The following is a 123,557-nucleotide window of genomic DNA, read 5'->3' as shown; positions in this document are numbered from 1 at the left end:
TTCTTCCTTCTTAAGTGCAAATCTATCTACTCTCCTGTCTAAGGCTAATGCTCCAACGATGTGGAACTGCACCAATGTGCCCCATGCCAGCGATATCCCCTCTTTCCTGTATCTTTACCCTATTTCCACTGATGTTTCCCCTGAGGCTATAAACTGGCACGAATCTGTCCCATCTGAACAACAGCAGCAGCTGCAACCACTACCACCACTGTCCTCCCTCTGGACTTGCCTCCACAGGCAAACTTGCTAAAGGAAGTCGAAAGTAAAGTAAAACTAGTTGAGAAGAAGTTGCTGTCTCCACTTCTTCATCTCAGAATCACTTCTGTGAAATTTTAGCTTTTTATTTGAACATAACTTCAGACACAGAAAACTTGCAAGAAGAGTTTAAAAAAATCCCATTTTGCCCTTCACTCAGATGCCCCAAATGTTAACATTTTACCACATGTGCTTGCTCCTCTTCTCCCTCCCGCTTCTTCTTCCCCTTCTCCTTCTTCATGTCCCCCGCCCCCACCGCCACACACACACACACACACACACACACACACGCACACGCTTATGTTCTGGACCATTTGAGAGTAATTTGCAGACATGATGCCATCTACCCTTATATATTTCAGAGTGTTTTTCCTAATAATAAGGATATTATTAGCACAATGATTATTATTAATTAAGGATATCAAGCACAATGATTAAAATCAGGAATTAACATTGATACAGTATTAGTAAATCTACAGACCTAATTCCTAATTCAGATTTCACTGAATGCATTGTCCCAACAGTGTCCTCTGTAGCAGAAGAAAATCTTGGTTCGTGAGTAGCACTCAGCTTTCGTGTCTCCTTTAATCTGGAATAATTCTACAGTCCTTGTGTTTCATGACATTGACAATTTTGAAGAGTACAGGCCAGCTATTTCGTAGAATGTCCTTCAGTTTGAGTGTATCTGAATTTTCCTCATGATTAGGTTCAGATTATGTGCTTTTAGAAAGAGCGTCACAGAAGGCCTGTGTCCTCAGCAAGCACATGATGCTGATTTGTCCCGTTAGTGGCCATATTAACTTTGACCACTTGGTTCAGATTCTGTTTGTTGGGTTTCTCTGCTGCAAAGTTATTATTTTTTCCCTCTTGTACTAATAGATATCTAGTAAGGAAACACTTTGAGACTATATAAACATCTTTTTACTCAAACTTTCACCCACTAGTTTTAGCATCCACCGATGAGTCTTTATAAGAGAGAGGAAGGAGAGAAGTTAGAGAAGGTGATATGACATCAGAGGCAGAGACCGTGAAGGATATGTGACAAGATTACGCTGCTGGCTTTGAAGATGAAAGAAGGGGCCATGAGGCAAAGGAATGCAGGTGATCTCTAGCAGCTGGCAAAGGCAAGCAAATGGATTATTCCCTAGAGCCTCCAAAAGAACCAGTCCTATTGACACCTTGACTTTAGCTCAGTGAGACTGATTTTAGATTTCTGACCTCCAGAAGCATAAGAAAATAAATTTGTATTGTTCTAAGCCACTAAGTTTGTGGCACTTTGATAGCAAATGCAATAGAAATAGAAATACAATACAATAGGAATACAGTACAGTAGCAGTAAAAAGCTAATTCACTGGGGCTTCCCGGGTGGCGCAGTGGTTGAGAGTCCGCCTGCCGATGCAGGGGACACAGGTTCGTGCCCCGGTCCGGGAAGATCCCACATGCTGCGGAGCGGCTGGGCCCGTGAGCCATGGCCGCTGGGCCTGCACGTCCGGAGCCTGTGCTCTGCAGCTGGAGAGGCCACAACAGTGAGAGGCCCACGTACCACAAAAAAAAAAACCAACAAAAAACAATTCACTTACCTCCTTGTTACTACACTGTCCTGCTTTTCCTACCTCTTTGGCTGCTCTTTTTCCTTCCTTCCAGGGGTCTCTTCCTCTGTCACTCCTTAAATAGTGAGGATCCCCCAAACTCTGTCCTCAGCCCATCTCTCACCTTATTTTGCAGCCTCTTCCTAGGTGAACGTATGTGTTCTCATAATTCCAGTGTGCACACTCATGATTTCCACATCTGTGTATTCAGCCCTTATCTCTTTTCTGAGCTCCCCATCCACATATCCATTTGTCTACTCAACAATTCCACCTAGTTATTCCCTACAGTCCTCACACTCAACATGTCCCAAACTGATCTCATTATGCTTCCCCCACATTCTCCATCCCCATTTCTACCCAACGTCTGCTTCCCCTTCTGCATTCCCTGTCCCGGATAGTAACACCACCGTCTCCAAGTACCCAACCAGAAACCTGACTTTTTTCTCCTTCACTTATTTTGTCACAAAGTTCTAAATCTCTTTCATTTGTGCGCTCTCCTTGTTATCTCTTGCTTCACATATTGCAGTGGTTTCCCTACAGCTCTTCTGCTTCTGTCTCAACCCCTTCGAATGACTTCAGCTACCTGAGTAATTTTTCTAAAATGCAAATTTCATCATGGCATTCTTCTATTTAAAGCCATTCAAAGATTGCTCATAGCTTCTGGATAATGTCCATACTCCTTGGGATGTCATTCATGAACTGCCTTCGGACTATCTCACCAGCTTTTTCTTTTCATACTGCTCCATCCTCAACCTATGTGCCTACAATATTTTTTTAAAATAAATTTATTTATTTAGGGCTGTGTTGGGTCTCCGTTGCTACACGCGGGCTTTCTCTAGTTGTGGTGAGCGGGGGCTACTCTTTGTTGCAGTGCACAGGTTTCTCATTGCGGTGGCTTCTCTTGTTGCGGAGCATGGGCTGTAGGTACGCGGGCTTCAGTAGTTGTGGCACGTGGGCTCAGTAGTTGTGGCTCATGGACTCTAGAGCGCAGGCTCAGTAGCTGTAGCGCATGTGCTTAGTTGCTCCACAGCACGTGGGACCTTCCTGGACCAGGGCTCGAACCCGTGTCCCCTGCATTGGCAGGCAGATTCTTAACCACTGAGCCACCAGGGAAGTCCTGTGTGCCTACGATATTATTCATTTATTGAAGTTACCAGGTTCCCTTTGGCCTCTGTGCCACTGTGCCATCTTTCTGAAATGCCCTTCTTCCCCTGAACAACATCTACTCTGCCTTCGAAAGAAGACATAGTGTTTTCTTTTTTAAAGTCTTTATTGAATTCGTTACAATATTGCTTCTGTTTTATGTTTTGGTTTTTTGGCCACGAGGCATGTGGGATCTTAGCTCCCCAACCCGGGATTGAACACGCACCCCCTGCATTGGAAGGCAGTCTTAACCACTGGACCGCCAGGGAATTCCCTCTACTCTGCTTTCAAGACTTACCTTTCCCTGGCTGCCCTCCTCCCACTTCCACTGCTTAGTAGGATCCCGTCCTACATGCTCTGTAGCAGCTTGTATTTATCGTATGTCAGTGCTTTATCACACTTTATTGTAATTGTCTGTTCACTTATCTTTCCCCTACTAGACTGTGGACTCCTTGAGGACAGGGACTCAGCACACACTGAAAAAATTAACGCTAGTATAATGAGTTTGATTTACATAAAGCACCAATGAAAACCAATCCAATTGTTTCGTAGTCACAGGCTTGTATTTTATCTCATTGTATATGCATTGATAATTCCTTGAAGTAAAATATGACATATATATTTTTTTAAACATTGTTTTTTAAAATATTTTATTTATTTGGTTGTGCTGGTCTTAGTTGCAACTCATGGGATCCTTAGTTGTGGCTCACCAGCTCCTTAGTTGCAGCATGTGAACTCTTAGTTGCAGCATGCATGTGGGATCTAGTTCCCTAATTAGGGATTGAACCCAGGCTCCCTGCATTGGGACCACAGTCTTAACCACTGTGCCACCAGGGAAGTCCCAGATTTATATATTAATTGTCATGTATTTTGATATATTTGCTAATTCTCTCATTCTGTCCACCTGGACTCCATTTTCACTCCTTGAAGCTTATAGTTCCTTAGAACACAACTTAAAGTCCATTCTAAATGATTATCTTCAGTGAACAGGTAATTTTCCACAGTCGCACAGAACTGAATTCTTCATTTTCTCCTACAAGCTTATCAGGAGTTAGAGAATCTAAGAGTTGAAAAAGATCTTTATAGGTTTCATTTTCCAGTGCTTCCCAACACTGATAGCTCATCTGAGGGAGCCTGTAAATATACAGATTCTCATGCCCCACCCAAGAGGTACAATACGGTATAATCTGAGATCAGTATTTCTAAAATTTTCCTCAATTAGTTCAGATGAACAACCAGTGTTTAGAACCCTTGATTGGGTCTAATCATCTTACCGGTGCTTAAATACCCTGGATGGCATTATAGCATATACAATTCTTCTTAAACTTTAAAGTGGAATTTTACTCAGTAGGTCTGGGTAGGGGGCCTGAGACTCTGTATTTCTAGGAAATTCTCCTATGATACAATGTGGCTGGTCCTTAGGCCACACTTTGAATAGCAAGGGCATGAAAAGCACACAATGGTGGAGTCAAGAGAAACCTGGGTTCAAATCCTACTTCTTCTACGTAGTAGTTATGCAACCTTGGGCAATTTACTTCACTTTTCTGATCCTCAGTTTCCTCACTTATAAAATTGATATGATAATGCCTCATTGGGCTGTCGTGGAGATTTTTTTTTAAAGAATACAAATTGACACAGATATATTCTTTTGAAAATTCAAGCAGTCCAAAACAATTGAACTTTCTCTTCATCTTGATTATGCAGACACATTCGAAGAGAACATCTTTACAGTACTGTGCCTTCCTATACAGAAATGTTGCTGTGTATTTGTCTTTATGTGCCATGATTAAATTAAATGAAATAATGCTTTAGAAACACTTAGCATGGTTCCTGGCCATCTTAAGTACTCAGAACATGGTAGCCGGTAGCTTTAAAAAAAAATTGATTTTGGAAAATTTCAAACACACACACTGTAAAGAGGACAGTATAAGTGAATCTCCATGTATCCATCACCCAGTTTCAACAATTATCACCATATGATTAATCATGTTTCACCTGTACACCAACCCATGTCTCCTTCCTCTGGATTATTTTAAAGCAAATCCTAGACACACTTCAGTGTGTATCTCTGAAAGACCAATCCCCACCCCACCCTTATCTCCCTCTCTCTCTTATTAAAACCATTATGCCATTATTTTCACCTAAAAATTGAACCCCAAAATCTTAATGTGATCAAATATCCAATCAGCATTCAAATATCTCCAATTATATCAAAAACAGTCTTTTGAAGTTGGCTTGTTCAAATCAGGGTAAGAATGGAAATTGTATTATTCTTATTCTTATTATCATCATCATTATTATCATTTCTATCACACAACTCTCCAGCCTTGACCTCCAGTGATGAGAAGCTTACCAGCTCTCACCCCAGTTCGTTTTTATTATTATTTCTTTTTTTTGCGGTGTGTGGGCCTCTCACTGTTGTGGCCTCTCCCGTTGCGGAGCACAGGCTCCGGATGCGCAGGCTCAGCGGCCATGGCTCACGGGCCCAGCCGCTCGGCGGCATGTGGGATCCTCCCGGACCGGGGCGCGAACCCATGTCCCCTGCATCGGCAGGCAGACTCTCAACCACTGTGCCACCAGGGAAGCCCTCACAGCAGCTCATTTTATTTTTCGATAGTGTGACTATGAGGTTTCCATTCAATATAAAGAAGATTGCTGTCTCCCTGTATCTTCCATCCATTTGGGTCTTACATGGAACAAATCTGCTCCCTCTGCTCCGTTACAGCCTGTATTAGTTTCCTATGGCTGCCGTAACAAAGTGCCACAAACCAGGTGGCTTAAAACAGAAACTTATTGTCTCAGTTCTAGAGACTAGAAGTCTGAAATCAAGGTGTTGACAGGGCTATGTTTCATTTGAAGGCTCTGGGGAGAATCCTTTCTTGCCCCTTCCAGCTTCTGAGGGCTCCTGCTCTTTGGGTTGTGACACCACAATTCCAATCTGTGCCTCCTGCTTCACCTGACCTTCTTCCCTCTGTGTCTGTGACCGAAATTCCTTCTCAGAAGGACGCCAGTCATATTGGGTTAAGGGCCGACCCTATGCCAATATGCCTCATCTGAATGAATTGCATCTGCAAAGACTTCATTCAAAAGTAAGGTCACATTCTGATGTTCCAGAGGTTAGGACTTCAACATACCTTTTGTGGAGGGGGCGGGACACGATTCAACCCATAACACAGCCCTTCAAATATTTGAAGAAAATAATCAAGTCCCATAGAGTCTTCTCTTATCCTGGTTAAACCTTCCCTGTTCCTTCAACCATTCCTGAACTTTGGCTTTATTTTTTTCCAAACCACTGCCATTTATTGAATAATCCAACTGAGCCCACTGATTGAAATGTTGTTCAGGCATAGTTTGACCATGCAAATAGACCCACACTATCTCCTCCCCGGTTCAACATACTCTATTTCTATCACTGCAGCTTAGGTTTGACGTATCATTTCCTCTACCTCCCCTCATCTCAGGCTGAATTGGGTGTCCCTTTTCTGTTCTTTTGTTTTACCTTTATCATTGCACTTACCACACTATGTAACAATTATTTGTGTGAAAAGAATTAAGGGTGTTATAAGTCAACCTAATGAGCCAACAGTATGTTATGGCCATAAAATAGTTGATTCATCAAATATTAATTGAATTCTTATTATGTGCCAGGCACTGTACATGGTGTGATGGATACAATTTGAATAAAGCATAGTCCTTGCCCTCAGGAAACTCATAGTCTAATGAGGGATACGGGCATGTGAACAGACAAGAAAAATATGGCTGGACTAGTGCTGGGATAGAAGCAGGATGCTTTGGAAGCACAGAAGAGGAAAATCTAACCCAGCCCAGGATGGGACATGTTAAAGAAGCCTTCTTTTAGGAAATGATGCCGGGGCTGAGTCTGAGAGAATGAGAAGAAGTCTGCCAGGCAAAGGGGGAGTGAGAAGCAGAGAGGATGGGCATCAAAGCAGAGGCTGCAGCATGAGCAAAGTCATAGAAGTGTTTGGAGAATTGCAAGGTTGCAAGCAGTTTGGTATTGTTGAGACATTAGCTGTGAGCGAGGCAGTAGCGTGGGAGATGAAGCTGGCAAGTTTGAGATTTGCATGGCCCTGACGTAGCTTGGATTCCATCTTGCAGGTAATGATGTGTTACATGATCATATCTTCAATTTCAAAAGCTCATTCTGGTGGCTGTGCGAAGGGTTGGACAGGGTCAAAGCTGGAGGCAGGGAGATCAACTAAGAGTTGGTTACAGTTACTAGGTGTGTGATGAGGTGAGAAATATTTGAGAAGGAAAATTATCGAGATTGGCTGGGGGGGACTTCCCTGGTGGTCCAGTGGGTAAGACTCCATGCTCCCAATGCAGGGGGCCTGGGTTTGATCCCTGGTCAGGGAACTAGATCCCGCATGCATGCCACAACAAAGAGTCCACATGCCACAACTAAGAAGTCCACATGCTGCAACTAAGAGCTGCATGCCACAACTAAAGATCCCACACGCCGCAAGGAAGATCCTGCATGCTGCAACCAAGACCCAGCCCAGCCTAAATAAATAAATAAGTAAATATTAAAAAAAAAGATTGGGTCAGGATTTAGCTATGGGGGGAGTGAGAGGAAGTGAGGAGGCAGAACTGACTTTCAGGTTTCTGGTGTGGGAGGGACTGGGTGATGCCATCAGTTGAGACAGGGAATATAAGAACAAAAATAGATCTGGGGAGGAGATACTGAGTTTGGTTTTGGACATGTTCAAGTTGAGGTACCTGCAGGATTTTTCAGACTTGGAGTAAAGTTCTGGCCTGGAGTTATACATTTAGGTGTCATCAGAGCAAAGGTAAAAATGAAAACAATGAGGATGGATGGGACCATCTGGGAGAATTTGGAAAGTGGGAGGAACCAAGGACCCAGGATGAAATCCCGGTCAACACCTACGGGTTGATGGAGGAGGGGGATCACATGAAAGAAAAAGCAAGAATAGTCATAGAGGTGTGAAGGGAACAAGGAGAGTGTGGTGTCATGGAAACCACAAAAAAGAAAGAAATGAGCAGCAGTGTTAAATGACACTGAAAGGTCTAGTAAAATAGGGATTCCAGGAAAGAACTTATTTAATGCTTTGCTAAAATCCAAAGAAATCCAAGATTCCATTTGCTTATTCTTCCTAACAATTAGCCTCATCAAAGAAGGAAATCAGGTTAATTTGACTTATTCTTAGTGAAAACATCTCCCTTTAATAATCTGAGCATTCTAGAATTTTTATTAAATGGACATATATTTATTGAGCATTTAACTTATGCCAGGCATTGCACTAGGCTGTGTTCTAGGCTCATCATTAGTAGACTAGACAGAAAAAAATCCCTTCTCTTGTGGAGCTTGTAACTGAGATACACTATAGCTATGATTCTGACTCCAATTCCGATGAGTGTCAGGGGTTGTCCCCATACCACCAAGCGATTTTCCCACACCAGCCGAGTGTCCTACAATTCAACTCAATTCTGACACTATCCACCTGGACATAAATGTTAGAACACACAGGTTAAGGGCTCAGTCCTATAAGACCCCCACACCTTTAAATGCCAATCACAAGATCAGATTGTTGCCTGTGCTTCTGACCCACTGGCTATAGATTTGAGGTTCCAACGACCCCCTCCTTGAGTTCAGTTAATTTGCTAGTGCGGCTCACAGAACTCAGAGAAACATTTTACTTACTAGACTACCAGTTTATTATTAAAAGATATAATTTTAGGAACAGCCAGATGGAAGAGATGCATAGGCAAGGTATATGGGAAGGGACACCGAATTTCCAAGCCCTTTCTGAGTACCCAATCTCCCAGCATCAACATGTGTTCATCAACCTGGAAGCTCTCCAAACCCTGTCCTTTTGGATTTTTATGGAGGCCTCATTACACAGGCATCACTGATTAAATCATTGGCCATTGGCTATTGACTCAACCTCCAGCCCCTCCTCTCCCTGGAGGTCCCCTGACAACCAGCATCCTACCTTGGGTGTGGTCCAAAATTTACCTCATTAACATAACAAAAACACATTTCCCACTCTCATCACTTAGGAAATTCCAAGAGTTTTAGGAGCTCTGTGCCAGGAACAGGAACAAAATTCAAGTATATATTTCTTATTATAAATCACAATATCACAATAGCATAATGCTTATGAGCCTGGGTCTAAATCCTGGAATCACCACCTGCTAAACTATATGAGTATGGATAAATTACTTAATCTCACAGCCCTAGTTTCTTCGTCTGTAAAATGGGGAGACTAAGGATTATTGCCGGGAAGTTATTATTAAGGTTAAAAGAGCTAATACACGTAAAATGCTTTGAACAGTGTCAGGCGCATAAGAGCTCAATAAATGCTAGTTATTCTGCTGTGTATGGGGGCATGGGGACAAGCCAATAAATAAGAAAATATGCATTAGTGCAATGGAAATAATTAAAATAGATTTGAAAGCAAGTAAATGCATAGTTACTTTAGATTGGATTGTCTTACTCTAAGACAAGGATGTTTGAGTTGAATTCTGAACAAAGAGGAATTAGCTGTGTAACAATCCTGGCAAAGTACACTCCAGGTAGACCAACTATGGCCCTTGGGCCAAATCCGGTCCATAGCCTGTTTTTGTAAATAAAGTTTGATTCTTTACATATTATCTGTGGCTGCTTTTGCTCAGAGATGAGTAGTTACGACAGAGACCATATGGCCCAAAAGCCAAAAATATTTACTGTTTGGCTCCTTAGAGAAGTTTGCCCACCCCTGCTCTAGGCAGAAGGAATAGCAAATGCAAAGGCCCTAGGCAGGTATGAGCTTGGAGAGCTCAAGGAACAGAAAGAAGTACTGGAATGGGTAAGAGGAATGAATGGTAATGAATCTTGCCTCAGACCCACATTAAGTCCACACTGGTTTGTAGTTTGCAGAATCCACCTTCCTTCCCCTTTTGAAAGCCATTCATCTCCAGTCTTTGAGGATCTGATACTGGTACTTCTCCCTTGTGTACGATTTTCCAAGGATCACTAACCGTGGTTCATCGATTGTACTTGCAGGTTCTCATTGCCTAGGGAGTAATTCATCTGGGCCAGAAGATTTGAACTTATTTAGAGCAGCACTCTTAACATATCGCAGGCCAGTCGATACTAACAGTAAGCGCTATCTCCAACCACTGCTTTATTTTAAACCTGAATCCCATTGAACTTCATTTCACTGATATTTTTGACTTGGAATTTATTGTCATGGATCTTAAGTTAACTCTGATTAATATCCATTATATATATATTTATAGATATACATATCTATATGTTTGTCTATACATATCTATACTTGTCTATATCTGTGACAGTATTTCCAAAACTGTATTTTGAGGGATGCTAGTATCCTGTGAGATATTAATAAGTGAGTAGAACATGAAAGTTCCACGGTCAAATATATATGGTAAATGCTAAGCAAAGCTAAAATAGGTTTTATTTCTGGCAGGACTTCTTAAAGCCTTAATATGCTAATGTGTGCTGTGAGTCTCTGAGAGAGAGATTCAGTGTGCAACATTTCCTAAACTTACTTGATCAAATTCATTTTTCTTAGAACACCAGTTAGTACCCTGAGGGACACTAGTGTTTCTTGAGTCAGTTTGAAAATCGCTGGCTTTTAGGCAGTTGAGGCACTGAGAAATGTATCTGGCCTCCCTGCGTGAATCTGCTATAAATTTCTGCCAAAAGATCCTTTTCATGTGATATTCTCATTGCAGATTGAAAGTTGGGGTAAATCTGTATCGGTGTGATTAAAGTTATCTCTGGACTGTACTCTTTCCTGATTCTTGCCATCCATCCAGCAAATATTAGCACCTACTATGAGCTAGGTCCTGTTCTAGGTGTTGGAGATACACCAGTGATGGAGACAGACAAGGTTCTCGTTCTCGTGGAATATATATGCGTGCATGCATGTGTGCATGGCGGGGAACATATAATAAACACATATGATAATTTTAGCTAGTGATAAGTGCCCTGAAGGGTGTTATATCAGAGAGTAATGTGAAGGGGTAACTTTAGATGGGGTAGTCAGGGAAGGCTTCTCCGAGTATGTGATGCATAACCTGAAAGAAGGAACTAGAACAGCTATGTGAAGAGTGGAAGGAAGAGCACTCCAGCAGAGGGAGAGAACTTGCAAAGTTTTGGGGATGGCCAAGAGTTTGTGATTCAAGGGGTGTCGGAAGGCTAGTGTGGTTGGATTGTAGTGAGTAAGGGTGAGAGTGGATGGAGTGGGAGAGGTACACAGGGGCCAGCTAATGCCAAGTCTTATAGACCATGTCAAGAAATTTCCATTTTACTCTAATGGCCATGAGAGGAGAAAGTAAAATGGTCAGATTTCCATTTTTAAAAGATCACTTTGATTGCAGTACTGATTGCAAGAGGGCAAAAGTAGAAGAGGGGAGACCCAAATTAAAACTTGATGGATTGAACATTGGGTGTTGTGGAGGGGAGAGCATCAAGGATGACATCCCAGTATCTGGTTTAAGCAATTGGGTGGGGTGCCATTTGCTGAGATGGGGAGGACTAGAAACCGATAGGTCTCTTTTGGTCACATTAAGTTAGCGCTGTCCGTGAGGCATCCAGGTGGAGATGTGAAATAGTCAGGTGGAGATGCAAGTCTGGACTCAGGGGAGAGGTCTGAGCTGAAGAGCTAAAGTGGGGATTGTACTTAAATCACGGGACTAGAAGAGGTCACCTAGGAAGTGTAGCTGTAGGTGGAGAAGACAGCCAAGGACCAAGGCTTGGCTCACACCAACCTTTAGAGGTTGAAGAGCAGGAGGAGGAAGCAACAGATCCCGAGGAAGAGGCAGTGAGATGGGAGAAAAACCTGGAGGATGTGAAGTCACAGAAACTAGACCCTAAGTGACCCGGTGCGCTGGTTAAGAAGTCACGGTGAGCCAGAAGGTTTAGGCTTGGCCCTAAAGATTAAAGCTCTAGGAAGCCCGTGAGCCACAACTACTGAGCCCATGTGTCACACCTACTGAAGCCCGCGTGCCTAGAGCCCGTGCTCCGCAACAAGAGAAGCCACCGCAATGAGAAGCCCACGCACGGCAACGAAGAGGAGCCCCTGCTCACCGCAAGTAGAGAAAGCCCACGCGCAGCAACGAAGACCCAATGCAGCCAAAAATAAATAAATAAAATAAATTTTAAAAAAAGAAAACTTTAAAAAAGAAAGCTCTAAAAGAAAAAGAAAGCTCTAGGGAAATATTTACCAATGTACTATAGATTTCAAACAGATGCGTTCATTGTAACAAACACAATAATTCAGATAAATTACAAAGTTAATGAAAGCAATACCAAAATATAGATCAAAAGTGAATAAGAAATACCAGGAGCATGCCATTTCTTCATACTGGGAATGTATTTATTTTGAACATGGCCTGTTCACAACTGGTTTTAGAACAATGTCTTATTGATGAGCCCGTGCCAAAGTACTTTTCACCATCCTGTTAAGAGCCCCCTGGTTAGAAAAGCCTTCAGTCAACCTCTGGATTTCAGACAACTAGCTGCTTCTTTTGAGAGCAGCATGAAGGTTCCCTTCTGCCGAAGCAACAATGCTCTTGTGCAACAAAATCTCCCTTCTGTGATTTTTTTCCTTCTGAAACAGACTGGGTTCTGTGCTTCTCTCTGTAGAAAGTATCTGGAGCGTTCCCCTGCCTACCCCGCCCCGCTATTTGTAGTTAGAAAAAAAGAGCCCATGAGCTGTCCCTTTCATACTCTCAGACTCTGGTGTCCTGAGTCTGCTTCAGATTAATTCAATTAAACACCTCAAGCTGAATCTGTCAATCGTCTTTTTTTTTTTGCCATGGGCCTGATTTACTCTGCTAATAGGATCAACACATGTTATATACAAAGGTAACCATTAAATAATTATAAACAAATAATTTCACCCCATACTCCCAGCTGATTTTGCATCTCCTGCCAAATACAAAACATTTACTTTAATACATTTACAGCGATAATTTGCATAAAACTACTGAAAGTGGGGATATTTTCAAAGCAGCTGCTTATGTGATGTGATTAGCAAAATCTCCCTACCCCATCCCCATCCACCCACGCTATTCGTCATTGCTTTGAGTTAATACATTGAAGCCCTCTGTTAAAATTAAAACATTATCTACAGAGACAAATGAAGTTATTAACATTTAGTTCAAATTAGTTGATTGAAATCCTTAATCAGTAAGGTCCTTTGTGAAAGGAACCCAGAAGCAGTGTTAAGTTTTGAGGAAGGAAAAGGAAAGGTCCAGAATATGGGCTGCTGCTCGGGGAGGGAAGATGGGTTTGGGGCACTCTGTATAGAGCTCTGGTAAGCCAGGGAATAGCTTGAAAGCACTGGAAGCTCAGGCGGAGGGGAGACTGCTAAAAAGTAAAGGAAAGGGTGGTTTCTAAAGGACAATAAAAGCCATTAAAAGCAAGTCTCCTTTAAGTGACAGTTCTGCCAAGAGCCAGCTAGCTTGTTTCCGGTGTGTCTATGATGAAAGTGGTCATTTCTTCACATTTTAGAAAATTCTCCAGCTCTCTGTAGGGATCATATCAAGTGAGGTTAAAGAATTCTCAGGCGTCAATTGACTTCTGACTCAACTTTGGGATTTTTGGAGACATATCTTAAAAAAAATTTAACTACAAAAGAAATTCTCATTGTAGAATATTCAAACAGTTATAACATACATAGAATCAAACCTGGGGACTTCCCTGGTGGTCCCGTGGCTAAGACTCCGTGCTCCCAATGCAGGGGGCCTGGGTTCGATTCCTGGTCAGGGAACCAGATCCCATAGGCGGCAACTAAGAGTTCGCATGCTGCAACTAAAGATCCCACGTGCAGCAACTAAGACCCAGCACAGCCAAATAAATAAATAAATATATTTTTTAAAAACCACCTTGAAAATAAAACCTGAACGATCCCCTCAACATCCACCACAATTCTAGGCTCACACTATTTTACACTGTGCTTCCAGGTTACTTTCTATGCATTTACTGGCATATACATACATCTATTTTCTTACACAAATACAACAAGCTCTACCTGTTCTGTATACCTCCTTGTTCTTTTTAAAATTTGTTTTATTGTGGTAAAATGTACATAACGTAAAATTTACCATTTTAACCAATTTTGAATGTACAATTCAGTGGTATTAAGTACATTCACAATGTTGTTTAACCATCACCACTATTCAATTCCAGAACTTTTTCCATCATCCAAAATAAAAACTCTGTAACCATTAAAGAGTATGCCCTCATTCTCCCCTCCCCTCAATCCCTGGTAACCTCTATTCTATTTTCTGTCTCTATGCTCCTCTTTCTTGCAAAATTGTTTTTGAAAAGGTAATACACAAACATTATAAAAAAATTCAAACAATACAAAAGGGCAAATACAATGTTAAATACTTCTTCTCCTATGCTTGACTCCCAGGGAACCAGGTAATCAGTTTCTTAGGTATCTTTACTGAAGAGTCTGTGCGCATACAAGCACAGAAGGACAGACATATACCTTCCCCCCTTTTTTACATAGTAGTAGCAAATCATACACAGCTTGCTCTTTTCACTTAATATCTGCGATATATAAATATATATAATACATATATATATAATTCTTATACATACACTTCTGTTATGCTAGGATCATTTTATTTCTGACTCAATTTTTTTAAATTAATTTTTTATTGTGGCAAAAAGCATATAACATAAAATTCACCCTCCTAACAATTTCTAAGTGTACAATACCATATTGTCACCCACATGCACATTGTCGTGCAACAGATTCCCCAGAGCCCCTCAACCCAGTCCTGCATGACTGAAACTCTACATCCACAAAACAACTCCTTCCCTCCCCTTCCCTCCAGCCCCTAGCGTGCACCATTCTGCTTTCTGTTTCTATGAGTTTGACTACTTTTGGTACGTCCTATAAGTGGCATCATACAATATTCGTCCTTCTGTGACTGGCTTATTTCACTTAGCATATTTATCCTCAAGGTTCATCCATGTCATAGCATATGATAGGATTTCCCTCTTTTCTAAGGCAGAATGTATATGCCATATTCAGTGCATATATGCTGAATGTATATGCCACATTTTCTTTATCCATTCATCTCTCCATGGATATTTAGGTTGCTTTTAATTCTTGTTGTTGTGAATAATGCTGCAATGAACATGGGGGTGCAAATATCTCTTTGAGAGTCTGCTTTCAATTCTTTCATATATATTTCCAGAAGTGGGATCGCTGTATCATATAGTAGTTCTATTTTTAATTTTTTGAGGAACCTCCTTACTGTTTTCCATAGCAGTTGCACCATTTTACATTCCCACCAACTGTGTACAGTGTTCCAATTTCTCCACATCCTCACCAACACTTACTATTTTGTTTTTTGGTTTTTTGTTTTTTAATACTGGTCAGACTAACAGGTGTGAGATGATATCTTATTGTGGTTTTAGTTTGCATTTCCCTGATGAATAGTGATGTTGAGCATCTTTTCATATGCTTGTTAGCCATTTGTATATCTTCTTTGGAGAAATGTCTATTCAAGTCCTTTGCCCATTTTAAAATTTTATTTATTTAGTTATTTATTTGTTTGTTTATTTATTTATTTATAGCGGTATGCGGGCCTCTCACTGTTGTGGCCTCTCCCTTTGCGGAGCACAGGCTCCAGACGCGCAGGCTCAGTGGCCATGGCTCACGGGCCCAGCCGCTCCGCGGCATGTGGGATCTTCCGGGACCGGGGCACGAACTCGTGGCCCCTGCATCGGCAGGCGGACTCTCAACCACTGCACCACCAGGGAAGCCCCTTTGCCCATTTTTTAATCGTGTTATTTATTTTGTTATTGGGTTGTAGGGGTTCTTTACATATTAACCCCTTATCAGATACATGGTTTGCAAATATTTTCTCTCCTTTCTTGACTTTTCACTGTTGATTCTCCTGTTGCACAGAAATTTTTAAGTTCGATGTAGTCCCACTTGTCTATTTCGCCTGTGCTTTTGGTGTGACTCTTTTACTTCTCTTAGGGCCAGACTTTCATCAGGATGGCTTGGTTGTGATTTTTGCCTTCCTTTCCACCTCAGTACTCTCTAGCACATTGTTTTGTTTTGTTTTTAAATAAATTTATTTATTTATTTTTGGCTGCCTTGGGTCTTCGTTGTGGTACGCAGGCTTCTCATTGCCGTGGCTTCTCTTGTTGCCGAGCACAGGCTCGCGGGCTCTAGAGCGCAGGCTCAGTAGTTGTGGCGCACAGACTTAGTTGCTCCGCGGCATGTGAGATCTTCCCGGACCAGGGCTCGAACCCCTTGTCTCCTGCACTGTCAGGCAGATTCTTAACCACTGCACCACCAGGGAAGTCCTAGCACATTGTTTTACAGGGGTGTTGGCTAATTACTATTGGTTCTCTGATGGGATACACCCAGAATTACCTTAATTTTTCTGGAATCATTCCCATGGAAGGTAATGGGAGGCCTGTGTGAGAGGGGGTTGTTTCCTCCCATTTTCTCACTTCTTTCCCTTTCATCTCCCCTTTTTCTCCCCTTCCAGAATCTCCTCTGGGGCCTCCTCCTTCCCTCTCCCACCCTCCTCGTGAGTGGGGCAGTGGTCTCTGAGACAATGACAGGTCAGCCCAAGGGCTGACTCCAGACCAATGAGCGCTTCTGGGTTCCAGATGGACCAATTAGCTTATTAGGGACATTGAATACCTGTATGGCTGGCATCTGTCCCATTGTCCTCTTATTAACGACCCTCTTGTCCATCAAGGATTTCAATGTGTAAATGAAGCCGTATTCTCTCTCCCATTTTTTTCGTTTTGTTTTTAAATTTTGGTGGCTTTAATCCATCCCCACAACTTCTGCCCAAGGCCAATAAAACACAGCCATTCTCCCTTTGTAAAAAGAAAGAGGGGTTGGGTTTCCTTCAATTGTCTGCCCTTTTCTGTCTCCTCCACTATTTTTGTTTTACTCTGTAGTTAACTTTGCATAGAGCAGCTTCGCCCGAGGACCTGTGCGGTGGACCTAGGCACTCTTTTCTCACTGCCGGTTGCAACCGCCTTTTCGTTGTTCTAATCTGGGGGTTTGTGGGACCAGGGGCTTGGCGGCTGGGAGAAGAGTTTGGCCAGAGCCTTCCTTCTGCATTTCACACACATTCTGCTCTCGCGCTCTCTCTCTTACTTACACACACACACACACATACACACACACTCTCACACACACCCGTTCGGGCCCCTCTCCGTGTGTCTTCCTTCAAGATGACAGGGCGCTGGAGAAAAGGCTGCTGGAATCAGCTGGTAGGTACAGTAGTAGCCCGAACCCCACCCACCCGCTGCCTTTGCTCGCTCAGGTTTCTCCGGTCACTCCTGCCAGGGGAGAAAACATGTAAACGCGCCTCCAGAGGAGGGGCAGGGGGAGCTGGGAGCGCCGGGAGCGGCGGAAGGTGAGCCGGGGAAGGTGGCCGAGCACCGTGCTGCCGGGCCCTTCCCAGAGCTCCCTCGGGGCGGCAGTCCCAGCCCGGTTCGCCCCCACCCCATCCCCCTTTTCGTCAGGATTGCCTTTTTTTCCCCTCCTTCTGCGGCGGCGGAAATGACAGTGTGGTGCTGCCGCGGTGTCATGGTGCTGCCCCTGGACTGAGGAGCGAAAACTCTTAAGTTTGGCTCGGGAGACCCAGCCGCGGTAGCTTGGCGGCCGCCGTGCTGTCCCCGGCGGGGCGCGCGGGCGGGCGGATCCCGGCTGCTGCGCGGCGGCGGCGGCGAAGGCGGGCGGCGGCCTAGAGCGGCGACGGCAACGGCGGCGGCGGCGGCCGGGGAGCTCGCGCCGGAGCCCGAGCCAGTTCGCGCAGGAGGCAGGCGAGCACCCGGCGCCCTCGGGCGCGCCGAGGACATGGCCGGCAGCCGGGAATGCTCTGGGTAAAACGCGCCCCCTCGCCGCGGCCCTGGGGGCCGAGCGCCACCGCAGGCGCAGGGCTCGGCCCCGGCTCGGGCCGCGTCTCAGGTGCGGCCGGGGCCCGGCGCGGGCAGAAGGCTGCTCCGGGGCTCGGCGGGGCGTGATGACGGGGCCCGCGAGGCTCGAGGTGGCGGCGGCGACGGAGGGCGCCCCAGCCCGGCCCTGGCTTCCCGTTGCGCCGCTGGGGCCCGGGCACCCGTCGCTGCCCTCCTGGGACGGAGTTTGCACTCCGCGATGCGGGGCGGGGGCGGGTCCACGGCCTCCCGCGCAGCTCGGTGGGGCCGGGTGCGGCCCCTCGAGCGGCTCTCCTGGAGCCTGGGTGCTAGTCTGGGAAAGGGCACCGCCGCCTTCCCACGCTCCCGCGGCCGGCAGCCTCCTCGGCCCGGGCGGCGCCCCTCGGCCGCCCGGCGGTGGCTGCTGCGGCAGCCGGTTGCTGCGGACAGCCTGCCCGCAGGAAGGCCCGGCGAAACTTAATCCCTTTGCTGCCGGGGGAGCGATCCTCGAGTCACCGTCTGGGTGGTTCCTTATTTCTGGCCTAGCTGTGAAAGCAGCTCAGTGGGGGAGAGGGAAAACTTATAGGTGCCCAGGACAGGCTGCGACTGAACCCGGGAGAGGTGGGGTTTTTCCATTCCTGGCTCGTAAGAATTAAGTAAATAACGGCGGAGTAGATTTACAGAAACATTTTCGGTGACAAGGATTAGGTTACTTAGCATTTCGTATGCAGCGCATTTCTTGGAGGTGTTTCTTCTCGGAGCAGGAAATTGGGATCCTGGGGTCCTTAGGTTCTTCACTTTCTCTCTTCCACACTCCCCTACCCGCCTTCACGCTCACTCGCCTTCTTCCTACGTGGTCGTCACACATCTACCTGCCCACCCGAATCTCCCACCAACCACCCGTCCCCTGGACTCCTCCCCATCAATCTGTGCACTCCCAGCCTCCCAACCATGCAGCCTCTGGCTTGTGAACCACTTTGCCTTTTTGAGGGTTTCTGAGTGTGGGGAGGGTGGATGGTGATGGTTGTTTGTGAAGAGGAGCCCTTATAAAGGAATATATTAGAGGCTATGTAAATAGACAAGTACTACTGTGTGTGAGTTGATTCTTCAGATTCTCAAATTGGGCCAAGAGGTCTGCCTTTAACCCCATTCTGTTCCCTCCCAGTACTCTAATCAGTTCTCTGGCAATGTTCCAAAAGAAGGGAACTGCTGAATAGGGAGACTCCCTCCGTACTCTACCCGGGCTGGTTACCCCTAACCCTCACATGCCCCTTTTCACTTCTCTCCACTGATCACTGCCCTGGGGGCGGGGGGGAAGAGTCTTTGCTATTTTTCTATATTCCTGCCCAATCAATTAACTTAATGCAGATATATAATGTAAATTAGATTTCTCCTGATTGTTCCTCACAACTTGATTTATGTGCTTGAAATACAAGTCTAGGAGCCAAGAAGATCAGAGAGTTCATTCCCAAATCTGATGTTGCATTGGCTTTGTGGCCTTAGGACATTCCTGTGACCTTTCACTTGTATGAAAGGCATCATATTGTGTACTGGCTATTGTGAGTCTTGGCATGGCCCTTTGAAGATGAAAGGGTTCTATAAACTCTCAGCACTATACTTTTCGAAGAAAGTTCTTCATTTACCTTTTATTGGGGTAATAGATTGGGTGTAAGTAACAAACCTAGTTTACTGGGAACCCTCACTTGCCATTATTAATCCCCTTGGCAGCCAAATATATCACTCTACTTTGGTCCTAAGTCTGTTTCTTTTTTTTTTAACTCTCGTGCACATGCAACTGAATGAAAACATACATAAAAGTAGGCATACAGAGTAATTGGCGATTATTTTACACTAAGGCTTGAATCATATCTAATGTACTCCAACCTGACAATCTGAGTCAGACTCATTTGAAAACATAACCTCACTAATTTTTAGCCCATATGGGGTCAGGTAGTTAATTTCTACTGAAAAGTGGCATAAATAATTTTAGTCATGGCTACCTGAGCATGATTAGCATCTAGCAGTGGTGAGTCAACAATATTTATTGAAAGCACCTACAGCGTGCAGAATCCTCTGTTGACTGGTCTAAGGCCGCAGCCTTGGCCTTGGATCTTGGCCTCCTGCTTGTTTAAGGCCTACCTCCTTACTTGCAGCTCCGGGATTAGGCCAGGGAGGGGCTGTGCAGGGCAGGGGTAGAGGCTACAGGGACATGAAGGAGCAATTGTTTCCCTCCCATTCACTTTCGTGACTACTAGACTCCTCATCTAGCATGTTGTACCTTGCAAGGCCACCCCTCGGGGAAGTACTGCCGCAAATCAGAATGACTTGCTTGCTTCATGAACATATCATCTGAACAGTGCAAACTGATTTAGGTGAAATTGGTTTAGTTAATCCCTCCTCTAAGTGCAGGGCAACTTGCTCAAACTTGTATATCCTAAAGCAGTGCCAGTGGAGTCTCATAATAGCGTCCCAAAATTGCTGTGGGTAGTGAGCCTGTCCATTCCCTCCTCCCTCCTCCCATGAAATCTGCTGACACCATGACAGTTGAGAAGGAAACTGCAGAAGGAGTATGTCTTTGCTACTTGGTGAAGAGGAGAGAATGCCCTCCCTTGACTCTGTCCCTTAGTACTCAGGTTCTCTCTTTCCCAACAGGGACAGACAGCCCTAAAAAGGAGGTGAAGACAGGGCGGAGGCACAGAATGTGTCTCAAATGGCTGTTCTCAGAGGTACCTGCTTGGCCTTGTGTGTGTGTGTCATTCAGTCTCTATGGGTCTTGGTAAGTCCCTAGCTGTTAGGCCATGGTCCTCTGCTGCTAGTGGAGGCCAGGGGGTGTTCCATTTCCAGTTAGCCTTAAGTTTGTGGTCTTCTCTTCTGTGCAAAAGGGGAACGTGTGGTACTGTGTTTGTGAAGCACCTCCTTACTTAGGCTGAGTGCCTTGACTTAGAGCATTGCATCACCAAGATATGACATGTAACATGTTGATACCGGATATATGACAGTTCAGGAGAGTTCACAGTTGTTCACTTTTTGATGAATGAAATTTGGGTACCAAGGTGGTGTTGTGCTAATGTCTGTATTTCAGGTCTCTCAACAAACATTGTGTTCATCACTGAGCAGTGTGAAAAATAGACTAGAAAAGTGTTTCTCAACCAGTGTGTTGGATCATGCTAACATGTGAGAAGACCAGATGAGTGGTGTTGAGACAAGAAGTTCCAACTCCAATGATCCCCTCTGTACGGGCTGCTAGCCCTCTTTTTATTTCCCCTCTCTTCCAAGGATCAATATATGTTTCTGTCTCCATTTTCATGAATTAAAACTCTGCTAAGAGTCTTCTGTGGGCACTGGAGGTTTGTGGCTCTTTCTACAGTTTCTCTTTTTCCATCTTCCCCTTCTCCATGATCACAGCCAGACATATTCTTTTTGACAATCTCCCAGCTCCTGCATTGCCCTTAGAAATCCTGTAAGCTGCTAAGACTACTAGATGGTTAAAGTATGGGTGGTGGAGGGATTTTGAGTAATGTGCCAACATCCACTACTCCCTTCTCTGTGTTGGGTTCAACTGAATACATAATAAGGGTGTTGGTTCTGCCTAAGTGGGTTAGCAAAGTATCCTTAGGAAGACTTGTTCTACTTGGGTTCTTTTCTCCCTGCAGAGCTCTGACTGCCTGACCTTGGGCTTTGTCTCGGACTCTTTCCTGCAGATCAGACTCCTCTAGTTGATGAACAGCATCCCCAGTCTCTGAATCTTCCTCTTACAGAGACCAGAAGATCTGATAACAAATTCATTATATAACCTAAAATCCTCCTGAAACAGAAAATCCCGGTATTTATAGTTTTCCCAGTTAGGGGTATAATGTATGGGCATGGTAGACAGTGCTAATGCAGGACAGTGACATGTCTGAATGTATACAGCCCAGAGATAGAAAAATGGTTTACGGTCCAGAATCCTCCATCGCTTTGTCTATAGCCCTTTGTTCAGTGTTGCTAAGATCCATGTGGTTCCCAGGGGAGTAGAAGCTTGATTTCAAATAGGCTTCTGTTCTCTGTCCCTTGTCTCTGACCTGAACTTGGGGTCCTCTCAGCCTAACACTCAACAGCATGCCCTACATACATATATTGCCAATTTTATTCTGTAGAAGTAGAGATGACTGCCCATATGGGGGGGCACTGAACATTAAAAAAATTACAAATATTTTATTGGGTAACAGATTGGGAAAAGCAGTCCTAGAATAGATGGAAAGCTGTGCTGGTAGCAGTAGGTAAATTAAGTTTGTTCTCCAATCTGGAAACTGCTAGTGTAATTGGCATTAAGATAAAGGTGTTATGAATTATACTTAATGATTTGTGACAATTATCATGTGTTACCTTGGTAAATCTGTTTCTTGGTTACTTAGATTAATCTATTGTGTTTGTAGCAGATCTAGGACTTTTAGTTCTGCTATTGTGATATTCCTTTTAATGTTTATGATGACTATATTGTATAAAATAGCCAATGGCTGGATTTAGGAGCTAATTATTTTAAAAAAAGATCATTAAGGAACTTCCCTGGTTGAGACTTCGCCTTCCAATGCAGGGGGTATGGGTTGGATCCCTGGTGGGGGAGCTGGGATCCCACATGCCTTGGGGCCAAAAAGCCAAGACATGGAACAGAAGCAACATTGCAACAAATTCAATAAAGACTTTAAAAATGGTTCACATCAAAACCATCTTTAAAAAAAAGTATAGGTCTCAAGTCATTAAAAAAATCATTAAATCCATGTACTGTAAAATATTAAGTAGGCTTTAATAACCTATTAGACAGGAACTGGCTCTGGTGCTGTCAGTCTGTAATCAACCTCCAGTCCTGAGCTCACCCTGTGTGTGATAAAAGCTTAAGAAAAAAGAAGAGAGACAGTTCTTCCCTTTGCAGGGGACTCCAGTCTAACAGGGGAGACATATGAGCATAATAAATACCACAAGAAGACTCATGGCCCTCCAGAAAACTTGTGGGGGAGTGTAATTGTCCTCTATTATGTCAACCATGCATTTGGGGTGAATTTCCAAACATGTGCTATTTCCTTAATAACTTGCTCTGTATCTGTCATCTGTGAATGTGTGTTGAGAATATCTGTATTTTTAAAGCAAGTTAATAATTTTATTTTATTCTCATCTGATCCTCACAAGAGCCTGTGAGATGGGTAGGGCAGGTATTTTTCATTTGACAGATGAGGAGGCTGTGGCCCAAACAGTTTAAATGTCTTACCTGGGATCACTCAGCTAATTCAGTTTAGAGCTAGGACGACAACCAGGCTCTGCTGTGAGGATCAAATGAGATAGTGGCTTTGGAACCATTTGAAAAGTGTAAAACTGGTACACAAATGTAAGGTGACTGTTATTATTAATTATGCTTACTGACCACCTAGCCTCTTTTTTCTGGGTTTCCATTTTCAGTCTATCCTTTTAGGGTGAGAATTCTATGCATTGGTTGCCTTTTATGTTCCCAAATGATCATTTCTGAAATGAAAGAGGTCTTTTCCTACTAATAGTATTCTAGGATTTGGTTGTCTTCCTTTTCTTCCAAAAGGTGTTGTCATTAGTTTGTACTCCCACGGGACTCTCCTCACCTTTAGTTGTCCCCTGGAACACCCATTATATCTTCTTTGAAGTACAACAGGCAAAACCAGCCACTGTCCTTGGGCACCTTGGCTTAGCCAAGGGTAAGTAATGCATTTTGTTTATTTCCAGTTCCTTTCATGATGATGCCCATTCTTGTCAGCCTTTCTTTTCTTTTCTTTTTATTTTTTGGTATGCGCGCCTCTCACTGTTGTGGCCTCTCCCGTTGCGGAGCACAGGCTCCAGACGCACAGGCTCAGCGGCCATGGCTCAGGGGCCCAGCCGCTCCGCGGCACGTGGGATCTTCCCGGACCAGGGCACAAACCCGTGTCCCCTGCATCGGCAGGCGGACTCTCAACCACTGCGCCACCGGGGAAGCCCTGTCAGCCTTTCTAGTCACACTAATAAATAAGACTTGTGTCTTGAGGAGCTGGTTTTCAATAATCCAAGGTGTCTTTCCTATGTGGTAACAGATAGCAAGAGCTCTGTAATAATAGGATGTCAGAGCTGGAACACATGTTAAAGAGATTGTCTGGTGATTCTAGTCCAACTTGAATGACATTTTACAGTTAAGGGAACATCAGACTAAGCCAGGACTCATTTGTTCATCCTCCAAGGCAGAGAGGCAGTTTCTGGTGTTTTTAGGAAGAGCTCATGGGACATTACTGTTAATATCCTGAAGAATGTAAATTCTACAAGCCAGCTGAATCCTCATTGTACAGCCCAGGGGTCAGGTTGGGTTTTACACTCATGGTCTTTCTGTGAAGAAAGGGAGACTGTGGCTCCTCAGGGAGGTAATGAGAGCCCAGACCCGTGTTCCGTGGATCTGGAAGATGAACACTAGATGGAATATAAGCTGTTGAAATAAGTAGGCATTTAATTATGTTCAAATAACACTTGAAATAATAGCATTCTGCCAAGTGCAGATCATGACTTCTCTCTCTGATCAGAGTTAACCGAATTTTGGATTTGAAGGGCAATGCTGAAATCAATCTTTCATTTTGTAAGTGCAGAATGTATTATTTTTATTTTAATCGTCTGCATTGAAAACTCCTCCTTTGTATTTCTATCTACTCACACAGTCTTATGATACCTTCTTAAAGTTTATTCTCATCAACTTTTTTTTCAGGAGTCTCAGCCTGAAGGGGGGTGCAGGGTGACGATAAGCCATACAGAAACAATTTTATACTAGAACAAGGGCAAATACATAAGCATCCTTATTTGACTACACAGCAGTAACTAAATGATATGGAAGGGAACAAATCAGTGGATGTGGATGTGGGCATTTGTTTCTTAACATGGCATTTGGTCTGCCCGCCTAGGCATTTCATCAGTGCATTTTTATGACAAACCATTGTGTTTTCTGGCAAAAGCTTCATGATTACCTGTCATTCAGTGACACTCTACCAGGTTTACATCCTGTCTTTATCCTTAGTATATTCTCTAATTCTGCATAGATTAATGATTCACAAGCTTTTTGAAGTTGCAGCACTGCCATTATTTTATTTTTTGTCATACCACTTCCTCCTGTACTTCCTAAAGGTATTTTGTGATCTAGGAGTCAAATATTTTTTAGGAGTCTTATCATTTTTAAATGAATAAAAAATTGGGAGCTGATAATTTTCTGACACCCATTGATCATTAGAGATATCCCAGGTATTGCAAAACCTAGATAGGGAATCACTAACCTAGAAGAGCAATTGAAAGGAGTAAGCAATTCAGTAGAGTTTAGAAATAGTACATAATTACACAGTTGACAGTATGGAATAGTGGTTAGGTGTTTGTTCACACTCTGGATTGTGGGTTGGAATCTGTTTTAAAAATTAAGGTAAAATCCATATACCATAATATTCACCATTTTAAAGTGTACAATTCAGTGGTTTTTAGTATATTCACAAAGCTGTGCAATCATCACTGCTAAATCCTAGACATTTTCATCATCGTCAAGAGAAAACCCATACCATTAGCAGCCACTCTCCATTCCCCCTACCCCCATGCCCCCCGACCCAGGCCCTTGACAAACACTAATCTACTTTCTGTTCTTATGGGTTTGCCTATTCTGGGCATTTCCTATAAAGGGAATCATATAATCTGTGACCTTTTGTGACTAGCTTCTTTTACTTAGCATAATGTTTTCAAAGATTATCCATGTCGTAGCATGTATCAGTACCTCATTCCTTTTTCTTGCTAAATTATATTCTGTTGTATGGACATACCACATTTGTTTATCTGTTCATAAGTTGAGGGACATTTGGATTGTTTCCACCATTTGGTTATTGTGAATAATGCTGCTATGAACATTTGTGTACAAGTTTTTGAGTGAGCATATCTTCAGTTCTTCTGGATCATATGGTAACTCTACATTTAACATTTTGAGGAACTGCCAAACTATTTCCCAAAGCAGCTGCATCATTTTACATTCCCACCAGCAATGTATGAGGGTCCCAATTTCTCTATATCCTGGCTGACATTTGCTATGTTTTTAAATTATGGCCATCCTAGTGTGTGTGAAGTAATATTATAGGTATCCTAGTGAGTGTAAAGTGGTATCTCAATGTGGTTTTGATTTGTATTTCCCTAATGGCCAATGATGTTGAGTACATTTTCATATGCTTACTGATCATTTGCATATCTTCTTTGGAGAAATGTCTATTCAGATCCTTTGCCATTTAAAATATTTTTTTGCCTTTTTATTGTTGAGCTGTAAGAGTTCTGTGTATTTCTAGATACTTGACCTGTATCACATGTATGATCTGCAAATATTTTTCCTATTCTGTGAGTTGTCTTTTCACTTTTTTGATGGTGTCATTTATAGTACAGAAGTTTTAAATTTTGATGAAGTCCAATTTATTTTTTTTCTTCAGTTACTTGTGCATTTGGTGTCATCTAAGAAACCCTTGCTTAACCTAAGTTCATGAAGATTTACACTTACGTTTCCTTCTAAGAGTTTCATAGTTTCTGTGCTTACATTTAGATTGTGGATCCATTTTGAGTAAATTTTTATGTATAGTGTGAGGTAGGGCTGTAACTTCATCCTTTTGCATGTGGGCATCCGGTTATCCCAGAACCACTTGTCAAAAAGATTATTATTTCCCTGTTGAATGGTTTTGGAACCCTTATCAAAAGTCAGTTGACCATAAATATATGAGTTTATTTTTGGACTCTCAGTTTTATCTGGTTTTGAATCTTAACTTTGCTACTTGCAAACAAGTGTGACCCTGGACACATTACCTTTTTTGTTGTTGTAAAATAGTACCTGCCTTTTAGAGGGTTGTTGTGCCTGGCACATGGCAAAAGCACAATAAATTTAAAGGGGAAATGTGCTTAGGTAGTCAGGGAGGTAGGGAAAATGGGAGATAGGTTGAAAGGATGCTGAAATATTAGGAGTGACCAGAACAAGGTGGCCTCATAAATGAGAGATGAGATGAACAGATGTTTGGAGAAGTTGCAAAAATACTCAGTTCCCCGAAATTGTAAAATAAAACAGAATAGAAACAGTATAATAGAAAAAGTTACTTACCATAAGGAACAGAGTGTAACCATCTTATATTATTCTCTATACAGCCGAAATCAGTTAAGGTAGTTATTTTAAAGCACTGATGTTTGGCTTTTTTTCTGCCAAGGACTCTTTTGAGAACATTTTGAATGCTATGGACAACCCTCTCCCCGTGAAAGTGTATATATGATATACATACAGCATCCTTTAAACATTTCTAGAAGTTTCAGGAATTCCTGGTTAAAAATCCTATTTTGACCTTATCCAAGGCAATCCTGGCCCATAGCATGCTTTCCTAAGCTTAGTTTCATAGTGAGGTTCAAGTGTCTCACGTAGTCAGGAACAACTTTTAGGACTGCAGGAAAATTCGCAGAGCTTTTCCTCTGTACAGAAGAATTAATATGGCGTGATCCTAAGATTTAGAAGAGTTGTGGTACTCTAATTGTTTTTGTAAAGGTTACAACACAGAGGCAGGTCTATCAGCAATGCATCTTGACCAACTATAATTTTGGCAGGAGGCCTTACTCGATCCTCCCAGGTAGCTTCCAACACAGACACTGAGGAATGCAGACCTGCAGGTCTGGAAGAGGCAGTAATAGAAATGCAGAGTAAGGTGGAGATGGGCCTAGAAGAAAGAGGTATGATTCTGAAAGGGACTAGGAGTGAGAGGCAGATTCAGAGAAACTCAGAGGGACACAGAGAGACACAAATAGAAGTGGAAACATGGTGTCTATAAGCCCTCTTGTAAAATAGTCAAGATATTTGTCAAGTGAAGGAGGTGAGATGATTGAAATAAAGGTGTGTGGGAAAGAGCACAGGCCTTGGCATTAGACTGCCCCAGTGCTCTGGGTGTGTGTGTTCCTGGTTCATTTACTTAATAACACTGAGCCCCAGTTTCCCAACCATAATATGCGTATAGTATTAGTACCTTCCGTACAGCCTTCCTGATAGAATTTAATGAAATATTGTGTGTAAAGTTCTTAACATGGCAGTCAGAATACAGGAGGTACTCAATAAATGCTAGGCCCCTTCTTTAACTTCCTCTACTTGAAGGGATCCTTCATTTAACAATTTTTAAATACTCTGTGAGTGTGAGGCACTGTACTATGAATAAAAATATGAAATAGTTGATGCCCTCAAGGAGCAAGGAGGGTTAGCTGGAGACACAGATGTGTAAATGAAATAAAACAGAATGTTCTGGAAGCCACCAAGTGGTTGAAGTGATAAACATGTTCAGTGAGAGAACTCCTAGGTTTCTAGCCTTGGATGGTGACATTCAACAGATAGGGAAAATTGGAAGAGGAGCAGGTGTTTTGTTTTGGGGGGCAGGGAAGAATAGCAAGTTCATTTATGGACATGTTGAATTTGACCAATGGAACTACCAAAGGCAATATTCCTGCCTTGAGTGGAAGTTGGAATCTATCATCTCTAAAGTCTCTTCCAATTCTAAGATTCTATGATATATGTACATTTTAATTGTTTTACTTTTTCATCTCTATAGGTGAATGCTGATAGATGTTATAAGCTACAAAATACTAGCCAACAATTTCCAAGCTCTTGTAAAATAAGAACACCACACACCTCACTTTAAAAAAAAGTGGTTATACAAACATCTAAACTTATCAAACCAACTGAGAGTGACCGTTTTACAAAAAGATTCTTCACTTTTACAGTCCAATTTCCTATAGATTTCCATTAAATAGCTAGTTAGTTCAGTGCACTTAAAAGGTTTGATTTAGAAACAGCTTTTAGGGATACATCTATTGTACTTATGCACAATGTATAATTGTACTCAGTATTTAAGTTTCCTGTGAGAGGGCTATGCAGATGTCTCTGACAGATGACAAAACCTGAACAAATACCAGTGGCGGAATCAAACTTTCAAGCCCTGATGAGAGTCTCGGGTGATAGTGAGATGATGAACAAAAGTTATTCAAAAGCAAAAGATGCCTTTCTCTTTCCTATAAATAAGATTAACACTTTAAACCAACAAAATATATTTTATACTTTTCATATTTTAATATTTTTCCTATTTGTCTCTAGTAACTCAGTTTACTAGAAATAGGATGGAACAGAAATTTCCATGTGTGGTAACAGGAAGTAATTCAAGTTCACACATCTGAAGAACTTATTATCCTGTGCTGAGAACTACATTTTTCTAAAGCTCTCTCTTCTCTTTTTATGCAGGCTCTGAGAATGGGATCATTTCAAGAACTAGAGAGTTAGTTTCAAATATGGCCTTGTTTTCCTTCCACTAGATGTGAAATAGGAGCAGCCTCTGTATTTTAACTGGAAGTAAAATAGAGAACAATATTGGAGAATGGAGACTGAGAATTTGGCAGGGCCTCAGGTGCATCATAGTCCAGGACAAGAGATGTCAGTGGAGAGGGTGTGTGAGAGACTGATCCGCACCAGTGTGGTGAGTTGGAACAGGAATGTGAGTCAGTAAACCGGGATTCAGAGATGGCCTCTAGTTTCTGTTTATTAGTGCAGGAAAATAAACCCAGGCATTTGTCAAAAACAAGGTTTAAAGGGGGAGAATGGCTTTTTGATTAATTCCCAGCTCACTTTCTTATTGCTCCAGCATCCCTGGGGAATCCAGCCTGTAAAACCTCCATTGGTTAGTGTGTAATTATGCTACATCCACGTTTCCTTTGGAAATGCTTAATGACTCTTGCTTCATGTTCCTTGCAGGTGAAAGCCCAGCCTCTGCGGTTCTTAATGCCTCAGCAGGATTATTTTCACTAAAGATGGAAACACTGGAGTCTGAATTGACCTGTCCAATCTGCCTAGAGTTGTTTGAAGACCCCCTTCTGCTCCCTTGTGCTCACAGCCTCTGCTTCAGCTGTGCCCATCGCATCTTGGTCTCGAGCTGCAGCTCTGGTGAATCCGTTGAACCCATTACTGCTTTCCAGTGTCCTACGTGCAGGTATGTTATCTCACTGAACCACCGGGGCCTGGACGGCCTCAAGAGGAATGTGACTCTGCAGAACATTATTGACCGCTTCCAGAAGGCTTCCGTCAGTGGACCCAATTCCCCAAGTGAGAGCCGCCGGGAGAGGACTTACAGGCCCAGCAGCGCCATGTCTAGTGAGCGAATTGCTTGCCAGTTTTGTGAGCAGGACCCGCCAAGGGATGCAGTGAAAACATGCATCACCTGCGAGGTCTCCTACTGTGACCGTTGCCTGCGGGCCACGCACCCCAATAAGAAACCTTTCACCAGCCACCGCCTGGTGGAACCAGTGCCAGACACACATCTTCGAGGGATCACCTGCCTGGACCATGAGAATGAGAAAGTGAACATGTATTGTGTATCTGATGACCAATTGATCTGTGCCTTATGCAAACTGGTGGGGCGTCACCGAGACCATCAGGTCGCGTCCCTGAATGATCGGTTTGAGAAGCTCAAGGTAAGGGATCTGGGAGACACCCCTTACACGACTTTGTCTCTTTATACACAGTTATACAGTTAGCAAGTTCCCTAATAAACCAGGTCACTTTTTCTATATGACAAGTGAATTAACTCCAAATTCTTCTCGTGACAAATAGCCTCCTCGCCTGCAGGCTCTCACTGGAACCTGTTTCATCTGTTGCACAAACCTGTTTGCGTTCGTTCACCTCTGGCCAGTTCTGGGGGAATTAGCCTATGGCTCATACTAATAGTACGGCCAGAGAAACAGCAGCCTCTCTCCTCTGACAGTGATATATTGTACCCTATATATCTTTGCCATGATCTTTCTACCTCTTCCTTTAAGTATGTGAGTACCCGTGTAGGTGTATTACAATTAGCATATGTGCTGATTTGCATATATATGCGTATAGCTATGGGAAGGTTGGGTGTGTCTCCGGTATGTGTGGGTGGAGGTGTCTGAGTGTATCTATGTAGGTGAGAGGTTTTTGTGGAGGACAGTAGTGTATGTGTTTGCACACTCAGTACACTAAATAAGCAAAGTTTTGGTACTGGCCACTACAAATTGCCACTAAGCCCTTAAGAGGGGGCTAATTCTAAACCTGCCTTAAAAAACAGAGCAAAACAAAACAGCCAGCCAAAAAAGGGACTTCAGTGTACCACGAAGTTAGGAGGGATAATCAAATACCTGAACTAAAAATTTAAACTGAAGGCAATAAATATTTAATGCAGTATCATATTTTGTGCCACTGTTCGTTTTGAAGTGCTTGTTTGCAGTCTCTGCCTGGGAAGTTCCTGTTCGGTGGCCAGAGTTTTCTGAAGTTGTTGTGCCAGCATAGTATTTATATGCAAGTTTAAGTGCCTATTTTGTTTAAAGCACTGCTACCTCACGTTGATGTTAACAAATGTCAGATCCAGCAAAATTGTTTTAGTCCCATTGCCTGTCTGCTATGTGGCTTGATTTCTCTTAAGAAGCTACTTAACAGAAATTCCAGAAAAATAAAATGTTTAACTGAATAATAAGATTACCACTCCAAAATCAGGCCTAGATATATAAGCCAAGCTGGAAGGAAGACCCAGATGGGATGGAAGGAAGGCAATAAAAGAGTGGAGATCTTCCTCTTGCCATGCTATGGAAAAGTCATTGTAACATATGTAAAAATTATGATGTTGGTGAGGGTAGTAATACTCAGAATAGGATACATTTTCCCTTCTGTAATTTATTGAAAACAATATTGAGAGTGACATTGACAATGGTTTGTGCTGTTTTTGATTTTTTATTTACATTTAATATTTATAAATTTGTACAAAGTTTAATGTTTGTTGATTTCACTAAGGGTGATATTCTCATTCATATCAAGACTGCAGAGAGCAACAATCTCAGTGGCTGCAATTCTTTTTTTTGTCATTTTTAATTTTTATTTATTTATTTCTTTAACATCTTTATTGGAGTATAATTGCTTTACAATGGTGTGTTAGTTTCTGCTTTTTAACGAAGTGAATCAGCTATACATATACATATATCCCCATATCTCATCCCTCTTGCGTCTCCCTCCCACCCTCCCTATCCCACCCCTCTAGGTGGTCACAAAGCACCGAGCTGGTCTCCCTGTGCTATGCAGCTGCTTCCCACTAGCTCTCTATTTTACATTTGGTAGTGTATATATGTCCATGCCACTCTCTCACTTCATCCCAGCTTACCCTTCCCCCTCCCCGTGTCCTCAAGTCCGTTCTCTACATCTGCATCTTGATTCCTGTCCTGCCCCTAGGTTCTTCATAACCATTTTTTTTTTAGATTCCATATATATGTGTTAGCATACAGTATTTGTTTTTCTCTTTCTGACTTACTTCACTCTGTATGACAGACTCTAGGTCCATCCATCTCACTACAAACAACTCAGTTTCGTCTCTTTTTATGGCTGAGTAATATTCCACTGTATATATGTGCCACATCTTCTTTATGCATTCATCTGTCAATGGACACTTAGGTTGCTTCCATGTCCTGGCTATTGTAAATAGAGCTGCAGTGAACATTGTGGTACATGACTCTTTTTGAATTATGGTTTTCTCACAGTATATGCCCAGTAGTGGGATTGCTGGGTCATATGATAGTTCTATTTTTAGATTTTAAGGAACCTCCATACTGTTCTCCATAGTTGCTGTATCAATTTACATTCCTACCAACAGTGCAAGAGCGTTCCCTTTTCTCCACAACCTCTCCAGCATTTGTTTGTAGATTTTTTGATGATGGCCATTCTGACTGGTGTGAGGTGATACCTCATTGTAGCTTTGATTTGCATTTCCCTAATGATTAGTGATGTTGAGCATTCTTTCATGTGTTTGTTGGCAATCTGTATATCTTCTTTGGAGAAATGTCTATTTAGGTCTCTGCCCATTTTTGGATTGGGTGGTTTGTTTTTTTTTATATTGAGCTGCATGAGCTGCTTATAAATTTTGGAGATTAATCCTTTGTCAGTTGCTTCATCTGCAAATATTTTCTCCCATTCTGAGGGTTGTCTTTTGGTCTTGTTTATGGTTTCCTTTGCTGTGCCAAAGCTTTGAAGTTTCATTAGGTCCCATTTGTTTATTTTTGTTTTTATTTCCATTTCTCTAGGAGGTGGGTCAAAAAGGACCTTGCTGTGATTTATGTCATGGAGTTCTCTTCCTATGTTTTCCTCTAAGAGTTTTATAGTGTCCGGCCTTACATTTAGGTCTTTAATCCATTTGGAGTTTATTTTTGTGTATGGTGTTAGGGAGTGTTCTAATCTCATACTTTTAAATGTACCTGTCCAGTTTTCCCAGCACCACTTATTGAAGAGCCTGTCTTTTCTCCATTGTATATCCTTGCCTCCTTTGTCATAGATTAGTTGTCCCTAGGTGTGTGGGTTTATCTCTGGGCTTTCCATCCTGTTCCATTGATCTATATTTCTGTTTTTGTGCCAGTACCATACTGTCTTCATTACTGTAGCTTTGTAGTATAGTCTGAAATCCAGGAGCCTGATTCCTCCAGCTCCATTTTTCTTTCTCAAGATCGCTTTGGCTATTCAGGGTCTTTTGTGTATCCATACAAATTGTGAAATTTTTTGTTCTAGTTCTGTGGAAAATGCCATTGGTAGTTTGATAGGGATTGCATTGAATCTGTAGATTGCTTTGGGTAGTATAGTCATTTTCACAATGTTGATTCTTCCAATCCAAGAACATGGCATATCTCTCCATCTGTTTGTGTCATCTTTGATTTCTTACATCAGTGTCTTATAGTTTTCTGAGTACAGGTCTTTTACCTCCTTAGGTAGGTTTATTCCTAGGTATTTTATTCTTTTTGTTGCAATCGTAAAATGGGAGTGTTTCCTTAATTTCTCTTTCAGATTTTTCACCATTAGTGTATAGGAATGCCAGAGATTTCTGTGCATTAATTTTGTATCCTGCTACTTTACCAAATTCATTGATTAGCTGTAGTAGTTTTCTGGTAGAGTCTTTAGGATTCTCTATGTATAGTATCATGTCATCTAGTGGCTGCAATTCTTAGACTCCTAAGATGGTAGGCCTTGGACTTGGTCTAGTTGAAGCCCTACGCCTTAAAGTGGTATAAATGGAGGCTTTGAGAGGTTAAGCAATTTGGTCAAAGTCCCAGAACTGGAACTGGAACTCAGCTTCTAGAGCTGAGTTAAATTAAGTACCTTTCTATTGCAGCCTGCTGTCACTTTGTTTTGGACCTAAATTTTCCCTATGAAATGTGATTTGAAACTTACTTTTATGCTCCAGCAACTGCACATTTCATGGGTCACAGATAAACGGTTAACAGAGTCAAGGAAAAGACATAGTATAAACTTAGAGTTTTTTAATGGCAAGAGTTGGGGGCGGGGTGCAGGAAGAGTGGGGGACATGGAGAGGTAGAACAATCTCTTGCCAAATATTTGCAGGTGTTGGAACTATAATAAGGCATTGGCCTTGAGAAATATTCCAAACAGAAAAATCTGTATCCATATGTACTGTTGAGATAACAAAAGACTGGATAGAATAAGCCTGTATCTACAGAGCACCAGCTTTCTGAAAACATCCGAAAACATGAAAACATTGGAAGATTGATTAGATATTTGGCATCGTGCAGCTATAGTCCTTGTCTCCAGGGATAGATGGAACACAAAAGTATTTTACCAAAAGATCCTTTACTCTGTAACTAATCAGTAATTTTTGGAGAAAGAGAGGCCAAGTTTTGAATCGTTCCCCTTTAAGTTTTTAGGAAATGTGCAGAAAATTCAGATTATAAATTAAGTGGAAACTTCTTTGCTCATTTTTGGACGGAGAGTGGAAACAAATGAATCATTCCCAACCGTGTGGTTTGTTATGTTGTCTGGAACATCTTGGGCTTTGAGGGGGGAGAGGGAGGTGCTGCTTGTGTGAGAGGGGGATGGAGTGGGGTAGGAGTCACTTTGGTTTGGTGCCAAGTATAAAAGGATATTAGTTCTCCACATTAAGCAGAGAGGAAGTCTGACTTTTAGTGTCACATATCCTCACTTCTTTGAGTTAATTTTAATTTAGGAAAGCATTTAGGATTATCCCCTTAATCTGCTTGATTCTTCCCCAAGGAGAAAGGAGAAAGCCAGCTGTCAGAAGCTATAGGGGAGATGGCCTTGAGTATACTCCCCTGGCCCTGAGAGGAGCACGGGAGTCCTACAGGAGTAGGGAAAGGGCTTTGACTTTCTGGCCAGTGACTCATACAGTGTTTGTTTGTACTTTTTTGTTCTGGAGACTCGTCGTTGGCGTTTATAACTACACTTTTTTTTTTTTTTACTAATCCCTGATTAGGATTAGTGGTCTCTAATATTTATTTGTTCAGTAAAGAATAAACAGATCATTACATTATAGATGAAAGGTCAGAATAACCAGAAGCCAGCCTGTCATCTTAACATGTACTCAAAATGGACTAGAGGGTTTGGCATACCTAGTATAGTTTATTATCCTTAGTTAATAGTCCAGTTTACCTAAATATCCTTCAGAAGGCTACCAGTGGTTCTTCAATTTGAAAGAATAATTGTGTTTATGACAGTTATTACAGTTGTAAGTCCTATCAGAGTAACTATTTTCTCTATCACTTTTCATTTACTACTCCCAATATATATCTTAGTTCATGATCTGTGTTGCGTTTCTAGTGCTTCACATTTTAGAGTTTTCATTGTCACATGACTTCCTCCCCTTAGAAAAGACTGATATTATTGTATTAATAAATGTGGCTTTATAAAAGAGGTCAAATTTGGGTGACTCTCTATTGGTGACTCAACTCAATATTCCAAGTTCTGTACAACTTGGTTCTCATGCTTGCCCAGCTGTCTTTTCTCCCTGCCACTCTCAAACATGTTACCTTCACCTGTCCAGTCTAACCTAACTGTCTGCTAAACATACTACTCTCTTTCCTGACTCTTAACTTTCACTCATACTGTTCTCTTGGCCTGCTTAGGAATCCTACCTATTCTTTAGTGCTCAATTAAAATCCCACAAGGCCGCTCCAACATACCCCAGTTTTACCATAAATTCTTTGGGGGCCAGGCACAATGTCTTTTATTTCTCCAATGTCTTCCTTAGTGTCTAGCACACATAGTATATGCTCAAGAAATCCAAGTGAATTAAATCTTTGTAATGGATTTGCAGTAAATATACCAGCATCTATAGCTTGTTTCCATACTCATAAGATATAAAGCTGTCTTACCATTATGAATACCTTAGAAGTCTGGGGAGAAAATCTCCTGTGAACTACTGATAATGTTCAAAACCACAGTGTTAGCAAAAGTACGACATGTCCTTAATTTTAGGTGCCTATCCATTTTGATTGCTGGATTTTCCAACTGCCTAACCCCATGGTGACATCTGTATAAATCAGATGTGATTATTGTAATTCTCTTTGAGAGTGATGGCTTCACATTTCCATGCCCACAGCCTGCCAAAAATATAGCTGATGAAAACCAGGGGGAATAGAGGAATTTCCTGAAAGGAATAAACAAGTACATTTTCTTTATCTCATTACATTTCCACAAATTCATTACTACAAATAATTCTTTTTTTTAAGATATTGGAAATGTCTGTTTGTTTTTTTTTTAATATTTCTTTCTTTCTTTCTTTGGCTGCATTGGATCTTAGTTGCGACACGTGGGATCTCACTGCGGCATGAAGGATCTTTCATTGCTGCGTGCCGGCTCTTCCTTGTGGTGCGTGGGCTCTTCATTGTGGCGTGTAGGCTTCTCTAGTTGTGGCGCGCAGGCTCTAGAGCACACGGGCTCAGTAGTTGTGGCTCGGGCTTAGTTGCCCCGCGACACGTGAGATCTTAGTTCCCCAACCAGGGATTGAACCCATGTCCCCTGCATTGGCAGGTGGATTCTTAATCCCTGGACCACCAGGGAAGTCCTACAAATAATTCTTAAATGTAGTTACATTTACCTATCAGTGGTCTTGCTGTTATAAAATATTACCTGGTATTAGAGTAAGCTTTTTGTTATGGGAAAGTAAAATACACACACCACACACACAAAGAGAGACTGAGACAGAGAGAGCTAAAGATTGCCAAAGAGAAGGGAGATATGAAACTTGGAGAATATTCAAAGGAAAACCACAACGAGAGTCAAAAGGTTGGAAAATATGATATTCTAGAATCTTATCATAGTTGGTCACTTGTCCTTCTTCCTACTCAGTCACTCTATCATCTACCCACCCATTCTCACTCAGCCACCACCCTTCTCCCAGTTGTTTGTCTACTCACCCACTCCTGTCTGCCAAAACAGATACCCTCTCAACTTATCTACCAATGGACATTTGACTGTTTCTGAACCAGTATGAATATGAGTATAAGAGAAGGAAGGAGAAATATCTTTATGAGAGACTGGCTTGAGAGGGCATATTTGCATACATCTGTATGTGCCATTATATACGAGTGTGTGTATTTCTGCATGGGTGAGTGGCTGAGAATTTAATCTGTGTGTGTCTATGTGTACCTATAAATGTGTGTCACTGTGTGTGAGGAGGAGAGAGTGCCTGTGTTAGTCTTCTGTGGGCTTATCTGTGGATAACTTGGGTGTGAGGGGGCCATGAGTGTAGGGCAAGTTTTCTGTGGTCACCCTAGGGAGAGTTAGGACTTCAGGAGAACCTATCCTGAGACTAGGGATCTCCCTAATAAATGAGCCTCATGATGAGACAAATCTTCAGTGGAGGCCAGGGTGGGTTACCATAGCTGAGGGAACAGAAAAAGTTGTTTCTCACTTTCACTCACTTAGGTACTGAATCACAGTAGCTAAATATAAGAGCAAAGCATTTGTGTCTAGATTTGGACTCTCTAAGGTATGGTGGTGGACATGTGTGCATGGGGTGGGTGTAATATCTGTCATGGGGTTTTTCAGCAAAACCAGCCTTCAGCTCAACAATCGTAAAATCATTCTTGCTTGTAGATCTTGCTTCTCTGTGGTCTCTTAATTGTCCAAGACTTGCTCCCCGTTACTTATAATATGTATAAATCTGTACATGTTTTGTATGTGTGTGAGAGGGTAAAAAATGCATATTATTCCATTTCTACTCGAACTGTGTGCTAAGACTCATTTGAACCCCCCTTTCCCCCCTCCAATAATTATATTGATTCTCTGGCTCTACTCTCACATAGTATTAACGGGACTCTGTGTTGGAAGATGTTTTCTATTGTTTCTTAGGTTTGAGAGCAAGTTTAGCTAGTGGATACTCCAACTACCTGTGTTCTTATCTTTCTGTTTTTCTTTTATTTCTTTTGTCCCAAGTCTCCTCCTCATCAACATCTGAAAGAGCTAACAATCATCAGTCTGAGAACAGCTTACAAAACACTGACTCAGAGATTGTTCTTGGGTGGATGAAAATCCTGTCTGTTATTATTGGGCAAGAGAACATGTTACAGAAATATAATATAGGTGAAGAAAGATTAAGGAAACAAGAATTATTGAACCCAAAGAAGTGAGGTTTAAAGGGGAAAATGTGATAATGACACTCAAGTTCATAAAGGGTTGATATAATGAGGTACTCTCTTGTTCTTTATCTCCCCTGAAGATGGACCAGACAAGAAGTTAAACTGTAGCCCCAGGGTGTTAGGCCAGGGGCTCATTCATTCATTTAAAAAACAATTAATGAACATGCACTTTGTTTATTAAACACTTAAATTGTTCAAGTCATTCTAGTAGGAGCTGGGGACACAGGAACTAAGGCACAGTGCCTGCCTTACTGAGCTCAAAGCTCAGTAAGGGAGATAGGTAAGAACATCTTCGAATTCAGTATGGTAAGTGCCATGGCAGAGGTTTGCACAGGGTTCTCTGAAGCACAGAGGAAGGGTCAGTGAAAGGAAGTCATTGGGCTCAAAAGCAGGGAATCATAAATGAATTCCTTGGAGAAGAGGGCCAACTGGAGAGAGACTGTGAAGAAAGAATTGACAGGACTTGGAGAACGACTGTAGTGGTTATAGATGATGGAGAGAAAGAATTAAAAAATGATTTTTGAGGAGGAGATGTCTTGAAGAATGGTGGTATCGGTTACAGAAATAGAGAAATTAGGAAGGGACTAGCAGTTTTGGGCGATGACTCCAGACGAGTCTGAAGGTGCCAAGCACTAGAAAAGGGCTTGCGGTTCCAGTGAAAAAGACAGCACATCCCAACCCTGGTGGAGGTGTCAGCATAGTGTGCAGAGGCAGACGAGTGAGGACACAGTTACAAGACAGTGTGGTGAGTCCTGTGGCAGTGGAGGCACGGGGCGTGTGTGTGTGTGTGTGTGTGTGTGAGAGAGAGAGAGAGAGAGAGAGAGAGCTCATAGGAGGGGCATCAGAAGAGACTTTGGGTGGCGTTAGAGACTTTAGGTGTCCCTCCTAGTTGGGGGACAGGGATGGGGTCAGGGACAGGGAGTGTTCTAGTCCAGAGAAAATAGTTTGTTCAAATATCTGGTGGAGATAGAGCATGGGGCACTCTCAGAACTGAAAGGGCAAGTGTTCCAGAAGGGGTTGAAATTCAGGCCTTTGTGGTGGCCGAAGGATCAGGGCAAGAGACATAGGTTTGAGGGTCTTTAGCGTGGAGGTAGAGCCAGGCAGTAGGGAGCTGAATGAAGGCTGAGGAGTGAGCCTTGCAGCACACTCCTGGTCTAGAAGGTAGACAGAGAGGAAGGGCAAGTGAAGGAGAAAGGGGAGGATGTGTATGAGAGGCAGGAACTGAAGAGGAACCGTGCAAGTGGAATACAGTATGGAGGCCTCCGGGAAAGTAGAGTGGTTTCAGCTCAATATTATCAAAATGAACACTGGATTTAGGTTTTTAGTATAGGTTTTCTTTTCAAAGGTCCAAATAATAATTTATACATTTAAGCTAGAGATTTAACCATGCTATGCAACTGAACAGAGGGAAAAGAAAAGAATGTGGGATTGTTTGTGTAACATTTCTGATAAGGGGACTGGGAGAGGGTGTGTCTTTGCTGGATGATTTCAGAACCTTCTGAGAAGAGGAGGGCTGGCCACCTGTTTCACCTGGCTTGAAGACCAGTCTGGTGATCCCCAGCAAACCTCAGGTAGAGTAGACCTCATACCTCCAGTATGTCACCTGCATCTCATTCTGGGACATAGCCCGTGTCTATACAACAGCGAATAAATGTTTGGGGAAAGAATAAACTCAGGCATAAGGGTGTGGGCTTCAGTTTGTGGACCAGATGGTGTGTTCTGCTGTTGAAAGGCCATATGTAATTGATACATAAAGTGACAGACTGAAGCAAAAGCAAAGTAAGTATTTTAAGACAAGCAGTTAAAAAAAGAAGGCAGAATGTGACCCCAAAAGTGTGCTAAGATTTTGGCTGCTGGCTTTTGGAAAAGCTGGGAACATCAGTGAATAGACAAGATGTCAAAAAAGAGCTTATTAAAGAATAGTAACGGGGTCACTGGATCCGAGTATTTTTAAAGATGAAGTTGTCTTCTGTCAATTGGGGAGGCTCGGGTTTGGGGTGGGTTGGCCCTTCTTCCCTTCACTTCTTTTCGAAACCTTCAAGGTTCAATTCCCACTTCAAAACAGTTGGGATCTTGTCTAGTTTTAGATAATGTTCGCCTTGTACCTTGTAGAAAGTAAGAGAGAATATAGGCATTCAATGGCAATAAAACATGTTTCAATAGAACAAACAGAAAGGCTCTGACCCCTTTTTAGGCTTCAAGACTCGCTGTGTCAGGTAGGTGTATGTAAGTGTGCTCATACATGTGTGAATGCATGTGCCTTCCCGGAGCATGACATATGAAGAACACAGTCAAGTGTGTGCCATAAGGGGACTCTCTGGCTTCAGTGAAGAGCTGGTGTTTGGACATGTAGCTAGTTTTCTTCAGGGAGCCAATGAGAAAGTTATCTGAAATAACCTGTGTCTAAAGAAGTGGAAAAAAAAAACCCAGCAATTATTTGAGAGTGTTAGTGAAGCCATTTCTTTTTATGGGAAGCTGTCTGGAAGAAAAATAGCCTGTGCCTAGCTTTCTCAGAAATAGCAAAACATTTTCCTCTTTGGGGAGGGTATAACAGAACACAAACAGGCCAAGTCTATATGACACAAATGAAGTGGAACTTGGATAAAAATGGAATCAGTGTAGACTGCCAATTTAGCTAACTTGGGCCTTTTAAAATCTCAATTATGCAAATCAGCCAAATCTTCCCCTCACTTTGTGCTGTTTAGACACATGTACAGTTTTGTGAGAGCTCTAACAGTGTAGCCACCTGGAGGTGTGGAGGGTCTCACAGTTTCATAGCTGAAATGGCTTCTCTAACCTTCACACAGGGAAGCACAGGAGGGCCCAGAGCTAACCTCCTGCAGCAGGAAATGGGAGCTTCATCCTGCTCTCCCTGCCAGCCTCCTGTCCAGTTTCCTCCCGGCAGATATCTCCATTCCAATCTCCCCTGCCACTTGGGCTCTCTCGTTGTCACAGTTCAAGTGTTCTGAGAAAGCTGCACTAACTAGGCTTGGGCAGAAGGAGCCTGGCTCAGTCACTAAGTGGACTGCATGAGGAAAGAACACAGCAAACCGGTTCTTCACAACCAAGCAACCACAACAACAACACAACAAAGAGACGTGTTTAGTTTTACATAAAATTTTGCGCGCGCGCGCGCGCACACACACACACACACACACACACACACCCTTTTTGTTTACTTAGTCTGCGTATAGACATGATAATTACTTGGCCAAGTCAATGAAATTCATACCTAGAGTGGCCCAGAATTTCTAGTTCGAAATGATTCGTCAGGGCTAAGCATGATAAGGAAGGGTGAGGAAATCAACTGCATAATTGCTTCAATTCTCTGCTTCCCTTTGCATATGTTGATTATTGAGAATCAATTCCAGCTTGAGAGGAGGCTTTAATTCCTGGTAAATGAATAGGAAGTGAGTAAGTAAATGTTCGGTGTTTCCCTCAAATTATGTCTCGTAATGTAAGAAAACAGTGGCAAAAAGCCATCAACAGATGGTGTTTTCATTAGCCAAAGATTTATTTTTCAAAGCCTTTTCATATTAATGAAGTAAAGATGAAATTAGAGTCATCTTGTCAGTTCTAGTTCTGGATTGCTAAAATGTGCTGGCATTCTGCAAATTGCTAGGGGGCCAGAGCAAAATAACCATTTGCCATAATGTTGTGATGGAGACCCAAGGTCCGTAGTCTAACCAGACCCCAAATTATGTGTTCAGCCCTAATTTTTGTTTTCAGTGGCTTTACAGAAGCTGTGAGTCTCAGTTGTGGGCCACAAATGAGGAACACACAGCAGGGATCTTAGTCCTGCTCTGCATTATGAATTATTTATAAGATATCAGTTTCACGACAAGTGTTGCAACAGGTTGCATACACTTGTTAGAAAACATTCTCCCCTTGGAATCCCATGTTTGAAAGAAAACACATTACAGTTGAAACACAGATTTCTTACACCGTATCTGCTCTGAGTTCCTCAATCTACATTATATTTACCTAATATGTCCATGAACTCATTTGTGAGACATGGAATTTCCACTGATCTAGGAATCTGGACCACTCTGCGGGAGGAAATCACAAACTGATTGGGCCCGTTACACATGCCCACTCTCTAACTTGAGCTGGACCTTTTCATCAAACTACAGCTCCATCATATTCACCTTATGTTCGAATTTTTGAAGAGGACTCCAGACTTGTAGCCTCCACATCGTCACTATTGACATACTCACTAACCCTGTACAGTTTGGCATTTGCTTCCAAAACTCTACTGAAACTCCTTTTCCAAAGGTCACCAGTGACCTCTAATTACCAAATCCAGCTGCCTTTACTCAGGCCTCGTATTTCTTGCGCTCTCTGCATATCTGAGAGTGACAAATCCTTTCTTGAAACGTGTTTCTCTCGATTATCCTCTTAGCTTGGCCTAGATCTGCATTACCAACTGCTTTGCATATTGCACTCTCCTCCTAACCAGTGCCCCTGCCCCCAGGCTCTCCTGTCTTAGTCTGCCCCACATAGGTTGATCTCATAAATGCAGCCCTGATTATGTCATAATCTTGCTCAAAACAACCTACAACCAAGATGACTCTACTCAGCAAGGATCTCATTCAGATTTGATGGAGAAATTAAAACCTTTACAGACAAGCAAAAGCTGAGAGAGTTCAGCACCACCAAACCAGCTTTACAACAAATGCTAAAGGATCTTCTCTAGGCAAGAAACACAAGAGAAGGAAAAGACCTCTAATAACAAACCCAAAACAATGAAGAAAATGGGAACAGGAACATACATATCGATAATTACCTTAAATGTAAATGGACTAAAAGCTCCCACCAAAAGACACAGACTGGCTGAATGGATACAAAAACAAGACCCATATATATGCTGTCTACAAGAAACGCACTTCAGACCTAGAGACACATACAGACTGAAAGTGAGGGGATGGAAAAAGATATTCCATGCAAATGGAAACCAAAAGAAAGCTGGAGTAGCAATTCTCATATCAGACAAAGTAGACTTTAAAATAAAGACTATAAGAAGAGACAAAGAAGGACACTACATAATGATCAAGGGATCGATCCAAAAGCCTTTGGTAAACCCCTACTGCTTTCAAAAATAGATACAGACTCCTCACCTAGACATTTAAGACCTTCATAACAGGGCCTCTGTCTCCATTTCCAGCCTGTGCCCCTCTATTTTCTTGTACCCTCTGTTCTAGTCAAACTCACCTCTGTTCCCTGGATGTGTCCTATGCTTTATTCCCTTTTGCTCATGCTACTCCCTGTGCCTGGAACGCCCTGCCTGCCTCCATCTCTGTCTATTAAAATCCTGCTTATCCTTCAAGACCCAGCATAATTTCACCTCCTCTTTATCTCTGAAGTCAAACCACCTTGAATAGAGTAGGTGCCCAATACCTTTTGTATTAAGTAGAAATGAAATACCTTTTGTATTAAATCTCCGAACTGCCATTTCTTTTTTTTCCCCCTGACATCTACTTAGCTTAGAACTCATGTCCAAATCAACAATTGCGGCCCTTTGTTTTTCCTTTTTCTCTCCCTTTTTCCTTGCTGAGGAGAAGACCACAGATTGAGATGGTGGTGGGGTTAAAGAAGGCCAGGGGAGACACTGTATCCAAGCCAAGAAAAATGGAATAAATGGTGAAAAAATCACTCCCATGGGCATAAAGCCAAAGAAACCAAGCGAGATCTGGCCAGAAGCAGAGATTAAGCTGATTCTCATAATCCAGATTGAGAACAACTGAGATCAGACTGCCTGTCCTAGAAATACATATATCTGTGGGAATACTCCTCTGGGATGGATTCATGGGACAGTGCCAAGGGTACTAAGGAGCCACAGCTACCTAGCGGAGAAGAAAGGGGCCAACACGAGTCCTCTCCCCTTCTTCCCACTATCCCTTGCCCCCTCTCCCCCCTGCCCGCCCCGCCCAAAACATGCACTTTGAACAACTATGAACTATAGGAACCATGGAGACAGCAATGAAGCAATGAACACAACCAAGGGAAGGAATGCTGTGCTAGCAGAAGGACCAGGAAGTTGGGGTATTCCATTTGGAACAGACTTTGTGGGGATGTTGGGATGGTGAGTGAGAGAGGAGTGGATATTGGGGCAGGTCCTGGAAGAAGCAGCCGTCAGAGCTGAAGACTTGGAAATGAGGAGGAATAAAAAAAGCCCATTACCAATCTAGAGTGAATAACATTCTATTTTGTTCACATGAGGAATGTAAGAGAGTAGCTTGCTCAACTGAAAATATGCGAGGAGGTCTTAGTACTGTTTTAACTTATGTTATAATAAACAGATTTGCAAAGCGCTGCTAATGTTTCCCTAAAAGGATCTATGTCCCAGTAAACAACAGTAAACAATGGATGTCCTGTCTTGATACATACAGCTAGGCTTTGCATTTTGAAGTCTGGCATTTCTGTAGGCTATTGCTTAGTGCCAAAGGAGGGAAGCTGTGAGATACAACGCTAGATTTTGATGAATTCCACACTGAAAATGCCATCTTTTTTTCTGAAGGAACCTACTGATAAATATAAAGTGTTATCAACAAAGGCAAAAAAATCATGGACTACTGGGGCAAAGCTGTATCTGAAGACTAGAGTCCTGGATTCCAGTCCTAGCTTTGCTACATACTAGTTATATGACTGTGCAAAACACTTTAAGCCCACTCTGCAGCTCAATTCTCTCATCTGTAAAATGCTGACATCTCCTACTTCATAGACTGTCATAATTATTAAATGATATGTATGAAATTGCCTAGCATAGTGTCTGACAAGTAGTAATTGCTCAATAAATTATAGTTTTCTTAGTCAACTCATCTGTAAAAAAAGAGAGAATAAAATCTGTTCTCCCTATGTCACAGGATTACTATGAGGGCAAAATGAGATATTGACTATGAAATACTTTTTTTTTTTTTTTTTTTTTTTTTGGCGGTACACGGGCCTCTCACTGTTGTGGCCTCTCCCGTTGCGGAGCACAGGCTCCGGACGCGCAGGCCCAGCGGCCATGGCTCACGGGCCCAGCCGCTCCGCGGCATGTGGGATCCTCCCGGACCGGGGCACAAACCCGTGTCCCCTGCATAGGCAGGCGGACTCTCAACCACTGCGCCACCAGGGAAGCCCCTATGAAGTACTTTTAAAAGTTAAAAAATATTATAGAAAACATAAAGTTGCTTTAATGTTATTAAATTCCTACATTCACAAAGTCATGAATGTCATTTTTTCCCCAATAATGACAGTCTGGAGCAAATGTACAGCATTATTACTTGCACCTAGAACAGTGCTTGGCCCATGTGCAACGAATCTTTGAAATATTTGTTTACTGACTGACTGATTTCCACGTGATACTGGGTCTCAAACTCATTGAACATTTCTTCTTTTTTCCCCTCTTCCCTGTTTCCCTCTGGCTTCATACTCTGCGATGGCAGCAAACTCTGGAGATGAACCTCACCAACCTGGTTAAGCGCAACAGTGAACTAGAAAATCAAATGGCCAAGCTAATACAGATCTGCCAGCAGGTTGAGGTATGTAACAGAAACATCTGTCATTCTTTCGAAGAACCTGGATCAGGCGATCCTTTTGGGGGGACTTGATTTGTCAGAGTGTAGCTCAGACATTTGGAGTGAAGGGCTGAATGATCATTGTAAGAAGTCTCATTCCTTTAGGATGCCTGTTCCAAGAAAAGTGGCAGATAGCTATTGTTTAAAAAATAATAATAAGTGGTGGTGGTGGGTTGGAGAGACATCAGTCCCAGGGGCAATCCCTTCTCCTTTTCCAATAGCAGGTGGTGTAAGAATCCAACATAAAGTATGTTTCTTTCTTCATCAGACTGAACATCCTAGCTCTTTCAAAAGATTGCTAGGGAGTAAGGGAAGTTGGGAACCCCAGGTCCTCAGGGTAGAGCGAGGTTTGTTCAGTGCAATATTGTTTCTATAAGAATATCATCAGAACTGCTTCTCCTCTTCCTAACCTCTCCTCCCTTCTTCCCCATGCACCTTACCTGGTCCTCACTCGTCGCCTTTCCACTTATTCTTGTCATCAACAAATGGTATCTGTGTTAGAGTTATCTGTGAATTATCAAGTGTTGTACCATATGAGATTATCTACATCAGATCTCAGAACAGAGCTTACAAGAGGAGTCGACCTCTTCATAAGTGGACATAATAAAACAAAGATGTTATTTCTCTCTTTTTTGCAAGAGTGTGAAACTTCAGCCATAGCATTTGGTTTTGTGTTGCTTTTGTTGAAGAGGTGATGGTAGGTAGGGCTTAAAGTGTAAACAGGGTCGGGTAAAATATTATACAGGACTCCTCATGGGCAGTGGTTGGATAAAAATGTTTCTGTTCATAAACCTGATAGTCTAGTTCTAATCTTACTTGTATGACAGAAAATGTAATGGTTCAAGTTTATTTTATTTTAAGCAATAAAATAATTTTATTAAGATCTCATCTCTTAATACCTCCTGGGGAGTCCTATTTAAGAGAATGTGGAGAGTTTTCTTATAAGGCAAATAATCTTCTTATATAAGTAACCACTCCTGATTGTTTGAATATCTTAAAGTATTGGGTTTCTTAAAGTAGATTTTTGTTGTATGATGAGCATACCATAGCAATTTAATCCCTGCTGGGCACTCCATTTGTGGAAGAGACTGGTGCTATAGGTAGAGTACACAGGATACCAGTTAAACCCAGGTGTGAGATTATGGAATGGGGTGGGGAATTTAGGAAGAAGCATAAGGAATGGAAAGAAAGAATGCTGGAATGTAAGTTGGAAAGTTGGTTTCTGAACTTGACTCTGTCATTAACCGGTAGTATGAACTTGAGTAAGTCATCTAGCCTCTCAACTTCAGTGTCCTTACCTATAAAATGAGGGATTGAACTGAATACATGACCTTCAGTGTCACTTCCAGATTTCTCAAGTCGTGATTCTATGAATGGTTGCTTTCTTTATTCTTTTCTTTTTCTCTTCGGTCTCATCCTTTCCAACAGGGGAGAAGCAAAACAAGGCATTTTAGAGTGGTTTTCAGCTATTCAGATTCCCTTTATGTTCTACTCTATCAAAGCTTCTGATTATGCTGTTAGATTACAGTATAAGAAACCCACACTGGTGAAGAGACAAGGAAGTATTGTGAGCAGGAGACAAGATAAGAAATCCTTTGGTTTAGAATTTACATGATTGAGGGTGGAGCAACATCTCATAGTGAATAAAATGTGGTTAGAAATTGTAATCATCACTTCCTCATTCTCATCAGAAAGTTATTTAAGTAGAGAGCAAGTTGTAGTCAAATTAGCAAAGTAAGCAGTTTATTTTCATTGCTTATTCACTTTAGCACCTCTCTAACATCTTATCATTCCACCCCCCTGCACCGCCCCCGCCCAGGGAGTTTATCACTCTGGCCAGCCTCACCCAAACATAGCCCTGTTCCAACCTTTCCCAGCCCATCGCACCAATCAAACCTTTATGATTCAGGGCCCTACTCTTTTCAAGTGGCAAGGAGCTAGTCTCATAAAACAGTGCATCACTGTGTTAGTGGAGGAGGACTCATCCTGGTCCTCTAGGTTATAGGTGATGTTTTCACAGTGCCTTTCTGAAGTTAGTATTCCTGCTTGAGCCTTCAGGAGATAACACTAGTGGTGCCAAATGTAAGCAAAGTAGGTGGGAAAAGTAGCCCCATGGCAACCAGCAAAGGAAGGGTTTAAGAGACTCCCTCAGGGTTGCTTACTAATCCTCGGGTTGCTTACTAATCCTCGGCCAATCGTCTGCTCTGGTACACAAAAGGTCACCTTTTATTAATACTTACTTATGCATAGCACTGTACCAGGTACAAAGAAAACAGCATAGACACAGTATTTACCCTCTGGGGGCTTACATGTTATACAAATCCCCCCTGATGTGGATACACATGTGCAAGAAATACAGACAATGGAATTGAAATGTTAACTGAGAATTGGGAAAGAATCTTGAGAGACTGCATTACATGTCAAGGGCGAGAGTGTATTTTGGGAGTTAACTTCATGGTCTTATTCAGTTTAGGATTCTGTCTTTGACAGGGGCCCTACAGGATGGTTTATGGAAGGCCATGGCTGTGCTCTATGACATCATCCCTTCTGAAAGGTTAGGGGTGGCCCTAACTTCCCCATAATAATAGGGTGAATCCAGGGTACTTATTATGTTCGTTCAGCATAGAGCCTGTGTGTCCAGAAGGCTTCAAAACAAGCCCTGGGATTAGAAATGCAGTTAAAGAAGAGATTTGAGACTTCATAAATGCTTACAAATACTTTATAAAATGAAATAAATAGTAGGATACTTTCATGTAAGCCAGACATTAAGGGGTGGTTTGAATTTTTTTCATTTTATCTAATCCAGATTTGTCTATTGGGAATGACTATATTCACAGTGTAAACCAGGCATTTCACATCGGGCGGGGGTGGAGGATACCAGCTAAGGCACTTCTGAGAAAACTAGAATAGGCTATTTTCCTGCCAAACCTGTTCCCCTTCCTGATTGTCTGCAAATGTTTTTGTCACAGATTGACTTTTCATAAAAGAGCCATAAATACTGCCTCCCTCTCCTGGTTCTTTCTCCCTGTTCTCTATTCTCCTCAGAAAGTAAACAAAGCTGCAGTCTTCCTATTATTACAGAAACAGAGATTAGGATCACCACAGATTTGTTAGCTGAATTCTTTGGTAATGCAGCCTGTTAGAGTCACTGCCCAGCTTTCAGAATTCAGTGGATAGGCAGCTGGAAAATATTTTCTGTCGGGGCTGGAGAACATGGGAAGGAGGGAGAGGCAGGCCCAAGACTCCTTTAATCTGGTTAAGGAAGGGCATGCTCTGACCTTGCTACTCTGGCCACTTGATCTCTATATATAGTTCTTTGTCCGGTCTCATCAGGCATCCTTTGTTTACATTTCCAAAGGAAATCTCTGTTTAATGCATAGCCAAGGGAAAATGTATACCAACAGATGAATAGTTCCTCTTGGCTTCCAAATCTGCATGGTTTTGTGAATAAATAAGCATTCCGGAAAATATTGAGGGGAAGAAAAATGGTTAAATACTTAGTAATCAGTCAGGCAACAACATTTCTTGAGCAAACGCGATGTACTCAGTGTGGTAGGTCATTTGGGGGTTACAAAAGAAACATATTTTTTTGATGACCTCCAGAAACTTTTATTAGTCTAGCTAGGGACAACCCAGTATCGAGAGAGAAAGAGGAGTATTTATAACACAGCGTGCAGTACAGGGAGCACAGATGAATGTAGTATAGCCCTTCTGTGTTTACTTTTTTAGTCTTCTTGTTAACTTTTAGGGCATGGAGCACATTAAAGCATTGTCCTGGCTATTTCGTGTGCCATCTGTTTTCCTCCCCTCCAGAACTGCTGCAGGACAAATGGGTTGGTCCATCCCAGAAGCTCCATGGGCAGATTGATTTCTTTCTGGCTCTTCTCAAGCCTTTTAAGGGGCCGGGTGGCATGGCTGTTTAGCATTAAGAGAATGAAAAAAGAAAGGAGATGAGCTGGAAGAGAGGGAAAGGCTTCCCTTAGTTTGGGGAATTTCAGCTTTTCATCTTGCCACCAGGGCTTTGCTCCAGTAACTTTCAGAAGTCTTAGAGCTCAAACCGTAGGTGGCTTGGAGTTCTCCCCTTTCTGCTCATGTTGCTCATTGAAATGGTATTTGGTTTGGGAAGAGCAAGACTCAATGTCTGACTACTTCTCCAAGCATAAAAATAAGTGTCTTAATAGAAATTAGTTAAAAAAACACACCACTATGGATGACTTCAGCAGATGATCCTGAAATGTTTTAGAGTGGTCGGGCTAGAAGCAATAATAGAATCTAAATCATTAAAGCACAAATATGTTTGTTGGAGGGCTCTTCTGCAAGCACGGAGGACATGATAAAATGAAGGAATGATTAGACTGAAGTAAGTGTGATTAGGGAAAATTTAATGGATAAAATGCATTTTAGCCAAATGTTGCAGGAAGAAAAATAAATTCCTCCCTCTGCTGAGACAGAGAGCAGTGATATTAATGGAGGTGAAAATGAGCAAATTGTATGGGCAAAGTGGTACACTATGCACTAGGTATACACTGGGTATATAGAGATAAATAGCAAATGGTCCCTGACCTCAAGGAACTTGCTTAACAGGTAAAATGTCAAATATAATGTGAAGTGATGATTATTGTAATGAAGGTAAGTGCAAGATGACAAGCTAGCATAGAGAAAGAAACAACTAAGTCGGCCTGAGGGACTTAGGAAGGACTGCAAAATGGAAATAAAAATCAAATTGTCTTGAAATAAGAGTAGAATTTTGCCCAAAAAATGAGAAAAGGGAGCAAAGGGAACACCATGTGGGAACATAGAAGGGTAAACAGCATAGAGGTGTTCAGGAAATCACCAGAAGTTTGGTTCAGCCAGAATGTGAGATGTGACATCATTGCAAGAGGTGAGTGTGGAGAAGTAGCTAGGACCTGGATAGTGAAGGGCCTTGTATGCCATGCATAGGTGTTTGGACTTTGTCCTGAAGACTCTAGGGACCCATGGAAGGATTTAAAGTAGGTGAATAACTGGATACGGTCTTCATTTTAGGATTGCTCTGGCTGTAGTATGCAGGATGGAGCAAGGATCAGGGGTCAAAACTGAAGGTAAAGAGACCAGTTTGGTGGCTTTTCCTGATCCATGCAGAGATGAAAGCCCAACCTAAGGCAATGGCAGTAGGGCTAGGGAGCAGGGGATAAATTCAAAACACATTTGTAGTAGGTAGAATCAATATGACTTGGTGATCAGTTAGATGCAGTGGGTAGAGAGATGAGAGAATAGTAGGGTGATCTATAGGTTTCTGGCTTGGGTAACTGAATGGACGTGTTTCCTTTAACTAGATTAGGAAATAGATGGAGTTCTTTTTATTTTTTAAATTTTAACATTTTTTAAAATTTTATTTTATTTTATTTTTTAATACAGCAGGTTCTTATTAGTTATCTATTTTATACATATTAGTGTATATAAGTCAATCCCAATCTTCCATTTCATCCCCCCCCACCCCACCACTTCCCTCCCCGCTTGGTGTCCATACGTTTGTTCTCTACATCTGTGTCTCTATTTCGGCTTTGCAAACCGGTTCATCTGTACCATTTTTCTAGATTCCACATATATGCATTAATATACAATATTTGTTTTTCTCTTTCTGACTTACTTCACTCTGTATGACAGTATCCAAGTGAATCCACGTCTCTCTACAAATGACCCAATTTCGTTCCTTTTTATGGCTGAGTAATATTCCATGGTATATACATACCACATCTTCTTTATCCATTCATTTGTTGATGGGCATTTAGGTTGCTTCCATGTCCTGGCTATTGTAAATAGTGCTGCAATGAATACTGGGGTGCATGTGTCTTTTTGAATTATGGTTTTCTCTGGGTATATGCCCAGGACTGGGATTGCTGGGTCATATGGTAGTTCTGTTTTTAGTTTCTTAAGGAACCTCCATACTGTTCTCCACAGTGGCTGTATCACTTTACATTCCCACCAACAGTGCAAGAGGGTTCCCTTTTCTCCACACCCTCTCCAGCATTTGTTGTTTGTAGATTTTCTGATGATGCCCATTCTGACTGGTGTGAGGTGATACCTCATTGTAGTTTTGATTTGTGTTTCTCTACTAATTAGTGATGTTGAGCAGCTTTTCATGTGCTTCTTGGCCATTTTTATGTCTTCTTTGGAGAAATGTCTATTTAGGTCTTCTGCCCATTTTTGGATTGGGTTGTTTGTTTCTTTAATATTGAGCTGCCTGAGCTCTTTATATATTTTGGAGACTAATCCTTTGTCCGTTGATTCGTTTGCAAATATTTTCTCCCATTCTGAGGGTTGTCTTTTCATCTTGTTTATGGTTTCCTTTGCTGTGCAAAAGCTTTGAAGTTTCATTAGGTCTCATTTGTTTATTTTGGTTTTTATTTCCATTACTCTAGGAGATGGATCAAAAAAGATCTTGCTGTGATTTATGTCAAAGAGTGTTCTTCCTATGTTTTCCTCTAAGTTTTATAGTGTCCGGTCTTACATTTAGGTCTCTAATCCATTTTGAGTTTATTTTTGTGCATGGTGTTAGGGAGTGTTCTAATTTCATTCTTTTACATGTAGCTGTCCAGTTTTCCCAGCACCACTTATTGAAGAGCCTGTCTTTTCTCCATTGTATATCCTTGCCTCCTTTGTCATAGATTAGTTGACCATAGGTGTGTGGGTTTATCTCTGGGCTTTCTATCCTGTTCCATTGATCTGTATTTCTGGTTTTGTGCCAGTACCATACTGTCTTGATTACTGTAGCTTTGTAGTATAGTCTGAAGTCAGGGAGTCTGATTCCTCCAGCTCCGTTTTTTCCCCTCAAGATTGCTTTGGCCATTTGGGGTCTTTTGTGTCTCCATACAGATGTTAAGGTTTTTTGTTCTAGTTCTGTAAAAAATGCCATTGGTAATTTGATCGGGATTGCATTGAATCTGTAGACTGCTTTGGGTAGTATAGTCATTTTCACAATGTTGATTCTTCCAATCCAAGAACATGGTATATCTCTCCATCTCTTTGACTCCTTTCATCAGTGTCTTATAGTCTTCTGAGTACAGGTGTTTTACCTCCTTAGGTAGGTTTATTCCCAGGTATTTTATTCTTTTTGTTGCAATGGTGAATGAGATTGTTTTCTTAATTTCTCTTTCTGATCTTTCATTGTTAGTGTATAGGAATGCAAGAAATTTCTGTGCACTAATTTTGTATCATGCAACTTTACCAGATTCATTGATTAGCTCTTTTAGTTTTCTGGTGGCATCTTTAGGATTCTCTATGTATAGAATCATGTCATCTGCAAACAGTGACAGTTTTGCTTCTTCTTTTCTAATTTGTATACCTTTTATATCTTTTCCTTCTCTGGTTGCCATGGCTAGGACTTGCAAAACTATGGCGAATAATAGTGGTGAGAGTGGACATCCTTGTCTTGTTCCTGATCTTAGAGGAAATGCTTTCAGTTTTTCACCATTGAGAATGATGTTTGCTGTGGGTTTATCATGTATGGCCTTTATTATGTCGTATATGGCAGAGGTCCCCTCTATGCCCACTTTCTGGAGAGTTTTTTTTATCATAAATACGTGTTTAATTTTGTCAAAAGCTTTTTCTCCATCTATTGAGATGATCATATGGTTTTTATTCTTCAGTTTGTCAATATGGTGTATCACATTGATTGACTTGTGTATATTGAAGAATCCTTGCATCCCTGGGATAAGTCCCACTTGATCATGGTGTATGATCCTTTTAATGTGTTGTTGGATTCTGTTTGCTAGTATTTTGTTGAGGATTTTTTTTTTTCCAGTACGTGGGCCTCTCACTGTTGTGGCCTCTCCCCTTGCGGAGCACAGGCTACGGACACGCAGGCTCAGCGGCCATGGCTCACGGGCCCAGCCGCTCTGCGGCATGAGGGATCTTCCCAGACCAGGGCACGAACCCATGTCCCCTGCATCAGCAGGCGGACTCTCAACCACTGTGCCACCAGGGAAGCCCTTTGTTGAGGATTTTTGCATCTATATCTATCAGTGATATTGGTGTGTAATCTTCTTTTTTTGTAGTATCTTTGTCTGGTTTTGGTATCAGGGTGATGGTGGCCTCATAGAATGAGTTTGGGAGTGTTCCTTCCTCTGCAAATTTTTGGAAGAGTTTGAGAAGGATGGGTGTTAGCTCTTCTCTAAATGTTTGATAGAATTCACCTGTGAAGCCATCTGGTCCTGGACTTTTGTTTGTTGGAAGATTTTAAATCACAGTTTCAATTTCATTACGTGTGATTGGTCTGTTCATATTTTCTGTTTCTTCCTGGTTCAGTCTTGAAAGGTTATACCTTCCTAAGAATTTGTCCATTTCTTCCAGGTTGTCCATTTTATTGCAATAGAGTTGCTTGTAGTAGTCTCTTAAGGTGTTCTGTATTTCTGCGGTGTCAGTTGTAACTTCTCCTTTCTTATTTCCAATTTTATTGATTTGAGTCCTCTCCCTATTTTTCTTGATGAGTCTGGCTAAAGGTTTGTCAGTTTTGTTTATCTTCTCAAAGAACCAGCTTTTAGTTTTATTGGTCTTTGATATTGTTTTCTTTGTTTCTATTTCATTTCTGCTCTGATCTTTATGATTTCTTTCCTTCTACTAACTTTGGGTTTTGTTTGTTCTTTTCTCTAGTTCATTTAGGTGTGAGGTTAGATTGCTTATTTGAGATTTTTCTTGTTTCTTGAGGTAGGATTGTATTGCTATAAACTTCTCTCTTAGAACTGCTTTTGCTGCATCCCAGAGGTTTTGGATTGTCATGTTTTCATTGTCATTTGTGTCCAGGCAGTTTTTGATTTCCTCTTTGATTTCTTCAGTGATCTGTTGATTATTCAGTAACATATTGTTTAGCCTCCATGTGTTTTGTGTTTTTTCCGTTTTTTTCCCTGTAATTGATTTCTAATCTCATAGTGTTGTGGTCGGAAAAGATGCTTGATATGATTTCAGTTTTCTTAAATTTCCTGAGGCTTGATTTGTGACCCAAGATGTGATCTATCCTGGAGAATGTTCCGTGTGCACTTGAGAAGAAAATGTAATCTGCTGTTTTCCGATGGAATGTCCTATAAATATCAATTAAATCTATTTGGTCTATTGTGTCATTTAAAGCTTGTGTTTTCTTATTAATTTTCTGTCTGGATGATCTGTCCATTGGTGTATGTGAGCTGTTAAAGTCCCCCACTATTATTGTGTTACTGTTGATTTCCTCTTTTATAGATGTTAGCAGTTGCCTTATTTATTAAGGAGCTCTTACATTGGGTGCGTGTGTATTTATAATTGTTTTTATCCTCTTCTTGGATTGATTCCTTGATAATTATGTAGTGTCCTTCCTTGTCTCTTATAACATTTTTTATTTTAAATTCTATTTTATCTGAATACAAGTATTGCTACTCCAGCTTTCTTTTGATTTCCATTTGCATGGAGTATCTTTTTCCATCCCCTCACTTTCAGTCTTTGTGTGTCCTTAGGTCTGAATTGGGTCTTTTGTAGACAGTATATATATGGGTCTTCTTTTGGTATCCATTCAGCAAGCCTGTGTCTTTTGATTGGAGCATTTAATCTATTCACATTTAAGGTAATTATCGATATGTAAGTTACTATTATCATTTTCTTAATTGTTTTGGGTTTGTTTTTGTAGGTCCTTTTCTTCTCTTGTGTTTTCCACTTAGAGAAGTTCCTTTAGCATTTGTTGTAGGGGTGGTTTGGTGGTGCTGAATTCTCTTCGCTTTTACTTGTCTGTAAAGCTTTTGATTACTATCAAATCTTAATGAGATCCTTGCCAGGTAGAGTAATCTTGGTTGTAGGTTCTTCCCTTTCATCACTTTAAACATTTTGTGCCACTCCCTTCTGACTTGTAGAGTTCCTGCTGATAAATCAGCTGTTAACCTTATGGGAGTTCCCTTGTATGTTATTTGTCGTTTTTCCCTTGTTGCTTTTCATAATTTTTCTTTGTCTTTAATTTTTGTCAATTTGATTACTATGTGTCTTGGTGTGTTTCTCCTTGAGTTTATCCTGCCTGGGACTCTCTGCACTTCCTGGACTTGGGTGGCTATTTCCTTTCCCATGTTAGGGAAGTTTTTGACTACAATCTCTTCACATATTTTCTCTGGTCCTTTCTCTCTCTCTTCTCCTTCTGGGACCCGTATAATGTGAATGCTGTTGCGTTTAATGTTGTCCTAGAGGTCTCTTAGGCTGTCTTCATTTCTTTTCATTCTTTTTTCTTTATTCTGTTCAGCGGCAGTGAATTCCACCATTCTGTCTTCCAGGTCACTTATCCATTCTTCTGACTCAGTCATTCTGCTATTGATTCCTTCTAGTGTATTTTTCATTTCAGTTATTGCATTCATCTCTGTTTGTTTGTTCTTTAGTTCTTCTAGGTCTTTGTTAAACATTTCTTGCATCTTCTTGATCTTTGCCTCCATTCTTTTTCCGAGGTCCTGGATCATCTTTACTATCATTATTCTGAATTCTTTTTCTGGAAGGTTGCCTATCTCCACTTCATTTAGTTGTTTTTCTGGGTTTTTATCTTGTTCCTTCATCTGGTACATAATCCTCTGCCTTTTCATCTTGTCTATCTTTCTGTGAATGTGGTTTTCGTTCCACAGGCTGCAGGGTTGTAGTTCTTCTTGCTTCTGCTGTCTGCCCTCTGGTGGATGAGGCTGTCTAAGAGGCTTGTGCAAGCTTCCTGATGGGAGGGACCGGTGGTGGGTAGAGTTGGGTGTTGCTCTGATGGGCAGAGCTCAGTAAAAGTTTAATATGCTTGTTGCTTGTCTGCTGGTGGGTGGGGCTGAGTTCCCTCCCTCTTGGTTGTTTGGCCTGAGGCCACCCAGCACTGGAGGCTACAGTTTCTTTGGTGGGGATAATGGCGGACTCCAGGAGGGTTCACACCAAGGAGTACTTCCCAGAACTTCTGCTGCCAGTGTCCTTGTCCTCATGGTGAGACACAGCCATCCCCCACCTCTGCAGGAGACCCCCCAACACTAGCAGGTAGGTCTGGTTCAGTCTCCTATGGGGTCACTGCTCCTTCCCCCTGGGTCCTGATGTGCACACTACTTTGTGTGTGCCCTCCAAGAGTGGAGTTTCCCCCAGTCCTGTTGAAGTCCTGCAGTCAAATCCCACTAGCCTTCAAAGTCTAGTTCTCTGGGAATTCCCCCTCCTGTTGCCGGACTCCCAGGTTGGGAAGCCTGACGTGACGTGGGGATCAGAACCTTCACTCCAGTGGGTGGACTTCTGTGGTATAATTGTTCTCCAGTTTGTGAGTCACCCTCCCAGCAGTTATGGGATTTGATTTCATTGTGATTGTGCCCCTCCTGCCATCTCATTGTGGCTTCTCCTTTGTCTTTGGATGTGGTGTATCTTTTTTGGTGAGTTCCAGTGTCTTCCTGTTGATGATTGTTCAGCAGTTAGCTGTGATTCCGGTGCTCTCACAAGAGGGATTGAGAACACATCCTTCTACGCCGCCATTTTCAACCAGTCTTCCAGAGTTCTTTTTAGACGTGTGAGGTTTGTTGTGCTGTCAGTCAGAGAGTCTTGTAGGAAATGCCTGTTGGACATCTGGCTGGATCTGGAGGTCAGGAGAGAGGTCTGGGAAAGGGATAAAGACTTGGGAGTCATCTAAGTGGCACTGAAAGCCACGAAGAATGTACAATGTACAATGAGAAGAAAGCCTAGGGCACAGAAATCCAATTGTTTGTCACTCAGAATACAACAACAAACTGAATTTACAAAAATAAATGGAAAGACTGTGGAGCTTTTTATGAGATTACTAAGGGTTGGCGTGTGTTTAAAAAATTAAATATCAGGAGGAAATTTTTCATTTGTGGGAATAGTCAACATTTTAGAAATTACCTCTGTAAAGACTATAATAATAAGTGACACTTAATGAAGATTTTTCGTATATTGCAGGTAATCACTTTATATGTGTTAACTCATTTAATCCTCACAACACTATGAAGTAAACACTTATTATTCTTGCTTTACAGATAAAGACATTGAGATACAGAATGATTGAAGTGATTTGCCAAGGTCATGCTGCTAGTAGGTAACAGAGTGGGGATTTGAATTCAGGCACTTTAGCTCCAGAGCCTCTGCCCCTAACCACCCCATTGTACTTCCTTTTGCAAGGCCAAGGTACACATCACTTGGATGTCCCTTGTTTATCACCAGTGGTTCCTGACTCATCATGAGGATGGCTTGTAGTCAGTAAGGAGAATGATATATGGGTGTGAATTCTGGAAGAAAGCAAAAGAGAAACAGATGGAGCAGAAGGGAGGAAGAAAACTGACAAAACAGAGGCTGAAAATAGCAAAGGAAGAGAGGCCTTCAAGGTGTGGAACTTTTGATAGAGTCCATTGGCGCAGCACCATTATACAGGAAGATATCATTAATGACCTTTGAGGGAGCAGGTTCAGTGGAAAGGTGAGGATAGAGTCAGAGAGGTCAAAGAGAAAGTAAGTTGTAAGGAAATGCACGCTGTGAGAAGTTTGATCGTGAAAGTGAAGAGGGAAATAGAGTGGTAGTTATTATCCTTTTGAAGTGCAAAACAATCAGACTCACAAACACTCGTACAATATTCTAGTTGTTTATTTTGTTACTGGGTAGCTAACAGTAGGAGTCACTAGATCCACTGACTCTGACCACACATACTTCATTTCCCATCCTGACTTGGCTTCCAGCCATCTTTCAAATCCTGGGCCCTCCTGCCCAGCTCCAAGCCTCAGTTTCTACAATTCACTCCTCCTAGAAAGTGTGTAGGTTCTGGGATGCAATGTGATGTGGTAGCTTTGGAGTTGGGCATACTAGCTGTGTAACCTTGGACACACACATAACTTCTCTGAGCCTCAGTTTCATTATCTATGACACTTAGACTAATCATATTTTGAAGGGAAAGGTAGTACATGTAAAACACTTGCTACTGTAATTGGCAGATAGTCAAGGCTCAATAAATGGTAGTAGCAGTAGCAGCAGCAGCAGCAGTGACAATAGGAGCAGTTGTTAGTATTAATCGTACTGGTAGTACTAGCAGTATTTCTGGGCACCTCACCTTTGCCAGAGATTCCTAGCCCTGACCTCAGGACTTCTGGAGGATCATCGTTATTTCTGAGGGTGGGGAAAACAGTCAGTCCCCAATGCTCACAATCAATCTTAAATTTAACACATGAACCAGAACTTTCCTTGGGAAGGGGGAGTGGTAATGAAATTACAGCACTAAAAATATTGGAAATCTCAGCCATATGGCCCTATTTAATCACCCACCAACAACTGTGCAAAGGTGGTACACTAAAAAGGGTTATTATGTTCAATAAGCTGCCGGTTTTCAGTTACTGAATTAAACAAATTTTATTTAGTATGGAAAAGTTCACTGCCCTTCTTTACTTAAGTAAACTTGCCTGTTATCCTGCCCAAATTCCTCTTGATTACTGCCCCAAAGCAAAGGCAAAAGAAAAGTTTTGGGGAGGGACAGATGCTTTTTTTAAAACCACCTCTAGTGGTTTTAAAAACAGAGAGTTTGGGGGATTTTTTTTTTTATTGAAGTGTAATTGACATACAACTCTGTTAGTTCCAGTTGCACAGCATAGCGATTCAATATTTATTTGGGATTTTAAAATGTTTATTAGCCAGAATGTTCTGTATTTTTGTGGGAGATGGAAGAGCAAGAGCAGCAGACTTAATACTAAGCTCCTGAGGACGATTTGGGCTACCAGTGCCTGGTGCAAATGAAATAGCTATTTTGAAACCAGTGTGGAATTATGGGTGGAGAAAATGGTTTTCATGAACAATGGGAAATAAGTACATAGTGACCTAGTCAGTCTCTGCATTTATACTACTGAAATGACTAATTCAGAGTATTATATTCAATCTTATTAAGTATATGGCAATTAATATTTAATATAGATGAAAAACCTAAGTCAACTGTGCAATCTGAAGTGTGGGCATAGCCTATTTTTATACTAGCAAAGAAAGTGCTTTATAATTTTCCAGATACCTAATGTGCTTGATTCTTTTTCAAAAATACTCTATGACAATTCTTGATATATTCCAGTGAAATAAAATTTTTGAGGACATTAAAGGTTGCATTTGAAACATTTGGAGGGTATGGACACATGACAGGGTTGTAAGGATAAAATGAGTTAGGATGAACATTGTTTTCCCTCCCCTCCTCCCCCATATCTATAGGGCATATAAACTTTCCAGTGTGGCCATGTTTTCGTAGTCAGAACAGTTCATACAGGAATGCACTCTTGTTCTGTTTTTGCCCTTTTTTTTTTCAGTGCAGTGAAGCTCATTTTATAGCTCCATTCCCCATCTGCTGCCTTCTTCCTCCAGTTCCCGTTTCTCAGTGTTCAAATTCTATGTTAAATGACCAGAACACTTGCCTAATGTTGGACTCTTCTGCTTACTCCGCTCTTTGCACAACCCACCCAAGTTCCCCATTTCCAATGTGCTCTTGGAAAGTTGGTGGAATTCTAATAATTCAAGTTAAAGCCCTATCAAGCCTACCCTGTACCTTTAAATGTTTCCAGTTCCACCCCTACCTCCAATCTCTCTTGCCATCAACCCATCCAAAATACCAAACAAATAAAACAAAACAAAGACCAAAAAAAACCCTAAAATGGAAACGACTACCACTATAACAGACATGCACACAGCCCTTGAAACGCCCTTTCTGTCTCTTCCTGTCTAGAAGAGTCCAGCTGTATGATATGGTAAGCAGAGATTGGGAGTGGGAGAGAATCGTATTTGAATCATATGTGCTGGTCTTTGTGCTAGAGGCATTCTTGTTTCTAATCTCAGTGTTTATGACGACCCTGTGATAATGTTTGTGATATCCCCATTTTACAAATGAGGAACCTGAGAGTGAGAGAAATTAGATGACTTATTCAAGGTCACACATAGAGTAAGCTCGGACTCTGTCTTGCATCTCTCTGACTCTGAAGTCCATGTTCTTTCCGCTGCACTATTTGTTTACTTGCCACGGATTCACTTGTGTTCAGATAGAAAGGAGACGGCTTAGGATGTCCACTGATTTTCCTCCCTTCATTAAACAGCTCCAGAAGAATAGATGATCTATTGGGGGCCTTGGCATTCCTGACTCCATGGTAAGCCTCTTATGTACCTGTATTTGATAGCCCAGAGTGGCTCTCTGTCCTAACAGCCCTTCGTGGGGTTAGGAAGCAGAGGGAGAATGGATGCTGGAGTTGGCAGAAGGAAGCAGTAGTGCCTACAGTTAAGGCACTTACTTGCTCAGATTATTTTTGTGCCATGAGACCCAAGTCAGGGGTTGAACACAGAGTGGGCAGCTCCAGGTATCGATACTGACCATGGTCATGCGGTCAGTTTACTGTGGGACCCACACTTCCTTCCTGAGACTGTCTTGCTGGGTCATCCTAGGGCATGACTGTTGTCTCCATGCGACACAGATTTTCTTAATTATTACAAAAGAGTTTGGCAGTAAAGATTTACTCTCAAAAAGTGTCCTTAATCTTATCATACTTTGACTATAACTAATAAATATAATACCACAGTGACTGCAAATATATGGATCTCCTCAGAAAAAGTGCATATATTGTTACTATTTTTACAAATTCAATTTATTTAAAAAAAATAGAAACAGTTCACCCATTTCTTCCATCCCACCCCCATCCCTCACCTCTGGCAACCACCAATTTGTTTTGTATCTATGAGCTTATTTTTTTTTAATATTTTTTACATCTTTATTGGAGTATAATTGCTTTACAATGGTGTGTTAGTTTCTGCTTTATAACAAAGTGAATCAGTTATACATATACACATGTTCCCATATTTCTTCCCTCTTGCGTCTCCCTCCCTCCCACGCTCCCTATCCCACGCCTCCAGGCGGTCACAAAGCACCGAGCTGATCTCCCTGTGCTATGCGGCTGCTTCCCACTAGCTATCTACCTTACATTTGGTAGTGTATATATGTCCATGCTTCTCTCGCTTTGTCACAGCTTACCCTTCCCCCTCCCCATATCCTCAAGTCCATTCTCTAGTAGGTCTGTGTCTTTATTCCTGTCTTACCCCTAGGTTCTTCATGACATTTTTTTTCTTAAATTCCATATATATGTGTTAGCACACGGTATTTGTTTTTCTCTTTCTGACTTACTTCACTCTGTATGACAGCCTCTAGGTCAATCCATATCCCTACAAATGACCCAATTTCATTCCTTTTTATGGCTGAGTAATATTCCATTGTATATATGTACCACATCTTCTTTATCCATTTACCTGTCGATGGACATTTTGGTTGTTTCCATGTCCTGGCTATTGTAAATAGTGGTGCAATGAACACTGGGGTACATGTGACCTTTTGAATTATGGTTTTCTCAGGGTATATGCCCAGTAGTGGGATTGCTGGGTCATATGGTAGTTCTATTTGTAGTTTTTTAAGGAACCTCCATACTGTTCTCCATAGTGGCTGTACCAATTCACATTCCCACCAGCAGTGCAAGAGTGTTCCTTTTCTCCACAACCTCTCCAGAATTTATTGTTTGTAGATTTTTTGATGATGGCCATTCTGACCGGTGTGAGATGATATCTCGTTGTAGTTTTGATTTGCATTTCTCTAATGATTAATGATGTTGAGCATTCTTTCATGTGCTTCTTAGCCATCTGTATGTCTTCTTTGGAGAAATGTCTATTTAGGTCTTCTGCCCATTTGTGGATGGGGTTGTTTGTTTTTTTGTTATTGAGATGCATGAGCTTATTTTTTTTAATTAAAAAAAATTTTTTTTAGATTCCACATATAAGAGAGATCATACAGTATCTGTCTTTCTCTGCCTGACTTATTTCAGTTAGTATAATGCCCTTGAGGGCCATCCATATTGTCACAAATGGCAAGATTTCGTTCTTTTTTTATGACTGAATAATATTCCATTATAGAAGTATATCGCAATTTCTTTATCCATTCATCCACTGATGAACACTTCGATTGTTTCCATGTCTTAGCTATTGTAAATAATGCTACAATGGACCCGGGGGTGCGTATTTTTCAATTAGTGTTTTCATTTTCTTGGGGTAAGTACTTGGAAGTGGAGTTGCTGGATCATATATGGTAGTTCTATTTTTAATTTCTTGAGGAACCTCCATACTGTTTTACATAGCAGCTGCACCAATTTACATTCCCACCAAAAGTACACAGGGGTTTTCTCCACAAGGTTCTTACTGCCTATGTTTTCTTCTAGGAGCTTTATGGTTTGGGGTGTTATGTTCAAGTATTTAATCTATTTTGAGTTAATTTTTGTGTATGGTATTAGGTAGTGGTCCAGATACATTGTTACTATTAACAGTGGGCCCATGTCCTTTGATGGAATGATTATTGAGAAGTGCATGTACACCCACGGAATCAGCTATTTACCACCTCAGGACAGAAAGAGAATTCCACATCTCAGCCCATTCCCACTACCTCTCCTCTCACCTACATCATATCTCGAATCTAAGTTTACCCCATCTCAGGCAGTTCTAGGAACTCATTACTCCTAAGAGCTTTATATGCTCTTTATAAGATTCATTTAATCTTTACAATAACCCTATGAGATAAGTATTATTATTATTCTCATTTTACAAACGGGGAACCTGAGGCACAGGGCAGGTAACTAATTTGTACAAAGTCACACAGGGAGTAAGTGGCAGAGTGAGGGTTTGTATCCAGTTAGGCTCTAGAATTCATGCTCTTAATCACTATGCTGTATTAAAAGTGAAAGGCAAAGCTAACCAGATCACTTAATGGCTCTATGTGCAGTGCCTTCCAAGTTGCTGATTACTGTGCCTATGATCTGGGTAAGGACAGACGTCTGTCTGTATAACCAGTCTTGGTGTGTTATGTGAATGTGTGTCCATGTGGGAAGGACATGATGTGTATCTGGAGCAGTGTTTAGGCATGCCCTTCTTTGTGGTGATAAGCTTCCTATAGAACATGCATCTTAGCGCCCTTGCATATGCTATGCATCTCTCTATTTCATACATGGCTGACTGAGCGTTCATGTCGTGTGTGTGTGTGTGTGTGTGTGTGTGTAGGGGGTATATTGTAAAGAGGATATATGTGGAAAGAAGAACATGTCTAGTGAGAGAATTAGTGTTTAATTAATTAAACATTAAACTGGGTTGTGAGGACTGCTTTGACATCTGTTTTTTTTTCCCCTCAAAGGGTTCTTTCCAAACCCTCGGAATTTTCCCCATATAGGGGAAGAAACTGGGAAACAACTAGAGGAGGTTGTCTTTTGTTTCCTCTGATTGGAAACATTGTCTCTTGTGTTCAGAGCAGTTTTTCAGCCCTCTTTTCCTCCATATCCCAGGCCTGTTCCACTTTCTTCTAGTAACATCAAAAGCATGAGACAATCATTGGCTTTGGAATAATTTCTAAACCAATAAAACTTTAGCCAAAAGATTGCATTGTACCAATGGGAGTCCATGTCGCATAGAATCACACACTTCTGCCTTTAGCTCCTCCACTCCCAATCTATATACAGGTAGTCACGCATTGGCACACAATGGCAGGCTTACGAGTGCACAAAGACGTCTTCTTTGAAACATCTCAGGTGGAGGGGCAAGCACAGGACAGGAGGAGGATTAGAGAAGAGGGCGAGAAGACCAGGCAGGAAGGGATCACAATGGTACACTGTGAGAAAGTATGTGAAAAGGAAGGGGGAAACAATCATAAGATGCCAGTTTAGTATATAGTGCACATAACAACGAAATTCTTGCCAAATCTGTGACGTGTTCTAGGATCTGAAGAGCTCTGAATCTTCTAGCCTCCTGGGGCTATTCTGGGCTTCTGATTGCCACCGAGTCATCAGCCAAGAAATCCAAACTATTTTAGGAGGATTCCATTGGCTTTCGAATGAAGTGGAATTTATATTATATTGGTAGCACAGATAGAACATTTTACTTAAGAAGAATCTGATCTCACAGGTGAGTAGGCAAATTGCATATTGTCTGCAGGCCGGGGAGTAGAATTAAACATCTTCATGCTTTCGCATTCCATTTCTGTCAATAACAGGATATTGGCAGCAAACCATCTGAAAAAAAACCCACTGACCTACAGCACCATGCTTAATGCTAACCTACTGTACAGCTGGTAACACAGTGACACATCGTTAGCCCAGGCGGTAAAAGCAAATGGTGTTCCCAGGATATTAGCGTTTACTATTTATGGCCTTCCTTTTAAAAAAATAACTACCCTTATAGAGAGTCAGTAAAACTTCTGTCACTTTTCCTATGTGAACCTTTATCAAAAGGTATTTATTAAACTCCACTCAGTGCTTAGCATTGTGCTAAGTACTACGGAGGACTAGAGCAGGTATGTAAGTCACTATCCTTCTCTTCAAGGACATTATAGTCTAGTTGGGGAAACAAGAACTAACAATATAAGCAATGGTAAACAATATAAAATAATTGGGTCCTCAATTGTGTGATGAGGGCTATAGGAGTTCAGAGGAGAGGGAGATCAAAGAAGGCTGACATTATCATCACTCTCATCAATAGCTAACATTTGTTGATACTTAAAATGTGCCTGGGGGCTTCCCTGGTGGCGCAGTGATTGAGAGTCTGCCTGCCGATGCAGGGGACACGGGTTCGTGCCCCAGTCCAGGAAGATCCCACATGCCGTGGAGCAGGTGGGCCCGTGAGCCATGGTCCGGAGCCTGTGCTCCGCAACGGGAGAGGCCACAACAGTGAGAGGCCCGCGTACTGCAAAAAAAAAAAAAAAAAAAAAAAAAAAGTGTGCCAGGTATTGTGCTAAGTGCTTTACACATATTATCTCATTTAATACTCTCAGCTACCTCTGAGATAAGCATTATTATTATTATCCCCAAAAGATAAGGAAACTCAGATAACTAAGTGACTTATCCAAGGGGAGTAATAAAACCTGAGACTTAGAGAGGCAAGGAAGGACCTGATCAAAAAGGACCTTAAGAGCCATGTTAAGAAGTTTGTAATTCATCCCGAGGTCAGAGGGAGGCCAGTTGAAAATTAGAACGAAGCCGTTTTAAGCCTGGGAGGAGTGTGTTTTTTTAAAAGATTATGCTGCCTAACTGCTGGATTAAGAACACACTTTGTATTGGGAAGATACAGACCAGAGACAGAGGGACCAGTTAGATGACTATTGTAGCATAGTGCCTGGTACATATGTATTAGGCACTCAATGCCTATTTGTTGGATGGCTGGATAGATTAAGAAAGAGATTCTAGTGGACAGAACTAGTGAAGTAATAATAAAGGATAGAAAGGGATAGGTTCAAATTATATTTAGGAGGTAAAATATATGGGATTTAATGATTAATTGGATGTGGAGGATGAGAAAGAGAAGTTAAGAACAATGCCCAGGATTTCTGAGGGGCTGGTGATGCCATTCATTCATTTAGGGAGTATTAGAGAAGAATCAGATTTAATGGAAAAGTGTGGGGGAAGGAGATGAGTTCAGTTTTGGAAACACTGATTTTATGGTTCCTGTGGTTATACAAATTAAAGTGTCCAGTAAACAGTTAGATATATGGGTCTAAATTTCAGGAGGGAGATTTAGGATGGAGAGAAAGATAAGTGAGGCAAATAGGGATCTTTTTGGGGTGACAGAATTATTCTAAAATTGGATTGTGGTAATGGTTGCACAGTTCTGTAAATTAATAAAAACTCATTGAATTCTCTAGCAGCACTATTTACAGTAGCCAAGACATGGAAGCAACCTAAGTGTCCACCAACAGATGAATGGATAAAGAAGATGTGGTACATATATACAATGAAATATTACTCAGCCATAAAAAAGAATGAAATAATGCCATTTGCACCAACATGGTTGGACCTAGAGGTTATCAAACTAAGTCAAGTAAGTCAGACAGAGAAAGACAAATATCATATGATGTCACTTACATGTGGAATCTAAAAAATAATACAAATGAATATACAAAATAGAAACAGACTCACAGACTTAGAAAACAAACTTATGGTTACCAAAGGGGAAAAGTGGGGAGAGGGATAAATTAGGAGTGTGGGATTAACAGATATACACTACTACGTATAAAATAGATAAGCAACAAGGATTTGCTACATAACACAGGGAACAATATTCAGTATCTTATAATACCTATAATGGAAAATAATCTGAAAAAAATATATGAAAAAAATCATTGAATTCTCCACTTAAAATAGATGAATTTTAGGTATGTAAATTGTATCTCAATAAAGCTCCTTTTTTTTTTTTTTGCCACGCCACGCAGCATGTGGGACCTTAGTTCCCTGACCAGGGATTGAACCTGCACCCCCTGCATTGGAAGCACAGAGTCTTAACCACTGGATCACCAGGGAAGTCCCAAATAAAGCTTTTTTAAAAAAAAGATAAGCAAGGCACCGGCATATAGGTGGTATTGAGGCCTTAAAACTGGATAAGGTTGGGCTTCCCTGGTGGCGCAGTGGTTAAGAATCTGCCTGCCAATGCAAGGAACACAGGTTCGAGCCCTGGCCAGGGAAGATCCCACATGCCGCAGAGCAACTAAGCTCGTGCTCCACAGCTACTGAGCCCACGTGCCACAGCTACTGAAGCCCGCACACCTAGAGCCTGTGCTCCGCAACAAGAGAAGCCACGACAATGAGAAGCCCGTGCACTGCAATGAAGAGTAGCCCCCACTCGCCACAACTAGAGAAAGCCAGCGCACAGCAACAAAGACCCAACACAGCCAAAAATAAATAAATAAATAAATAAATTTTTTTAAAAAATGGATAAGATCACGAAAGACTGAGGGTGATAGAATTCTTGGAATACTGGCATTTAAGGTTCAGGCAAAGGAGTTAGAGTGATCAGAAGGAAAACTAGGAGAGTTAGTGTCATGGAAGCCAAGGGAAGAGAGCATTTCCAGAAGAAGTAAATGGATGATTTTTTTTAAACTATAGGAGAGACTTAAATATCTTTAAATGTCAATGGGATCCAGGAACCAGTTGACAGAGAGAGGTTGAATGAAGGAGAGAGAAGGGAAGATTGATTAAGTGAGGACCCCAAGAGGGCAGGAGAGGATGAGTTGCAGAGCACAGGTAGAGGGATGAACTTTCTAGAGGAAGAGAGACACCACTTTTTTATAATGCTAGAAGAGGGCAGGATGGCTGAGGATGCAAGTATGTTTGTTTATTTGTTTGTTTTGAGAATTTGAGGGAATTTTCTGGAATGAGTACTATTTTCTTTGTGAAGAAGGAAGTAAAATCATTTGCTATGATTTTATTGAATATTATGAGTGAGAAGGGAGGTGGTGGCTTTGGAGCTTTGAGGACTGTGGAGATTTGAATAAGCTACTGTGGAGAGGTGGAGAGAGCTGTCAAGAGAATCACTAATATAGGATTAGTAGGAAACGTTGAGAGCCTGTTTGAAGCTGGACACCACGAATTTAAAGGGGAATCAATCTATGCTTGTGTGATCAGCATATAGGTCGCACTTAAACCCACAAGAATCAAAATGTTGCTTAGGTGAGAAGAAGGATGGAGATGTGTGTGTGTGTGTGTGTGTGTGTGTGTGTGTGTGTATACAACAGATAAAAGGTTAATATCACTAATATTGGAGATATCCAATATTGTATTATTATATTAGTGATGTTAACCTTTTATCTGTCTCATGTTGTGATTTTTTTCCTGGTTTGTCATTTATCTGTATTTTCCTATGTCTTTTAGTTTTTCTGGCTTGTGGAGGAAGGTCTCCCCTCCTTAAACATTGTTTTCATATTTTCAGTGGTTTTCTTTTCTGTATTTCAAGCCTTTCGTATACCTGGAATTTGTTTTAGGGTACAAAGTTTTGAAATTTATCTTAGGATATGTAGTTTTGTTTTCTTCCAGATAAATAACTCCTATGCCAAGACCATTTATTCACACAACAGTCCTTTTCCCATTGCCATATATTGGGTTTCCATATGTACTTGTACCTATTCTAGACTCTACTCTGTTCTAATGATTTAATTTTCTATTCTTATGCCAATACCGTACTATTTTGATCATGGTGGCTTCATGGTAACTTTTTTTTAAACATCTTTATTGGAGTATAATTGCTTTACAATGGTGTGTTAGTTTCTGCTGTATAACAAAGTGAATCAGCTATACATATACATATATCCTCATATCTCCTCCCTCTTGCGTCTCCCTCCCACCCTCCCTATCCCACCCCTCTAGGTGGTCACAAAGCACCGAGCTGGTCTCCCTGTGCTATGCAGCTGCTTCCCACTAGCTATCTAGTGTATATATGTATATATATGTATATATCAGTGTATATATGTCCATGCCACTCTCTCACTTCGTCCCAGCTTACACTTCCCCCTCCCGTGTCCTCAAGTACATTCTCTATGTCTGCATCTTTATTCCTGTCCTGCCCCTAGGTTCTTCAGAATCTTTTTTTTTTTTTAGATTCCATGTATATATGTGTTAGCATACAGTATTTGTTTTTTCTCTTTCTGACTTACTTCACTCTGTATGACAGTCTCTAGGTCCATCCACCTCACTACAAATAACTCAGTTTCATTTCTTTTTATGGCTGAGTAATACTCCATTGTTTATATGTGCCACATCTTCGTTATCCATTCATCTGTCGATGGACACTTAGGTTGCTTCCATGTCCTGGCTATTGTAAATAGAGCTGCAATGAACATTGTGGTACATGACTCTTTTTGAATTATGGTTTTCTCAGGGTATATTCCCAGTAGTGGGATTGCTGGGTCATATGGTAATTCTAATTTTAGTTTTTTAAGGAACCTCCATACTGTTCTCCATAGTGGCTGTATCAATTTACATTCCCACCAACAGTGCAGGAGGCTTCCCTTTTCTCCACACCCTCTCCAGCATTTAATGTTTCTAGATTTTTTGATGGTGGCCATTCTGACCGGTGTGAGATGATATCTCATTGTAGTTTTGATTTGCATTTCTCTAATGATTAGTGATGTTGAGCATTCTTTCATGTGTTTGTTGGCTGTTTATATATCTTCTTTGGAGAAATGTCTATTTAGGTCTTCTGCCCATTTTTGGATTGGGTGGTTTGTTTTTTGTTATTGAGCTGCATGAGCTTCTTATAAATTTTGGAGATTAGTCCTTGTCAGTGGCTTCATTTGCAAATATTTTCTCCCATTCTGAGGGCTGTCTTTCAGACTTGTTTATGGTTTCCTTTACTGTGCAAAAGCTTTGAAGTTTCATTAGGTCCCATTTGTTTATTTTTGTTTTTATTTCCATTTCTCTAGGAGGTGGATCACAAAGGATCTTGCTGTGATTTATGTCATAGAGTGTTCTGCCTATGCTTTCCTCTAAGACTTTTATAGTGTCTGGCCTTACATTTAGGTCTTTAATCCATTTTGAGTTTATTTTTGTGTATGGTGTTAAGGAGTGTTCTAATTTCATTCTTTTACATGTAATTGCCTAGTTTTCCCAGCACCACTTATTGAAGAGCCTGTCTTTTCTCCACTGTACATTTCTGCCTCCTTTATCAAAGATAAGGTGACCATATGTGTGTGGGTTTATCTCTGGGCTTTCTATCCTGTTCCATTGATCTATATTTCTGTTTTTGTGCCAGTACCATACTGCCTTCATTACTGTAGCTTTGTAGTATAGTCTTAAGTCAGGGAGCCTGATTCCTGCAGCTCTGTTTTTCTTTCTCAAGATTGCTTTGGCTATTCGGGGTCTTTTGTGTTTCCATAAAAATTGTGAAATTTTTTGTTCTAGTTCTGTGAAAAATGCCATTGGTAGTTTGATAGGGATTGCATTGAATCTGTAGATTGCTTTGGGTAGTATAGTCATTTTCACAATGTTGATTCTTCCAATCCAAGAACATGGCATATCTCTCCATCTGTTTGTATCATCTTCGATTTCTTACATCAGTGTCTTATAGTTTTCTGAGTGCAGGTCTTTACCTCCTTAGGTAGGTTTATTCCTAGGTATTTTATTCTTTTTGTTGCAATCGTAAAATGGGAGTGTTTCCTTAATTTCTCTTTCAGATTTTTCACCATTAGTATATAGGAATGCAAGAGATTTCTGTGCATTAATTTTGTATCCTGCTACTTTACCAAATTCATTGATTAGCTCTAGTAGTTTTTTGGTAGCATCTTTAGGATTCTCTATGTAGAGTATCATGTTATCTGTATGGTAACTTTTAATATTTGGTAATATCTTGTATTTCTTTTTCATAATTTTCTTGCTATTCTTGGATATTTTGTTCTCCATATGAACTTTAGAATATTTTTATCTAGTTACTGAATATACTTAATTTGGATTGTGGTTATCTTATTACATTGGGAAGAAATGGTGTTAAATCATCCCAAACAGAATCATAGTATATCCCTGCAGTTTTTTAGGTTTTATTTTTGGGAACTTCTCTTTAGTATTTTATTGTATTCTTCAAATAGGAACACCTTTCTTGTTAAATTGATCCTTAGATATCTTATGGTCTTTTCCATGTTGTGAGTGGATTGCTTTTCTATTTCCATTTAAAATAGCATGTGGAGGAAACTCTTGATTTTGTGTCTTTTCTTATATGTAATAATCTTATCAAAGTAATATTTTTAGAATTTTTTAAAAAGCTAGAGTCTCTTAGGTTTATTTGAAGCACTTAAATCTCTTTTTTCACCAATATTTATATCAATTATTTAATTTTCTTATTTTCTTTTGCCTCAGCTAAAACATTAAAAACACTGTTGAATAATAGTGGTGATATCAAACAGCTTTGCTTTGTTCATGTTCTGGGACAGACCTTAGCATTTCCACCATTGACTATCATGTTGTTATTTGCTTTCTTTATTATATTTAAAAGTTGTCCTTTATGTATAGTTTTTATTTGGATTGCCTGCTGAATTTTGTTTAGAAACCTTTAAGAATGTATCAGTATAATCCTGTATGTTGATATATATTTCTAATGTTGAATAATTCTTTTATTTCTGGAATAAACCCTGTTGGATTATAGTGTTTCATTCTTTTGTAACCCTTCTGGATTTCATTTTCTATTTTATGTAGAGTCTTTCCATATATATTCAGAAGTGAAATCAATCTATTGTCTTATTATTTCTGGTACCTTTTTTAGATTTCTGGTATTTTGGTTATACTAGATTCACTAAATGCAATTGGGATCTTTTTATCTTTCTCTGTGGTCTTCATAGTTTAAGCATGGGAATGATCTGTTTTCTAAAGTGTTTGTGGAACCCAGTTCTGAAACCATCTGAACCTGGAGTCTTAAAAAAAATAATTACACATCTTTAATTCCAGTCTGGCCCAAAGTTATCAGTCTCTCTAGGTTTTTTTACTTCTTCATGGGTAAAATTTGGTAGTATTTAATAGATTTTTCAACTGTATGCTGTAGGTTGCATGTAATATTCCCTTGTAATTACTTTTATATCCATCTAGTGGTATGCTGCAGTTAGCTAGCCAGTTGCGCACATTTCTGGGTTAAGTGAGTACACATTGGTAACTTAAAATCCACCATGGTGGGAGTTTTTACACCATGAAAATCAGCAAGCACTACAAATAGAGGGTTTTTTGAGAGCCGATTGTTAAATGTTTACCAGCATACTATTGTCTGTATCAATGAGTATATCTCCTTTTCCACTGTTTTTTTTTTTTTTTTTTTTTTTTGCGGTATGCGGGCCTCTCACTGTTGTGGCCTCTCCCGTTGCGGAGCACCGGCTCCGGACGCACAGGCTCAGCGGCCATGGCGCACGGGCCCAGCCGCTCCGCGGCATGTGGGATCTTCCCAGACCGGGGCACGAACCCGTGTCCCCTGCATTGGCAGGTGGACTCTCAACCACTGCGCCACCAGGGAAGCCCTGTGTTTTCTTTTTTGTTTGGCTTTGCTTTCTCTCTTTTTCCTTAATCAGGATTTTCAAAGAACCCACTTTTTTTTTCTTTTAAGTTTTATTTTATTTATTTAATTTTTTTTTTTTTTTTTTTTTTGCGGTACGTGGGCCTCTCACTGTTGTGGCCTCTTCCGTTGTGGAGCACAGGCTCTGGACGCGCAGGCTCAGCGGCCATGGCTTACGGACCCAGTCGCGCCGCGGCATGTGGGACCTTCCCGGACCGGGGCACGAACCCGTGTCCCCTGCATCGGCAGGCAGACTCTCAACCACTGCGCCACCAGGGAAGCCCTATTTTATTTATTTTTTATACATCAAGTTCTTATTAGTTATCTATTTTATACATATTAGTGTATATATGTCAATCCCAAACTCCCGATTCATCCCACCACTGCCACCCTCTCCCCCCGCTTTCCCCCCTTGGTGACCATATGTTTGTTCTCTACATCTGAGTCTCTATTTCTGCCTTGCAAACAGGTTCATTGGTACCATTTTTCTAGATTCCACATATATGCATTAATATACGATATTTGTTTTTCTCTTTCTGACTTACTTCACTCTGTGAGACAGACTCTAGGTCCATCCATGTCTCTACAAATGACCCAATTTCATTCCTTTTTATGGCTGAGTAGTATTCCATTGTATATATATACCACATCTTCTTTATCCATTCGTCTGTCGATGGGCATTTCGGTTGCTTCCATGACCTGGCTATTGTAAATAGTGCTGCAATGAACATTGGGGTGCATGTGTCTTTCTTTTTTTTTTGTAATTTATTTTTTTCTCAGTTTCCCCATTTTTTTTCACACACACACACACTGTATTTTATTTTTACAAGACATATATAAACTGACACCAAGCATTGTAAATGGTTGACCACAACAAAAGCAACAATGATTGCAATTACCAAACACGAAACACACTCATACTATGTAATAATATTGACATTCAGTCCAGTAATCCTCCACTGTAACCGCTCCTTTACTTTGCAGTGAAAATTGATTTGTGTGTTTTTTGCCTCTGAGTCCTTGTGGGACTTTTTTTTATTCAAACAGAAAGTCACAAAAATTATAATCATCCTCATCAGTTCACTCAGTACCATGTAATTAATTTTTTTCTTCTTGATCTTTTGTTAGCACTTTTATGAATTCATCAGTTTTCCATTAGAGTTCTGAAAATGCTTATTCATTCAGTTCAGCAGTATAGTCAGTTACCAGAAACCTGTACTTGTCAGAGTCTTTTCCATGAATTCCTTGAAGATGAAACCCTTTTATAGGAACATTTTTGCAAAAGCATCACAGTACACCCAGAACTGTCTGTAAATGACCTAAGACTTAAAAATGACCATGGTTAACAATTTGATGAAAGTTAATAATAATGCAATTGACAAGGAAATTTAGTTATTTCTGAGATATACATTTTAAAGTAATAACTAGAATTATGACTTATAACATTATACCAGAACATATAAGATTTTTAGAAATTTCATGTAATGTCTGAAACATTTATATTAACATATTTCCATACAAATAACCCAAAGAAAGTTTAGTATTAGTTGGTTTTATGTTTTTTTTTATACTGCAGGCTCTTATTAGTCATCAATTTTATACACATTAGTATATACATGTCCATCCCAATCGCCCAATTCACCACACCACCATCCCCACCCCACTGCGATTTTCCCCCCGTGGTGTCCATACGTTTGTTCTCTACATCTGTGTCTCAAGTTCTGCCCTGCAAACCGATTCATCTGTACCATTTTTATAGGTTCCACATACATGTGTTAATATATGATATTTGTTTTTCTCTTTCTGACTTACTTCACTCTGTATGACAGGCTCTAGATCCATCCACATCTCAACAAATGACTCAATTTCGTTCCTTTTTATGGCTGAGTAATATTCCATTGTATATATGTGCCACATCTTCTTTATCCATGATAGTTTCATTTTGATTTCATTAATTTAACTTTTCAAAAATGAAATCCTTCCTTCTGTGTCCTTTTAGTTTATTTTATTGTCCTTGAACAGTTTGTTAACTTGAAAAATTAATTCATTTATTTTTCATCTTTATGCATTTTCCTGAGTAGAGCTTTAAGCGTACCCTGTAGATTTTGTTACTGTGTGCCTTTTCATTCTTTTCTATAAAATCAAGAATTTCAGTTTTAATTTCCTCTTTGATTCCAAAATTGTTTAGGTATATGTTTCTTAATTTCCAAGTATTTAAAGATTCAGGAATTCATATTCTTGTTATTTTCTTCTTATTTTACAGGATTATAATCAGAGAAGGTAGACTATAAAATCTTTTAAAAATGTATCTGTATTATGTTGTTCTTTGTGGTGAAGAACATGATGAATTGTAAATGTTCCATGAATAGAAGAGAAGAATGTATATTTTCTGTAGGGTGCAAAGATCTACATGTAACTTTTTTTAAAATTAATTAATTAATTAATTTTATTTATTTTTGGCTGTGTTGGGTCTTCGTTGCTGCACACAGACTTCCTCTAGTTGCAGCTAGCAGGGGCTACTCTTCATTGTGGAGCGCGGGCCTCTCATTGCTGTGGCTTCTCTTGTTGTAGAGCATGGGCCCTAGGCATGCGGACTTCAGCAGTTGCAGCATGTGGGCTCAGTAGTTGTCGCTCGTGGGCTCTAGAGCGCAAGCTCAGTAGTTGTGGAACACAGGCTTAGTTGCTCCGTGGCATGTGGGATCTTCCCGGACCACGGCTCAAATCCATGTCCCCTGCATTGGTGGGCGGACTCTTAACCACTGTGTAAACAGGGTAGCCCACATTGTTTTACTGATATTTTTTTCCCATATTCTCTATGTCATTGATTATTTTTTAGTCTGAAACCTACTTATTTCATCTGTCTGCTTCACACTGTAACTGTATATTTTCCCCTTTTCATTTCTCCTATTTTTAAGAATATTTGTTTCCTAGAAGTGCAACTGACAGGTTTTTTTTCTGACAGTTTAAAGGAAAGGCGCATCTTTAAAGTTATTAATACATATTGTCAACATTCTCTGTTCACCAAGGCAGTTTACACTCCCACCAGAAATGTACAAGGGAGCATATGGGGCTTTCCTGTGTTTTCCTCTACCATACTGTTACAGAATGCTACTGAATTCAGTCAACTCCACCTAGCCTTTTCGGTCTTCTTTATAAGAGAAGAATCATTGGATGCCAAGCAGTAGTTAAGAGCAGGAGCTCCCACAGGATTAGGGTTAGGGCTGACAAAATTGACATGTCATCCAATAGGCCTACTAACTCCTGTTGCAAGGAAGACTGTTGAGTCTCTGGGGTTTGGGTTGTTTCCATACAGAACGAGGTCAGAGAAATCAAAAGCAGTTGTGAGTAAGCAATTAAATATCCCCATGTTGGTCCTTAAGTAGTTTTCTTCACAATTCCTGCCACCCCCGCATCCCCCAGCTTCCTCACTCTCTTTGTTCTGCCCAGTGATGACTTTTTCTTCTCTCCAATATCTTTCAAAACTTGTTTTCTGGGACACTGAAATTCACAATGCTTTCTTTTATTTATTTATTTATTTTTACATCTTTACTGGAGTATAATTGCTTTACAATGGTGTGTTAGTTTCTGCTTTATAACAAAGTGAATCAGCTATACATATACATATGTTCCCATATCTCTTCCCTCTTGCGTCTCCCTCCCTCCCACCCTCCCTATCCCACCCCTCCAGGCGGTCACAAAGCACTGAGCCGATATCCCTGTGCTATGCGGCTGCTTCCCACTAGCTATCTATTTTACGTTTGGTAGTGTATATATGTCCATGCCTCTCTCTCGCTTTGTCACAGCTCACCCTTCCCCCTCCCCATATCTTCAAGTCCGTGCTCCAGTAGGTCTGTGTCTTTATTCCTGTCTTACCCCTAGGTTCTTCATGACATTTTTTTTCTTAGATTCCATATATATGTGTTAGCATATGGTATTTGTCTTTCTCTTTCTGACTTACTTCACTCTGTATGATAGACTCTAGGTCCATCCACCTCACTACAAATAACTCAATTTCGTTTCTTTTTATGGCTGAGTAATATTCCATTGTATATATGTGCCACATCTTCTTTATCCATTCATCTGATAATGGACACTTAGGTTGCTTCCATCTCCTGCCTATTGTAAATAGAGCTGCAATGAACATTTTGGTACATGATTCTTTTTGAATTACGGTTTTCTCAGGGTATATTCCCAGTAGTGGGATTGTTGGGTTATATGGTAGTTCTATTGGTAGTTTTTTAAGGAACCTCCATACTGTTCTCCATAGTGGCTGTCCAATTCACATTCCCACCAGCAGTGCAAGAGTGTTCCCTTTTCTCCACACCCTCTCCAGCATTTATTGTTTCTAGATTTTTTGATGATGGCCATCCTTACCGGTGTGAGATGATTTGCATTTCTTTAATGATTAATGATGTTGAACATTCTTTCACGTGTTTGTTGGCAGTCTGTATATCTTCTTTGGAGAAATGTCTATTTAGGTCTTCTGCCCATTTTTGGATTGGGTTGTTTGTTTTTTTGTTATTGAGCTGCATGAGCTGCTTGTAAATTTTGGAGATTAATCCTTTGTCAGTTACTTCATTTGCAAATATTTTCTCCCATTCTGAGGGTTGTCTTTTGGTCTTCTTATGGTTTCCTTTGCTTTGAAGTTTCATTAGGTCCCATTTGTTTATTTCTGTTTTTATTTCCATTTGTCTAGGAGGTGGGTCGAAAAGGATCTTGCTGTGATTTATGTCATAGAGTGTTCTGCCTATGTTTTCCTCTAAGAGTTTGATAGTTTCTGGCCTTACATTTAGCTCTTTAATCCATTTTGAGCTTATTTTTGTGTATGGTGTTAGGGAGTGATCTAATCTCATACTTTTACATGTACCTGTCCAGTTTTCCCAGCACCACTTACTGAAGAGGCTGTCCTTTCTCCACTGTACATTCCTGCCTCCTTTATCAAAGATAAGGTGACCATATATGCGTGGGTTTATCTCTGGGCTTTCTATCCTGTTCCGTTGATCTATCTTCTGTTTTTGTGCCAGTACCATATTGTCTTGATTACTGTAGCTTTGTAGTATAGTCTGAAGTCAGGGAGCCTGATTCCTCCAGCTCCGTTTTCGTTCTCAAGATTGCTTTGGCTATTCAGGGTCTTTTGTGTTTCCATACAAATTGTGAAATTTTTTGTTCTAGTTCTGTGAAAAATGCCAGTGGTAGTTTGATAGGGATTGCATTGAATCTGTAGATTGCTTTGGGTAATAGAGTCATTTTCACAATGTTGATTCTTCCAATCTAAGAACATGGTATATCTCTCCATCTATTTGTATCATTTTTGAATTCTTTCATCAGTGTCTTATAATTTTCTGCATACAGGTCTTTTGTCTCCTTAGGTAGGGTTATTCCTAGATATTTTATTCTTTGTGTTGCAATGGTTAATGGGAGTGTTTTCTTGATTTCACTTTCAGATTTTTCATCATTAGTGTATAGGAATGCCAGAGATTTCTGTGCATTAATTTTGTATCCTGCTACTTTACCAAATTCATTGATTAGCTCTAGTAGTTTTCTGGTAGCATCTTCAGAATTCTCTATGTATAGTATCATGTCATCTGCAAACAGTGACAGCTTTACTTCTTCTTTTCCGATTTGCCTTCCTTTTATTTCCTTTTCTTCTCTGATTGCTGTGGCTAAAACTTCCAAATCTATGTTGAATAAAAGTGGTGAGAGTGGGCAACCTTGTCTTGTTCCTGATCTTAGTGGAAATGCTTTCAGTTTTTCACCATTGAGGACGATGTTGGCTGTGGGTTTGTCATATATGGCCTTTATTATGTTGAGGAAAGTTCCCTCTATGCCTACTTTCTGCAGGTTTTTTATCATAAATGGGTGTTGAATTTTGTCGAAAGCTTTCTCTGCATCTATTGAGATGACCATATGGTATTTCTCCTTCAATTTGTTAACATGGTGTATCACATCGATTGATTTGTGTATATTGAAGAATCCTTGCATTCCTGGACTAAACCCTGCTTGATCATGGTGTATGGTCCTCTTAATGTGCTGTTGGATTCTGTTTGCTACTATTTTGTTGAGGATTTTTGCATCTATGTTCATCAGTGATATTGGCCTGTAGTTTTCTTTCTTTGTGACATCCTTGTCTGGTTTTGGTATCAGGGTGATGGTGGCCTCGTAGAATGAGTTTGGGAGTGTTCCTCCCTCTGCTATATTTTGGAAGAGTTTGAGAAGGATAGGTGTTAGCTCTTCTCTAAATGTTTGATAGAATTTGCCTGTGAAGCCATCTGGTCCTGGGCTTTTGTTTGTTGGAAGAGTTTTAATCACAGTTTCAATTTCAGTGCTTGTGATTGGTCTGTTCATATTTTCTATTTCTTCCTGATTCAGTCTTGGTAGGTTGTGCCTTTCTAAGAATTTGTCCATTTCTTCCAGGTTGTCCATTTTATTGGCATAGAGTTGCTTGTAGTAATCTCTCATGATCTTTTGTATTTCTGCAGGGTCAGTTGTTACTTCTTTTTCATTTCTAATTATTGATTTGAGTCTTCTCCCTTTTTTTCTTGATGAGTCTGGCTAATGGTTTGTCAATTTTGTTTATCTTCTCAAAAACCAGCTTTTACTTTTATTGATATTTGCTGTTGTTTCCTTCATTTCTTTTTCATTTATTTCTGATCTGATCTTTATGATTTCTTTCCTTCTGCTAACTTTGGGGTTTTTTTGTTCTTTCTCTAATTGCTTTAGGTGCAAGGTTAGGTTGTTTATTCGAGATGTTTCCTGTTTCTTAAGGTAGGATTGTATTGCTATAAACTTCCGTCTTAGAACTGCTTTTGCTGCATCCCATAGGTTTTGGGTCGTCGTGTCTCTATTGTCATTTGTTTCTAGGTATGTTTTGATTTCCTCTTTGATTTCTTCAGTGATCACTTCGTTATTGAATAATGTATTGTTTAGCCTCCATGTGTTTGTATTTTTTACAGATCTTTTACTGTAATTGATATGTCGTCTCATAGTGTTGTGGTCGGAAAAGTTACTTGATACAAGTTCAATTTTCTTATATTTACCCAGGCTTGATTTGTGACCCAAGATATGATCTATCCTGGAGAATGTTCCAAGAGCACTTGAGAAAAATGTGTATTCGTTGTTTTTGGATGCAATGTCCTATAAATATCAATTAAGTCCATCTTGTTTAATGTATCATTTAAAGCTTGTGTTTCCTTATTTATTTTCATTTTGGATGATCTGTCCATTGGTGAAAGTGGGCTGTTAAAGTCCCTTTCTATGAATGTGTTACTGTCGATTTCCCCTTTTATGGCTGTTAGTATTTGCCTTATGTATTGAGGTGCTCCTATGTTGGGTGCATAAATATTTACAATTGTTATATCTTCTTCTTGGATCGATCCCTTGATCATTATGTAGTGTCCTTCTCTGTCTCTTCTTATGGTCTTTATTTTAAAGTCTGTTTTGTCTGATATGAGAATTGCTACTCCAGCTTTCTTTTGGTTTCCATGTGCATGGAATATCTTTTTCCATTCCATCCCCTTACTTTCAGTCTGTATGTGTCTCTAGGTCTGAAGTGCGTCTCTTGTAGACAGCATATATATGGGTCTTGTTTTTGTATCCGTTCAGCCAGTCTGTGTCTTTTGGTGGGAGCATTTAGTCCATTTACATTTAAGGTAATTATCGATATGTATGTTCCTATTCCCATTTTCTTAATTGTTTTGGGTTTGTTATTATAGGTCTTTTCCTTCTCTTGTGTTTCTTGCCTAGAGAAGATCCTTTAGCATTTGTTGTAAAGCTGGTTTGGTGGTGCTGAACTCTCTCAGCTTTTGCTTGTCTGTAAAGATTTTAATTTCTCCATCAAATCTGAATGAGATCCTTGCTGGGTAGAGTCATCTTGGTTGTAGGGTTTTCTCCTTCATCACTTTAAATATGTCCTGCCAGTCCCTTCTGGCTTGCAGAGTTTCTGCTGAAAGATCAGCAGTTAACCTTATGGGGAGTCCCTCGTGTGTTATTTGTTGTTTTTCCCTTGCTGCTTTTAATATGTTTTCTTTGTATTTAATTTTTGACAGTTTGATTAATATGTGTCTTGGCGTGTTTCTCCTTGGATTTATCCTGTATGGGACTCTCTGTGCTTCCTGGACTTGATTAACTATTTCCTTTCCCATATTAGGGAAGTTTTCAACTATAATCTCTTCAAATATTTTCTCAGTCCCTTTCTTTTTCTCTTCTTCTTCTGGGACCCCTATAATTCAAATGTTGGTGTGTTTAATGTTGTCCCAGAGGTCTCTGAGACTGTTCTCAGTTCTTTTCATTCTTTTTTCTTTATTCTGCTCTGCAGTAGTTATTTCCACTATTTTATCTTCCAGGTCACTTATCTGTTCTTCTGCCTCAGTTATTCTGCTATTGATCCCTTCTAGAGTATTTTTAATTTCATTTTTTATGTTGTTCATCGTTGCTTGTTTCATCTTTAGTTCTTCTAGGTCCTTGTTAAATGTTTCTTGCATTTTCTCTATTCTATTTCCATGATTTTGGATCATCTTTACTATTACTATTCTGAATTCTTTTTCAGGTAGACTGCCTATTTCCTCTTCATTTGTTAGGTCTGATGGGTTTTTATCTTGCTCCTTCATCTGCTGTGTGTTTTTCTGTCTTCTCATTTTTCTTATCTTACTCCTTTTTGCAGGCTGCAGGTTCATAGTTCCCATTGTTTTTGGTGTCTGTCCCCAGTGGCTGAAGTTGGTTCAGTGGGTTGTGTAGGCTTCCTGGTGGAGGCGACTAGTGCCTATGTTCTAGTGGATGAGGCTGGATCTTGTCTTTCTGGTGGGCAGGTCCACATCTGGTGGTGTGTTTTGGGGTGTTTGTCGACTTATTATGATTTTAGGCAGCCTCTCTGCTAATGGGTGGGGTTGTGTTCCTGTCTTGCTAGTTGTTTGGCATAGGGTGTCCAGCACTGTAGCTTGCTGGTCGTTGAGTGAAGCTTGGTGTTGAGATGGATATCTCTGGGAGATTTTCACCGTTTGATATTACATGGAGCTGGAAGGTCTCTTGTGGACCAGTGTCCTGAAGTTGGCTCTCCCACCTCAGAGGCAAAGCACTGACTCCTGGCTGCATCACCAAGAGCCTTTCATACACACGGCTCAGAATAAAAGGGAGAAAAAGTAGAAAGAAAGAAAGGAAGGAAGGGAGGGAGGGAGGGAGGGAGGGAAAGAAAGGAGGAAAGAAAGAAAGAGGATAAAATAAAATAAAATAAAATAAAAAATAATTATTAAGAAAAAAATTTTTTTAAAAAGTAAAAAAAAAAAAAAGGATAGATAGAACCCTAGGACAAATGGTGAAAGCAAAGCTATACAGACAAAATCTCACACAGAAGCATACACATACACACTCACAAAAACAGAAAAAGGGGAAAAAATAATAAATCTTGCTCTCAAAGTCCACCTCCTCAATTTGGGATGATTCGTTGTCTATTCAGGTTTTCCACAGATGCAGGTACATCAAGTTGATTGTGGAGATTTAATCTGCTGCTCCTGAGGCTGCTGGGAGAGATTTGCCTTTCTCTTCTTTGTTCGCACAGCTCTCGGGGTTCAGCTTTGGATTTGGCCCCGCCTCTGCATGTAGGTCGCCGGAGGGCGTCTGTTCTTTGCTCAGACAGGACGGGGTTAAAGGAGCCGCTGATTCGGGGGCTCTGGCTCACTCAGGCCGGGGGGAGGGAGGGGCACGGAATGCGGGGTGAGCCTGCGGTGGCAGATGCCAGCGGGACGTTGCACCAGCCTGAGGCGCGCCGTGCGTTCTCCCTGGGAAGTTGTCCCTGGATCATGGGACCCTGGCAGTGGTGGGCTGCACAGGCTCGCTGAGGGGAGGTGTGGACGGTGACCTGTGCTCGCACACAGGCTTCTTGGTGGCGGCAGCAGCAGCCTTAGCATCTCATGCCCATCTCTGGGGTCCACGCTGACAGCCACAGCTCGCGCCTGTCTCTGGAGCTCCTTTAAGCAGCGCTCTTAATCCCCGCTCCTCGCGCACCAGGAAACAAAGAGGGAAGAAAAAGTCCCTTGCCTCTTCGGCAGGTCCAGACTTTTCCCCGTACTCCCTCCCGGCCAGCCGTGGCACACTAACTCCCTGCAGTCTGTGTTCAAGCCACCAACCCCAGTCCTCTCCCTGTGCTCCAACCGAAGCCCGAGCCTCAGCTCCCAGCCCCGCCCGCCCTGGCGGGCGAGCAGACAAGCCTCTCGGGCTGGTGAGGGCCGGTCAGCATCGATCCTCTGTGCGGGAATCTCTCCGCTTTGCCCTCTGCACCCCTGTTGCTGTGCTCTCCTCCGTGGCTCTGAAGCTTACCTCCTCCATCACCCGCAGTCTCCGCCCACGAAGGGGCTTCTAGTGTGTGGAAACCTTTCCTCCTTCATGGCTCCCTCCCACTGGTGCAGGTCCCGTCCCTATTCTTTTTTCTCTGTTTATTCTTTTTTCTTTTGCCCTACCCAGGTACGTGGGGAGTTTCTTGCCTTTTGGGAGGTCAGAGGTCTTCTGCCAGCATTCAGTAGGTGTTTTGTAGGAGTTGTTCCACGTGTAGATGTATTTCTGATGTATCACTGTTGGGCCCCCAGGAATTACTTCTTCTGATCTCTTGCCATGTCTGAGTTCTTCCACAATGCTTTCTTAATGCATGAAAACTGCTGTACAGAGATTTGCATTTTCAAAAAATACATACATTTCTGAAAACAGAATTTTAAGGGTCAATAATTTAAGTGGAAAGAGTGCATGGTACTGATGGGGTCTTCCATTTTTTTACACCATGAAACAGCAGTATTTAATTATTCATTAGAAATATACATGTCCTTTGAAAAATCGGTATTAAATTCCTCTTCGTAAAGTATCTGATTCAAAGAAATCAACTGTAAAAGCATGTTTTTTACATAATTGGGAAAATTTAAATATGGAACAAGCACTAGATGAATGATATTAAGGAATTATTTTAGTCATTGTGATTGTGCAATAAAATATCCTTTTATTTTTGAGATGCAAACTGAAGTATTTAAAGGGTAGAATAATATAATGTCGTAGATTTGCTTTAAAATACTCCAGCAAAAAAGGGAAATAAATCAAACAAGTATAACAAAACGTTGATGGCTTTTGCAGCTGGGGGGTGGGTACATGAGGTTTTTATCTAGAGGATGCCTAGCTTTAAATATGCTTAGAAAATTTCATAATAAAATGTTTACAATGGTAATAGTGATGTATGTTCATTGCAACCAGTAAAACAATGCTAAAATGAATAAGGAAAACATTTTAATCTTCCCTACCCTCTCTCCAGTCAGAGTCACAGCCTAGCTTATTTTCTGTCTGCTGAATCCATTTCTATCAAAGTCCTATATCCCCCCTCTCGGGACTAGCCCAGTTTTCTCCCATGCCCACTTTATCTTCCCTTTTTTTGGTCACATTGTTTGAAGCTCCTCAGTGAGGTGAATGTGACAACAGGGAAAGATCCAGGTGCAAGAAGTAAACCACATTACTATCTAAAGACAGACTACAAGAATTGGCTGCTTGTGGATGCATCCTTCCTTAGAAAATGCAGTTGGAATCTGGTGCTGGAGATGTGAGATTTGAACTCTAAGGGATCTTAGAAGTAACTGAATAAGTTAGTTCATTGTTCAAATAAGGCCAACCCAGCCCTTTAGGTTCTAGATGAGATTAAGAAGAATGAGAGAATGGAAATAACTTCCGAGTAATAATTGAAGCCTTTAAATGATTTGGGAACACATTCATATGTGCACCATACACACCTACATGTTTTAAATTCCAAAACTATCTCAAGTAACCAACAAAAGATTACAGAAATATCAGCTGTAAATGATAAGCCATCAAGAGTTGAAATGCCAGTCATCCTATTTTTACAGTAATATAAATAAGTATAGACATAAACCTAAGACTGAATTTCAGCGTTCTGGGAAAGAAGTACTGCATATTTCCAGTCTAGAGTAGCAAGTAGGGGTGTGGGAGGAGTGGGAAAGGGAATCGATATTTATTTAACTCCTGCTATGTTCCGGGTTCTGTGCTAAGGCTGTTATCTCTATTTTCTCATTTGGTTTTTAGAACAATCCGTGGGATAGGTGACAGTGCTTCTGTTTTACTTGCTGGAAAGATGGGCTCAGAGATGTTAAGTAACTTGTCTGAGGTCACTCAGCTTATAAGTGTTAAAGCTAGAATTCAGACTCAGACCTGCTTGACTTTAAATCCAGAGCTTTTTCCAGTCTACCTTTTGCCTCCCGGGAGAAAAAGGTGCTGAGAAGAAATGGCACCTTAGCACATGAAAACCCTCAAAAAGAAAAAGAGGAAGGGTGCTTTTTCTCTCTAGTTATAGCTACAAAGAGAGTGATCAAAGAGCAGGATTTCTTTGATGGTTAGAATGAAACACGGGGAATCTGAAGGAGCCCTGGCTTTGAAATTAGAAAACCTAATTTGGGTTGTAATTCCATTGCTTCGTAGTTTATATGACTTTGATAACTCACTTTACCTCTCTGGATCTCAGTGTCCTCATCTATAAAATGCAGACAGTAATGCCTGCCCTAGCAATCTTGTAAGGTTGTTATGAAGATCAAATGTAGAGATCAAATATACCTGAAAGCAGTCTCTAGTCTAAACCAAAACAACTACACAGCTATATTAACTACACAACTGTAACTAATGATTTCCTTGGTTATAGTAACATTATATTAAGATGATCAGCTCTTTGGAATTTCCCAGCAAGTCCTTCTTGCTTCTCCTTTTCTTTGTATTTTCTCTAGGAGCTACTGGATTTCCCAAAGTGAGAAACTGAGCCCTGAGCCCTAGGCGGAAAGTAAAGACCCAAAGTAAATCACATTCTGTGCCCCCTTATACCGTCACTATTTATGTATGGGTGAATCAGGTTAAGGGCAACATCAAGGGCAGACTTATAAGGGAAAAGAAGCTCCCAAAAGGTAGCCTTTTGTCTGAGCAAGTGTGAGGTTGGGGGACACAGACCTACCTGCTTTGTCCTAGTGAAGGTGGAGAGAGGTTATGAATAACAGGAATTATACACACACAAGCACATATGCAAACACTCACACATATGTGAGCCTCAGGGGCTTTTCACCATAAGGCAATGCCCAACAGGATAGAGTCCCTAGATGTAACCTAGGGCCATCGCTGTTTCCAGTAATACTTGCATAATACCATACTTTCTGTTCATATTTTTGACAACTGCCTCTCATCTTTCCTCATCAATACCACAGGCAGGCTAACTGGTGAATCCCTGCTCTGTAGAGCAGGGATTGTGTGTGGGAAGGTGCATATTCATCAATGCATTAACAAGTATTTTAATGAGCCTCCAAGGTATAGTGCTCTACTATGCTTGGAGCTCAGAGTACAGGACAGATGGGGTCCTCTCCCTTAGGGAGCACCACAGAGGAAACTGAAACAGAATGTAATTACGGTATTATATTTTTGTAAGTGAGGGAATGTGTTAACTTTCTTGCTTACACCCCTATTTCTTCGAGACCCACCCTAATATCTTTTGGGCTCTGAGCCTGGGGAATTGTGTTAATTATGAGGGAGCCCAGAGCAGAAAAACAGAGAATAACAAGCTTGAGCCAGCCAAATTCCTTCCCAGCCAAAGATGTGAAATGTAATCAGTGTTTTGTCAGAAATCAGCACTTGATCTCCTTTCTGGCATCAGCCTTCTGCTCTGAATGGAGGGGGAAGGTGATGGTCTGGCTCCTGGTAGGAAGAGAGACCATTTTATCTTCAGATGCAGGGTGAACTCTGTCCACCAGTGTGGAGGTAACTACATTTGGGCATGAGATCTAGATGCTTAGGTGTGGGAAGAAGAATAAGAAAAGGGACATGGTAATCTCAGAGAAAAGCAAATCGTGACCCAGTATGTTCCAGAAAGCAAAAAATATGCAGAAACTGAATAAAAATAAACCAGATGATAAAACAGTGCTTGCTTGTTTGTTCGGCAGAAAACCCTAGAAGATATAGTGGTTTTAGCAATAGTAGTCACAGTCATCACCATCATCAGAGCAGTAGTAGTAAAACAACAACAACAACTATTTGACTACCTATTATATATCAGAAAATGTATTAGGTGCTTTATTTCTGTTGCTTAATCTAATAAGCATGTACAAAACCCTATGAGGCTAGATACTAGTATCATCCTAATTTACAGAATAGGAAATTTAGGCTGCTTGCCCAAGACCAGACAGAGCTAGGAGGCTAACCTGAGGCTAACTTCAGGTCTGACTTCAAAGCCCATTCTTTTAACAAATTTCAGTTTGGCTTTTGGTTCAGTAAAGATAAACCCCTACCCCAGGACACCCAGGGATCCTTCCCAGCGAGTGCCCGTGTGTGTGTGTGTGTGTGTGTGTGTGTGTGTGAGTGTGTATGTGTGTGTGTGGGCGCGCGCACGCTCTCTCTCAGTCTCTCTCCATCCCCAACCCCATCCCCACCAAGATAGCCTGACCAAGAGCTCTCCTCAGGACCCCTTTATCTCCTTGCGCTTTCCTACATAGAAACTCCTTAGCTCTGGTCTCTGTCCTGGCTCATGAGGCAGTCAGGACCCCTGGAAATACGTTCTCAAGGCATCTTTGTTACCTACTCACAGAACTGGACTTTTTTCTGGGGTCTCCTTTTTCACTGATGCTCTCGTACAGAATTTTTCAGGTCCGTGTCCTGAGGCTCTTTCCTGGTGCTTCTCTGTCTTCTTTCCCTACCCCCCAACTCCTCCACCCTCCGCAGCTTAGAAAGCAATATAGGCTCTTCTTCAGCTCTTTTCACTCTTCCACTTGGGCCCTTGCTCTTTCTAGTGACCATCTTCCTTTTCTGAACATGGATCCAGTGTTTTTTTTCCTTTTGTCATCTGAAGTCCCCTGTCTCATAAAGAATGACTTATTTCTCAGAATTATGGCTTCCCTGACCTTAGCTGTCAGAGTGTGAATTTCCTTGGCTCTCGCAGTAGATTCCTTGTTCTGTATGTATATAGGAAGTATCAGGATACCAAAGCCAACTCCCAGAAACAAAGGTCTTGGGGAGGGATGCTTATGTCAGACTTGAGTACAAAGTAGGGCTAAGTGCTCCCCACGGTCTAGTCTGAGGCTAAAGAAGGCATAATCTTTCATTGGCTTGCCCTGCTCTCTTTCTCTTACATAGTTCTGTGGTTGTGAAAGGTAGTTAAAAGGAGGACTTGGGGAAAAGCCCTAGACTCGGAATCAGGAAACCTGGTTTCTGATACTGGCTCCGCCGCCGCCCACTAGCTGCATGACCTTGGCCAGAGTGGCCAGTGCATCACGTTACACTGCCTGCTTCGCTGTATTAGAATTACCTGATTCTGTTTTGTGTCCTTCATTGGACTATAAGCTTCTTAAAGGCAGTGGCCATGACCACGCCATATTCATTTTGGAAACCGCAATTCCTAACTGGTCTCTCTGACTCATGCTGTCCCCCCTCTAATCCATCTTCCACATTGTTGTGGGAATGATCTTTTTAAAATGCAAAGCCCACATGTCACTCCCCTACCACAAACCCTTCAATGGTTCTCCATCACCATTAAGATAAAGATTTATAAGACCTATCATGATCTGGACCCTACCTACCTCTAGCATGTGCTTTTTACTACCTGCACTTTATAATTTGTTCATTCATTCCACAGATATTTAAGCATATTTCTGCCTTGGGCCGGGCATTGGGAGCACAGTGTGAACATGGCCCCTGCCCTCACAGAACTTCCACTCCTCACCTTTTCTCCTGGCTGACTACTACTTGTCTTTTAAGACTCAGCTCAGGCATCACTTCCTCCAGGGAGCCATCACACATGCTCTGTACTTCTCTCTCTCTCCTTACCCCGTGTACCTGGAACACCCTATGCATGCTTCTGTCATAGCAATTCTATGTACTGATCTGTCTCCCCACCAGACTGCAAACTCTGAGAGCGGGTACTGTGTCCTATCAACTTTTTTATACCCAGCACATGGCTTGGTACACAATAGGTATTGAGGAAGGATAACTGAATAAACAGTACCCTCTGGTGGCTGACTGTTGTAAGTATAATCTTTTATGCATCATAAGGTGAGTAAAGCACAGCCGATTTTCCAGAGGAGGTAACTTTTTCTTTCTTTTAACATTGGGTGAAGAACCATTTCAGAGTATGTGATCTCCTAGCACCCAGGTTGTTATTCCGATATCTTTCCAAATCTTCCATAATGCAGCAAACAATATGTAAATGATAGAACAAAATTACCATTTCGAGTAATTATGTAAAAAGAAAACGTTAAGGGAAACTTGTCTCATGTAATGAAGAAATGTAATCTAGTATACAGTTTTGCATTTGTCCTTTATTTCAGGGCCAAAATACTCACATTCATTCATTAATTCAACAGATATTTGTTGAGTACCCACAGTGTGCCAGGCATTATTCTAGGTGTAGTGAACAAAACAAAGTCCTTAACTTTAAGAAGCTTACATTCTAGTTGGCGGAGACACACAATAAACAAATATATTTTTATTAGAGGTTATAAGTGTTATGGATAAATATAAACCAGGGTGCGAAGTGGAGTATGAGATGAGATGCCATTTGAGCAAAGGCCTGAAGACATATTAGTTATAACTTCAGAAAAATACATAAATGTTGGTTCACCAGACCTGCCTAAATCATTGTGGGACATCTAGAGTTTTCTTTCTTTCTTTTTCTTTTAAATTTTGAAATAAGTTTAAGCTCATATAGAAGTTGCTAAAATAAACCTAAGTGTCCATCGACAGATGAATGGATAAAGAAGATGTGGCACATATATACAATGGAATATTACTCAGCCATAAAAAGAAACGAAATTGAGTTATTTGTAGTGAGGTGGATGGACCTAGAGTCTGTCATACAGAGTGAAGTCAGAAAGAGAAAAACAAATACCGTATGCTAACACATATATATATGGAATCTAAAAAAAAAAAGGTTCTGATGAACCTAGGGGCAGGACAGGAATAAAGACGCAGACATAGAGAATGGGCTTGAGAACACGGGGTGGGAGAGGGTAAGCTGGGACAAAATGAGAGAGTAGCATTGACATATATACACTACCAGATGTAAAATAGATAGCTAGTGGGAAGCAGCCACATAACACAGGGAGATCACCTCAGTGCTTTGTGACCGCCTAGAGGGGTGGGATAGGGAGGGTGGGAGGGAGGGAGATGCAGGAAGGAAGAGATATGGGAACATATGTGTATGTATAACTGATTCACTTTGTTATACAGCAGAAAGTAACACACCATTGTAAAGCAATTGTACTCCGATAAGATATGTTAAAATAAGTAAGTTCCTGTATCAAAAAGGGAACTGTAAAAGATCATTAAAATCTAGCAATTTAAAAATAAAAAAAATAATTTAAAAAATTAAAGAGGGCTTCCCTGGTGGCGCAGTGGTTGAGAGTCCGCCTGCCTATGCAGGGGACACCGGTTTGCACCCCGGTCCGGGAGGATCCCGCGTGCCGCGGAGCGGCTGGGCCCGTGAGCCATGGCCGCTGAGCCTGCGCGTCCGGAGCCTGTGCTCCGCAACGGGAGAGACCACAGCAGTGAGAGGCCCGCGTACCGCAAAAAAAAAAAAAAAAAAAAAAATTAAAGAAAAGAATTTGTTAAAATAATAGAGTTCCAACATACCATTCATCTCCTCTTCCCCAGTGTTAACATCTTTCATAACCATGTAACTATCGCAATTAGGAAATTGTCATTGGTACAATATTCTACTAAGCAAACTACAGACCTCATTCAAATTTCACCAGTTTTTACATGTACTCAAACTTTGGGGGACGGGGGAGTATGTGTATTTCCATGAATTTTATCCCATGTATAGATTCGTGTAATCACCACTATCATCAGAACAATACAGTTTCATCACCCCCAAAAACCTCTGGGGTGCAAACTCTTTGTCGTCACATCTGCCCCCTGGCAACCACTGATCTGTTCTTCATCACTATGTAACTTGTAGAATATTATATAAATGGAATCATACTTTATGTGACATATTATGATTTGCTTATGCCACTCATCATAATGCCTCTGAGATACATTTAAGTTGTGTGTATCAATAGTTTTAAAAAATTTTATTGTTGATGTTCCACAATTTGTTTATTCATGCCTCCACTGAAGAGCATTTCGGTTGTTTTTGGCTAATACAAATACAGCTGTTATAAACATTCATGCAAGTTTTTTGTGTGTTTAGACATACATGTTCATATTTCTAGGGTAAATACACAAGGGTGAGATCTAGAGAGTTTTATATCTTCAGAGAGGGTTATAAGCAAGTGCTGTGCTTCACAAAACAAGCAGTAGAGTAGGAAGAACACTGGATGGGGAGTTAAAGGATCTTGCTCCAGCCTTGCCCTGTCATTGATCAGTAATATGATGTGTTTTTTTTTTTTTTTTGCGGTACACGGGCCTCTCACTGTTGTGGCCTCTCCCGTTGCGGAGCACAGGCTCCGGACGCGCAGGCTCAGCGGCCATGGCTCACGGACCCAGCCGCTCCACCGCATGTGGGATCCTCCCGGACCGGGGTACGAACCCGCGTCCCCTGCATCGGCAGGCGGACTCTCAACCACTGCGCCACCAGGGAAGCCCTAGGCCTCATATTTCTATCTGTAAAATGAGGAGCTAGGAATTGATGATTTCTTCAGTCTTTTTAAGATCTGACAGTTCGGTGGTTCTGAAGAGACAGAAAGGAGGTTTCTGCCTCACATAGGATTTATAGCTATATATATAGAATCCCAGGTGCAAACCTAGATTATGCCTCTCCTACTTCTTGCATGTTCTAAACAGCAACCTTGTGTGGAAAGAGAATATGGGGGAGAAAGTAACTAACCCTAAGGCTACCAAGGTTTGGGGGTCTGATCCCTGAGGAGAAGGGACTCCAAAGCCAACAAAGAATTGCCGCATGGCACAGGGCCATTCCTAAGGCATGTATGTGGAGCAAATTGTCCTCTCTGTTGCCAAAACTTTTGTTAGTTAAACTTAGGGTGAAATAAATATGGGATACGTGTATGTGTTGATACACATGTGTGTGCATTATATATTCTAAATGTTACATTATATGCATTTTTATACTATATATTATTTTCAAAATCAGGAGGGAATTACACAAAATGTTTGTAATAGTTAACTCAAAGGAACGTGATTATCTTGCGAGGCAACTCTGAGAGGAAAAGAAGTATGTTTATGAACACATTTTCTCTGTCTCTGTTTCTCCCTCTCTCTCTCTCTCACACGTGTGCACGCGCACGCACACACACACACACGCACGCACGCACGTATGCACGCTGGTTAAATCACAGACAAGAGCCAGGCTGCCGGAGAGCAAATGCTGGCTCTGCCATTTACTAGTTATATGTATGACCTTTGGGCAAATTACATAACCTCTGCGTTTCTCAGTTTCTTTTGTAAAATGGCAATGATAACAACAGTGCCAACTTCATAGGGTCAGTGGGAGAAGTAAATGAGTTAAAATATATGAAGCAATTAGACCAGCACCTAGCACATCGTAAGCACCCACAAGCTGACAGGAAACGTGTCTGTCAGTCGATGTCCATGTCTGTCTCGAGGCCTCCCACAGCATGGATCCCTGGGCCCAATACGCTAGGGTTCTTACACTTCAAGAGATGGCCTGGCTGCTACCTCCTCAGCCACACTACTTTTCTAGTGTGTGTGATCCACATCCTAGATGGGAGTGATCCACGCCCATCCCCCACCTACCTCTACCCTGCAACCCCTCATCTACTCCTCTGCCAAAAAATTAAACTTAAGCACTGAGGCAGTAGGTTGCTTAACTATGCCTCAGGAAGTTTTCATTTTTTTGTCTCCTAAGCTGCAGTTACTCCAGTACAGGGGACTCAAAATCCTATTAGTAGTTTTACATGTCCCCCAGTCTGTTAAGTGACCCCCTCCCTCCAAATCCAATGAAACAGATAAAATTCATAAAAACAGCCCTACTTCATTTAGTTATTTTTATGTAAAGCTGGCAGAATCATCTTTGAAATGTTGCAGTGTTTTGCTCTGGAAAATGAAAAAGAAGGTAGTCTCGTCTTCCTCTTCCTGTTATACATTTGAACCTTCCTTATACGAAGGGCTGCGGAGGTGGTGGTGTGTGTGATGGTGTCCTTTAAAGTGTGATCTGGATCAACACCTTAGCTTAGATGCTGCCACAGTAAGTGCAACATCTGTATCGTAAACATCATGGTTTCTTTCCCCCCCCAGCTTTATTGACATATAACATTGTGTTTTAATTGACATATATCACATATAATTGACATATAATATATAACATTGACATATAACTGACAGAAAACATTGTGTAAGTTTAAGGCGTACAATGCGATGATTTGATATGCTAATATATCACAAGATTACCACAATAAGGTTAATTAATACATTCCTCACCTTACATAGTTACCTGTGTGTGTGTGTGGTGAGAATATTTAAGATCCACTCTCATAGCAACTTTCAAGTATACAATATAGTCTTGTTAAGTATAATCAAGGAATCTAAAAAAAAACCTGAACTCATAGAAACAGAGAGAACATTGTGTTTTCTTGACTGCATCGTTACGAGAGTAATGAATTCTTTGCAGCTCAGCAAGGTGACAGAGTTGTTCGTAACAATTCCTTGATAATCCGTCAGATGTTCAATTTACCTCTCACTTTTCCTTCTCATCTCCTTTGCACAGAAAGTGGCTGCGTGTAGAATGAAGCCCTCAGCCTCTTTTCTCTGACATTTTGGAGTCTGAGAAGGTGGGGCAGTGGTCACCTGGGTGCTCCTGGGCAAGAATGGGAAGTGAGAAATGTGTTGTGCCCTTCCACTTCTTGGAATACTATGCCTGCTTTTTCTCTCCACCTTGTTCTCAGCTAAGATGGTTAAGGTGTTACTATGGCATTAAGATCCAGACATTTAATCCAGGTACGTTCAAAGACTCCAAATGACAGTGCAGCTTTCCATAATATATCTGCAGTCTCCGTTTCTAGCCTTATTTCCCTCCCTTGCATCTGTCAGGCTGATCTGCTTTACCCAAACACGTTCTTTGCTTTCCTGCCTGTGTTTTCGCTCATGCTATTTATAGTATTCTCTCTGCCTGGAATTCTCTCCCCATAAACCTCATCCTTCAAGACCAGCTCAGCTACATGAAACCTTCCCTAATCCCCTGATTGTCCTTTTCGACAGGCCAAATTATTTTCCCTTCTCTATGCTCTCCTAGAGCTGTGTTTGTATTCTATTGCTTGTTCTGCTATTCGTTAAATTGTAATTAGCTGAATTCACACTCATCTTTTGCACTAGACTATAAGTGCCTTGAAGGCAGAAACTGAGTCTTTTTCATCATTTTGGTCCCACTCAGGAACCCTTGTATGTGGTGTGGGCACTCAATAAGTGTTTGTTGAAATAAAAACATTTCCAAATGATCTTTAATGCTGGCATTTCAAAATCTCCTAGGGGGAAGGGGAAGATCTATTTGGGCAGAAGGTTTCAGGAAATAATCATTTATTTATTTATTTTACTTTTGGTTGCACTGGGTCTTCGTTGCTTCGTGCGGGCTTTCTCTAGTTGTGGCGAGCCGGGGCTACTCTTTTTTTTTTTTTTTTTTTTTTGCTGGGGGCTACTCTTCGTTGCGGTGCACGGGCTTCTCATTGCGGTGGCTTCTCTCGTTGTGGAGGGCGGGCTCTAGGCACGTGGGCTTCAGTAGCTGTGGCACATGGGCTTCAGTAGTTGTGGCTCATCAGCTCTAGAGCGCAGGCTCAGTTGTTGTGGCGCACCGGCTTAGTTGCTCCGCGGCATGTGGGATCTTCCCTGACCAGGGATTGAACCCGTGTCCCCTGCATAGGCAGGCAGATTCTTAACAACTGCGTCACCAGGGAAGTCCAGGAAATAAACTAAGCTGGCATTGATCTTTTAGAGTGGAGTACACTAAGATGGAGATGCCGAGGAGGAGTTCTATTACCACGTAAATAAATTGCACTTGAGTCTGGGTAGAGGGCTCATCCACTATTTCATACATATTGTTCCACCTGAACATGAAATCTCAGTTCCTCCTGAACTCCAGTGTGGTGCTCTGCAGGACTGATGGACGTGACTGAGCTGAGGGGAAGGTATGAGGTGAAGTTTCTCCTGGGGGTGGGCTGGAGGGAAGGCTGATGAACTTAAAACCCAGAGATAAAAGACCTATAGAATGAGTGTGTGGGAGATCTCCCAAGAAACTATGAAATAAGCTCTCTAAAAGAAGGGAAGGGTAAAAGGTTAGTTCATTTACATTTCAATAGGGAACAGGAACAATGACCAACATAACTTTGCAGTCTCTTAAACCTTGGCAACTTGTGGCTTTTGTGAGCCCCTATGTATTGATTTCCTTGTAGTGACCAGCAAGAAAATCCTTCAAATAGGGAATGTGTGTCTTTGTGTCAGAGAAGGATGGAAATTGGGGAAGACTAGGTCTGACTGGGTTTAATCTTTGGGCTGGGAGGTAGGAAAGAACTACAGGAAATAGAGTAGGGTGGGCAGTTGGAAAGAAACAGGAGAGTCAAATTCTTGCTGCCTTTGGGAGGAAAGAAGAGAGCACAGAGCAGAAAAGATCTGGAGCTTAACAGGAAGGCCCATGTTCCCTAGTGCTTAGGCCTTGGAAGACTGGTGCTCAGACTCAGTCTTAAACATCAGAAACTGCCCTTCCTTTACACAAATAGGTTGCCAAGATTACTGTAATGGTATTTTCAGGGAGGATAGATGTTTCCACAGACATAAAGCCATTTAGGCAAACCCACTAATCTAAACCAAAGAACAAACTTCAAATAAAAAGCTTGAGTCTTCCACAAACCACCAACCAACTAACCAATGAACCAACCAACAGATCAACCGACCAAGAATGCCTATCAATATAACCCCAGTTGTTTTCAGCTGACGGTTAATAAGCAAGTGAAATACCTCACTGCATTTTCAAAGAAAACTGCAAACATGGAAAATACCAGGGCTTTCAAGTGCCTTCCAAGCAATTTGAGATGTTTTATTCACATCATGAAGACAGATTTTCCCTGGAGTATTTCCTGTTCAGAAAACACTTAAGGACCCTGCTCTTTTGGGCTGCTTCTTGACATGGAAAGATTTTAATGTCACTGCTTTAACTTTAGTTTGGGATTTTGCCTCTTCAGCCAACTTTCTGCTCTACTAGTTGCATCTGGCTGTTTTATCTTGCCTGATGCAACTGTCCAAACCCCACCCAAGCTCCCTCACTTCAACCTACATTTTCTCTACAAAATGCATTTAGTATAGTATATTTTCTAATGTTTGCCATTCCTATTTTGATTTTTCACTTTGCTAAATCCATCGGTAAATGTTTCTTATGTGTTTGTTATGTTTAAGGCATTGTGTCTGTTACAGTGGGAGAAACAAAGTGTCATAAAACCTTTCCTCAAGGAGCTTGCTGTCTAATTGAAGATTTTCAAGCAAGGGGGTGCGTCTCGTATTTGACCGTTCCTTTCAGTTCCTGTTACCCTCCTTGGCTAGGCCCTGTTCACATCACAATAGCCTCCTAAATTGTCCCCATGCTTACTATTACCCCCAGTCACATTAAGCCCAGTTCATCTTCTTAAAAAATTTAATTATAGTCGTTCTCCCACCATCTTACCCTCTCCCCCCCTTCCCAAATTTTCAAAGATACCATATTGTCTAAAGAGTAGGGTTCAATCTCATTCGCTTGGCTCAAAATTTCCCTCCTTCTCACCTTTTAAATCTGAGTCCTATCCATCTCCAAGGCTCAATTCAAGTCCCACTTCATTCAAGCGTCTTTTCTCCACTTCCCCACTGAGAGTGATCTTTCCCTTCAATTTCTGTAGATTGTAGCCTTCACCACTCATTGATATTTCACTTATGCTATCTTGACTTGTTTGCTTTATATGTATGAGGCTTCCCCCCATAAAATTGGCCAAGGACCCAATAAGCTGAAGCCCTTATCACCCTTTGTACTGCACATTTATTGAGGGCAGGGCCTGAGCATAATGCATTGCACACAAGAGATGATTAATACATGGTTGATGATGAAGACGGTGATGATTTTCCCTGGTTTCAGGGTGTAGGGTGGATTATGGGGGGCGGTTACAAAGGAAAGATTCTAGAGGCAGGGGGATGAATTAATGAGGCTTTTACAATAATAGTCCAAAAAGATGATAAGGGCTTCAATTTATTGTTTCCTTGGCCCAGAGCCTCATTGTATTACGAGAAGAACTTTAGTGAGATTGAAAAGAAAAGGAGGGTAGGACTCTGGCAGGACTGCTGTGAATTTATGTGGGGGATGAGGGAGAAGTAGGTAACTGAACCTGAGCAAGTGCGATAATGATAGTAGAAATAACCAAAAAGAGGAAATCAGAGGTGGAAGCTGGATTTAGAGGGAAAGTGATGAGTTTGTTTTTAGAGATACTGAGTTTAGGGTAACTTGAGTAACCAAGTGGACATGTCTGGCAAGCAGTGAGATACTGCCCCCCGTTCAATTCAATGCAACAAATATTTACTGAACACAGACCACATGTCAGTCACTGTGCTGGAGATATCATCAAATACGACACAGCCCCTGGCCTCCAGAACTCACATTTGATCAGGGAAGACAAACTAATAAATTCCTGTAATGTAGTAAATGGTATAATAGAATTATATATAAAGTACTATGGGAATATAAATAGCGAACCAACTGTATCCAAGCAGATGAGAAAAAGTTTCAGAAGTGACGATCTTTGATCTGGGCTTGGAAAGATAAGTAGAACTTTGTTCAACAAACAAATAATGAAGTGACTTTCCAAGTGAAAGGAGAGTCTTGAGCAAAGGCACAAGGCATGGTTGTGCATGGCCTTCTAGGGGAACAACAGGTAGTCTGAAAAGACTAAACAGAATGGGATGACAAAATAAAGATGGATGGTGCAGAAGAGGTAATGATAGTCAGGAACTGAAGACAGGATTCTGTTACACTACACTGGAGAGGCAGTTTAGTGTGATGGTTAAAGGTGTGGCCTCTTAAAGTCAGACTCCCTGGGTTCACATCCCATCTCTGCCACTTACTAGGCGTGTGGCCTTGAGCAAGTCACTTAGTCTCTCTGTGCTCAGGTTTCCTCATCTGTAAAATGGGGCTAATGGTACGTCCTTCATACAGTTGTTTTGATGACTGAGAGAGCTAGTATATAAACTGATTAGGGCAATGCCTGGCATGTAGTGAGTGTTATGTCAAGTTTAGTCCAAGGGCTGAATTATAAGAAACAAGGCACCATACCACTGTGTACTATACCATCAGCAGCCTCAAGAGGAAACTATAAATGGGAACTAAGTCTCCAGATAGTCTAAGCACAGATCCAGGGAGCACTAGATGAATCTCTTACTCTCACATGAGTGGGAGTTCTTTGAGAGGGTGATATTATCTGCTTTGGAAAGGTAGATCCAATTTAGGGAGAGAGTGGGGAGTCTGAGAAGACAAACTAGAATGGCCTGAGTGGGACTGTTCATTCAGGACAAATGGAAGCTCTCGTTGTGGCATTTGCCCCTTGGAAAGTGGAAATAAAACAAAACAAGGTTGAAATTCGGCAAGCATATTTTATTTCAGTTAGGTAAGAAACAGAAAATTGGCCAGCAGGGACCTTAGAGGGTGAGAGAGGAGGCAGCAGGGTCCAGCGACAGGTATTTTGCTGGGCTTGGGCGTATGTAAAGGAGCCCTTTGAAGAGGGCTAGCAATTGGAAATGCAGCCCTACCTTGCTAATGAAGCACATCTGGCCACTTGAGTTTTGGTGCTCTCAAGTAACCCATTGTCTATTCCTCGGCTTTTTAGAGCTCTACTCGAGTGATCCTTGAATAGACTCTTGGAATGATTGTGCTTCCCTGTGTGACTGCTGCTGAAATGGAACTGAACCTTGTCCGCCCACCTCGCCAGCCAAGGGGTTTCCCTTGACACGTCTTGGTTTGAATACTGGTCTCACCACGTCCCAGCTGTGCAATCTTGAGCAAGTTGCTGAAATTCTCTTAGCCTCAGTTTTCACATCTGTGAAATGGAAATAAGAATAGGTCCTATATTATAAAGTGGTTCTGATAATTATATGAAATAATTTATCTATCAATATAAAGTAATTGACACATTAAATGCTTAAAAGATGTAAGTTCCTTTCCCCTTCCTTTCCTTTTACACTTAGGCAGCCCAAAGATCCTCTGCCCTCATTTTAGCCCAGCTGGGGACTTCATATCATCTAATGTCAACAGTAATAGAGATGGGCAGAAGGACAAGTCAGTACATGGGAAGACAATGAAGAATGGTGGCTTTTTTTTTCACCCCCTACCCTGACTTGGCAGTAAAGATATTTTGATATAGCCAGTATCCCCAAGTAGGAAAGGTATTCAGATACTGGACAGCCAAAGTGAGAAATATCTACTAAGACATGATGACAACTATGTGAAAATATATCTACACAATCATATATTTAATGTGAAGATATAGCTATGCGTTCATATATTTTAAAATGGAAACATTTTCTATATTTTAGAAAGGAACAAGGAAAACTGAAAACACTTTTGTTAGGATGATACAAATATGTTGTTGTAATGTTATCTTAATATTCTTGTGCCTGTGGAGAGGGGTCCTCTTTCCCTGATGTACTTAAATCTCCTTACCTTCTTTCCAAAAGAACAGTAGGAGGACAGGGTGCTGGACTAAAGGGAATTTCACAGTGGGAATAATATGCCCCCATCTCATCTGTCCTTCTGCCCAGCCTCCATTAACCATCATGATCTACCAGAGGCCGGAGAGCTTCCTATCTGTGGTGCTTCAATGCCCTTGCATCATTAATATCATCATCTCTACCCTTCTTCTAGGAGTGGATCTTATGAGGGAGGTATGGAAGAAGCTATGCATGTTTAGCTATCAGTCCGAACCTTTGAGAGCCCGCAGTGGACAAAGGCAGAAATCACTGTGTAACACTCTGGACTTTCTTGGCAGGTGAATACTGCTATGCATGAGGCAAAACTTATGGAAGAATGTGACGAATTGGTAGAGATCATCCAGCAGAGGAAGCAAATGATTGCTGTCAAAATCAAAGAGACAAAGGTAAAGCACAGCAGTTCAGTGAGGCCAAGGCCGAGTTGACTTTACAAATGTCCAAGCTTCAAACCGATGGTTCCAGTTTGAACTTGGATCATGAAAGCAAGAAGAAATGAGGTTTTAGGGAGATGGGCAAAGAATAAGCAATATTTTGGCCTAGTGCTATGAATTCAGTCAAAATGATGGCAGTTCTGGGGTGTTGGAAACGTTCTATATCATGACCTGGTTGGTAGTTACATGGGTGTGTGTACATGCAAAAAATCATGGAGTTGTACACTTCAGATTTGGGTGCTTTACTGTGTGTATGGTATAAGTCAATACAAAAAGAAAACAAAGTAATGGTAGAAATGTGGACCAGAATTACAGAAGGATCATGACTGCCATTGTAAGGACTTTGGGCTTAATCTGAAAGGCATTAGGAAATCATCCTAGTTTCTTAGGAAGGGAGAAGACTGATAGATACGGCAGAAGTGTGCAGTGTAGATCAGAATGGGATGATACTGAAGTCAGGCAAGCATGTTATGAGGCTTATGGAATGATTCTTGGCATGAGTTGATGAAGGCCTAACCAGGGAAGTGGTAGCACAAACGGAAGGGAAGAGCATAGCAGGCATTGCTAGCAAGGAAATGATGGGAATCATCGACTGATTAGATATAAAAGATGAAGGAGAGAGAGAGAAGACTTCCAGGCTTTTAGCATGGGAACTGAAGAATCGTGGTCAAGAAGCTCAGGTGTGAGCCTCTATGCAGCTCTATGGTTTTACGCTTGCTGGTCTGCTGGTCAGTACAGTGATTGTGAGCTCATGCTGTGTGTACAGTGTGAGAAGTTATGAGAGCCTGGAGTGATAGCCATTACTTTGTGCCGTGCTGGGTGGTTCCAACTAACACAGGAACTGAAGTGTCCGAGAACACAGATCTGTGAACACATAGGTATGCTTAAAGATGCTTAGAGAAATATATACATAGAAATGTAGATACTCATAAAGAAAAAGGAGGTGCTTTTTATTAAACATGTATGTGACAATAAAGTGTCAACAATGGTGATCTCCGGGTGGTAGGGTTTCTTTTTATTTTCTAAATTTTCTGTAATGACCACACATTGCTTTTATAATAAAAATAATTAATATGATCAATAAAAAGAGGAGGTAGGTAACCTGGAGTATATGACTGTGTTGCAGGGTAAGTAAGCGGGCCGTAGGTGGTAGGAGGGGTTGACAAAACACACATGGTGGGTAGGGTGACAAGGTGAGTGCTTGGTACAGGGACCATGGGATGTTAATAGGTCTTATTTTTAGAATCACTGCAGCAGATCTCCTTCATGTTGTCTTATCATTTTTAATTAACCACTGGATGTGTTATCTTATTTTTCTTTTGCTAATTCTTTAAGGTTATGAAACTGAGAAAGTTGGCACAGCAGGTTGCTAATTGCCGCCAGTGTCTCGAACGCTCAACGGTCCTCATCAACCAAGCTGAGCATATCCTGAAAGAAAATGACCAGGCGCGGTTTCTCCAGTCTGCAAAAAATATTGCTGAGAGGTGAGTTCCTTATGTTCTTGCAGCAATGCTTCCTCTTATGAAAAGGGGCCAGCTTAAAGTCACTTAATTCTGTTCAGGCGTGTATCAATACGTAGCCGCTACCACCTGCAGATTTTACCAGCTGGCTAGTTACTAAGCCTCAGTGTGGTAGATTGCCCTGTGGATTTCTGGCACCCGTCTCTCTATCTCTGTAGCCTACTGGTTCTTCTAATGCACTGCCAACCATGTGCCCTAGTGATGCCATGGCTCTCTGCTGCCCACTCAGGGCTGGAGCTTTCTATGTTGGTGTTGGTGTAGGAGCAGAGAAACTTCTGGCCACATAGATAGGTGGATGCCCTTCTAGTCTAGACTATAGCACTAGACTCCCTAGATTTGAATCCTGCCTCTGACCCTAAGCTAGTTGGTCGCTCTTAGGGAAGTCATATAACCTCTCTGAGCTTCATTCTCATTCTCTCATTTGCAAAATGGGAATGATAATAGTGTCTATCTCATAAAGTTTTTGTGAGGGTTAAATGAGTTAGTACTTATAAAGGCTCAGAATAATGCCCAACACAAAGTAAATGCTCAATACTATTATTATTGGAGAGCAGAAATTGGGGATGAGAGGAGATTGTTACTTCTTGCAGTATAACTATTAGCAACATTTGACTATTTAATTAGGTACAAGTATTATGTTAATATAAATAACTTTCAAATGTTTAAGAAGAGTAAATTAGAGGCGAAGAAATGAAAATTCTTTCAAGAAGTTTGCTATGAAGAGAAGGAGAGAGATGTGGCGGTAGCTAGAATGACTATGCGGTAGAGGAAAGTTGTGGGTATTATTTTTTTAGATAGGAGAGATGTGAGTGAGTTTAAAAGTGGATGTAGGTCAGACTTCCCTGATGGCGCAGTGATTAAGAATCTGCCTGCCAATGCAGGGGACAAGGGTTCGATCCCTAGTCCCGGGAAGATCCCACATGTTGCGGAGCAACTAAGCCCATGCGCCACAACTACTGAGCTTGTGCGCCACAGCTACTGAAGACCGCACGCCTAGAGCCAGTGCTCCACAACAAGAGAAGCCACTGCAATGAGAAGCCTGCGCACTGCAACGAAGAGTAGTCCCTGCACACCACAACTAGAGAAAGCCTGCGCAGCAACGGAGACCCAGGACAGCCAAAAATAAATAAATTAATTTAAAAAAAGTGGATACAGGTCTGCTAGAGATGGGGCAAAACTGAAGCTATGGAGAAAAGAAGGTATGTGGCCAAAGCACAAATGAAGGGACATCTCTTCCATTTAACCAGAAGGAAGACAGAAGTAATGGATGTGGATGTCAGTATGCCCAGCAGTTTGGTATGAGAAATTGAGGAATTTATCGTTTCATACCTACCCCTCTCTTTGTAAAATAGGAGGCAAAGTCATTTGCTGAGCATGAGCAGGAAGGTAGCAGGGTTCTCTAGCTTTTTGAACATATGGAATACAGTTATAATAATTGCTTTAATGTCTAATTCTAATATCTGGGTCAGTTTCAACTAGTTGCTTTTTTTCTCCTTATTATGGGCTTTATTTTCTTGCTTCTTTGCATGTCTGGTTATTTCTTATTGGATGTCAGACAATGTGAATTTTATCTTATTGGGCACTATATATTTTTGTATTCCTATAAATATTCCTAAACTTTGTTCTGGGACACGGTTAAGTTACTTGAAAATAGCTTGTTCCTTTCAGGTCTTGCTTTTAAGATTTGTTAGATGTGATCAAAGCAGTGTTTAGTCCAGGGGAAATTTTTCCCCACTACTGAGGCAAGACCCTTCTGAGTACGCTACCAGGTCCCCCATGAATCATGAGATTTTCTGGTCTGGCTGGTGGGAACATACACTATTCCTGGCCCTGTGTGAGCATTAGGGTTTGTTCCCTCTAATCTTTTTAGGTGACTCTTTCTCTAGCATTGGGCAGTTTCCTTATATGCATGTGTTAATCAGTATTTTATTGAATACTAGAGGCAAACCCTCTGAAGGTCCCAGAATTCTCTCTGTGCAGCTTTCTCCTCTCTAGTACTCTGCCCTGTGAACTCCAACCAACTTAGTCTCGTTGGATTCACAGCTCTGTGTTCTTAATTAGGGACTCCATCGGGCTCCACCTGATTCCCCCTTCATGTACCATTTTATTCCCTTAATTTTTGCTGGAACAAATTTTCCCACAGCTTCCTAAGAAAGAGTACAAGGTAAATAAAATTTTGAGAATTTTTTGTTTAAATAATATTTTAAATTTATTTTCTAATTTGATAGGTTGGAAATAAATTTTCCTTATAATTTTGAAGGCATGTCTCTATTGTCTCCTAACTTCCACTGCTATTTTGATTCCTGATCTTTTGAATGTGACCTATATTTTAAAATCTGAAGCTTTGAAGGTCTTATCTTTAATCTACTTTTTTCTGAAATTTCACCAAGATATGCCTTGGTGTGGGTCTTTTATTATTCATTTTTGTTGGGCACTAACTGAGTCTTTCCAATCTAAAGACTACTGACTTTTAGTTCTGGGAAACTGTCTTTTATTTGCTAAGGACTTCCTCCCCTTCTCTCCTCTCTCTTTCTGGGACTCTAATTAGCCAGATTTTGGACACTCTTGATTTTCCCTCTAATTTTAAAAAATCTTTTATCTCCCACTTTCCATGACTTTATCTTCTTGATCTAAGATGTTTCCTTAATTTTTCATCCAATCCTTCTATTAAAATTTTAATTTAAGTATTTATATTTTTATTTATAAGAGCTCTTTCTTGATCTTTGCTTCTTTTTTTAGCACTCCGTCCTTGCTTTATGAATACAAACTATTTATCTTCCTGATGATATTAAGGATCACTAAAAAAGTTTTCTTCTAAACTGCATTGTGTTGGTTTCCTCCACGTTGCTTTTCTCTGTTAGTTTCTGTCTTTCCCTAAATGTTTGGGGAGCTTTTCACTGCCTGTTTGAATTTAAGACTAAAAAGTGACTGGAAGATCTGAGGGGGTGGGAACAGTTTGTTGCTTGGTGAACTTTGCTATAGGATTATAAGGCGGAATGCTAGATTTTTAAAAACTTTATTTATTTTTATTTTTGACTGCGTTGGGTCTTCGTTGCTGCGCGCGGGCTTTCTCTAGTTGAGGTGAGCGGGGGCTACTCTTCGTTGCGGTGCCCGTGTTTCTCATTGCGGTGGCTTCTCTTGTTGCAGAGCACGGGCTCTAGGCGCGCGGGCTTCAGTAACTGTGGCACGCAGGCTCAGTAGTTGTGGCTCACGGGCTCTAGAGCGCAGGCTCAGTAGTTGTGGCCACGGGCTTAGTTGCTCTGCGGCATGTGGGATCTTCCTGGACCAGAGATGGAACCCGTGTCCCCTGCATTGGCTGGAGGATTCTCAACCACTGCACCACCAGGGAAGTCCGGAATGCCAGATTTTTATTGAGTGGACCCATCTGTAGGTGTTTTCTCTCGGGTCAGTTACCCGTGGAAGGAATCCACCAATCTCCTGCTTCTGGAGGGGGATGAAGGGTACAAGTCTGGCTGCCATTATTCTAGGAGCCAAGCAGGGAAAGGGTTTTAAGACTGCTTTTAGTATGGCGTCAAGATGAGAGAGGGGTGGTCTGTGGTTGAGTGGATCTGGTGGTCTTGCTGTTCCTCATGCAAACTTTCAACTGTCTGTGGCAATAAATCAGCTTCATGTTTTTGGCTTCCCAATTCAGCTTTCTCTGCTCTGTTGTTGGTTACCGCTCATCCATCCCTTTCTAATTTCCAGACATTTGTTGACAATATCTTACTTGCATCTCTTTTTCCATTCTCTTTGTCTTTGTGGGTTTATGATTTTTTTTTCTTTGTCATTTCAGTGGGATTTCATGAGAGCAGAGATAAAACATATATTTAAACCACTGTATGTAATCATGTCCACTCACTCTTCAACTCTCTGAAATGTCTTGTGCCACTACCACACTATTGAAAGTATTCTTTCCAAGATCACCAAATGAATACCTTGGTGCTAAATTGTAATCGACATTCCTTTGTTTTATCTTACTGTTTCATCTTACTTGGTCTCTCAGTAGCATTTGTCCCTACTGACCATTGTTACTTGAAATTTCTCTGCCCTTAACTTGAGAAAGCTCCTGGTTTTCTTCCTGCCTGTCTGGTTTCATTTGCCTTTGTGAGCAACTATTCCTTGACCTATTCCTTTATGCTGTTGTTCTTTGTGATTCTGTCTTAAGCTATTCTCTTTTCACAGTACACATTCTCCCTCTTGCAGACTTGTAGCACCTAGGGCTTCGGTTACCATCTAGCTGTCGATGATTCCCAACTCTGTACATCTAAATCTTCTTTTCATGGGCTCATGTATAGCCTATGTGGTAGGAAGAATAGATGGCTAACTATGTGGTATGGCTTGAGAATCATCTATGCAACCTAAATATCTTTCTCACTGGTCTCTCATAGGGTCTGAAATTTTTTCCCACAATTATTCATTGTAATGTATTAAGAACCAAGACTTCAGTTAAAATGAAATTTTAACTGGGAGAGTTATTCCTTCCCCCTTACAAATGGCACTTATTATATATTATCCCTAATAGAGATCAGAGCCTTGAGAGATAGCTAATGTTGTGTTTTGCTTAAATACAGAAACACAGACACAAACACTTACGTATATGTCAATGTCATCTTTATCTCATCCTTAACCTTCCAGCCACTGTTAACATTTGGGAGTGTGTGTGTGTGTGTGTGTGTGTGTGTGTGTGTGTGTGTGTACATATATATATATATATATATATATATATATATATATATATACCTCACAAACATAAGGTCATGTCATATATACTGCATTTTACCGTATGTTTGAAACGTAACGTATCACGAACTTTCCCCTGGCATTGGATATTTTTTTATAACCTGATTTCCAGTGACCTTATAGTGTTTCATCTTTTGATGTATGACACATTACTTAGCTCAGTCCCCATTGTTAGACAACTAGGTTACATACAGTGTGTTGAGTGCTCTTATAGTTGTTATCTTTGCATATGTCTTAGTTCTTTAGTAAAAAATTTATGAAGTACTTAGTGAACGGGACGTCTTGTTTGCAAGTGGGAACCTCTGTGTAGCGTGTGATGAAAAAACATATTTTAAAATGGCTGATGTTGAGAAGGGCAAGAATATTTTTTAAAAGGTCAACCCAAGGGCTTCCCTGGTGGCACAGTGGTTGAGAGTCCGCCTGCCGATGCAGGGGACACAGGTTCGTGCCCTGGTCTGGGAAGATCCCACATGTCGCGGAGCGGCTAGACCCGTGAGCCATGGCCGCTGAGCCTGCGTGTCCGGAGCCTGTGCTCTGCAATGGGAGAGGCCACAACAGTGAGAGGCCTGAGTACCGAAAAAAAAAAAAAAAAAGCTACTAGTGAGTAATATTTGGCCACTGCCTTATTTACTACAAAACAGAAATAGCTCATGACTTTTTTATGTGTACCATATTTAAATTGATCTCATACACCAGAATTCAGATCATGAATGGCTGATAGGATATTTCTGTTGGATAGTTATGACTTAAAGAAGATTGGCTTGTGGATAAATGAGTATGATCAGCTTTCTGAATTTTGATAGTAATTCCAGTTCAGCAAGTGCCATCACTATTTTCCCCTTCTATAGATATGATTGGGGGACTTCCCTGGTGGCACAGTGGTTAAGAATCCACCTGCCAATGCAGGGGACAAGGGTTCGATCCCTGGTCCGGGAAGATCCCACATGCCGCGGAGCAACTAAGCCCGTGCGCCACAACTACTGAGCCTGCACTGTAGAGCCCGTGAGCCACAACTACTGAAGCCCACATGCCTAGAGCCCGTGCTCCGCAACAAGGGAAGCCACCACAATGAGAAGCCCGCGCACTGAAATGAAGAGTAGCCCCCGCTCACCACAACTAGAGAGAAAGCCCTCGTACAGCAACGAAGACCCAACGCAAAAATAAATAAATTTATTTAAAAAAAGATATGATTGGACTTGATTAATAATGTTCAACTTTGCACAGAGGTGGTGAATGCCATCTCAAAACCTATAGGAGACTGTGTTTATATTTAGGTTTATATAACTGGTGGTATTAATATATTTAAATACTGAGAAGATCCCTTCACTGTCTCATTGAACCGAGTAAGGCTCACCTGTGCTTCAGGGTGTGTTCATTAGCCTGTTAAGGCCAGGACTAACGATAAGCTGGCAATGTCCACTTTCTCTTTTTGGTCTTAACTGTGCCAATTTAATCAAAATTCTCTGTATCTAAAATGTTGCCTTTTACTTAATGAAAGGCATTTTAGACTGGTTTAGGTATAATGCCAAATAAAGAGTATTTAATACTTCTCACATTTTTTAAAAATAAATTTATTTATTTATTTTTGGCTGTGTTGGGTCTTCGTTTCTGTGCGAGGGCTTTCTCCAATTGCGGCGAGCGGGGGCCACTCTTCATCACGGTGCGCGGGCCTCTCACTGTCGCGGCCTCTCTTGTTGAAGAGCACAGGCTCCAGATGCGCAGGCTCAGTAGTTGTGGCTCACGGGCCTCGTTGCTCCGCGGCATGTGGGATCTTCCCAGACCAGGACTCGAACCCGTGTCCCCTGCATTGGCAGGCAGATTCTCAACCACTGCGCCACCAGGGAAGCCCACTTCTCACATTTTTATAGATAATCTATAAGGTCGGATGTTTTTAAAATTCAGCATGACAAGATACAGTAGCAAATTTTGCTGGGGAATTCTTCACTAAGTCAGACCAAGTTATAATTCAGGATTGTCTTTTAAACAGCTATCCAAAAACACATACAACTGTAGAACTACTGTATATGTGTGATTGGTAATGGTGCTTTTCCCAACTCATCAGAAGGATTAAAATAGAGGAGATATACCATCAGCACAAATTTTGTACATTATGTGATCATAAGGCTTAAGAATTAAAACCAAAATCACAGATCAAAAAAATTTTATGAAGTAGAACTGTGATGTCAGAGAATATTTACATTTTGAGCTATTTTGATATGTAATGCTAAATTTGGCCTCCAAAATTTGAATCATTTTCAGTCCTAATAAAAACACGTAGGCATTATTTAATATAGACATAAAAAGCTCCTATGATGTCTTTATAATCATAAACGCTATCTCATTTTAATTTACATTTCTTTGATTTTTCCTGTAGTTGGGCTTTTTAATATATTTGTTGGCTATTTTCATGTGTTGTGAATTAACTTTCTGTTTTATTTGTCTGCACTTCTCCTGTCACCACTTTACTTTCTGCTCATTCCCAGACACCTTAAAATCTGATCCGCCTCAGTTTTGACCCCTTCCAGTCCATCCACTGCAGCTGGAGTATTGTTCTTATTTTTTAAATTTATTTTAAAAAATATTTTTTATTTTTTGGCTGCCTTGGGTCTTCGTTGCTGTGCGCAGTCTTTCTCTAGTTGCGGCGAGCGGGGGCTACTCTTCGTTGTGGTGCACGGGCTTCTCATTGCGGTGGCTTCTTTTGTTGTGGAGCATGGGCTCTAGGCGCGTGGGCTTCCGTAGTCGTGGCACACGGGCCCAGTAGTTGTGGCGCACGGGCTTAGTTGCTCTGAGGCGTGTGGGATCTTCCTGGACCAGGGCTCGAACCTGTGTCCCCTGCGTTGGCAGGCGGATTCTTAACCACTGCGCTACCAGGGAAGCCCTGGAGTGTTGTCCTTGAAACATAAATTTGAGCACATCACTCCTTTGCCTCAAAAGCTTCAGTGGCTCTCATTGTATTAGTCTTTCATTTGTTTATCCTGACCTGAATTTTATTCCTGAAACATCGCAATTTCCAGAAACAGCCAAAAGCTATTGTAGGTAGATGTGTAACAGGGTATCCACGCATAAGGATATGTATTTGTTTAACTCCTCATCCCCTTACAACTAGTTCACGATACAAGTTTCCTCTCTGCTCTTCCTGCATTCAATGCCTCTTCTCTCCACTCTAACATGCATATTGTTGCCAAGTTAATGTTTCTTTCCATCCTGTTATTTGCATGCTCAAGGATCTTCATTGGCTCCGATTCAGGTGTGGCACAGGACCTAAACATGCATATTTTGATCAAAGCTCAGAGATAAATCTGATGTGGAACAATGGTTTAGAATTGCTGAAGTATGTAAAAATATACCTTATTTTTTTAAAAAACAGGAACTGTCTACATGGTTAAGGGTATAAAGTTTAGAATCCAATGAACATGGGTTCAGTTATATATTTCTTTCTGATCCTTGTGTGACCTTGAGCAAGTTCCTTAACCTTTCTATGTCTCATTTACAAAATGGAAATAACCTTTGCTACGCAGGGCGATAGTAAGGAGTAACTTAATGTATGTAGAGTGCATGCATGGTGTCTTACATGTACTAAATGCTCAATAAGGTTAGCATTTGTGTTGTTGTTAGTCATTCAGTTATTCATTCAACAATTATTTATTCATTATGTGTCCAACACTGTGTTAGGGACCATGGAAGATTATAAGAGCTACAAAATACGGATCCTCCTCTTGAGACTCTTAGAATTAGTTGGGGAGATAAAACTAGCATAGCATTATACAATTAGAGAATAATAAAATTAAATGTAAATGTTGTCAAAGGTCAAACAAAGTACAGGATTTAAGGGAAGGTTTTAACCAAGCCCCAGCATGCTGGCTTGTTGATTAGCATTAAAAAAATAGAGGGGGAGAAAAAATTCTCTCAAACTGCTCTTACCAAGCCTTCAGAGGTCTAGTTTTGATGCTGCCTGCCAGATGGAAAATGATGCAGAGGGGAAAGAATCCTGTATTTACTTCTCCTAATTAAGACAGGATGGGGGAGTGTGTTTGAGGGGTGAACATATGTGAATAAATATGGTATAACCCTTAATTGGTTCCTGATGATTAAAATTTAAATGGTTTCCATTGGAAAAGCACAGATATGATATTTTTCACTAAATGAATCAAGCTCTAGCAGTCATTTATTTTCACCTTGTTTAACCAGAAATCAAACATTGGATAAAGGTTGCAAACCTATTTTGATGTATATTGATGTACTTTTCTCTCTTCCAGGGTCGCTATGGCAACTGCATCTTCTCAAGTTCTGATTCCAGACATCAATTTTAATGATGCCTTTGAAAACTTTGCTTTAGATTTTTCCAGAGAAAAGAAACTGCTGGAGGGGCTAGATTATTTAACAGGTGTGAAAATACTGTGCTTTCCTTTCCATTTTAGTCCTTTTCTTTTGGTGTGCTTTGACTTTAAAATAATCTGTAAAGGGCAATATTGATCATGAAAATGCTTTTATGATCTTTAAAATGATACATGTATCTTTTTACATAGAATATATTTTAGTTCATGTAACAGAAAAGAAAAATGAGTTGTCAGTGTCTCCGGGGACAGAATGGGTATACATACCATCCTTACTTAAAGGTAAAAAACAAGAAGTTGCTGATGGTTTTCTCCTTATGAGCCTGTCAGTAATATAATGTCACTTGTTATAAGGGGTAGAACTCGGGTGGTAATTAAAGAATATTAGAGAATGTCTCACATGGATATAGGTACCACCCAAATGATTTTAAGGAAATTTAGGGATTAGCAGATTAGGAAGAAAAATATCTGAGTTGCAGAGAATTTTAGAAGATGAGGGAGACAACCAGTCTGTTAAAAATACTGACTACCTTCAGGATTGTTGAATGATCATTCCATGAGAAAAATATACTCACACAATAACTTTGTGTTTGTAGTTATCTTTGTTACTATGTTAAAATAGTTGTCATTTATTGAACATCTACTTTATACCAGACACTATATATTAATTTTATATCATGATCCTTACAACGAATCTGTGAGGTAATTATCATCCCCATTTTACAGATGAGGGAACTCATATTAATTTGCACAATTAACCCCTATTAATACTGCCAAAAATATATAATACAACTTACTTTGAAAAAAAGAAATAGGTCAAAGGTCATGTAATAAGGAAACATGTGACCACTTTGCTCTAATATCTACATATGTGTTAGTGCAGGCAGAGTAGACGATGGGCAATCAATCATCTCAATAACTTAGGCTTAGATCTTTGCCTAAAATACCTTTACCATTGAAGCAAAAGTGGTTTGGGGGAACTTGAGGTTTCAGCACTTGGATTCAGGTTGTATGGTACATGCAATCTAAAGCTTCTTATTAAGAAAACCACCTTTCCATGAGATGTTGGGTTGGGCAGCAAGAATAACGATTGTAAAATTCCAGGACAGAGAGTATGCTTTCCTTACCTTCTTTTCCACCTTTCCTTACAGCCCCAAACCCACCATCTATCCGAGAGGAACTCTGTACTGCTTCCCATGACACCATTACAGTCCACTGGATCTCGGATGATGAGTTCAGCATCAGCTCCTATGAGCTTCAGTACACCATATTCACTGGCCAGGCTAACTTCATCAGTAAGTCATGGTGTAGTTGGGGCCTGTGGCCAGAGATAAGGAAATGTAAGGAAGCAGTAAGCTGCTCAAGATTGGCCGGGGCGCCACGAGGCAAGTGTTTGTAAGACATGTTAGGTTGTTTAGTATAGTGTTTTGTAGACAGTGCAAGCTCCCCCAGGGCATTGCAAAGACCTTACTGATGGGTGACAAGCAAGTTGTGTATTTCCTTGCTGGGCAGTCACTGGGGCCACTCCCATTTGTTTATGTAATCCTTAGCTTTTCCTCAGTTAATCCATGTCACTCCACTCTCCCAAATCAGAACACAGCTCAGAATTCATTCCTGAGTAGCTAAGCCACCATCATTGCTGATTCTATGTGTGTGAACATCTCTCTCCTTGACTCTTCTTCCACTTCATTATCATGGTAAAATACATTACATTCAAAGACTACCACTTCCTTTACCACACCTATTTGTATCAGTGAATAAGTGAAGTGACAAGCCTCCTGCCTCTGTCACTCTTCCCTCTACCCCTTCTCCCTTTCCTCCAAGAATTACACCAAATATAAAATGGCCCATCAGTGAGCCATCAAATGAAAGACGTTCGCAAAGCAGTCATTTAGCCTACATGTTATGGTTTCACCTTCTGATGAATTGGAGCAAGACAAGGCAGTAGGAACTTAACTAGAGCTGCAAGTTCCCCTCAATGTGCTGGGGAAAATGGAAATGAAAGCAGAATTAAAAGTGGACTCAAGATTGGAACTGATTTGCACCCTAAGGTTGCATCTGCATAGCTGCAAATTAGTATTTTCTTTTTACTTTGTGTTTGTGCTTCTGTGTCTGACTTCACAGACCCGCATGAGAGGAGTTTTTCCAACGAAACCGTCCCAATAGGCTTCCTTTTCCCATCTTGTGACAATTTAGGGCCACATGATGGGATGGGGAGGTGAGAGGACATTTGGGCTCAAACTCTAAAAAACACTTGCCTCGTGCAGCTCCATCCTAAGCCACTTGGCCCTGGTAGCTGCTTTCCTGGGTGTTTCTTCAGGTTGTGAAGTCGCAAAACGCTAAGGCCTCCCCAACATACTTGTTTGCAGTTGTCTTTCCTGCTCGGGAAAGTCTTAAAGCCAGTAATTGTGCTTCTCTTTCCTGATATGGGGAGAGCAGTGGTCTCCTGGGAGTTGAGAATAAGTCTAAGAAGTGACAAAGATCAAAAGGCTGTCACCTCTGTTTTCAAGGGTACATAGTCCTTTGTAAAGAAAAGCTTAGAGGATAATTCTTAATAGTGATAGGACCATAGCATCTTAGAATTGGAAGGGACCTCAGACGTCATCTTGTCAAATCTTCTTGCCTTCTGCCAGAAACCCTGTAGGTGATTGTCCTGTCTCTGCTCAAACATTTCCAGTGATGGGCAGCTGAATTCTAGCAAAACAGCCCATTCAATTGTTGTGCAGCTATAAATAATTGTTAGTGCTTCCTTATAAAAGGCCTAAGACTTCCTCCTAGTGAATAATAACAATTTGGATACGTATTATGCTTTTCCATTTACAAACACTCCCATATATGTTATGTCATTTGGTCCTCATAACTTCTTCCTTAGCCTTATGAAGTAGATGATAGTAATTCTATTTTATAGACGTAGAAACTGAGGCTCAAGTTAAATGAGTTGTCCAAGGTCACAGAGCTACAAACTGATGGAGTCATTATCTGAACCCAAGCCTGTCGGACTTCAAGGTTAATGCTCCTTGAATTAAACCAGCTACCAATTCTTCCTAGTCCACTGAGGATAGCTGTATTATTGCTCTTGTGTGTTAGCTGATGCCCCCTTGTCCTGTACCTTTCTTCCAGCAGCCATGTTGACTGTTGTGTTGACTGAGCATATAGTCAGCTGAAATCCCCAGGCATTCCAAATCCTATTCCTATACAATTGAATTTCTAAACTGAAATACAACATCTTGAATTTATTCCTATGACATTTTATCTGGTTAGTTCTGACTCCTTATTCCAGCCTACCAAAATTCCTTTGTATGTAGTTTCTGCCTTTCAATATATTTACTTTCCCTTCCAGCGTGCCTTCTATGTCTTCCTCCTTCGACCATTGATAGAAAAGTAGAATAGGACAGGAACAAAGGCAGAGCCCTGAAGCAAAATTTTGGATGGCAATGGGCAGATAAGTTGAAACTATTTTACTAGTAAAAAATATTCATGAAGATTCCAGTCCTACATGCTGGTCTGGCCTGCCACTGTTGACTGAACCCTGGTTGTGAGAGCTACTTTCCCTTGAGGTTTTCCTATATTTTCTCTTTCAAAACCACTTTATTGAGGTATAATTGACATACAAAAAGTTGTCCATCAACCAATGAATGGATAAAGAAAATGTGGTATATACATAAAATGGAATATTATTAAGCCTTTAAAAAGAAGGAAATCCTGCCACATGCAATAACATGGATGAACCTGGAGGGCATTATGCTAAGTGAAATAAACCAGACACAGAAGGACAAATACTACATGATACCACTTACATGAAGAATCTTAAAATAGTCAAACTCCACATTTTCTTTAACCAGAAATTTCTTCCTTGCTGGTTAGAATTTTGTCTGGAGAAGTACTTCTCCTTATTTTTTCAACTTTCCTCCTTTATTTTAAACTTTCTCCCCACTTTATGTAAGATTTGAAATTGTCACAAGCCAATAATGTTTCAGATGATGCTGTTAGCTGAATGAGAATTCCAACAGATGTTTAGATAATGATCTTCCCCATTACTGTATATCTTTCCTCTGTTTCAGCTTTGCGTTTTGTATTATGAAAGCACTGGCTATAACTCTCCCTGGCCAGGCAGTCTGTAACATACTGCCACAAAGATGTAACTTCTATTTCCCCTCATTTTCATTCTCATGCAAATGCTCTCCACACACATTTACACTCAGGTTCATGAATTACCATATTGTGGTCTTTCCATTTTGAACACGGTTTATACTTCCATTACCATAATTCAATGATAAATCCCATCTCATTAAGTCTCAGTGATACCCAGAGGATCATATATTTACCTTTTTAAAATTTAGAAATGATTTCAAAATTACAGAAAACTTGCAAGACCAGCACAAAGAATGCCCATATACTCTTTACCCAGATTCACCTATTGTTAATGTTTTATCCCATTTCCTTTATCATTTGCTAACATTCTGTTTCTGTCCATTTTTTCTGAACCATTTGAGAGTAACTGGCATACATCATGGCCTTTCACCCCTAAATCCTTCAGTGTGTGTTTCCTAAGAATAAAGAAATTCTCTTATGTATCCACGGTACAGTTATCAACTTTAAGAGGTATGACGTTGATGCAGTACTTTTAACTAATCCACCATTCATATTCCAATCTTGACGGTTGACCCAATAATATACTTTATGACATATTAAGGACCCAATGTTGTCCTGTATAGTCTAGGATCAGGCATTGGACTTAATTGTCATATTTCTAGCATCCTTTAATCTGGAACATTTTCTCAGCCTTTCTTTGTCTTTAATGACATTGATATATATATATATTGTGTGTGTGTGTGTGTGTGTGTGTGTGGTATGCGGGCCTCTCACTGCCGCGGCCTCTCCCGTTGCGCAGTACAGGCTCCGGACGCGCAGGCTCAGCGGCCATGGCTCACGGGCCCAGCCGCTCCGTGGCATGTGGGATCCTCCCGGACCGGGGCACGAACCCGTGTCCCCTGCATCGGCAGGCAGACTCTCAACTACTGCGCCACCAGGGAAGCCCATACATCGATATTTTTTAAAGTGCCCTTTTAATTTGTTTATTATGCTGTTCCTTATTTTGAGTTTGTCTGATGTTTCCTCACGATTATATTCAGATTACACATTTATGGCTGGAAGGCTACATAAGAGACGTGTTCTCCTTGGGACATCACAACTGGAGACACACGATGTGTACTTGCCCTTCATTGGTGATGCTCATTTTGATCACTTGATCAAAGGTGTTGCCTGATTTCTTCTTTGCATAGTTACTATTTTTCCTTTTGCAACTAATAAGCAATCTGTGCCATGATACTTTAAGACCATGAAAAAATCCTGCTTCCTCATCAAACCCATCCCACCCCATCCCTGTTTTAGCATCAATCAATAATTCTCACCTGATCCAATCTTTACTCTGATGATGGCAAAATAATGATTTTCCAACTGAGCATCCACTTCCACATTTACAGGTTGCCACTCTGCATTCTACTGTAAGCAAGAGACTCATCCTTCATTTGTTTATTTATTTTTTTTACTTCTCAGTATGGACTTATGAATTCTCTTTTTTCGATGGTTTATAATTCTTTACTGCCCTTATTTATTTTGGTGCTCAGATTGCCCAAATTTAGCCGGTGGGAGCCTTTTAAGCTGACTCCTGGGTCCTTATAGTCTTCCATCATTTTCTCCAGTGCTTCCTTACTTTTCAGCATAACAAAAGGTTGTACGCTCATTTTGACCATATCCTGCCCCAGCCCTGAAGTCAGCCATTTTTCCAAGGAACGCTGGTCCCTTTTAGTAGGAGAATGTTATTATAGACCAAAACCTGGGTACTAGAAGTACGCACATACACCCATGTACATATACATATTCACACATAATATATGTACACACATACTTAACATATGTGCAATATGTATGCACATACTCATACAAATACATATTTTAGAAATCATGAGTTTATACCAATATCTCCAATTCCAGTCCATCCCCACAGGTTCTTTCTTACCTTCCCCCATTTCATATTTGTATGTTCCTACTTCCACAATGAGAAGCCTGGTCCCAGCAACATCGACACGGATACTCATTTGCTCAATAACACATCTGAAATAGTTTCAGAATGGCGTTGCCCATCCCGCTGCAAACACAAACAATAGTGAGGATTTGCTTACAGTTCTCCTCTTGCCCTTTGCTGTGATTGTTTACATTTGAAATGCAGGTGGCTTCATTTTTTTCAGTTTGCCTTCAGTTTTAGACCCCACTCTTCCCATTCATATTGACAGCATTTAAATTTTTTGAACTTGTAAAACAACCATGTTTCCAAAAGGGAAAACTATACAAAAAAGGTGTACTCAGAGAAGTGTTATTCTCTCCTGTATCCTTTTCATTTTCTTCCCCCACCTCCATCCCCTGTAGGCAACCAGCTTCATTATTTTCTGGTTTTTCCCTCTTGTTGCTATTATTGTTTTGTAAATCTAAGCAAATATATGTATGTTTTCTTATTTGCCTTTCTTTCTCGCAAAAAAAAAAGGTAGCATACTACATAAACTCTTTTGCAATTTTCTTTTTTAAATTAACAGTATATCTTGGAAATCACTCCGTTATCAGTTCATAGAGATCTTCCACCTTCTTTTTTATAGCTGCATAGTACTTCATTATGAAGTTAGTTTTGGTTTTGTATTGTTAGCAGTATATCTGGAAGATCATATATTTCCCTCTTAGTAGTAAAATTTAATGTGCAGTTTATGATTCATACTGTGCATTGATACATAGGCAGCCAAGCCCTCAAACATTTTTCCTTGCCCTTATCCTTGTGTCTTTTCATGCGAATCACTGAACATCGCCACCGATTATTCTTCTTTCTATAGCATATCTGTTTGCACCCCATTATGCTTCTTTTTTCTAGTTTTAATTTAGACTTCTTCTACTGCTCCCCAAATTAATTATAAAACCCTTCTGATCATATCTCTTTCAAATCACTTACTATTATTTCCAGTTTTTAACCTCACTAAATCCTTTGCTAGAGCTGCATAGAAATGACTAAATTCACCACTCATTTTCCCTGCCCTTTCTTTTCTATCCTCTGGTAGAATTATGGTTAAAAAGTGGTAACCTGACTGAAAAGCAGATAACAGAAGAGATAAGCCTAAATTCACAGGCTAGAATGTTGATCCCTCTTTTACTAAAAGTTAACCAAATACATGTTTTTAATTATGTACATTTTCTCTGTTTAAGTCAATGTTTATGGTCTAAAGAGTTTCAAAAGCAGAAACCTAGATCTCTGATCCCTTTCCCTACTTGGGAGGGAAGGAGATTCCAGACAACAATGTGTTCCTGGACCACCCAACCTCAAATGAGTATTGGAATCAGAACCAGGAAGGGGTAAAACTGGGTAGTGTCAAGTGAGGAGATGATATTCTGCTTTGACTGTTATGTCATCTCCTTGGCTTCCCTATGACACCTTGGAGTCCACCAAGATTGGAAGTAAGGGTGAGGATGGTGTGGGAGAGTTGGATCATAAGCCCTGAAAGCTTCGCTACCTTGCAGAGACTAAGGAACATTACTGTTTGCTCCATGAATTGCGATGTAGTGGAGAGAACCCTGGACTAGGATTAAAGAGACCAGAGTTCTACTCTCAGCACCATCCCCAGCTATCTGTGGCCTTGGGCAAGTCACTTTTCTTCTCTCTGTCTTAGTTTCCTATTTGTAAAATGAGGGAAATATGGTGCCTAGTTGTCATTTTGGCTCTGAGATTCCATGTTACTGTGCTCTGCTCCACCCATTCGAGGTCAGACTCAGATCTCAGAGGATTGGACCTTTGGGGCAAAGACCTAGAGACTCCATAAAAGAGATGATTCTGTGATTTTGTATAGACGTTTTCCTGTATTATTTGGCAGCAAATTGGAGTAACCTAACTTTCACTAGTGGTTACATTCAGTTACCAGAAGCAAGGAGCCTGGCGTAAGCTTAGCTCCGTGGGAGAAAAGAAGCAGAGGAGGTTCATCTCACTATGTCTTCCACGATTCAAAAGAAAACAAAATGAAATTCACTTTTGGGGGGGGCTTATGATGAATTTTCAGTGTGCTTCTCATCATCCTACCTCTATGACCTTAACATCCTTCCTTTCCCCACGTTACAGGCCTGTATAATTCCGTGGATAGCTGGATGATTGTGCCCAACATCAAACAGAACCATTACACAGTTCACGGACTTCAGAGTGGGACACGCTACATCTTCATTGTTAAAGCCATAAACCAAGCAGGCAGCCGGAACAGTGAGCCTACCCGACTCAAAACAAACAGTACGTTGTGGTGATTCCAAAAGGAGAGAGCAGTTTTGCCCTCAGTGCCAGCAAGTACACTTAGCCTGACACTGGCACCCACAGCAGTGTAAGAGGGCAGTGGCACTGGGTAGAGGAGCTGTACTGTTGGAGTCTGTGCTTTGGGCAGGGGGGTCGTTTGTGTCCTTGGGAGGTATGTGGACACAGAGATACACATAAAACAGCTGGTGGCTTGGGAGGATGTTAGTGAAGAGTTTTTCTCTGCACTCTGCCTCCATGCTTTGGGGACAATTGAGTAAAAGAGTTCTGTTTGTGATAATCTGGTAAAATCCTCCTGCTGAGAAGCCATACCTGCTAGGAATGCTTTTGACTAAAAGTGACAGAAAAATCCAACTAATTTAGCTTAACAAATAGTATTTTTTAGCAGCTTAAACAAATAGTGTTTTTCTCTCTCTTTCGCATAGCAAGAAGCTCGAAGTTTAGGCGGTTCAGGGATGGTGCAGCAGTTCTGTGATGTCGTAAGAGACCCAGGCACCTTCTCCTTTTGTGTGTTGGCTTATTGCCACATGGTCACAACATGACCACTGCAACCTCTAGACGTCATATTTCCTTTCAAGATAGAAAGAAGGGGGAAAGTGTTGGTACACGTGATGGCTGTCCCTTTCATCAAGAAAGCAGACACTTTCCTAGAAGTTTCCTCCATCCTCTCTGACTTCTGCTTCCATCTTCTTAGTCAACCCTAGCAGCGAGGGAGGCTAGGAGCTTGAGTGTTTAGCTTTTCTGACCTCTATAGTAAAAGTGGGTAAGAAAGAAAAAGTAGGGGGTGGGTGTTACGTTCGCCAACAGTGTCTGCCAGACGCGTTGGTATTGCCATACCCAGCTGTTGGCTTCTAGTAACTAACTGGTTCTGTCTAGGACTGTAAGGAATAATTTGTTGTGAATGGTCCTGCACAACAAATATTTTTTCTAATTATCGATGATGCAAAAGTCACTCTAACAAAGTTACCTAATTATATGTTATTTACATCCCAGTAGTTAGAGGGCAAACAATTTGTCCCGTAGTTGAGTTATTCTCAGGTTTATTTGTTCTGCCACCAAGCAGCAGTTATCTCGTCTATTCCCTCACTTTGTCTCACCTCAAATACTCCTTCCCCTAAAATCTGCTCAAAGCCCAAACCACCCACTGAAATAAAGCAAAGTGCAAAACTTATTTGAGGACATGAGAGCCTCCCCCCCCCTTTATTATTATTTTTTTTTTTTGCGGTACGCGGGCCTCTCACTGTTGTGGCCTCTCCCGTCGCGGAGCACAGGCTCCAGACACGTAGGCTCAGCAGCCATGGCTCACGGGCCCAGCCGCTCCGCGGCATGTGGGATCTTCCCGGACTGGGGCACGAACCCGTGTCCCCTGCATCAGCAGGCAGACTCTCAACCACTGCGCCACCAGGGAAGCCCGAGAGCCCCCTTTTCACTTGATAGTCTGTGAAGGGGGCACAGCTTATTTTTATTTTATTGAAAACAGTGGCTTCTGGCCTGTTTCCTTAATATAATCCAAACACCAGTCAACTTTCACTGACTCAAGAATGGTTATCTTGTCGAGACTCCTCTGATAGTGATGGTCCTGGAGGACAAAGATAGAATTCTTAAATACTTCCTCATGCATTTTCTTTTTTCTACTTTTTTCAGGCCAACCCTTTAAACTGGATCCCAAAATGACTCACAAGAAGTTGAAGATCTCCAATGATGGACTGCAGATGGAGAAGGATGAAAGCTCTCTGAAGAAGAGCCATACCCCAGAGAGGTTTAGTGGCACAGGATGCTATGGGGCAGCAGGAAATATATTCATTGACAGTGGCTGCCACTACTGGGAGGTGGTCATGGGTTCCTCAACATGGTAAGTGGATCCCACTTTTCTTTTCTCCTCTCTCCCCTGTTGTTAGGTCCCTGGGAGATTCAGTTCTATAGCACAAACGTAATACCAGTAAGTCAAGGTTAAAAGGCATGTGATGGAAACCACTGCTAGAAAAATTTGCCAGTTTTTAAAAAATAAAATTAGGGAAAATATACTGAGCTAGGAGTTGAAAATTACAGCACTCTAATTGCTAACTATTTTTAAGGCTCTAGTGATGGGCTTCCCTGGTGGCGCAGTGGTTGAGAGTCCGCCTGCCGATGCAGGGGACACGGGTTCGTGCCCCGGTCCGGGAAGATCCCACATGCTGCGGAGCGGCTGGGCCCGTGAGCCATGGCCGCTGAGCCTGCGCGTCCGGAGCCTGTGCTCCGCATCGGGAGAGGCCACAACAGTGAGAGGCCCGCGTACCGCAAAAAAAAAAAAAAAAAAAAAAACTCTAGTGCTGTCAGTATTATGGATCTAAATGTAAATTATTTAAAGAAGAAACATGTATTCTATTTCTTAGATATTCTGTACGGTGTCTAGCATAACTCAGATCATTAATAAATGTTTATTTCTCTCTCCTTTTTACTGTCTCACAGGTATGCAATTGGCATTGCCTACAAATCAGCTCCCAAGAATGAATGGATTGGCAAGAACGCCTCCTCATGGGTCTTCTCTCGATGCAATAGTAACTTCGTAGTCAGACATAACAACAAGGAAATGCTGGTGGATGTGCCACCACAGTTGAAGCGTCTGGGTGTCCTTCTGGATTATGACAACAACATGCTGTCTTTCTATGACCCAGCTAACTCTCTCCATCTTCATACTTTTGATGTGACCTTCATTCTTCCAGTTTGTCCAACATTCACAATCTGGAACAAATCCCTGATGATCCTGTCTGGCTTGCCTGCCCCAGATTTTATTGATTACCCCGAGCGGCAGGAATGCAACTGCAGGCCTCAAGAATCCCCTTATGTTTCTGGGATGAAAGCTTGCCATTAAGTTTCAAGAGAGCATATAATTCACTGGCTCTCCAGTTCAGCAGTTCTTCCCCTCCTAAACCTCAGATAGTGTCCAATATACAAGATACAAAAATAAAGTTCACTTGAAGCATCCAAAATAACTAGATATTATAGATTTAATTTTTGTGCATTAAAGCTTGTATTTGAATTAATGTATTGAGTTTCTCAGAACAAATTATCTGAGTAGTCTGGGTTCAAGCCATTGGAGAAGAAATTTGAAGAATGCTTCTCTTGTCATTGGAGAATTAAAAATTCCCAGTGACTTAGGAGTATAAATGATATTGGAAGGAATTAGGGTCATTCTAGGTAAATAATGTAGAAAGATGCTCTGCACAAGGGGCTAGCCAGCTGGAGAGCAGGGGTGTGTCAGCCTTGCTAGTACTGGCCAATTAGGCCAAGTAGAATTTTGAAGTGTCAAATGATCCCATATTATATGTAGCTTTTTATGAGAAAACCTACAATCAATGATTTATTATGAAGAAAACATGTCTGTGTATATATAATATATATATAAAATGAATAAATAATATATATTATATATTCATTTTATAATTATATATACATAATAAACTTTTTAATTTAGTCATTTGCGTGAGAAATATACTGGAAGGGAAAATAAATTATACCGTCCATTTTTGTCCCCTAAAGGGAACATCAAAATCAGTCAACATTTCTCCCCCCCTCCATTCATCCCTCCCTTCCTCCCTCCCGTCACACACACACATGCACATGCAATAATGACATAGATGGTGGGAAGAGCTCTAGGTTGGATCAGGAGAGATAGGGAGACAAGACTGCACAAGAGATGCTATTGCTGGATAGGAAATTGATCCAGGTAGATCTGTTATATGTAGCACAGTTTCATCGATGCTACCTAATGGAGGAGGTTTGTCCGAATTCTTGAAAATTCTGTCACAGAATATTTCAAAGAAGTACAGTTTTCTTACTCTCAAGTACATACAGTTACTAGAATTAGGCTTAAAAAAAGACTTGCATAATGGAGGTTCTTTAGGAACCTTCTTTATTTACTTACTCAGTAAGAATGGAGTGTTGTAGATGCAACAACTATTTGCATATAAATGTACTTATATTTTCAGATAAAACACTTCTGAAGTGCTTAAGAATGCCTGAGAATAGTTTGTTTTCTTAAACAGGTTAAATAATCATTCTTCCCGCAATCTTATTTACACTATTCATTTGCTTAGCCAACCCTTCATGGCAAATGCGGATGTAAGCTTCAACCCAGTCCTTAATCACTATCGTGGAAGGGAATCAAGCTTTATGGTCTGTGCTTCTGTCAGTTCCGCTGCTGGGATTGGGAGTGTCAGCACCAGAGCTTTCTCCTTTCAGGAGCTGAGCCGGCTTTAAGGAGTCTACTAATTGGGAGTCGTGAAAATATTGTTGTTGAACAACGTGTTAGTTGTAACAAGTCCCCAGATCGGAGCCTTGAAACAATGCCAAAACTTCTCCCCCTCTTCCCTTCCACAGCCTTTGGTGGACGTTCATTCATTAATTCATTCAACCAACTATTAGATGCCAGGTACCACGCTGAAGCTGACCTATTGGTAATCCACAGCCCCTGCTGTCAAATGGCTTATTATTCTGTAGGAGAGACAAAGTATCTATACAGATCCCCTAAGGAGCAGTTTCGTATTGTTTGTACACCTAACATGGAAAGCAAGACTGATGCAGCTACAGATGGCAGGCTCAAACTTACCCATCTAGTGGCAAAGTAAGGTTTTTTGGTTTTAAAAACCCTACGTACTTACTGCTAATCAGGAAATGAGCAACCTCGGTAAGATTCAGCAGTGCTGGGAAATAGCTTGCAGTGATGGAAAGCTCATCATAGCCTTCAGACTAAAATAATCTATTTCCTCTGCCATTTACTAGCTGTGTGACCCAGGGCAAGTACTTCACTTCTCTGAGCC

At 41.1% G+C, this 123,557-nt stretch overlaps 1 protein-coding gene across 8 annotated transcripts; it reads left to right on the top strand.

The window, feature by feature from the left end:
• The first annotated feature begins 17,042 nt into the window (after positions 1–17,042).
• MID2 (midline 2) lies at positions 17,043–121,781 on the top strand. Of its 8 annotated transcripts, none has more exons than XM_060137905.1 (11): positions 17,757–17,862; positions 29,239–29,399; positions 29,675–30,390; positions 45,789–45,884; positions 99,683–99,790; positions 101,171–101,319; positions 110,352–110,479; positions 111,581–111,814; positions 118,579–118,740; positions 120,403–120,610; positions 121,207–121,781. In XM_060137905.1, the coding sequence occupies exons 3-11, from the start codon at positions 29,731–29,733 to the stop codon at positions 121,607–121,609; spliced, it is 2,148 nt and encodes a 715-aa protein (XP_059993888.1). In that variant the 5' UTR covers positions 17,757–17,862; positions 29,239–29,399; positions 29,675–29,730; the 3' UTR covers positions 121,610–121,781. The 8 variants fall into 8 exon arrangements, with proteins under 8 accessions (XP_059993890.1, XP_059993891.1, XP_059993892.1 ...); XM_060137903.1 differs by having other exon boundaries at positions 17,769–17,862; positions 29,168–29,399; XM_060137904.1 differs by lacking the exon at positions 17,757–17,862 and adding an exon at positions 20,602–20,618 and having other exon boundaries at positions 29,168–29,399.
• The last annotated feature ends 1,776 nt before the right edge of the window (positions 121,782–123,557 follow it).

The sequence above is a fragment of the Lagenorhynchus albirostris genome, chromosome X (genome assembly GCF_949774975.1).
Source record: "Lagenorhynchus albirostris chromosome X, mLagAlb1.1, whole genome shotgun sequence".
NCBI lineage: Eukaryota > Metazoa > Chordata > Mammalia > Artiodactyla > Delphinidae > Lagenorhynchus > Lagenorhynchus albirostris.
Note: the sequence above shows the minus strand (reverse complement) of the source record. Positions and strands in the feature narration are given on the sequence as shown.

Bases quoted from the DNA above. Each gene is read 5' to 3' on its own strand.
- MID2 (XM_060137907.1), top strand. From the start codon at position 29,731: ATGGAAACACTGGAGTCTGAATTGACCTGTCCAATCTGCCTAGAGTTG. The intron at 30,391-45,788 runs GTAAGGGATCTG...CTGCGATGGCAG, and splicing joins ATCGGTTTGAGAAGCTCAAG to CAAACTCTGGAGATGAACCT. The intron at 118,741-120,402 runs GTACGTTGTGGT...TACTTTTTTCAG, and splicing joins TACCCGACTCAAAACAAACA to GCCAACCCTTTAAACTGGAT.